General features: G+C 42.8%; 9 protein-coding genes across 11 annotated transcripts in view; 6 read left to right on the top strand and 3 right to left on the bottom strand.

The window, feature by feature from the left end:
- The first annotated feature begins 1,167 nt into the window (after positions 1 to 1,167).
- On the top strand, positions 1,168 to 9,751 carry thbs1a (thrombospondin 1a). Its single transcript, XM_080480703.1, has 22 exons — positions 1,168 to 1,316; positions 1,401 to 1,487; positions 2,054 to 2,613; positions 2,707 to 2,785; positions 2,865 to 2,954; positions 3,043 to 3,152; positions 3,485 to 3,610; positions 3,900 to 3,996; positions 4,117 to 4,290; positions 4,377 to 4,553; positions 4,646 to 4,819; positions 4,911 to 5,191; positions 5,283 to 5,501; positions 5,594 to 5,701; positions 6,097 to 6,256; positions 6,360 to 6,478; positions 6,871 to 7,105; positions 7,209 to 7,436; positions 7,519 to 7,790; positions 7,881 to 7,978; positions 8,067 to 8,206; positions 8,304 to 9,751. The coding sequence occupies exons 2-22, from the start codon at positions 1,424 to 1,426 to the stop codon at positions 8,309 to 8,311; spliced, it is 3,519 nt and encodes a 1,172-aa protein (XP_080336829.1). The 5' UTR covers positions 1,168 to 1,316; positions 1,401 to 1,423; the 3' UTR covers positions 8,312 to 9,751.
- A 2,206-nt stretch (positions 9,752 to 11,957) lies between these two features.
- fsip1 (fibrous sheath interacting protein 1) lies at positions 11,958 to 52,899 on the bottom strand. Of its 2 annotated transcripts, XM_080480453.1 has the most exons (10): positions 51,879 to 52,899; positions 51,745 to 51,796; positions 50,950 to 51,104; positions 50,681 to 50,762; positions 49,742 to 49,831; positions 49,196 to 49,305; positions 48,891 to 49,004; positions 45,361 to 45,522; positions 28,784 to 28,936; positions 11,958 to 12,460 (listed from the first exon to the last, which is right to left on the bottom strand). In XM_080480453.1, exons 1-10 carry the CDS (start codon positions 52,035 to 52,037, stop codon positions 12,353 to 12,355), a joined length of 1,185 nt encoding a protein of 394 aa, XP_080336579.1. In that variant the 5' UTR covers positions 52,038 to 52,899; the 3' UTR covers positions 11,958 to 12,352. The 2 variants fall into 2 exon arrangements, with proteins under 2 accessions (XP_080336579.1, XP_080336580.1); XM_080480454.1 differs by lacking the exon at positions 28,784 to 28,936 and having other exon boundaries at positions 51,879 to 52,466.
- On the top strand, positions 52,210 to 60,210 carry LOC308120064 (sushi domain-containing protein 4-like). The gene is made up of 11 exons (XM_080480452.1): positions 52,210 to 52,404; positions 52,993 to 53,113; positions 54,487 to 54,678; positions 55,310 to 55,501; positions 55,604 to 55,795; positions 55,876 to 56,070; positions 56,242 to 56,433; positions 57,194 to 57,388; positions 58,479 to 58,611; positions 58,691 to 59,079; positions 59,155 to 60,210. Exons 2-11 carry the CDS (start codon positions 53,017 to 53,019, stop codon positions 59,178 to 59,180), a joined length of 1,803 nt encoding a protein of 600 aa, XP_080336578.1. The 5' UTR covers positions 52,210 to 52,404; positions 52,993 to 53,016; the 3' UTR covers positions 59,181 to 60,210.
- Positions 60,211 to 60,847: 637 nt separating this feature from the next.
- Positions 60,848 to 73,843, bottom strand: LOC308119738 (hepatic sodium/bile acid cotransporter-like). The gene is made up of 6 exons (XM_080479888.1): positions 73,795 to 73,843; positions 66,768 to 67,198; positions 66,054 to 66,258; positions 65,074 to 65,252; positions 62,236 to 62,435; positions 60,848 to 62,156 (listed from the first exon to the last, which is right to left on the bottom strand). Exons 2-6 carry the CDS (start codon positions 67,154 to 67,156, stop codon positions 62,101 to 62,103), a joined length of 1,029 nt encoding a protein of 342 aa, XP_080336014.1. The 5' UTR covers positions 67,157 to 67,198; positions 73,795 to 73,843; the 3' UTR covers positions 60,848 to 62,100.
- An 807-nt stretch (positions 73,844 to 74,650) lies between these two features.
- LOC308119453 (hepatic sodium/bile acid cotransporter-like) lies at positions 74,651 to 89,334 on the bottom strand. The gene is made up of 6 exons (XM_080479461.1): positions 89,249 to 89,334; positions 79,514 to 79,944; positions 78,886 to 79,090; positions 76,927 to 77,105; positions 75,921 to 76,120; positions 74,651 to 75,841 (listed from the first exon to the last, which is right to left on the bottom strand). The coding sequence occupies exons 2-6, from the start codon at positions 79,900 to 79,902 to the stop codon at positions 75,786 to 75,788; spliced, it is 1,029 nt and encodes a 342-aa protein (XP_080335587.1). The 5' UTR covers positions 79,903 to 79,944; positions 89,249 to 89,334; the 3' UTR covers positions 74,651 to 75,785.
- A 7,604-nt stretch (positions 89,335 to 96,938) lies between these two features.
- Positions 96,939 to 106,477, top strand: LOC308119623 (protein max-like). 2 transcript variants are annotated; one of them, XM_080479765.1, is made up of 5 exons: positions 96,939 to 97,092; positions 101,222 to 101,329; positions 102,768 to 102,800; positions 103,928 to 104,051; positions 105,268 to 106,477. In XM_080479765.1, the coding sequence occupies exons 1-5, from the start codon at positions 97,057 to 97,059 to the stop codon at positions 105,450 to 105,452; spliced, it is 486 nt and encodes a 161-aa protein (XP_080335891.1). In that variant the 5' UTR covers positions 96,939 to 97,056; the 3' UTR covers positions 105,453 to 106,477. The 2 variants fall into 2 exon arrangements, with proteins under 2 accessions (XP_080335891.1, XP_080335892.1); XM_080479766.1 differs by lacking the exon at positions 102,768 to 102,800.
- Positions 106,478 to 108,847: 2,370 nt separating this feature from the next.
- Positions 108,848 to 116,057, top strand: LOC308120184 (ras-related protein Rab-15-like). The gene is made up of 7 exons (XM_080480636.1): positions 108,848 to 109,058; positions 113,950 to 114,010; positions 114,122 to 114,182; positions 114,379 to 114,456; positions 114,707 to 114,796; positions 115,012 to 115,077; positions 115,152 to 116,057. The coding sequence occupies exons 1-7, from the start codon at positions 108,935 to 108,937 to the stop codon at positions 115,290 to 115,292; spliced, it is 621 nt and encodes a 206-aa protein (XP_080336762.1). The 5' UTR covers positions 108,848 to 108,934; the 3' UTR covers positions 115,293 to 116,057.
- A 267-nt stretch (positions 116,058 to 116,324) lies between these two features.
- gpx2 (glutathione peroxidase 2) lies at positions 116,325 to 117,370 on the top strand (the record flags this gene model as incomplete). The annotated part of the gene is made up of 2 exons (XM_080480697.1): positions 116,325 to 116,767; positions 117,017 to 117,370. Exons 1-2 carry the CDS (start codon positions 116,546 to 116,548, stop codon positions 117,368 to 117,370), a joined length of 576 nt encoding a protein of 191 aa, XP_080336823.1. The 5' UTR covers positions 116,325 to 116,545.
- A 3,908-nt stretch (positions 117,371 to 121,278) lies between these two features.
- Positions 121,279 to 142,901, top strand: part of LOC308119394 (signal-induced proliferation-associated 1-like protein 1) — a 45,793-nt gene continuing 24,170 nt past the window's right edge. Inside the window, 1 exon segment of the mRNA XM_080479376.1 lies at positions 121,279 to 121,357. The gene's annotated coding sequence lies outside the window, so the exon portion shown is untranslated.

A 142,901-nucleotide genomic window follows, 5' to 3' on the forward strand; every position in this document is an offset into this window, starting at 1 on the left:
CTGCTATTTAGAAGTTTTTTGTGGTAAATGATGCATGATAAGTATTTAATTTATTCCAAAATGTATTATTCTTATTTAAAAAGACATTTTAATTACATTTTAATGATACATTTTCATAGAAAGTAGTTAGTTGCAACTATTCCTGATAAAAATTGGCATCTACGTTCAGTTGATAGAGGATTTGATGTCTATACACACACCATGCTCCAACAAACACCTTTTTCCTATTAATACGTTAGTGTTTAATAAAATTACATTTAAAAAATGAGCTATAAAGTCCATTCTTGTCATAAATTGTGCTCATCTAATAGTTACTAAACCATTTATGTGGATTTCTTTTTACTTTAAAACCCGCAGGTTCTTAATGTGTTGTATATTTTGGATGGTCTCGTGCTGGTCATATTGTAGATCACTTAGAGTCCTATTTTTGCACATGATTTTGGTGCAGACAGGCAGACAAATAATTCTTCAACAGACCTGCAGAGCTCGTATCTTACTCACTGAGTCCCCTGGTGGCCATAAAGGGTATAACAACATTTAAACCGCCTGCAGTTTGTTTAAATATCAACTCAGATCAATACAAAGAAGAAAAATAATGTAGTTGAGTGTTTTTTTATTATTATTATTATTTTCATATACTAATAAGAACTCCTTTGTCTTTATGTTCTGCCCTCTGTTAGATCTGTGAACTCATTCTGGTTTGAATTGAAGTCTTTATGTATTCCTCTAGAAGTTAAACGCAAGTAAGATGAATAATTAATCTTTTGTTTGACCGGAAACGACCAAGTTTTGGCTCGGGTGTGTGTATGAAATATTTGTCCGGTGATGGAAATTCAGCTCAGGAATGCATTTTTTCCCCCTTGTGTGTGTGTGTGTGTGTGTGTGTGTGTGTGTGTGAGAGAGAGAGAGAGAGTGTGTGTGTGTGTGTGTGTGTGTGTGTGTGTGTGTGTGTGTGTGTGTGTGTGTGTGTGTGTGTGTGTGTGTGTGTGTGTGTGTGTGTGTGTGTGTGTGTGTGCGTGTGTGTGTGTGTGAGTGTGTGCGTCTCGGATATTCCTCTGACTGGCTGTGAGGTAAGAAAACAAGTCCGTCCCTCTCATCCCATTGGTCCACTCTGGATCTCAGGAATGTCCCCAAACTGTTTAAATAGCTCTTATATCGACGGGATAGGGCAGTAGAATAACTTGAAGCATCGGAATTAAAACAGCAAACCGACTTCTAAAAGAAGAGAAAGAGGATAAGTGATCAAGCAAGGACTTCTTTTCTATTTTCACAAGACTGTTGTATTTTGTATTTTTTATTGTTTTTTTATCTTCAAGGTTTGTAGACAGATTTTGTGTCTATTTCTCTGTTTTATGTCTGCTGGATATGTTGAGTAATCCTGTGTGTTGTTCTTGAAATAGGACTTCAGTTTGAGATTTCAACCATGATGCTGTGTGGCATCTTTTTGCTGCTGATGCTTTGGAGTTGCGAGGGCGCACGGTTGGCAGGTGAGGATGGAAAGAAAAACTCTAACCTCTAACTTTGTCAATTGTTTCTTTAAAAAAAAACGTTTGTTACTTGTTTCGTTTCACGTGTGAAGAGTTTTAGAATAAAGATGACTCAGTAAGAGTGAGGTTTTCACGACATTTCTATAAGGAGTGGATGAAGTTTCGTGCGTTACAGCCGAGTTTTCTCTGATTTTCTTTGAAAAAGAAATACTTTGACAAATCAGTTGTTTGTTTTAAACAAACAGTTTTAAAGTAGAGATGAATGAGAATGAATGAGGCTTCTGTTACATTTCAAAGACGAGTGGATTTCCTGCGCTCCAGCCGCTCTCTCAGTTGTATCTTTAAAAAGAAAACGGGGAAAGAAAATCGATGTCAGATGATTCTTTAAAAATATATACTTGGTCAGTAGTTTCTTTTCAGTTCCGAAAGGTTTTTAAGTACAGATGAATCGTATGAGTGAGGTTAATGTCACATTTCAAAGAGGAGTGAATGGAATTCCGTGCGCTCCGGCGCACCGGCGAGAGAAACTTGAAAGTAACGCGTGTGTTTGTTCTCCTCGGACGCAGAGAGTCGGGATGATAACAGCGTGTTCGACCTGTTCGACTTGGTCCGGGTCAGCAAGAGACACAACGGAGTGGGTCTGGTGAAGGGCGCGGATCCGTACAGCCCCGCGTACAAGATCCTGAACGCAGACCTGATCCCCCGCGTCCCCGACAGCTCCTTCAGGGACCTGCTCGACTCCATCCAGGTCGAGCGGGGCTTCCTCCTCCTGGCCAACCTCAAGCAGTTCAAGAAGACTCGGGGAAGCCTGCTGACCATCGAGAAGACCGACGGATCCGGACCCGTTCTGGAGATCATCTCTAACGGGAACGCGAACACGCTGGACGTGGTGTACTCTACCGAGAGCCAGCAGCAGGTCGTGTCCATCGAGGACGCGGACCTGGCCACGGGACACTGGAAGAACATCACCCTGTTCGTGCAGGACGACCGCGCGCAGCTGTTCGTGGGCTGCGAGGAGATCAACGTGTCCGAGCTGGACGTGCCCATCCAGAGCGTCTTGACGAGGGAGGTGGCGGACATTGCCAGGCTCAGGATCGGGAAGGGAGCCGTGAAGGACAGGTTCATGGTAAGATTTGATGTGTGGACGAATCTAATCATGAATAAATGTCACATAAACTTCAGACAGATGTAATTTTAACACCCTTTTCTCTGCATTTAGGGAGTTCTCCAGAATGTGCGCTTCGTCTTTGGCATGACTCTGGATGCCATTCTGAGAAATAAAGGATGTCAAACTGGAGGTAAATATCTTGACTGACTAATAATCTGATAAGTGATAACTTTGAATACAAAATAATCTCCATTCCTCTCCCCTTACAGCTACCATAACTGATGTCCTGACTCTGGACAACCCGGTGAATGGCTCCAGGCCTGCCATCAGGACCGATTACACAGGACACAAAGCCAAAGGTGAGACTTCTCCTCCCTCAACGGTCTACTTTATGGCTCTGCTGTAAAATTTTAAGAGCAGAGATCATTTCTTGGTTGTTTTATTCAGATCCGCAGTCTGTCTGTGGCTTCTCCTGCGAGCACATCGCCAGCATGTTTAAGGAGCTCAACGGACTCAATGTGGTCGTCAAGCAGCTGTCCAATGAACTTCAGAAAGTGGTAAGCTCCACTGAGGTCTGCTCTATGTCATCATCCCCCTCTGAGCCACTTGTCGCTGTAATGACAGCCTCCGAGGCCAAGTCCTTAATGAGACCCATGTGAATACACAAATATGTTTGGCTGACAGTTGCATTTGCACTGCTTCACTAGATTCAAGCAATGTCTTAATCACGGTGTCGGCTTGCCATCCGCTTGTACTGGAACTTTGGCAAAGTGAAAGTTTTCCATCATGCATCCTGAGGAAACCCTAACTTTTACTCTCTCTCTCTCTCTCTCTCTCTCTTGCTCTCTCTCTCTCTCTCTCTCTCTCTCGCTCTCTCTCTCCCCCACAGTCCCAGGAAAGCTTATTCCTGAAAAGCCAAATCAAAATCTACAGCGGGGTTTGCCTACACAACGGCATCGTGCACAAGGACAAAGACGAGTGGACCGTGGACGGCTGCACCGAGTGCACCTGCCAGGTGAGTGTCATCACACCTGCTGGAATGTAACAGGCCGAGAAAATGACTTCCTCCATGCCTGCTGCGGCCATGTTGATGTTAGCGCCTCCTGATAGAATCACTCTGTCTCTAACTATCAACCAGCCATCTTGAGGTCAGGTGTCTGTTAATGGGAGAGTGTGAGAGAGGATGATGTTTTCCCTCGACACAGCAGGAGTATTGTCTCTCTGATAAGATGTGCAGTAATTAGCCTTGGAACAGGGCCAGCAGATCTTATTCTTTACACTCATTATGTTGTTCTTCTCCCCAGAACTCTGCTACTGTGTGTCGCAAGATCTCCTGCCCTCTGATCCCGTGCACTAACGCCACCGTGCCCGACGGCGAGTGCTGCCCTCGTTGTGGACCTCGTAAGTTGTCTTTTAAATTTGATAAACCTGTGATTCTTTTGGGGGTTTTTTTTGTTTTGTTGTTGCTTTCTTCGAATAGCATTTTCCCACAACTGATTTTATCTTTCTTCTTCCCCACAGCAAATGACTATGCTGAGGATGGTTGGTCCGCTTGGTCTGACTGGACTCATTGTTCAGTGACCTGTGGCCGTGGCATCCAGCAGCGTGGACGCTCCTGCGACCGCATCAACAGCAAGTGTGAGGGGACTTCTGTCCAGACCCGTGACTGCTACCCACAGGAATGTGACAAACGCTGTAAGTCATCAAACTTCCTCATCGCAGCTGCTCTGATTTGACATTTTCTGGGCTTGTGGGGTTAATTGTGTATGTATTTCTCACAGTCAAGCAGGATGGAGGCTGGAGCCACTGGTCACCCTGGTCTTCGTGCTCTGTGACCTGTGGCGAGGGGGTCATCACTCAAATCCGTCTCTGCAACTCCCCCACGCCACAGATGGGAGGCAAGGACTGCGACGGAGAGGGACGTCAGACCAAAGTCTGCAAGAAGTCACCCTGTCCGAGTAAGTCAAACACCAGCAAAGTGTAGGAGCAGCAAAGTTTTCCTGTGCTCAGGGCACGACAATGAATGTGTTGTTTTTATTTAACCTTACAGTCAATGGAGGTTGGGGTCCTTGGTCACCATGGGACACCTGCAGTGTCACATGCGGTGGAGGAACTCAGATGCGTAAACGTCTGTGCTCTGACCCCGCTCCCAAATATGGCGGAAAGGATTGTGTTGGGGATGCAACTTTGACTCAGCTTTGCAACAAACAGGACTGTCCCATTGGTAAGCATCCGCTAAACTAAACACCCACACCTCACACTTCACACTTCACAGCAGATCAGCTTTGTAACATCTTGATCCCTCCTCCCCACAGACGGTTGTCTCTCCAACCCCTGCTTCCCCGGTGCGAAGTGCATCAGCTTCCCCGACGGCTCTTTCAAGTGTGGCAGGTGTCCTATTGGCTACACTGGCAACGGCGTCACCTGCAAAGACATCGACGAATGTAAAGAGGTCCCAGATGCCTGTCACACTCATAACGGAGTCCATCGCTGTGAGAACACCGAGCCAGGATACAACTGTCTGCCGTGTCCCGCACGGTTCTCCGGTCCTCAGCCCTTCGGAAGAGGAGTGGCGCAGGCGACGGCTAAAAAACAGGTTGGAACAAACACCTGCTCGCCTACTCGTCCTTTGGAGTGGTACGCTCTGCAAATTTCATTTGTATTCACACTTTGCCGATTTTCTTTAGGTGTGTGCACCTCGTAACCCGTGCCAAGACGGTAGCCACAACTGCCATAAAAATGCCAACTGCATCTACTTGGGCGTCTTCTCCGAGTCCATGTTCCGCTGTGAGTGTAAGCCAGGGTATGCAGGGAATGGTCACATCTGCGGAGAGGACACTGACCTGGACGGTTGGCCAAACATCGACCTGGTGTGTGTGGCGAACGCCACCTACCACTGCAAGAAGGTTAGCCACACTCAAAAGGCCATTTTTAGCACACACACACACACTGTTATTGTGAAAACTGCTTCTTTAACCACTCCTTTCTTCCTCTATAGGACAACTGCCCCAACCTTCCCAACTCCGGCCAGGAAGATTACGACAAAGATGGCCTGGGTGATGAATGCGACAACGACGATGACAACGACGGAATCCCCGATGATAGGGTAAGCAATCGCAGCTGTCTTTTTAACCCTAAAACTTTCCTTAAAAAAACCAGACATGGCAACCATCCTTTCTCTGAGTGGTAGGAATGTAGAGTCTGTGTTTGTGTGCAGCTGAATGTGGAAAACTCGGAGCACAGGAATGGTGTTTTGTATTTTCTGCTTGAAGTCAGAATTGAGGACAGGCTTCTTGCCCACAATTCTCTGTGTGGAATTGGAAAGTTGGGAAAGAAAAATGCAGTGGTAGAAACTCTGATGGAATTTCACATTCCAGCTAAAAAAATAATAAATAGTAATGATATCAACACTGGAAAAGCACATTTCTGTTCCTATAAATATAATTTCCTTGAGTCATGACCCATTTTACTAACAAACCTGATATGTCTTTTTGATTTCAGGACAACTGCCAAAGAGTATACAACCCTGCTCAGTACGACGCAGACAGGGATGAAGTTGGTGACAGTTGTGACAATTGCATATTTGAAGCCAACACCGACCAAACCGACACGGACAACAACGGCGAGGGCGATGCCTGTGCTGTGGACATCGACGGGGATGGTGAGGGACTTCATTCAATTCAATACAACTGATGCCTTCCTCTCATTTGCACAGTTATAACGCATTGAAATAAACTGTATGTTTTATTTTTCCCACTCGACAGGCATTCTGAACGAGAACGACAACTGCCCGTACGTCTATAACGTGGACCAGAGGGACACCGACAGGGACGGGGTGGGAGACCACTGCGATAACTGCCCACTGGAGCACAACCCCGATCAGGTAATGTCAGGATGTCACCTCTCACCTCCGTATTAGAACTGGTCAGTGTTAATAAGAGAGAAGAATGTGAAGGCTTTGTGGCAAAAAAACTTCTCTTCTCTTCTCTTCTCTTCTCTTCTCTTCTCTTCTCTTCTCTTCTCTTCTCTTCTCTTCTCTTCTCTTCTCTTCTCTTCTCTTCTCTTCTCTTCTCTTCTCTTCTCTTCTCTCGAAGACACTGGACGATTGTCTGTCTTGACATTGCTTGCATACCTGAAAACAAGAGAGTGCATTTAAATCACACCTCTCATATCCGAGCCGGCGAATAGCAGCAGGGTGATTTATCTGAAGTTAGGACAAACGTCTCACAGTGTGTCCGAGAAATCTCATCCCAATGGAATTCTGTTCTCCCGCAGATCGACTCTGATTCAGACAACGTAGGAGACAAGTGCGACAACAACCAGGACATTGATGAAGACGGCCACCAGAACAACTTGGACAACTGCCCTTATATCCCCAATGCCAACCAGGCCGACCACGACAAGGACGGCAAGGGTGACGCCTGTGACCACGACGATGACAATGACGGCATTCCTGATGACAAAGACAACTGCAGACTGGTCTTCAACCCTGATCAAATAGACTCTGATGGTGAGCATTTCACACACAGAACACAAATGACATTGCTGCCATAGGCACAATATGAGGCATTCCTTGTAAACTTCCATGATTTTCATCGGCGTGTTTCTTCCAGGTGACGGCCGAGGCGATGTGTGCAAAGACGATTTTGACGCGGACAACATCTTGGACATCTACGACGTGTGCCCAGAGAACTTTGACATCAGCGAAACAGACTTCCGTAGATTCCAGATGGTTCCTCTGGACCCCAAGGGCACATCTCAGATTGACCCCAACTGGGTGGTCCGGCACCAGGGCAAGGAGCTGGTGCAAACTGTCAACTGTGACCCCGGCATTGCTGTCGGTATGTAGCACACCAACAAGTGCGCATCCACACGAAGCGGGAGCAGAAAACTGATTCTAAAGCGTCTCTCATTCCCGTTCAGGTTACGACGAGTTCAACGCAGTCGATTTCAGCGGAACGTTCTTCATCAACACCGACAGAGACGACGACTACGCCGGCTTCGTGTTTGGCTACCAGTCCAGCTCCCGCTTCTACACCGTGATGTGGAAACAGATCACGCAGACGTACTGGTCTAACACACCCACAAGAGCTCAGGGTTACTCTGGCTTGTCAATCAAGGTGGTGAACTCCACCACGGGTCCCGGCGAGCACCTGAGGAACGCCCTGTGGCACACCGGTGACACCGCAGGACAGGTAAGGCTGTGTTAACTGAGTATTTAGGACAGTTTTCAATATATTTTTCACACTTTTCTTATATAAACTATCATCTTTTCACATTTTCAGGTCCAAACTCTGTGGCACGACCCCAAGAACATCGGCTGGAAAGACTTCACTGCCTACAGATGGCACCTGACCCACAGACCCAAGACTGGACTAATCAGGTGAGTTTTAATCATTCTCTTTGATGCAGATTGGATTAAGTGATATTTATGTCACAAGGAGCTCATGAGATGACATGTTGCTTTGCAGAGTGGTCATGTACGAAGGCAAGAGAATCATGGCTGATTCTGGAAACATCTACGACAAGACGTATGCTGGAGGGCGACTAGGCTTGTACGTCTTCTCTCAGGAGATGGTTTACTTCTCAGATCTCAAATACGAATGCAAAGGTAAGCACACAAGTGATGAATACACATTTTTTTAAAAACAAAACTTATCTCCCAGGACCCGACCTATAACGTGTTTTCTGTCCATCGTTTCTTTCAGATACATAATCGGACCACGGAGACCGTATGAATCAGTGACACGACACCTGGACTGATTTGTGTTTAACTTTTGCACATTGGCGGTATGACGAGCAAGTGAGCTGACGCGAGGCGAAGAGTCCTCTGGAGCTAAAGCCAAATGAACGTTCAATGATAATTCTGCACGAAACTCAAATTGCGAGCACGTCTCTGCTCAGAAGACAAAATGGCTCTCTCACTCTTTTTGCTCTGATCTGCATTGAAAGAGGGCCACGTTTTATCGCTTTGCACACCTGAACTGTTGGTGGTATTCCTCTGTGGATGAGGGACCAAAGGGATGAGTGTTTTTTAAAAAAAAAAATTTTTTTTAACCTTTTTAAAAATATTTTTTGAGCATTATTATCCATCTGCTGTGGACACAAAGATACTTCTTTAAGTATGAAGAAAACGGTAGGAAATCTTTCTTAGGCCAGGGTAAAAAAAAACCCTTTGAAGGAACTGTTGAGGGACCGTGGACAGTATGGACTGATTGTTTCTATCAAAGAGAGTGAATGTTGTTTGTGTGTTTGCGTATGTGTTCCACCTTTTTTTTTTTTTTTTTTTCAAAAGCATAGTTACAAAGACAACAATTGAAACCATTGTGATGATGCCTATAATACAGACGTGTACATACAGGATGTATTTGAGCACAGTGTAGGGCTGGCCCAGAACGTTAGTATTCTCAGGAAAGAGCACAAGGAGATCCAAGGAGGGCATGAAATTCAGGACAGCACAGGGCTCCAAAGCAGGTACAATACACACTGCTTGGAAATAGTAAATATTAACAAATATTGTGTTGATATCTCTCGTTTACTGGACGTGTCAAGGGACATAAACAGCAAGGGCCAGTCTGTAAGATTACTCGCTGTTTGTATTTAGGCTGAATTCTTCTTTTCTGCACCTTATAATTATTTCATATGATCAAAACATAAAGATCCCCTGAATATATGTACAGTATTTTTTAACCAAGACATTCAGATTTATACCTGCAGTACCTTTAAAACATCCTGCTTCTACACAGTGTGCATGACTGGAGTGCCTGAGCTTGTGTGTACATTTCCGACAAGAGGGGTGAAAATTAAACCCCTGATGTACAAATATTACCTCATTAATTCTTTTTGTATTGAGGCCAGCAATACACAAGAATCACTTAACAACAGAGTATAAATTGGTTGGCTTCTTCTTCGTTTTTTTCTTTTTTTTTAAAGCAAGACTTTTAGTACCATTTTTTTAATGCTGTATATAAGATATTTTGTAGCAAAAAGAAGCCCAAACAGGAACATTAAGAATTACAGAGATGTTGTCTTGATTATTTTTTTCTTTGCAAAATGTATTTCTTGTGCAGTTTTGATAAATTATTGTTTGTCTTATGTTAAGGTTATTTCATTTGTGTGTGTGTGTGTGTATATATATATATATATATATATATATATATATATATATATATATATATATATATATATATATATATATATATATATATATATATATATATATATATATATATGTAATGTATTTAAATAATTTATCTCGAAGCGTGGCCTCATATGGAAGCGTTTCTGTCTGTATAAACTTATTTGCACACTGACATAAGGATGTCTTTGTTATGTTTGATCTTTCTGTATGTCTTTTTTTATTTTTTATTATTATTATTAGTGAAGCTTTTCTATAAACATTTGTACCATAGTTTCTACCCAAAGTGCTGTTTATACTCCAGTCTGTTATTTTGTAATGTCTAATGAACAATAAACTCTTCAAGAGAAAAATAAAAAGTTTCATGATGTGTCTTTGGGGAGGCAAACAAGGAATTAAATAGCTTCTTTCTTTGGAATTTTTAAACCTTCTATCACTGCTGTGTCAAGCAACTGGAATCCATTAGTTTAGTCTGGAGAAGCCTCGGAGGGAGGATCTCTGGGAGTTAACAAGAGGAACATTTACCATGAAGAAGAACCCCACGTGAGCAGCACACCCATACAGATCTGATCACACGTTTACAGAAGCATCTGCAGACACATTCAGACGCTCGCACGGGCGAGGAGAAGACACCTGAGGAATTCTTCAGTCTGGAGTCATAAATCCACCGGCTGCGGGGAAGTGAAGTGAAGTTACGGCTGTGGTAGGAATGCGCATTGAAATTCCATAGCTATAAAAAAAAACAAAAAAACAACCAACAACTGCCAAGATAGAAGCACAACTTCTTCCACAGCAGGGTCACAATGAGCTGTCATCAAAGGCACCAGCCAGTAAAAGCCAGACGGCCTCAGCACGCTGCAGGTCCCTTTACATTAGAGCCGACCTCATTCTCACCATAATGAGCTCACTGAGTTTCCATTGCCCCCGAAATGAGCAGTAACTCTTGCCTTCTGAAAATATACCGGGTCAGTTACATACATGGGATTTGTAAAAAGGACAATTGGAGTACTTGTGCTGTAGATGGATCTATGGATCTCATAGATCTTTATAAGTATGTGATTGGTTGAAAACAAAATGATGTAAAATAAAATTTTAAAAAAGTCCGATGCCCCGTTTCTATGACTTCTTAAAGTGTAAATGAAAATGTTTTGTGTTGGGGGTCTGTTTACACGACAATGCTGCTCAGAGCCACTGAGAAGGCAACATTTTGAGAACAGCTCCCGACATGGAACTTTTCTAAGAATTTCACAGACTCCATCTCCGTGGAAACGGGGCAAAATCGCAACTTTCTGAAAATGCTTGCGTCCCGTCTCCATGTAGAGGGTAGAAATGCAGCTCCTGCACATGCGAACCATCGCAGTAGTAATCAGTTTCTCTGCACGTGTTTTAGTATATAATAACAACAACGTTTTCCTCCAGAGTGTCATGACTCTCAGTCCATACTCTCCTGGGACTTGTTAGTTTTATAGTTGAGGGTCACCTGTAATAATAATCCAAACTTGGTCGTCTGTCCATACGAATGTCCGTTCACTCACTATTGTTAATGTTTATAGCATATTGCTGCACGTGTGTGGTTTTTTTACAAAAAACACAAGCTCACCCACTCGTTGCCCAACATGTGAACTACATTGTTTTCCGCTGTGTAAATGCGAACCTTTTCTGAAACAAAAGCATTTTCACTTGAAACATCGTCATGTAAACGGGGCCCTGAGTTTCACCGACGGCAGGATTCGTGTCGGGATTCCACCTCTGAGGCTCACCTGGCCGACGGAGCTTTTAATCCGGAGGAATGCGAGGTGAATTCCTGCCGTATAAGACTTGGCTCGGAGAGTGTGGGTGAGGTGAAGACTGACATGAACGGGCCCATAGATGTCCAGTCAGTGCCAGGAGAGGCAGGGCCTCTAGGCTCAGGTCAGCCAGGTGGGGACTTGCAGCTCAAGCTGTGCGAGCAGGAGCGAACAAGAAACTTGTCAATGCGATACCTAAACGGAGTAATTATTGAAGTGGCAAAATCCAGTGAAAATCGAGCTTAAAAATCCCAAATTAGAATATCTCTCTAATTTGAAAGTAGATCACCTGTAAAAGCCGGAATGACGGGAATGTGAGCAGCTGCCTGTCACTCCGGTGAAGCACAAATCATCTTTAACAGTCATGTGGGATGTCCAACCGCACTCGACTGACACACACACACACACACACGCACACACACACACACACCATATTTCACAGCAGAGGGATTTGCTTTAATACTTCAGTTAGTGTTCAGACTTCATCCCACAAATTCGCCATCAATGAACACTCATGTGTGCCGCAGAACACTCAGCATGCACCGCGCCCGGTTATTATGGATAATAAAAGCAATCTTCTGACGCTTCGGTTAGTGGGAAGAGTGGCCCCGCTGCTCTGTCTCCACAAACAGAATCATAAACACAAATGAAAAAAAACCCAAAAAAAGAAACCAAGCCGGTTGCATTTAGAAATCAGAGATCAAATAAAGTACGGACTCACAGCAGGTAATAAAGTCTCAAGAATACAATTTTTCCCACATTTGATGTATAACATAAATCAAAAGATTTCTCACTACAGCCTATAAAGATGTGTTTGTATTGTTTTCTGGTCTCATGGTGCCGCATCAGTCATCTCCAGGTCCTGACACCAGCCCTCTGTCAGCTCACATTCATCCAGTAGGTTAAGTAGCTGCTCCTCAGTGAGCTCTGCAGCCTCCCCCTGAAAGGAAACACACAAAACATAACCGTGTTTAAAATATGTTTGCACTTAAGCCTTAAAAAAGTATGCGTATATGGTGAAGATACTGCCTCCAGAACTCTGTCAGAATATCAGTGTCACATGTGCGCAGTATTACGAAACGAGTGATAGAATAGTTTTCCTCTGATATCTTCCCGACCTCCTCCCTGAATTTACTCCCAACAAATCCAGCGAGCTTCGAAACTCGGTTCCCGACAAATCCAGACAATTCTGCGTTGCATTAAATCATGACCTCACGCAACAGTGGCACTTTATACTGTGTGCTGCTGCTGCTGCTGCTGCATCCCTCGGGGCTTCCCTGGAAGCCGTCTTTAAAGGAGTACGTCCAGTTGGATCTGAGTGTTGTTTTTCCACAGATAAGCCAGACTGTTCACAAGCAGCCTGGGACTGCATGTGAGGTTATGATGAGAGCCGCCCAGGTTAGAAGGGAAAGGTCTTCAGGAGTGCAACATTTCATATTTGCGTTCGATATGAAGCAATGTGGGCGAAAATAATCAGCCACGTGAGACAGGAAACACTCGTGATGTCATTTAGAGACAATTTTAGTGATACTTCAAATCTGAAATCGTCATAATTAAACCTGCCAACCCTGAAAATGAAACTTTTCACCTACATTCAGACAATCTTGTGCCATTTCAAACAATCTTGGTAATCTTTCCTTCAACAGTCAGGTCACGGAGGCTGTGCACAACTCAGACTTTCAAAATGTACTTCCTGCCTTTGTGTCTTCCAGATTAAATACAGTATTTCCTTTCCCTCTGGTAATGGATTCAGCCAAAATATCAGAACTGTGGACCTCACACCAATCCTTGCTGCGCTCCGTCGGCTCCATGTGCGTTTTAGAATTAATCTGCAAATGTAATTACTTGTTTTAAAACCCTTAAATGGTCTGTATCCTTATTGTAGAGGGCCTTAAACTCCTTATGACCACGTTTACTGTCTGAAATTGCAGTTTATTTTTAGCTGTGTCGAAAAACATGACTCAGCACATAGAGTGAGCGAGTCTTTGCCGTTCAGGCTCTCTAGTTGGAGAACTCAGGCAGGTAATGTTAGTTTTCTCTCTGACTTTTATCACCTGGCGTTCACTGAATGACTTTCTTCTTAATATTATAACCCCATTTAATAGGATTGTATTAATGTTTTTGTTTCTTTCTAAAAGCACCTTATGACCATTGTTTTGTGCAAGTTATTTTTCAGGGCCTGTTTAAACCTTGTCTCAAGTCACAATGTTTCAATTTAGCAATTTCATTTTAGAAAAGTTTGGCATTTACACAGCAACGTTTTGAAAATGATGACCATTTACACCAAACATCAGAAATTCTGAAAACCTTGTAGTTTTCATGTTGGGTCACTAGTGGGTGCTGTTAGCTGTTTTTGAAATGAGACCAGACACATCTGTGGACAGAGAACAAAAAGCTATATTCATCGTTAAACTTCAGACAGTAAGGAGTGTGAGAGGATTACAGTGAAATGGCCTGATGAAGGATTCTTCAGTAGTTCAGCTCAACAGCAGTACTCAGGTTACAAATCAACAATTTTCCTCAAATCACAGCCTCTGCAAAGACAAAAAAATCCTATACCAAACAGTTGCTTTCTGGCCTTTTTTGTCTTCCCTGTCAATAGAGGTGAGGAAGACTCAACTGTTAAAGACAAACATGCAAAATTTTCCAGCAACATCATTTTTCCATCCAAAACAACTCTGATTGCATTTATGTACATGGGGGAAAAAAACATATTTAGAAAATAAATACAACACAACAAACTTGCTCTTTAAACAATCTTTAAGTATCCGTATTGATGTGATGGGGAGAGGAATTTACACCTTTCTCTCACTTCAACATCAACACGGATCTAAAGCAAACCTGTCATGTGACAAGTGGCTTCATGACAAACAGTAACAATGACGAGTACACAGACATTTATATGCATAAGATGATGACGTTGGATTGTTATTCCTGTTGACTCTCAACTTGAAAACTACCAAGTCCCAGGAGAATATGGACTGAGAGTCATGTCACTCTGAAGGCCTCCATTGTTTTACCCCGTTTCCACGGAAACAGAGTTGGAGCAGTTCTCCTTTAGAAGCTGTTTTGAAAAAAGTGCCTTATCAGTGACTGAAGTACTGTTTGGCGTGTAAAATGGAAGTTAGCCAACATGTCCCAGCATGTTAAGTCTTGCTATACAAGTTTAGACCACAAGGTGGTGTAATGTGCAACTCAAAGAGTTGTCAGAGGGATAAGTAACACCAACCATAAAATAATGCACAAGCGCACTGAGCTAGTAGCGAGCACCTCATTTTCAGTTGACTAAACTAATGTTAAAGTACTGATCTGCTGAGACGGGATGTCATCGAAAGCTTGCACCGCTGCAACTACAAACCAAAATGCTAGTGCAAAGGAAAGACTGTAGCTGAAGTGACTCAATGCTGCCACCTAATGTAGGACGGTCGCATGACTTTGGTGATACGCCATCTGGACGTGGCAAATGCCAAGTTCTAATAAAGAGACAAAGTACTCTTGTGATTCTTATGTTGTGACTCCGAGGTGAGACACGTCTAATTCAGCTCGACACAAGTGCTCTCAGACAGTTGCCATCGCTTGGTGTGAGAAGGCTGAACTGTGTTTAGACAGCTGCGACTTTACAGTCCAGTCGTTCCAATGATATCAACTCCCTACCTTTCAAGACTCGAGGAATATGCCAAAAACGTGTCCCGAATTGACAAATGTAAAACCTCTGAGTGGAATAGTGATCGCTGTCATCATCCTCTCAGCATGTGCTCTCGTGTTTCTCAGCATCATCACACGCTGGATGAAAAGTCCCTGCTTTAGAGGAGGAATGTCCTCATGCTGATATGCTGTCTCAGTACAGTATTCGTTTGGTTTAAGATCAGCAAAAAAAATTCAAAAAAGGCATAATATCGCTATATAAGGTAATACAGTGTTACCAAATAGTTATTGCGAGGGAAAACACGGTTGACGCCACAGTGTGACCCATCACCAGGCCCTCCTCTTCTGTAAAAACGTCTGTGAAGCCATTTCCACCTCTTGCCCATATCCCGCTGAGTCACAGACAAAATCGCATTCCTGCCGGAGCTTAAAGCTCAGCGCCGCTCATCCAGATCACCTTCTGAAGACCTCCAACCCCCCCCCCCAGACCCCAGCTGCTGATATATGAGGTATATTCATCAAAATTCCTGTCCCATATTCACGGTCCTCCTAATTATAGGTGATGGCACGTTGGCTTGTGTTACTTATTTATGACCTCTGCGATGACCCTCGCAACTACACACACATGTCATCTTCAAGACACCACAGGACCCTCCACGACATTCCAGCCAATGGCAAAGACAGAATAAAGAGCCAAATCCGTAGTATCTTTCTGCACGCGGTCGTGAATCCAAAATAGCACACTTAATGTCTCGGCTTTTTGGATATACTGTTTCCCCTCCATGTGTATTCTGTTATACAAGTTTAGCAGACGCTCTAGAAGAAAAATAAAAGGTTTTGCTTGAAATGGCAACAAATTCTTACAAACCTACGCAAGTCATGAGCGCAATTTGAGACATTCGGCAGAGAAAAACTGCGGGTCAATTACAGGCACGTCTGCATTTTTAGTGGACATAAATGGGGCAGTAAAATGTGCCCCACTGGCTTGGGTATTAATGGTCAGAAATGCCTTTAACTAATGCCAGCCGTCTTGGAGATGGGAACTACATCTACAAGTTTCCATCAGAGAAGAGAGAAAAAGAGAACAGGAACAAACTTTTTTTTTTTTTTTTTTTTTTTTTTTTTTAACTGCTGTAACAGATTGTTACTATTGAAGTGTTTGACCCCAGGTACCCTCAAGGGTATCTTAGTGCAACTTTCCTTTTTCTTTTTTTTTTTTGTCTGCTCACACAGACAGCTAAGATCACACCTTGTATTCTCTGTTCGCAAATTAAATCATTGAATACTCTCAGTCAAAGGAAACCTGTCAGAAAAAAGAAAACATATCAACATAAAAGACCTCTCGATCCTGGAAGGATACACGTTTTTTATTTCCATCCATCAGGCAGCCACACATTCACATTCATAACCACGGGTAATATTAGGGACACCTATTAAGCTGGAACACGTGTTTCTGGCATGTGGGAGGAAGTTGAAGTACTTGAGGAAAGCCCAGGCGCAAAGACAATAAAGGTGTCCGAACACACATGAATGGAATTAGGCCCTGTTTTCAAACTGAAGACTGAAAACTTTCATCGTGTTTTGGGTGTTTGTTTACACTACAATGGAGCTGAAAGCCAATGAAAATGAACATTTTTGAAAACAGAACTTTTTGGGAAACACTCAGCATGTCGACGGCGGAAAACGTTACGTATTGAATTTGTATTTCTTTTGTTTACCTTGTCGACAGGACAGGTTCAGATTACCATGTCAAACTTCTTTTTGTTCAAAAGCCACTCGAAGTCCAGTTCGATCTCAAGAGGAGCAAAATAATCGACTCCAAATTCCAAAGTTGTCACTCAGATGTAGTGCAAAAAAAAAATCAACGGTACATGTTGAAAACCTTCATATTGAATGCAGTATTTACAAAAGAAAAAAGGTGAGGAAAAAATGAATCTAAAATCCAAGGTGTCTGCTTTGGTTACTTCAAATGTCCAAAGACGTGTGATCGGTCATACTGTGGCTGCATGCAGGGACTCAGTGTTCTCACTTAATTTAGCCGTAAAAAGACAAATAAAACAGTGTTTTTCCAATGAAATCCACTAGTGTCATCTCCTGTTCCCTTTTAAACTCCAAAATCTTGAAGAAATTGCTATTATGAAGGCAAAAGCGTTAAAACGTGTACGTGGCAGTCAGAGATCTGCCCAGGACATTTACTGAGAAACAGACTGTAAAGATCTAAAGTTAATATTTTGAATGGTCTTGGAAGTGATGCACTTCATTTGAGTTGAACAACAGTCTCAAAATGTTTTCACATAATCAATCACATTCACGTCTGCCGGCACTGGGAGAGTGTTTAGCGTTCTGCTCATGAGGATCAAACCACCAATGCTGAGATTGAAGGATGAGTCTCTCTACTGTCCCATGAAGATTCCCATTCAGGAACACTCTGGCCCAGTTGACATTACTGTTTTTGCATTTTCATTTCAGCAAAGTTTCATGTTTAAACGATAATGTTTTGAAAGCGAACGTCACGGACATTCGTATGGACAGGGAGGGAGCCGGATCGCTATCAGGAAATGACTCAAAATGCCAACTGAGCAAGTTGGAAGACAAACGCTCTTTTATCAACTAACAGGGAAACAGAGGACGCAGGAATCCAACTAACTCAAAGAAACAAGATTGCAAAACATGGGTCAAACATCCTGAGAAACGCAGGGGGAAAACACAGATGAACTGGCAACAAGACACAGAATTGAGTCACCAGGTGCAGACAATCACACACTCTGACACAGGTGAAACACACCAGGGCGGGGAAGAGCAATGAGACACGAGGAGCGAAAGTCAGGAAGACTAAAATGAGAGACTAACTAAAACAGGAAACAAGACAGAAAATGTGCACTTTGACAATTGATGACATTCTGGGGGCAGAGGAACTATTCACTACAGACGGCTTTGGTGCGCTTTCAGAAAAGTTGCAGTTTTCTACTGTCCACGTGAAGATGGAGTCAGACGTTTACAAAAAGTTGTGTATTCATTGACTTCGAGCGCCGTTGTCATGTAGACGGACCCGCCAAAACACAGTGAAAGTTTTACGTTTTCACTTGAAAATACTGTTGTGTAAATGGGGCTTAAGTCACTGGCTGAAACTAATAGTTTGACAGAGTGTGAGAGGTGGCAGCTCTTTAGTTGGATTTCAATTATGTTCAGTTTGCTGATTAAATTCTTCTCACTATGATTTAGGAGACGGGTGGAGGTCCTTTACACAACAAACCACTACTCCACCTGACCACACCACATTTTCTCACCAGAGGGACACACGTGTTCACATGGCAGTTGGACGAGGAATATGCTTTTCCACCATTTTGCAGAAAGTCTCAGACCCCATACCGTCTCTCTCGTTTGTTTTCCTTCTCCGTTTGCACATTTTGCAGGTATTTTCTGAAGTTCCTGAATTGTGGTTACCCCCCCCCTCCCGGAGCCGGCCCAGTGTTTACTGTTGGATGTTTTTTCCTTCTCACCACTTTCCTCTCACCCCAACCGGCCTGACTCACACTCTGTCTGAGGTTTCTTCTTGTTAAAAGGAAGTTTTTTTCCTGTCCACTCTTACTCATGTGGTAATTGTTGGGTTTTTCTCCATTTAATTGTAAGGTCTTAACCTTACTATGTAAAGTTAACCAAGAGGTGGTGATTTGGCACCATATAAATAAAACAAAACAGAAAATTGAATTGAACTGCACGAATGTATGTAAATCTACACGTTGATTTCCATGAGGTTTTTCTTTTTTTTCTATTAACCCGTCTGGAATCAAAGTAAAAACAGCTGTGGGAGCTTCTCAGCTTGGGGCTAGTGTTGGAGGTTTTCCCAGCCAGGCGTCCTCTGGCATGAACAGGCTGAAGACTGAGGATCTATAGATCGTCTTCACACTGACAATCCCTGCTGGTGAAAGTTACAGGCCTTTGACAGCTTTATGAAAACACGGCGGCACACACTCTCTTGTGTTTCGCCGGCATCACCGAGCGCTGGAAGAGTGACGTTCGCTTTCATGTGATTTGTTTGCATTTTGAATGGCGAGCTCTGTTCTGTCGTGTTCGTGTTCGTATTCGCTGCACTTTGAAGTTCATTCATCACTCCGCTTCACTTATTGGCAGATTCCCGCGCTGTTTGAGCCAAAATGCGCCAGTTGAGTGAAACGCTTTGACGTGGCTGTTCATCAGCAGCAAACGTTTTAAAAATAATTATGAAGTATCCTAGAAAAGAAGCAGGCTTTGACCTTATACTTCATTACAGTCGCCACTTAATTTAGTCTGAGAAGGAACCTGTGCATGACTTTTAACTGTCTCTCTCTATCAGAATGTTCACATAATATGCACATGGGTGTATTATTGTAGTTTAGCTGTGACATTAGCGAAGCTGTCAGCACTGATTCACTCATCCAGTTGAAGTTAGTAGGAAGTCGAATGGTAGTGCAAACTCATTATAGTATTATTATTATAACAGAATATATTTCACACTTGTTTTACAAGCTGATCATGCTACTTTTTATCATAGATTTTAATATTAAGAAGTGGCTTATAGATCCAAAATATATGAATACATACCATCTGGAACCAGGAGATGTCACTGTATGACAACTGAATGCTGCTACACTACCAAAACCTTCATTTCTGCCGCAATTGGCTGACAGCAAAAGCAAAATGTCTGCAAAAGGAAAAAGCTACGCAGCAGGATTTAAAGTAAAAATGTATCAAATGTGCAGCAGAAGACAGAAAGAGAGCAGCAGAAAGAGTACAGAGTGTGAGAAACCTGTGAGGAACTGGAGAAAAGCAGAGAAACTGTCAGGGCCAATTCATACGCCACAAGAACCAGAAGAAAGTTCGGACACTCCAGGGTCTTGTCAAACAAATGACATCACTTTCTTCGGCCAGCTCCTCCTGTCAGAAGAAATTTTGTTCGGCTGTGGCAAACGTCCCGGAACAATGTATCTTGTCGAAGTTCTGCAAGTGTAGCCTGCAAACTGTTGTGTGATTTTTCTTGTTTACTTCCACATTCCACCACAAATCCGCAACAGGGCAGTGTGTTTTACATTTACGCACTGCCGTGTGCTGCGCACACACATTCCAGCTCACTAATGACCGTGTCAGTCATATTTTAATCATGTTTAGCGTGTACGCCTGACTACTGTGTGAGCCCTGAAGTTCGTTAGCATGTAGCACGTAGCACGGCTCAGAGTTTATATAATGCCCCTGAACGTATCACTCAGGGCTGTCAGCTCCTGCAGTTAAAACCTGCGGTTAAATCGGTTAAAACCGGACCAAAATGTTGGCTCAGACACAAGTGTTCTCTTTTATTACTGAAACAGTTCAGTGAAATGGATCTCTGAAAACATTTGAAGCGAGAAATAAGCTGTGCATTTGAAAAGTTAAAAAGCCCCTTCGCAGAAGTGTGCCAGTTGTTAGGGGGCGTGGCCTGCGAGTTCCCCCAGCTTCATCTCAGAGTATGAAATGTCCCCCTGAACTCGATTTTTTTTTCGGCAGCTGGCGGACATCACAGGAGCCTTTAGCGTGATGAAGAAAATATAGAATGCTAATCGTGGGCTGAAAGAAGGACATCCATCTGAGAATGTAAAAAAAATAATTGCAAATTATTTGCCATTGCAACTTATACATGTTTTGTTTTGTTTTGGGTTTTTTCCTAATGCATTTCTTCGACCGGTGTGACTTATCGCCTGGAAAATACTTTTAACTGCATGTGCTCCTAAATGGGTGATACAGTATTTGGCAAAAAGTAGAAAAGCAACAACAAAACTGAGCATGTAAACTACAAATAACATGAACACGGTTTATTCAGGGCAGCAATTAGATCCCAGCTTCTGCGGACTGATGGACCGAGGCCTCGTTTACACGTCGACGTTTTCAGGTGAAAACAGGAACCTTTTGGGTGTCCATTTACACGACAACAGGGGTTGGAGTAACTGAAAACGCAACGTTTTGAAAACAACTGCCAAGATGGAACCTTTTCAAAACGTTTTTTGATTGTTGATTTCTTGTAGTTATCAGTGTTTTCCGAAAATTATTTCCAACAATTTCCCCAACGAATGCTTTGGTTGGTGTCGCTTGTCTCCAACATGTTGCATTTGCCTAAACTCTCCAAACAGTGCGTTCATGTTGACTTCCCACCATCCCGTGTGTCGCTTGCCCTCCAGGAAAAAAGAGTCCAGTTTCTGGAACAATGGCCAGGTGGATGAACTCCAAGCCTGTGCGAAAAGATTGAGCTTTTCGGTCACTCTCTCCTATCAGCTTTCCATCAGGGAAGGAATCTGCAATCTGCCCTGCAGTGGACCACCGCCTCTGCTCAGCTCTCTGGATACACGGATGCAGCAATAGCAGCGTGAGCTGCTCGGCTTTCAAGGTCACTGACTTCAGTCACATACCTGAGCTCTATCTGCCACAGAGCCAGAGGCCAGTTCTCCGCTAATACAAGGAGGAATTCTATTCCCCCATTCAGATGCTGAGACCTGAGTAGTTTCTGCTATTGTAAACCTGTGACATCACTGTGAACACATCTCAGCAGATGTCAGATAATGTGCTTAATATGATAATAACTCACCTCGGGGAGTTCCCGATCAAAGCCAATAACTGTTGGATGAATCCTAATATCCTCACTTCACCCCGTCAATTCACAACAGGCATATGAGGATACGGAGCCTCGGTGTCTTTCTGCACGTGAGATCTGCACATGTCACTTTTCATATGTTCATCTCACACGTGCGCCGAAGTTCAGTTTCTTTTTTAATTTTTTTTGCTCCAAAATAAAGCCCATACTGTACTTTGAATGATTACTCTGTCTCAGTATGTATTCGGAGCGGCTGTGGCTGGTGTGTGAGAGCGCATCATCCTTCAATTCAGAGGTTTGGGTTCGATCCATATGTTGGAGGGGCGCTGAACTCCGACTGACTCACGGGGATGTGCTGCATGGCAGCCAGCACCATGTGAGCGTACGAGTGGGTGAATGCGACTGCTGGAGCAGCACAATTTGACAGTTACCATGTATTAATGTTAACATACTCATAAAACTGTGATCAAGTCATACTCAGACCTTAATCACTACTTTTGTATCTACATTTGTTTATAGAAAGTTGCCATGTTGTCCTTTTCCATGTACTTTTACTGATCGTCTGAGAAAAGTAGTTTGAACTCAGAAAACCTAGGTATTTCATTTAGATTCAGGAAGCTGGATGATTATAAAATGTGATTATTGAATATTGGAGAAGGCGTAGGATTGATTAAGTTTTATACATTGAGATACATATTTTGTGTACAATTATATTCATATAATATAGATGTATTTATATAGATTATTTACAAGGGGTTTATAAATATATATGTGTTTGTGTGCGTTTGTTCGTTCGTTCGTTCGTGCGTGTATTGTCTTGAATTCCTGCTGTTAACAAAACAATGATATGGTCGCAACCTCAAATACTTCGAGTAGATTATTTAGTACTTTTACTGAAATGTTTTAACTACTATTATTTGGAATTGAATACAATCCAATACACAAGTACATATTTTCAGTAGCTTTCCACCTTTGATCATTAGTTTCAGTGAGTATATTTCTTAATACATGAATACATGATGGTGCAGCAGATTATCTCCCCATCTGAGGGTTACTGGTTCAATCCCCCATCTCCTCTTGTCCATGTGTCAAAGACAACGAGCCCATAATTGCTTCAAATGGATGGATTGAGCTGATTTGCATAGCAGCTGTCAGCTTTAGTTGCGTGTGTACGAGTGTGCGTATAAATGTGATTAACAACGTTAAGTGTTAAAGCAGTGGAAAAGTGCTCTATAAGTGGAATCTGTTCCAAACACATGAGGGTTAGGCTCACAGGCTCCCAAACGGTCTGAAGTCTCAGTCCACTTTCAGTAACTTGACCTTGCTGACTAAACAGTGGCAGGACTGTTTTCCTTCATATCATCAGTGACAAGCACAGCACATAGTGTTGAAAGCTGCGAAAGACATTTAACAAAAAGCCCTGTGGGAGTCAGTGAAGGGATCGGAGCGGGAGAGACAAACAATCTGACTCACTTTATGTTTATAACGAACTCTTGTATTCAAACTTTGGTAAGCAAGTTCGAGGATAAATGCTGATTCAGGGAGTTGAAAAACAGAGTTTTCAAGAACAGGGTTACTTCAACATAACGCATGACGCCTTTGTGCACATTGTTTAGTTTTTTCTATGTATTTCCACAAATTCTAAATTTCTGTCACGTGATTAGGATTTCTGAGCCTTTTTATTTTAAACATTTCAGTAGAGCACGCCATTTTACAAGTAAATGCAATTTTATGATAAAATAAGCTACAATCCAATCAATTGTTTTTATTTTTCACAATGAAAACCTCAATTTCTGTAATCTAATGCCTTTGAAACATTCCAATGACAAAAATATGTTTCAGAAAGGTTTCGCCGTTAAAAAGCAACATTTTGAAAACAATGCCTATTTACACGAAAACGATGAAGTTTTCCAGTCGGGCCACAAATAGGTGCCGTTGTTCATTCATTCATTCATTTTCTTCCGCTTATCCGTTTCCGGGTCACGGGGGTGACAGTCTGAGCACTGTCACCCAGATCACAATGCACCGATTAAGAACCTTCCTGCAGGTGGTGAGCCCACGGGAAGGTGGCGCCCGGCGTGGGACATGAACCCACTACCCAGAGATTGTGAGTCTCATGCTCTACCAACTGAGCTAGCCGGGGGACTAGGTGCCGTTGTCTGTTTCTTTAATGAAACCCCACACACATACGCCTTGACAGACTGCAAAAGTTGGATTATTATTATTGTTATTACTTCGCTTATACAGGGATGGAATAGGAGCGTTTTCGAAAAGTTACCATTTCAATGGCGGGCGGAGTGGCAGCGTTTTCAAAAAGTTCTCCCTTTGGCAGCGAATATCATTTTCACTACAAACCTATACAGACATGAGTTTGAGCCCGTGCTCTCTGCCACGCAGAAGGAAATGCTGAGAAACCTTGTCACGGGTCGCCTCTGTTTTCAGTGATCATATAGTGACAAACAGGAGCAGACAGCGTGACAAGCCAGCGCAGTGGCAACCAGCCAGCAGCCATGGGTGGAGTGGAGTAGAGAAGGTGGTGAAAGATCCTCAACGAGACAGACAGACATAGAGAGAGAGAGAGAGACAGAGAGAGAGAGAGAGAGAGAGAGCAAGCACCATTTTTCTCCGGTTTTCTGGTGAACCTGACCAGTTTTCTGTGGAAAGAAGTTGGGAAACTGCAGAGTTGGCAGAATGACGGAGGCCCGGTGCCCAAACAATGAAGCTAACAGATTCAGGCCAGCTGCGGCCTGCCACGGTGGCTGGGTATCCTCCTGGCTGTACGTGTGTTTACCCTGCTGTGCCATACATTGGGGTTTTTTTGGTTTTTTTTTGTCTTTTCAAAACTGGAATTCCGACGTGTTTAACTACATTAAGAAGCTCTGTCATGTCAAATGTGAGCCTGAAATTATGAGTGATAGCGTTGGCCTGATTAAAGGAAAGCAGCCCCACTTCGACTTTACAGTAAAGAGCTGGGATTGTCCTTCCCTTCGCGGTTGATGTTGGACTGCAGCCAGACAAGGATGCGGGGCAAAGAGAGACGGATCAGCTGAAACTTAGAATACATCAGCTGAAAACAGCTCTGTTCTGTCTCTAAAAAAAAACATGATGAATGGCGTCTTCGAGGAGAGATCAAGGCGTTGCTACGCGGGAAAATGCTAGAAGGACTCCTGAAGGTGAGAGGGGAGTTGTTATTCCTTTGGCGAAAAGGGTAAGTGTCACTGGAAGAGGGATTGTTCGGACCACAGGCCAGGATGAGTGCGGATGACGCACAGCATTCTCGCAAGTGTCTGATGTGAGTCCAAGTCGACACAACTTTTGTTTGAAATAAAAAATCAAAGCACAACAAGGTAAATCAGGTCGATCACCTAAATTCACTCGGTGATGCTGGAATCGAACAATGCAAATAATCCGTAGTCACGACTACAAAATTGTATTTTCTCTCACAAGATCACACAATGAGGAGCCCAATTGAATTAAATCCTGATGAATCTACATAACCTCTACTGAGGTTTTGACAACTTAAATAGCCTGAATGTCATTCTTACAATATATTTTAGTTTGGCTGTAGATCTGATGTCAAATAGCCGTCCAATCTGATCTGGATGACCTTGCAAAGGTGGAGACCACTCAATCCTCACAGTGGAAGGATCTGTGATATGAGTGTCGGGTTGGAGGCCTTTCTCCATGTAGTTTGCATGTTCTCTCGGAGCGCACATGGGTTTCCTCCCACAGACCAAAGACTGGTGACCTTTGCAGGTCGGGCTGCTTGAGAATATTGGCCGATGTCAAATGAACAGCAAGAGGCTGCAGCCAATGAGGCTGACAATTACCGTAAATATCTCAGCATGCAGCCGTACAGAAAGGGTGACTCTGTGAAAACATGCACCCTGGAAACACAGACACAAGTCTGGTGACAAATATGCAGGCACTATTTCAGGTTTATCAAAAGTAAACATTTTCTGAATGCAATCATAGTTTTTGCGGTGAAACAAAAGAAAACACTTCAAGATGTTGTTATTTATAGGGCATTGTGCTGTAATTTCCCCGTTCAAAGCCCAGTGGAGCTCAAACTGCGCTGCATGTGGCGCCTCAACTCCAATTCCTTGATTTGGATCTCCATTAAACATTCTATATAATGTGTTTTACTGCTCATGCACCTTCACATCCTCTGATCTCTTCCCACTCATTGGGCCCGTCTTTTCCATCAGACAGCTGTGCACACCGTCTGCATAGCAGTTACACGTTCCAGGTAGAAAAACACACCGCAAGAGAGTTTTTGAGTTATGGATGCTGTACAAATCAACTTTATGGGGATACTGCAGCTGTGTGAACGTGGTTAAGAATGCCCTCCCAGACAAATTCTGCACAAATAAATCTTCCATAACCACAAAACAAGCCCAGTGGCACTAAGAATACACACAGCCAGCCAGCTGTTTACATTGAAGTCGCTCGCCGGGGTTTGTGACGCTCTATTAAACGCAGTGACACACAGCTAAATGCATAGAGCGAGCTGCAGCGGCAGCAGTTCAAGGGTGTGATGTCTTGTGATCATCATGAAAGAAGTTTCCTCAAACTCAGCCTATTAGCGAGAGAAATTCCACTTGCCTCGCCATATTAAGGCCCAGAATAGGCCTTGGTTGAATGAAATGATGCCCTGTGATGTCAGGGTGTGGCTGCCACTTAACGTTTTTATCACCGTACTTTTATGTTTAAATCTGGCTTATACACATCATATTGTGGTCCCCCCCGTGTGAGAACTGAGGTGAAAGGCATCGCTCTTGAATTTGTATTTCACTGATGGTGGTGCGGTTGAGAAGCAAAACTTTTTCTTTTCTTTTCTTTTTTTTTTTTTCCCCCCGCAGGACTGTGAAAACGCTTAAATTCATCTCCAATGTTTTCTTTTCCTCGCAGACGAAATTCACAGTCATAAATGTCAGAAGAGGCAGAAGTCCGGCCCTTCCACTTTTGTTCCCGGGACATTCTTGTGTTGTGTCTTTAGCTACAAAGTTTGGAGAGAGAGAGTGACACTCCTGCGGCCGTAAGTCTACTGAGGCTCCGGAAAGTCAGACGGTTTCCAGGGAACACGACGGAGGGAGGACATCGGATCTCAGGGAAGAATGTTAGAAAGCAATGAAACAGAAGGTGGACGGAGGCCACACTCGTGAAAAAAAAAAAAGGAAAGAAAAACATTCAAACTGAGGTTTTAAAAGCATTGGAGCCAGTGGGGGGCGCCAGAGAGCACGGCAGCAGGAAAATATCTGAGGGTCAGGGGGAGGCCTTTTCCAAGCAGAAGACATTGTGATAATAACAAATGAATGGAGGGTGAAACTAATAATTATTTGATTAAAACACATATATTGTCATTACATTGGAAACATGGGGCAAGTTATTATATATATATATATATATATATATGAATGTTTTATAACGACATCCAACAAGAATTTTGGCCTATTTACAGAATTGTTTTAACTATAAATTGTGAAATACAATAGAATTTTGATACAAGACTATATAAAGTGCTAAACCTTAGATTATTATTGTAAAACAAAAAACCAATGTGTTTAAAGTTTTGATTTCCGTATTATAGCACTCATTGAAATATTTGATATTTCAATGAGTGCTATAATACGGAAATATTTGATATTTCAATGAGTGCTATAAAGACTCCTAAAGGGTTCAGATTATGCTTTTCTTGCTGGGATTTTCTTGGGATTTTGTAATTTAGCATCTGTTTCTGTTATTGATAAACCCTGACCAACAACCGTGGGCTGTTTCGAGTCCCCTATTAACCTCCCACACATGTTCTTGAAGAAAAACTGCCACCAGGAACATGCAAACTCCACACAGAAAAGCTGGACCTGGATTCAAACCTGTAACTCTCACTAGTGAGGCAAGAGTAGAAAGTACTACACCACCATGTGGCCTGTTTCCTTGCTCTCTTATACAGTGAATTTAATATGTAGCACTGTAAGATCCGTTCCACATGTGAAGGACTGTGTTCATTTTACACGCATTTTTCTGTCCGATCCTTACAGTTCTGTACCCTTGTGTATATTTTTAGCTTCCACGGATCACTCTGGATTACACAGTAAACATTGCATCAGCACTGCATTCTTTTTTGTGCTCCTCCTGTATACTGTAGTCTCGTTTCCCCTCTATGTTTCATTTCTCTCTGTATATTTTGTTGCACGTTTAAGTACTTTAAGATGGTTTGACAATTTTCACTTGTTTAGCCAACTCAAAAAGTACACAAAGAAAATGAAGAAAAAACCCTGTGTAGGCTAATGTAAAATGTTTTTAATTGATTTGATTGATTAATTATTTACTATTATTAATAATGATGATGATGATGATGATGATGATGATGATGATGATAGTGACATAATGAATAAAATAATAATAATCATAAAATAATAAAAAGAAAGAAAGAACGTTTGATAAGAATAATATTTGATTGATTGATTGATTGATTGATTGATTGATTGATTGATTGATTGATTGATTGATTGATTGATTGATGATGGGCATTCATTAGAGTTATGTATTATTTGAAAAAGCCTGTTATATTAACACTCACACATAATTATGCCAGTGCATAATTATGTGTGAGTTGTACTACATTTTACAAACATCTAGAATATTCCACACCATGTTTTTTTTCTCACGAGAACAAACCAAAGACGTGAATTGTGCTTTAAGTTCAGTGATTCCCACACACTTTGAAAACCATAAGTCTGGAGGATACGTGTCCGTGACCGGAGAGGGAAGAATCAAACTAGAGAAGAGAAAGGATCTGCTCCTGTAACACAATAATGGCCTGTGATTTCCTCGTCCCAGTGTGAGAACGACTGAAAACGAGCTGTGCGCTTGTATTAATTTGTCAGACGGACGTGTCCACTCTGAGGAGCCTTCTAATGCTCAACGCAGATGGTGAGTGAATGTGAGCATTCGTAGTGGATATGAGCATGTGTTTTCTAGTGTGTGCATGTGCTTAAATGAACATAGCTGCTTTGAACTCACAGTCATCTCCTGGCCTTGGCCCAGGATCTCCAGCTGCTGTTGGATCTGGAGGAGCCGCCTCTCCAGCCCTTTTCTCTCCCTTATATCCTGCAGGACCTTCTCCCCTGGCCGTGAGTCCCCATCGCACTTCCAGCCCACCTCTGAGCCAGCGCCCTGACACACAACAGACACGATTAGTCCTCATGTGGGGAGAAACGACTCATCTCACGTGGGTAATCGACATTCAGAGCTCATAGAGGTCACCTAGAGGCGTTTTAATGAGGATTAAGCAGGTCACCATAATTCTTCTGAGAGGTTCAAATTCCTCTAAAACGGGGATTTCTGCAATTTAACCGTTTATTTGAGGGATTAATGCCAGACTTTCTGATGCTTTCCACATTATAGCACCATGCTGTTAAAACGTGATGGGATCTATAGGCAATAGGCCTGGACTCCACTTATTCATTTGTATGATTAATCCTTCACTAAAAATGAAAGGTATTCCCCTGAAGCTCAGACATTTTGCTGCTGTCCCCGCTGTAAAACTCTCTGGGTGCCCCACACTTTGAGAACCGCTGCACATTTCAATTACTTTGACTAAAATCGGGTCCTGATGACAAGACCTAAGAAAATTCAGTGCACATGGGGTCCAAAATAAATCACACATTTTTGGGATCCACATGCACTGACTGGACGAAGGGAAGCACGACTCCAAAGCAAACTTTGAAAATGGGTCAGGAGGAAATGGGAGAGCCATGTTTGGAGGAGCGTCAACGGCCAAGTTGATAAGTGAGAGGTTTGTCCTCCGGACCGCAGCCTGGTTCGTTTTGTCTGCGCTGCAGTCACACCGAGAGAAAGAATTTCTATTGAACTCATCAGATCCAAGTGACACACATTAGGATAACACGTTCTCCTAACGCCTGCGCAGATCCTGAGGTCACACAGAGGAACCCCTCCGGTAGATGATGTTCATTCATTCATTCATTCATTCATCTTCTCTACTGCTAAATAGTAGTTAAGTCCTGCGGGCTGGAGCTGCTCCCGGCTGAATATGGGTGAAGGCGCACGCACACACACACGCACACACACACGCACACACTCAAACAACCACAACTGCTGAACCAATGATAAACGATGGCTGATAAAGTGACTCTTTCCTCATCCGCCTTTTTATTTATTTATTTCTGAATGTTGACTTTAGGTTGTTTTGGAATTCCGTGGCGTTTCAGATCAGAAGCTAGTGTGTTTAGATGAGACGCAGCACGACATTTTCAGGCACCAAGTGCACAGCATTCCGAGTAAAAACGCACAGTTTTTGTGTTTTTGTTTCAATAATGTTTCAACGTTTACATGACAACGCTTCTGAAAACTCTACCGCTCCCACTGCTTCTCCCATGCTGTAACGAACTGGAGCACTACAACCGGGTTTATCCGGTAAAGTGATGCCATTTGGCATACAGAACCAAACCGTGGGGACACACCAATGACTGACCTGCACTACAGTCCCATTTTGACCTGTATAAATAAATCAAACTGCAGCTAGGTTCAGAGAGATTGTTGGGTCTGAGCGGACGTTGCTAACCGCAGAGCGAGTCCAGCGCCATGTGGTTGAAATCTCCCTCTCTCTTGGTTAGTTTAGATGGCAAGCAGGAGTGCACGTGATCTAATAATATTCAAATTGATTGACGTATTATAAAATGTTGACATCCCTCGCGTCTGGGAACGGCTGAAGTTACCAACCGAAACACCGAGTTACTAAATCTGTTGTGACACATTTATGATAGGAGGTAATCTCAGTTCAAGCCGTGGCGGGACAGAAGTTCAACTGCGCGTTGAAGACCGAATGCTTCTGCCCTGGTAACCATCCAGGGAGACGTGATTTTCAGGCAGCTGAATGGTATGTGACTTATTAACGCTTGAAGCTTGGCAAAAACAAAAATCTCCGCAGAAGTTTTCCGAAGTGTGTGTGGCCTCACCTAGCGCTGCATTCCGTCTCCCTTCAGGGGGAAATAATGACAGCTTCTATCTGAAGCTTCTCTTCAAGCGGTCGTTACGAGAGCCCTTCACTTAAGACTCACTCATCCTCGACTACAAAAGCCAGGGCCACGGCGGGATCAGACGCTTGTCATGCGCTAAAGTGAGAAACGCTCGTTCCAACCAGGAAAAATAAAAATTAAAGTCTAGCTTTACCGCCGGGCTCACACCACTAACTGTATGTTGCTAAAAAAGCCCCAAATCTCTGGGAGAAAGCAGTTTATTTTATCTGGAAAACGACAGCTCCCTCACTTTTCTTTTCTTTCTTTTTTTTTTTTTTTTTTTAAACTAAACACCACAATCGAGTGTCAGTAATTACAGTAACAAATTTATCATTAGCCAGATCTATGACTCCGGAGTATCTGTTGTGTTTTTGGCTGAATTAACTTTTTCTGGCTATTTTACCTTGATACAACTGCTAATGAGGTCAAAGCCCCAACTCTTTGTCAGTCACATCATCCTGGGTATAGATGATATATGATTACTATTTAGAAAAACTCAACAGAATCTCAGAGGGTTGTTTTTTGTTGTTTTTTTCTAACATAGGTGCTTTAAAGCATGGCATGTCAAACATTAGGCCCGTGGGCCAAAACTGACCAATGAGAGGCTCCAATCTGGCCCATCAAACAACCAAGCAAATTGTAAAAAAAAAAAATTCTAAGGAAACATTGAGTTTGTGACACATTTCGTAAAAGTAGCATACATGCAAAATGCAACAGCTATCGGAGAAGTTTTTGGGACTTGTAGTTGGGTTTTTGAAGGTGTTGGATTCATTTATCATGGTAAGAAGTTATCTGAGCGAGACAAATGTATTGTTTTAACAAATATTTCACAATTTCTTCACCAGTCACCAAATGCAGACAATCACACACTCAGGCACAGGTGAAACACATCAGGGCGGGGAACAGCAATCAGACAAAAGAAAGGGAAGTCAAAGAGCCTCAATACAAGAGACAGTGTAAGACTTACTAAACTAAAACAGGAAACACACAAGACAGAAAGCATGCTGTGTGACAAAAACATTGCCATCTGATAAAACATTTGGGCTCTGTCTCCATCTCCGTGTAGACAATGAAAACGCAGTTACTGTGCGTGCCATAAGAGTCCCTAGTAACATGGCTCCCAGTCCACATTCTCCAGGGATTTGTTATTTTTATAGTTGAGCGTCGCCTGGAATAGCAATCTAGCCATGTGTCCATACAAATACTCTCATTGTGAATGTTTATAGTGTAGCGTTCTCTGCACGCATGTGTGTGTGGATTCATTAGACAAACAACAAACAGCACCCACTAGTGGCCCTCCATGAAAACTACATCGTTTTCAGTGTTTCTGTAGTTTCAGTGTAAAAACCAACTTTGACCTCTTTAATACAATAGATCACATTTGGGGAAGTCAGTTTAATGACAAATTGAGACTGCTGTGGAGGACTGACTTATTACAAAGCCTTTTTTTTCTTCAAACATTTTTGCAGAGTTAAGGTCAAAAGTTAATGATATTGAAAACAGATGAGTGTGCACAGAAAAACCAAATAAATGCAAAATGTGCATCTATACTCATTTGATTTATAATTTCATCAGACCTCATGTATGTGCACATATACAAAAAAGAAACCTAAATAATTCCACATCTGTTTTTCCGCAATTTCAACACATTTTCATAGAACCGTAAAGTGTGATGTATCAGTATTGTGCAATGTTCATTTGGACATTTGAGTCTGATTTCCTGAGTTGAAAAGCCATTTTAAACAGTAACAGAAATAGTATTATTGAAGCATGAATAAATTGTTGATGTGGGTCTGCTTTGAACAAAAATCACTTGAAAACTGGGTTGAAATGTGAAGACTTCTATTCTGTTCAGTAGCCAGAAACTTATTTTGCGAAGCCTTGCCAACGAGGTCAGTAGTAATCTAATTGATGAAGAGTTTGCAGTAAATGACTAACACAAGTTCAGAACTGTTTCCAAGTAAAGGGGAAGGAGAAGAAGTGAAGCGGTCATCGGTTCTTGTGCCATTCAAATTGTAGTAATGAGTCATCTCCTGGAAAAGATGGAGGAAATCATGTTTCTTGACCTTAATAAACTCCAGCTATTGTTCTAATCCGCTGCAGTGTTTGTGCTTCTTCTCCGGGACAGTGCGATAACTTTTACCCAACATGAATTGGAACTTCCAAGAAGACCGGAGGACAGATAGAAAGAGGGGTTTTGTTTATCAGTAAAAACCTTTTGGATTGGCTCTGTGTTGAATGTTCCAAATCGGCGATGTGATTATTGGAGATAGTGGTCACACGATTGTTGGCTGGCGGCTCAAAGAAACAGATTTTATTTTCTTTGGGCATGAGAAACACGTCAAACAGAATTATCTTTCTGGATATAAAAAAAAAAAAAAAAAAAGAAGTGTGTCAGCCTGCTGATGAAAAGCCAAATGAATTCCTTTCAGTTTAACTCAAGGTGAGATAAAGTGCACCTTTGTGAAGTCTCGTATCGCTCCGACTGGCAAGTGTGCCTCCAATTTAAAATAAACGTTAATGAAAACACGAGGAATGAAATCACTCGTGCGTGACATGATGACTTGTGGTGGTTGTCCTTGTTTCACCTGGTTTCACATTCGAACTTCAATCAGCCCCTCGCATTTTCTCTGAATATTAATATTCTGCAATTAATGTTGAGATCCGAACCGGGATCAATACATTCCATCTAAAGGCGCACATGCTGTGCGAGTACAAAACAGCTGCAGGGGTTGATGGATGATCTGCGGTCGTCCGAAGCGACGAAATGGGAGGGGGGAAAATAACAGGCGGGCTTATTGCCTGCCAAACACTTCACTTCAAATCAATTCACAACAAAAGTTGGACTCCTACCACTCAGATACACCGAGTGTGCTAGATATCGATGCTTCCATTAAAAAGAAAAATATAATTATATCCTGTCAATCATATTAGCTTAGCAGAGGGAGTCGCTGAGAACCACGAAGTCTTTGTGCAGCATCTGTCATGCATCTCGCCAAATATTACCAGCTGGATCATGCAGCCTCACATATAATAAACACAAAGCAAATGTTCAGGTCAAACTTGTGTATCAGTGTGATTTTACATCCCGCAGAAATCTGTATCTCTTATTACGTTAACTTGCAGCAAACTGATCGTTCAGGTTCCTTCCTGCAGGAGGTTTTTTGGTTTTTTTGAGGGAGGACTTGGTGGACTTGTTCGCACACTCGGGACAAAAGCTAAACAAGGACAGTCTGAGCTGAGGCAGCTTCTCCAAGGAAGCGTCAACACCGAAATCATAAAAGCGACCGCACGCCCCAAACAAACACATTCTTGGAGAGTGTGGTCGTTCGAATCAAACTGGAGGAGATACAAGTCACAGGAGGGCAATTAAAAGACTTCTGGGCAGTTTGTAAATACAAAATGAAAAAGTCAAAAAATAAATAAATAAATAAGGGTTTTTTCCTAGAAAAAAAACAAACAAACATTTATGTGCTCAGGAGGCGAGCCATTAAAAACTATTTGCTTTAATGTGCAGAAGCAATGAAATGGCTCATTGTCTTGGGCGCCTTTGTTAAAGTGAAGAGGTTCTATAGGTCACATTAAATCCTTCAGTCATTTAAAAACAGGCAACACCAATAATGAAAACAGCCTGTTCTTCTATTGAGTTAGCGGCTTAATATGTAAATTGAGCACAGCAGTAGTAGAAGTACAATGGCCTGGCAATGACTGCTATAATTTCTGAAGCATGCCTTTAAACCTGCAGCATGAAGTGTGGGCAGTGATAGTTTCCGCTTATATTTAACTTTACCTATTTGAAATGAAAACATATTCTCTTTAAATACAAGTTTTAAATCAAAATGGCTTCAGATGCGATTTGCGGTATATTTGTTAAATAAAGATTTCTGGTAACTCCGTGTAATTCCTTGCAATGGACTGGCAGCCTACTTCTCAATAAACTAATTGTGTTGATTGGAAAGAGTGCTGCTCCGGGTCTGCAGACCCGACCGCACATCACAACGGGACAGTGCAGTCACGGCGAAGGAAAGCCAGACGTGCTGACTCACGCCGGGCCGCCTGCTGTTGTTCAGAACTGCACGCTCCTCTCCTTCTCTTGCTGTGTGTTTCTGACTTCTCTCCCTCTGTATCTCCTCAAATCTGGAGTAGCGTAGGAGCGCTGGCTGTGCCACGTGGAGCCCGGCTACCTGCCAAGTCCTGTCCACATGCCTCGCCACGAGCACTCCCCGTGAGAGCTCCAGAGCAGGCTGTTCGGAAGCTGCAGCTGAGTCTCCTGGCTTCTTTGTTTCATGTTTCCCCGTCTCTCAGACGGATGTTTTGTCCAGAGACGACCCGAGTGTCAGGCCCTGAAGCAGCTGGAACACAGCTATATGCTAGAAGGTGTAGATTTCTTTAAGGCATATGGTGCATATACTCTAACCAGCAATACTTCTTTCAAGTCGTCTGCAGCGTTGTGCAACTTAACTATGTTGGTTCTTGAAACTGTGTCTCATTTGAAAGTCTTAACTGTATCATTGCTGTGACACATTAGCTGAATGTTATGTGGGTCAATCTAATGACTGATCCATTCATTAAGTTCAGCAAAAATTTCACCAGTACTGTGCGCACATTATTTTATTGTGAAAGTCACGTTTTGAGTTATTAAGTCAGTATATTCAATCCCTCGTCAGATGCACTTTTCGGCAGCCATGCAGAACTCGGCGTAACATCAAGTCTTGAACAGATTTATAAAGTGATGACACCGAGGAGAAGGGGAGGAACAATTCAGCGAAGATTACTCTTACAACAGTACACTAATACTCATTTAGGCCATCGATACGTCACAGGTAACGTGGTAAACCTGTGCTAGGCTAATGCGGCTAACACTAAGCTAAGTTAAACAATGCCATTGTTGTTATTGTCCATCTATCCGCACATGTGCAGAAAACCGTTCTACTACGACTGTGGTCCGCATGCTCAGTAGCAGGATTTTAGAAAAGTGTTGTTTTCCCCCGTTTCCACGGATACGGGGTCAGAGCATTTTTGAAAAGCTGCGTTTTCCGTGGCTCCGAGCACCGTTGTCATGTAAACGGACCCCCAAAAACGCAATGAAAGTTTTCACTTGTCGTGTAAACAAGGCCGAAAGCTAACAAGCAGAACGGAGAGAGAAAGCAACTAAAGTAATAAGCAAAAATAGTAATCAGTAATAGTAATCAGTTATGATGTTAACATTGATGTGTTGTCTGCGAATTTGTACCAGAAACTGCTCCAAGGCTGCATCACAACCTCAGTGTTTGTATGTCACCATCTTGAAAATGTCCCAGATATGATTTCTGCTTCCTTCCAAGCTGTCTCCTCCTGATCCAAAGTTCATGTTTTCAAATCTGTGCTCTGGACCCGAGGAGATGATTTGGTGATTGCTGAACATTCCTTTAGTATTAGAGGATTCACTTGTGGGTCATCTGGACTTTCTACTTGCCCTCTTTTTCGAGCATGAGGGTGGTCTGAAACAATCGAAACCTTCTGGTGTCCCACAATCAGTAGAGCATGAGCAATGGGATCCTGGGTTAAAATACCAACACCGCATGTGTGTGCTTCGTATCCAAAGAACAATCAGAGGCCTAAAAATATCTCTTTGAAGTTCTCACTCTCTCAGGTTTTGGAGAAAAATCTTTCATGTATAATCTACTTTATCTACTTCACAATCTGCACTTTTTACTGCTAAAAGACACTCGCAGGACCACCTCCATCCAACATCACTTATATTGACATAAAGTAATATCAGTGTTTGCCAAATAATGACACAGATGAAATCAATTTGAGCAGAGCTTAAGAGGCATCCCGTGTTGAATATTTATCAAAAACATCTGGAGGGAAGAAAAAAAAAAACTGTGTCCGGGTTTATTATTGCAGTTTTTTGTCACCACAGTGACGGATGCCGCTTATTGTCAAACCCAATAACTGACCTGCATTTCAGTTGCTTGTGCTTTTTTCCCAAAGGTAAAAGGTAAATATAAGACTGTACGAACTCTCAGTGCTGTGAACTGCTTTCTTTATATCATTGTGATAAAACAATTAAGGGTTTGTGAGAGACCGCTACCAAAGAGAAGCATTATATTTCTATGTATGGGTCCTTTCCTCCCTTTAGCGTCTTTTATTTGGTAAACATGTCCTTCCACTTGGCAATAAGTCAGACTTGTTCAACACCGTCAAGGCTGTGTATCGTCTTCTCTGTCGTTAATGAATTAACAATCGAGGTCAAGAGGGAATCATTTGAGGAAGACGAAGGGGCACGGTTCTGCTCTTTGAAGACGATGTTGGCTTTTTAGCATCACTAAATGAGTGTTTTCAGGATGATGTTTCTTCACGATGCCCCACTCTACATGACACCATAAGGAGCTCAAACATCCAGAGGATGCCCAAAGTGGACAACTGAACGACAAGGCTCCAAGGTCGACCCAGAACGATATCTCTTGGTTGTTCTGGGAGTAGACTGGGTTCCCCCAGAGGGCTTCTTTGGTCTTGATACAGTTATTATGACCCCATTTGGAATTACGCCTAAATTACGCTCCATAGACAAACGATAAGCGAAGGTCATGCATTGATGCGAACCACCTTCAACAGCCTCTATCTACACATTTGACGCCATACAGTATGCAAGGGGAAGTAAACAGACCGCGATGGCTGGGACTGGCCCGTTGTACTCGGTCATGGGGCATCTTTAAAAAACTCCACGTGACACAGATGTTCGTGTAGTAAATGTGCACTTCAGTGGAGGAGTGCGGTTAAATTTCAAGTGTGAACAGCACACACCACCCAGGGGCAGGGCAAGAAATTCTGGTTGCATAACGCCTTGCCCACCTCCGATGATAACACCGTGCAGGAAGCATGTTGTAGAACACAGCTACAGCCTGCTGGCTTGCAGTTCGCAGCATCGCCGCCAAACTTTGTGCCAAATTGTTTATTATGATCACAATTGCGCAACCAGAAAATAAACACTACCATTACGTTTCAACAGGTTTCCCGACTGATCCTATGGTACTGTAGACGTGGTAGTATACTGAGGCCTCGAGTGTTGGATGGATGAATGGTTGTTCTCACTCTTTTTGCAAGGACAAGCAAGTTTAAAAGGTTAGACTTATTGTCATACTAAGTTTTTCCTATTCTTGGAGTAATCTGTCTTATCAGGGGATAACTTCAAATTTGGCAGATAAGTATGAAATCGTGTGATTGTGGTGCAGGTCTATGAAAGCCTGGCCAAGGGAACAGTATGAAGTGATGAAGCCACTTCCACAAGGGACAAAACGTCTTTCGAGACATATGTCTCATTTGAGATGGGTCCGATTTTTGTCCACGGTATCTTGGACACCGGTGCGTGCTTTACACTGGTATACATTACTGGACACGTCATTATAGCATGTAGTTTAGTTGTTTTTTTTAACTTTTACAGTATTTCAAGTTTTCACTCCATATTGTGCTTGAGCCTCGGCGGCCATTAATGTGACCAACTGCTCAAAGCTATTCTTCAGGCAATTAATGTAATTTCCCAAATTGCGAAAGTGTTCCTGTGAAAACCATTTTCTTTGAAATATAAAAGAATTGAGGGCAGTTTGTGGGATCATATTAAGGAAATCAGTGAATATATAAAGGTCTGTTTATTGTTTCCAGATGACTTTGTTGCAAATTCATCCACCATATACAGCTATAATGAAAACCACTTAACACAAAGTCCTGCTGCGGATCACACCAGTGGGAGAGGCGTTTATAAGGAGACAATAAACAAGGTCTCTCGAGAATTATAGGGTGTGGGAGGGTGTGGGGTTTATTCTTCTAACCTTGTGAAATACTTGGAGCATGCCACATGACAACCATGTCACCTCAGTTTTGGCCACGCAGCTGTCAAGCGATCGGTAGAATGTCTGAGCAAAGACCAGATCACGTTTCGTGCTACACCTCACTGACATAAAGTGGATGAATGCCACAGTTTTAATCATCATGTACCATTAGGAAACCCATGCGGTCACTGCCAGGTACGTCACCAACATCGTAAGTACTGAATTATGCCAAACTTCAGCTGCTGGTATGGAAAAAACAAAACACAATCGCATTCTTTTCTGTTGTGAATTAGCACTTTTCCAGTAATCCGGCAGAAACTCGAAGATCATCTTCCAAAGTTTTCTTCCTTAGCACAGAGGGTACAATGTCTTTTTTGTTTTCCTGTCATCACTATTAAAGAGAAACATATTGTGCTGTTGGAGTTATACTATCATGTTCAACTTTCCAGTTGTAGTCAATGCCAGAGCGCATATACGATACATACCCCCGTCACGTTTCCCAACATTATAGGAGAATGTTGAGGTCAGCTGGAGTTCTGACTTTCTACTGTTTTATGCAGTTCATACTTGATCCGGGGCGAGAGCTAAACTTCTTTCGGGATGAATATACCATGACTGGAGCTTTCCGAAGCTTTAATTATACGACGGAACCAAGTAAGATAAAATTGAAAGCTATCTGCTGACCGCACTGTGTTGGTCAGAAGGGCGTTTTTATGCCCCAAACTCTGCTCTCTCGTTTAGCATTTTGCTGCAGTTAAAATCATGGGTGCTCATCAGCAACCACACAATGTGACTAAGTGACCTCATAGCAATTCATCAAAAAAATACAAGACAAACACAGCTGGCGTTACCATGCTAATACAGAAAGCGCAGAAGTTCTGCTGATTACAGCAGAGAGCGAATGAATGAAAACTGTGGCAGTGAGCGAAAGGCATAACACCAATTTATACTGCAACCGCACAGTCCACACAAAGCAACCCACATTTGAAAGGGTGACATATGTGATCTGTGCGACACACAAACACAAACACACCCATGTCACTAAACACCCCTAAAGCCCATGACAGAATCGCTTCTGCTGGCTGGGAGCTGTGGGTGGTGCAGGCATTACCGCACAGTGGTACAGTAGGAGGGGTGTAGTGTACATTAATCCTACACACAAACATGTGTTTCCAATGAGAGAGAAGCTATTTCAGCTGAAGCCTGAGAAAAGGGAAGGGGAGCGGAGGCTGCGCAATGCCGTCATGAGCACAATATTAACAGTGTCCAAGGGAAACACAGTTTAAAGTTGTTTTGATTCCATTCAATCCAGATAACTGACAGAGCGTTTCTTGCTACCTGACCTTTTTTTCCCGAGCACCAGAAATCACCAGAGGCAAAGAAAACAAGGAATTTTCCCATCAAGATTTTCACCATGACTCACTGCTTGACCTCTATTGAGGGATGTTGTCCTTTCACGAATACTGATCCTGTGATTCATGACATCATGACATGGATTTTCAGTGCCATATTATTTCGTCAATGCATTAGAATATGCACCTGCGACTGACTGCAGCTCTGAGGTCACTTTTTTAAAATACACATCATCACTTCTGTGCTGCACAGTAATCTGTTGTACAAAGTAATGACCGGCTGCAATGGAGCCAACTGGCCTCGAGACCATCCAGTCATCAGGATATCTTCTTTCCTACTTGGTCCACACGGGGAAGTGGAGGGCAATTTGGAGAGCAGGAAAGCTCAGACATCATCCTCCCTGAGCAACCACCCCCAAAAGCCTCTGCTGGGGAATCCCAAACCACTCAGAGCCCAAGCCAGAGAGCAGGAGTAGTCTCTCCAGCGGGTCCCAGTAGACCTGGAATGAGAGGCCTCCCAATCGGATGAATCATTTCCACTGGCTCTTCTCAATGTAGAGCTCGTCTCCAAGGCCCCGTTTACACATGAAAATGCCAAACTTTCATTGCGTTTTGGGTGTCTGTTCACACCACAACGGTGCTCAGAGCAACTGAAGACACAACTTTGTGAAAATGGCTCCGAAGGTGGAACTTTTCAAAAACACACGGTCTCTGTGAAAGCGAGGAAAACGCAACTTATTGAAAACCCTCTGAGTCCATCTCCGTGTCCATGGCGTAAGCGTTGCAACTGTACATGTGGGAGTAGATGAGCAATAACAACAAATGTTTGCCTCCAGAGTGTCATGACTGCCAGTCCATATTCTCCTGAGACCTGGTAGTTTTTATAGTCACTGCTATTCCAATCCAAATTGATTGTCTGGCGGGAGGACTCAAAATGCAGCTTGAAAGATAAGTGCACTTTTATTCAACATCTGATAATACAAGAAAAACAGAAACGAAAACATTGATTTTTTTTTAAACCAATTTCTTAAACACTGACACTTGATCAATTAGCTTCAAAGCCATGTTTTCAGGGTGAGTTCGTGAAAATGCAATAGCTATAGGAGAGGTTTTTTTCGACAGGTCACTGTATTTTCCACCAGAATGTATCATTAAATTTAGCTTGATGTTGAGATTGTTGTCATTTTCCATAATAATTATTTAGTTTTGCGTAAAAATAGACATTTTCCTCATGTACACTCTGGGCCACAACAATGACAAACTTTCAAGTTTAGTTTTAAAGGTTATTTTGGCACTATTTTACGAGTCCCGCCCACTGAAGATGAAATCGGGCTGGAAGTGGCCCCTGAAGTAAAAAGTGTTTGACACCTCTGGCGTAAAGATTGAAGAACCGCATTTAAATATTATTAAGAAAGTATATATCACGATCTGAAGGGACTGACTTAAGTCCTTGTATATTCTTTATGAGAGAGTGCTCACGCGGGAGAGATGAATCACTCTCTTTCCATGTAAAACCAAGCAGATGATCAGTCTGACATCGTCAGCAAAGAGACCAGGGAATCCATAGAAATCGAGGATTGATTTAATATCAAGGGAGGAAAAACAAAGATATAAAACCAATTTTTTTTCCTCCCTCTTTGGTATATTTCAAGCATCCAGTGAAACGCGAAGGCAAACGAGCAGGTTCATGAAGTGCTGCCCAAATGGTTTCAGTTAGGAACTCAAGCTGCTACCAGGAAGAAAGGTAACTGCAAAACAAAAGCATACTTCCTTTACGACCACCTCAAGAATTTACAGCCAAATGCAAAATGAATTACTGGCTCGGAAAAAACATCTATTGTCGGGGCAGTTTATTTTTATGTATGCCACAACAGTGAGACAAGAATTGAACTTTTCGACCCTGGAGGATTACTGCTCCGATCACCAATAATTTACAGTTTATTTAATGTGCCGCATGAAAACAGTGATTTGCAAACAATTTGTGAATTTTAAGAGTTTTGCGAGTGAATTATGTGCACAAGCTCGGCTGTCAAGCTTTTCTGTCATTGTTTCATTTGTGTTTTACATCATGTGAAGATGAATGACTGTGTTCGCCATTTTGCCGCTAATGGAGAGCAGATGATGGACGGATGATGGGGAACTTTACTTTTCCAAAACCTTTTATGACCAAATAGGATGATTAAAGGGTGGGAAGGGAGGTAACGCATCCAGCTGTATAGCATTATCACGTTTTTGTTTTATTTCTTTTTTCACAATTGGCCAAATGTCCACTTCACATCACGTGGGGACAGACCTACCAAATGCAAGCGAGGGTGTAACGTAAAGGGCCAGTTCATAGGATTTTGTCATATTTACAAACGTAGAAGGCAACCATAACAGATAACCTGGACTCATTTATTGGTACCAATGGTTTGCATTCTCATGCAATCATACAGTAATGGAAATACATCCATAGGCTTCAACTTAGCACGTCCAACCTACTGGTTGCAACCGTGTGTGACCACACATGACGAAAAGCGAATAATTAAGAATTCCTCGAATCAAAAAGGTATCGTGATGTAATACTATGATATAATAATATATGAGCACATTTCTAGTGAGGAACTGAAATAGTTCTCAACCAACTGTCAGACACGGATCAGATCCAACACTGAGATTCCAAAAACTTCCACTACTGATACACGAAAGTGGCGCCCTGTGCACAGAAAACTGCATTATAAAGTTTTTACGACACCATTTTCCACTGACAGGTTACGCAAATGATGAGCGTGCCATCTGGCATCGGAGATCACAGTGAGATAGGGTCCTGAGATAACTTGCTGAGCTCACGTCTAGGATCAGACCCAAACCCAGGACCAGGGGCTGGAAAATGTTAGTTATGAAGATCATTGAAGTCGGTTCTCTATTGTATAACGAGGGAGTGATGTAAAGAATATACTAGTACAACGAGTCTGCAGCCTTTCCCATCAAAAGACCCATTATTCTCACTTTCCGCCAAATAAAATTCTTTTAGAGCCACAAAACACATTTAATCATTAAAGATCAAGCAGCTTTGCTAAATGCACATTCATGACGTTTCATGATTCTAATATAGAAATTTTGCTTTTGTAGCTATTTTTTTTAGAAGTTCTTACTTTTTTAGCCCTGATTCAGCTCGTTTAGTTGTTTTAGCTATTTTGACGTTTCACCATTTTTTTCTTGGCATGTTTGCTATTTTAACAGTTTAACCTGTTTTTGCTCCATTCTTGTCTGTTTCATACATTTAGACTTTTTTTTTTACACAATCTGGCTTTTTTGCCAACCCTCCTAACACTTTTTTTCATTTTTTTAGCAATTTAAGCAGTTTGATAATAATAATAATAATAATAATAATAATAATAATAATAATAATACGATGAAAATTGTTCTACAAATAAGTTTCAGCAAGCTTCAGAGTACCAATACAGAGGAATTAAAGAGCCACATGTGGCTCCAGAGCTGCAGGCTTCAGACCTCAAGGACTCATACAGCAGATATATCTTAAATGTATTAGTAGCAGAGGTGCAAAGAGAAGGGAAAATCTATGAACAGCTAATGTTATATTGTGTCATTTAATCTAAAAGTAAAATTGATGTTGGTTCCCAAAATACTCAAGTAAAAGTACACATTTCTCTTCTCAAAGACTCGATTTAAAGCACAAATTGTATCTATAGGATTAGAACTATAAAATTCATTCTAATAGAGATAATCGGTCACAACACATCACTTACACTGCATGATGTAAACTGTACTTAAATATGAGTTAATTAATGGTTCACTGACAGTGATTATAATTTCCATTTGTAATTTCATTACAACATACATGCAATCCTATAAGAATAAGAAAATATAAGCTGTCACAGTCTGTTAAAAAGTGTATTTATTATGTGACGACACTATTCAAAACACACAATTATATCAAAATAACACAACACGTTTTAGAGTTGCCTTATTTTGATTTTGTGTTGTATTTCCTAGCAACTGCCGCAAGGCTTCATACCATGGAATTTATATTGAAAAGGGGAAGCTGAATAAAGTGAGTTCTATAACAGCTTGCATTGCATAATACTGTTTTTCACGCTCCGGCTTCCTGGGGGTCAATAACAAAAGATTTTACAAGATGTTGACATCAGCATCCTGCAGAGCGGGCCTTGTAATGCAAGTTAATGACGAAGCCTCGTTGCCATTCTGGAAGGTGTCAGGAGCAGGGGTTTTCTGAGGGAAGAGCCTTTCATGCAGAGCTTGAACCACCAAAGGAAAAATATTCAGAAGTGTTCCACACACACTGGAGCCTCCACACACACTAGAGCTTCCACACACACACACTGGAGCTAATGATAGTCATGTCAGAGGCTGAGATAGGTGAGCACTAATACGGTCATGTGTCGAGCTGAGATATAGAATGCGTTTGCATCAGTGTGTTCTTAATTGCCGTCATTTAAAAGGAAATACCTTTAACTTATTTCTCTTATTTCAGCTAAGCGTGACACTTACTAATTAGACTTTTAGAAAAGTATATTGGTAATGTATCCGTACATATTGGTATGGCATCAGTATTATATCAATAACACATCTGTGTCATATTGGTTTAGTATTGATAGCGTTTTGGTATCATATCAGTAATTCATCAGCTATGTACTAGTATTATATCACTAAGATATTGGTATCATATCTCAGTAACATCAGTATTATATTGGTATGACATTAGTAATGTATTGGCTTCATAGTGGCATCATATCACTAACGTATTGGAATCATATTGGTATCATATCAGTTATACATCATACTGGTATTATATGAGTTATGTTTCAATGTCTTACCAGTAACGTGTCGGATGTCATATTGTTATCATATTAGTAAGGCATCAGTATCATATCAGTAGGGTATCCACATTATATTGGTACTGTATCAATAAAGCATTGGTATTGTACTGGCATCTTATCAGTAATGTATCAATAACTTATCAGTAACTTATTTTTATATTTGTATTATATGTCTGATGTATTGGTATTGTACTGGTATCTGTATCATATCAGTAAGATATCGATATTATGTTGGTCTACATATTGGCTTCATATTGGTATCACATCAGTATTATAAAACTAGTATATTTGTAAGGTTTTAGTATCATATCAGTAAGGTATTGGTATCATATTGGTACTGTACATATTAACATCATATCAGTAATGTATCATATTTGAAAGGCATTACTATTGTATTGGCAACATATTGGTAATATTTTGATATTATATTGGAATTGGCAATACTAGCGATGACTTTGGATCTTTGGAGAAAAACTTAATGGTATCACAGATCACCAGTATCCAGCTTGAAGCTGTTGAAGCTCACACTGTTCTAAACATTACTACATGTATACCTACCTGGCACACGCTCAGGTTGGTGTAGGATGTTTGCACTGATTCCAATTCTTCATCAGGGAGCAGCAGGCGGATTTTTGAGTCGATGTCAATCAGCTGGTCCAGATCAGAGGGCTCTGGGGTATAACCATGGCCTGACAGCACTGACACAGCCCAAGTGGTCTCCTGAAAGGAAAGCACCACTGGAATAAGTCACAGTCCTCTGGGTACGAGCCTGTTTTATTTTGCCTCCACCTTATTTTATCTGTCCATTGGTTTTGAAGCAACTTTGCAAATTCTGAAAACCGAAAAAAAAAGGGTAAAAGTCTGACTATTGCTCTTGGTATTCTCCTATGGATAGATCAAGTGCCAAACAATGACAACTGCCTCCGTCTTAAAGCAATTGTCTGGTCCAGAGAGAGTTCCATCATATCCTGTGGGAAGCGGGGTGGGAGGTGAGCTCATAAGAACCCAGGGGGGAGATAACATCTTTCTACAAGGCTGTCAGGCCAAGGAAGATTAAAGCCCAACAAAGAAAAGAGCTGAAGAAAACTGGCAAAGCAACAAATAGCAAACACAGGGGCCTATTAACAGGGTGGAGAACAATACAGAGCCAGCAGTTTTAAAACAGATGCAAACTCTTTATATGACATTGATTTGTGTTCAATTGAGCTTGGAGTGATTTACTTTGGATCAGAGTGTCTCCATCCCAGACTTCATCCATGTCCCTTTGGATCACATTGAACACTATACAGGCATTGCATAACAGAAAATGAGTTATTTGATGGACCAACAATAAATTATCAAGTACAGAATGATTTAATCATGCCAGTGTTTACTGTGATATGGTTACGGCAACAAAGCAGTACTTTTGAGTACTCATAGCCGATGATCTTAAATGCAAACCTTAATGAACTCTGCGGCCGATCCCAGCAGATCCCACCCTGTACGGGTCAAAGGGCAAAACACAGAGAGACAGGCCACCACACACAATCACAGCTACAGGCCATTTAGAGTCCCCAATTAACTTTAACACATTTTTGGAGTGTGGGAGGAAACAAAAGCATGCTGATGGTACTGAAGGTGGACTGTGAGAGGTCTCCAAAAAAAAACAAATGCATAAAAATACATATGTCAATGAAAATGCTTGAAAAAATTATAAGTTATTTGATTTGTCCTATATTACGCTATTTAAAATATATATATTTTTTAATGTTGCGTTTCCATTGGTAAGTTGTGTCACTCATTGACATTAAACAACACCTTGTATATGAATAAGAAACAGACTTTAACAAAGTACTGGCATGTGATTAAGAATAGAAGTTTACAAGAATATTTGTGTGGACCATGTCAAAAACTAATAAAAGAAGGCCAGTATTGAAACATGCAGTATTGAGATTGCAAATAAGATATTAAAAAAATCTGAGCTTATGGAGGCTCAGATCCTCAACATGAGGCTCCTGCAGTAAAAGAAGTATGAAGCTCGACATGTTTTAGTTTAATTAATGTGTACAAAGTGTATTACCTGCTGTGCAAACAGCTTAAAAAAAGGAAAGAGCTATTTATTTATATGTAATTCGATGAAAGCTGCAGGGGACCCATTGTTTTAATAAAACATGCACATTTTTATTCAATCAAATCGGCATGTGTTCTGTTAGTCCTGTAATGAGACCGACTGCTTTTTTATTTGACTGTGTTCTCCCCTGCAGGCTCAGTTTGTTTCCCAGGTCACTGACTGCTCCTGATTTATCACCACAGGCTCCCAGAGCCACACCAAACCGTGCAGCTTGTTAGGACCAGCGTTGGGAGCGTTTGGCTTTTGTTTGACGAGCCCCAAAGGAATCTGCCTCGAAATGTGCAAAGGCCTCAGAGCTGCCGGTTCATCCCTGCCAAAGCCCTCCTGACATAAATTATGCCGTCGCTCTATTATGACCATTCAGACCAGTATGTCTCACAATAACAGGAAGTGAAGGGATGAGGAGCATCTGCAAGTCTGCTGAGTTTAGAATCAGCCGCCACGATTACTGCAGTATTGTTCTAGAAGAATTAAAGAAAGAGGAGTTTAAAAAAAAAAGAAAAGAAAAAAAGCTGCCTGTGTCCTGTGGATGCGGAGCTGTCTGTGTCAGGCTGAATAGAACCACATGTTAAAAGGTAAATGTGTTTTTTTTAGGTTTCATCCAATCTGACTTTAAACTGGCCTCATTGATGCAAATTCAAAAGCAAAACATTTGAATGTGGGATGCTGCGGCTGGGTTCAAATCCTCCAGGTATCCGATAAAAAAAGGTTTTTAAAAAACCCTGAGAGGATAAAATGAACATCTCACTCTCTGAGCTCCTCTCACCACACCCGCACTGCGAGGAAGACTCTGGCTTCTGGATTTTGCTGAAGCCCTTGTGGAAGGGAGTTGTTGTGGAAACTTGATTATAAGATTGATCCATAACATGCTGCATTCCATGTGAACCGCGCACGGCATTTGATATGTGGTTCTTCGTCGGCGCTTCTTTTGAGGGAGTTGGGAACGTCTCCCCGCAGGCAGGCAGCCTCTCATCAAAGCATGAATATCTGACCAATGTGGCTTCTGGAAGCCAAAACTCAGCAGAGTCGCTCAACAAAGGGTTTAACAACTGAATTCCAAATGCAAAGTAATGACATGAAATGTTAGATACTGACATACATTTCAACAAGTAATTTCATGAAAGAGCTGTTGACAGATGCTGTAGAAAATATTTGCAAAAAAAACCCAAAGAAACAACAACATTCTGTTTTGCATGAGTCTGCACCGATAACGATACCAGCAAGTAAAGGTGTGGAGATTTTTAGATAAACAACAGTGACAGAAGTATAGATGAATGCAAATTATGGACTGGGATTGTACTGACTGGGGATAAAAGTGTAGATTAGCATTTATGAGATTAATCGTGTCTTTTTTGAAGTGACGAATGCTAAAGGAAAAGGATACGAAGTAATGCTGAGTGGCCCTTAAACCTTTGCAGCCATTCTACAAACCACTAACATTTCCAACAGCGTCTGCTCCATGCTTTCCTCAGTGGACGATACACTTTGACAAAAAAACATGTCAGTTTCCATAATCAATCTTTTTTTGATCCCCTTGGGGGAATTTACCCTCTCATTCATAGTTTAACGACACATAGCAGGAGCCCTGGGGCCCAAGGTCGCAGCCTGGGGTCAAAGGTCACACTCACAGTGGTAACCTGCATCTGCAAACTTCAGAACACAAGCTCGCTTCTCTCGCTTCTAATCCACCACAGGAGATTTAATCTGGCCATTTGGTGGAAACCGAGTTTGGTGACGTGTGTGCTGATGGCCCGCTTGGGACGCGGTGAACGTTTTAGTGTCACTCATGGAGAATTGTTAGTCGTCGGATCAGACAACCCAAAACACAAGCACTTGTCTTTGTAATGAAGTGGTGTGACTTGTTTTAATCAGGGAACATGTGATTATAAAGTTGGTTTTAGAAGAAGAGAGACCCCTAACGTGAGGGAGAATAAAAAGAGAGGCTCATGTTCTTTGTGAGAGCATCATGTCGGCCTACCTCTCCTCCTCTGGCCCCGACCTCTTCCTCTCCTTCGATTTCCCGGAGGAGCTCCGCCAGACGCTCCTTCTCGGCCTTGGTCAGAAGCACTTGGCCCCCCTCACCACTCACCAGCTATTGTATTACACAACAATCCGGAGGGGGGGGGGGGGGGGGGGGGGGGTTGAAAATCATTATCTGCTCAGCATTTTTATTTTCTGCCTAACACAGTTCCAGCTGTTTCCCTCACTACAAAAACAATAGCTTGACAGATTTGTATTGGATCCTGGCGCTGTGCTTTTGGCCCGACGTGAACTTTGACAAACCTCAATGTTCCTCCTGACAAAGTCCTTGTGTTTTTTCTTCCCTGTGGAAGATCCAGGGGGGCTGAGGCCGAATTCACAGGCCTCCACAGAGCTGCCCGGCCTGTCTTCACCTGTCAGAAGAGGAGGCGCAGTTTAACTCCTGAGAGTACACACTGTAAAATCAAATCAAGTTTGGAATACATACTGTTTGAGGTGAATGTTAATTCAAGCCTCCACATGAGCAATCTGCTAATGTGTCTGAACCAAACAGTAACTAGTTGAAAGCCTCAGTCTCTAGGCTGCTGATTTTTTTTTAAGGAATTGTTTCTCTCTGGAGATCAATATAATGAAAAAACCCACAAGATGTTGATCTGAAAATTGTTCGTGAGTCATAAAGTGGGGAAAAAAATGCTCCAAATTAACTTTAGGAAAACTGCTGTAATATCTCATTTAGTGCACTACTGAGTGGAAGAAGTCCCAAAGTGAGAGCTTGTGAGTTCTCTGATCCCATGGCGCCATCAAGTGTACAATCGGTTTTCTGTAACGTTCTGTTCGGGGAAAGCTTACTCTGCTCCAAACACTGGTCGTCTGCATCGTGCTCACAGTCGGGCACCTGAGTTTCAAACAAAGACGGAAAATCTTCCTCTTCTTCCGCTTCTTAGAGGGAAAAAAAAATCTGGTTAATTTATGCAGAACTGTACAGAAAAGGGACTCAGATTGGTTGAAACAACATTAAAAATGAATGGGAAAACTTCCAGAGAGAAAATACAAGCGACAAGCTCAAAAGTTCAGGTGCTTCAAAAATGTGATGTTTCGAGGAGCGCTTAGGGACATAATGAAATGTAGGTGAAGAGGGCGAGCAGGAGCATGAAGGTGGAGGAGATCGAAGTATAAAGAGGTGATTGGTTGTGTGACGCTGCATCTTAAGCCCAACGTGGAGCGAATGAAGAAGCTGGACGGAGGTAATCTGCTTGACCTGGTTGAGGATTTGGCCTCAGCTCAGCTCAGCAGTTTCAAAAAATGAGGCGCGCTGACCAAAAACTGGCCTGTTAATTAAAATACCCCACTAACTTTCAGTTTTTTCAGTTTAAGAGACTGTTGTATGCGTGTTCTTCACCCGTGATCGCACCGCTTTAGCCACAATAAAATGTAACCTGAGCTGACGGATGAGTGATGCCGCAAGTTCATCGCTGTCATCAGTGAAGCAGATATGTTGTGAAGCATTTTAAAGGACATTTCCCACCCTGGATACTTTGAATTGCTCCGGATACATTTACATACATTTCATTCTGTGGAAAATTGGAACGATGAAGACATGACGTTGGAATTACACAATTTGTTTGGGTCTTTTAAAAATGATATTGAGTTAAATTTATATTTTGTTCATCATATAGCCATACTTTTTAACAAATAACAAAGGGACACATGGAGTAATTTCCATATTTGCTACATTTCTGAATCAAATCAGTTCGACACAACAGATTCACGTTCTCTGTTTTTACTCACCAGTGAGTGCTTCCAGTGCCAAAAACTGTTGTGTGTTCAAAGCTTCATGAGCACTTTCAGAGTGGCCTTCAGGTTTATTCTGCTGTAAAAAAATAAAATAAAATAAAATTAATATACACATTAACTATCTCACATTAGATTGCGTACATACTGTCCTGTACGATGTAGAATTGTGATTTGAACATGTCCAGTCCGAGGTCATTTAAATGTGAGCCGTGTAACATTGGTGATGTTTTTATTCTCTCTCTCCGCCTCTTGCTGATGCCCACCAGCAGTTCCCGCCAGAGTTGTGCTCGCAGTTTTTTACTCTGGAGTCTGGTTTCTTTTTCTTTGCTGGTTGTTGCAGACAGAATTTCATCAAGTCGCTTCATTTCCTCCATGGCTGTTTGTACTTTAAGATCTTCGTCATTTTCTGCAGTGCCATCTAAAAGAAACACAACTATTTCACATGAAGTGAGCCACAATGAGTGGTTCTCAAGATTTTCCTTTAGGGACCCAAATTTCTGTCAGTGCAGACCAAGGCTTAGATTTTGTGATGATGAGGGTTTTGTTTCCTGCTGATAAACTATTGTAGTTAACACAACGTCTCAGAGTGTTTGGTGGCCTGGAGCTGCTTCAGCTTGCAGTTTTAAACTTTCATTCACCAGTTTTTCACTGCAAAATAATAATGTAAGCATGCCAGGCTAAAAAGATAGAGGAATCCATAAAAAAAGGTTAGATAGGATATGGAGATAATGAAGCAATGGACAAAATAAGAGTTGAATACATATTTTTTGCCGCAAAATTTGATGAATTAAAGTTATCTGTGCAAACTGAAGCAACACCAGACCACCAAACACCCCGAGAGTTTATCCTAAGTTTATCCTCAGAGAAAATGAACTCATCGTCACAGAATATAACAAAGATTATCTTACAGCAATGGTGTGTTTTCAGGTTTTCAGGTTTTTTTTATTGTACAGGATGTGATGGGGCAGTCGCCTGAGTTTACTATGGTAGGATTTTGGGTCTCTCAAGAAAAAAAGTCTGTGAATCACTGCTCCAGATCACAAAGCAAAAACAGTTACCTTCATCAGGACATCTGTCTGAGGAGTCCTCTATGTTTTCTTCAGTGTTGCTCTGAATACACACGCAATTTGGTGTAATGTTAGTGCAAATAACTTACATCAGTAAAACAAGAAAGGAAAGGAATATAAAATACCTGATCGGGGCCATCGTTTGTCAAAACAACGAGAGAAAACGGGGTTGTCGGTGATATTCTCTCAATGGGAGGCAGTGACACTGAACACACGCGGTTTCCTTTCTGCTCACTGGACGCAGGCCGAGAAATGTTGTCCAAACTTCCTCTGACAATCTCCATAGTCCGAGCTCTATAAATGATTTATAATCACTGAAAAGTCACGAGAGTTGCTCGACGTCGAGGTTTTTCCCACCTCGGTAACCAGGGACGCGACCACTTCCGGATGTTGTATCTATGGACAGGCGGTTGCCATGGCGACGGTACGGACTCGAGGCGGCGCAGCTGACGCTTCAATCAATGCGGCTAGCAGCTAGCGTAGCGGGTCGAGCTAGGAGTTAGCTCGCGGTTAGCAGAGCGGCGCCGCTAGAAGAAAAAGAAACCTCGATAAATCTCTTTTTTTTAATGGTGTCCGCCGCCACGCTAAATGCCTTCGTCGACCACAGAGTGACAGCAGCGACGGTGAGGGTATCCAGGCAGTGTTTTTGTGGTAGGTGCCGCTCACCGACCTGTCATTTCAGTGTCTCGCTCCCGTTAGCATGCTAAGCAGGCTAACATTGATTACCCCGATGCGAAGCTGAGACACACAATGAAAACCAGACCTGCTTCAATAGTGACTTTTTATTAGGAGAGGTGGGTTTTATTTTTGCCCAGATGTTAGAGACACATTAAACACGATTCGCCGGGTGTTAACAGTTTATTCGGGCCTGTTGATTGCAATATCATCAGCTCCCATTGCTAACGAGGAAGCAGTGAAAATGGGTGTGTAGCCTCTGAGACGGAACTCCTTCCGAACCCTGATCATCTTTTGTTTTCTGGGGGAATCTACATTGCTGGAGCAACGCTTTAAAAAAACGTTCACATATAAAATGTTGTGAGGACACTTATCCTGCTCGCATCATGACCGTGTTGTTGTCTCTCAGGTCGTCCCATTATCACACCCATTTCTCTGGCAGCTGTCCAGGCTCTGCAGTGTACCTGCACCAGGCAGGTGTCTGCTCACCGAGCCTGTGCAGGACTCATGTTTACCGCTATGTGATCGCTCTTCGGTAACCCTAGGATGTTTCCATCACAACAGGATGAGTTGACTCTGAAGGAGAAGATGTGCAATGGAATGATAGAGTCAATATCGACAGCCACTGAACGGTTCCTCTTGTTGCTGCTGTTACTGACCGGAGAGCCCACCGTGCAAGGCTCAGGTGAGAGACTCCAGGATTCTGTGCATGACACATTCAGGATCGCAAATTTAACTTGATGCTAAAGCTACAGACCACTGGATTAGTGTTGGGAGCAGGATTTCATTCATTGCACGTCAGTGTGACATCCTGTGATTTCTACTTGGATTCTATTAGGAGGAGACATTAACACTATTAGGAATATCACATGTGTTTCAAAACACTGGGTACTCAATTCCAGGCCTCGAGGGCCAACGTCCTGCATGTTTTAGGTCTCTCCCATTTGCAACACAGCTGAATGTAATAATGGGTTCTTTATTTGGCTTTTTTTTTTACAAGGTTGTTGATGGTTGAGGCATGCTTAAGCTGGGAGACATCCAAAATGCGCAGGACATCGGCCCTCGAGGTCTGGATTTCAGTACCTCTCTTTATCTAAAGAAAAAAAATATCTGCGGAACAGGAGAGTCAAACACTTTCAGGAGTCACATGCAGCCCAGTATCATCTTGAGTGGGTCGGACCGCTGAAGTAGTGCTATAATAACCTTTAAGTTTAAAATTGAAGGTTTTTCTTTGTTGTGGCGTATAGTATAAGTGATGGAAATGTCTTGTGTTTTCATAAAAACCGAACAATAACTATGGAAATTACATACAATCTCAACATAAAGCCAATGTTAATGAAACCTTCTGGTGCAAAATGCAGTGAAATATCCCCAAAACATAGCTGTTGCATTATGCATGTTTTTACAAACCCACCCTGACAGTATGGCTTTGAAGATTTTTTGATAGCAATGAGGGTGCTACCCTTCATGGCAACATCAGAGATATCGCATATATCTTGTGTCCGCCACTCTTAAGAAGTTTGTTCAAAAATCAATGTTTTCTTTGGCATTTTCTTACCATTTGCTTGGTGGTTTGGTCTGTAAACTGTCTCTGGTCCAACAACAAAGTGAGAAACAGCAGCAGATGTAACAGCATCTTTATAGACTTTAGCAATTCCACCTTTTTGGCAGAGAGGAGTCGCTCTAGTGTCTAGTTATCACGTACAATACAATTTGCCACAGACACACAGTACAATCATGGTCTGCAAGAAAGTACGGAGTGATAAATGGAGATTAACTCACAATAACTGTGAGATAAAGTAATTGAAAAAAATGTACTTGATTGACATCTTTTTTTTTGCTACTTGTGGCCGGAAGAGGAGAAGTTTAGAATTGTTTTGAGGTTAATAAATATTTTGAAATTTGATTTACCTCCTTGTACCACTAGAGGGAGCTCCACAGTTCCACCGCAAATGATCTAAAAGCAGTTGTGAATCCAGTGGTTCTGTCCTGCTGTGTTGTCGGTATTGTTCTGGTCAGAAGTCATCTAGATGCTTCACCGCTCTCCTCCCCCTCCAGGATGCGTGAGGCCGTACATGGTCCAGAACAGTTGGGTGAATCTGACAGAAACCAACAGGGGCTCGTTCCCTGTGGGCACCGTGCTGCAGTACAGCTGTGACCCCGGCTACCTCCCCGATGGTCCCAGCATCCTCACCTGCAACGCTCAGGGGAGGTGGACCTCCGACCCGCCTCACTGTATCCGCAGCGGTGGTGAGTGATTCTGTCCACTTCCTCTGTCACGTAACATGTCGATTTATGAAGCACCTTCCACACAATCAATCCCAACAACCTTGAAGCTGATGGTCTTCAGCAGCAGAAACAATAACATATTCATTTCCTATATAACAGTGGTGAGAGTGCGACCCACAACGTCACTCTGCCGGTGATGAAACTTTCCTCAATGTAATCTTTAAAATACAGTAAATCCTCCTTTTTTCAGTGGTGATCCTCTCAGAATGTGAGAACATCTCCAGGGTACCAAGGAACACAAAGAACTACTTGTTAGAATTTTCCAGAATAGTTTAAAGTTAAAGTCATGGTGCTTGTTCTGGTCTCTATATTTAGAACCTGCTCTGCTCACATGGTGCACACGGGCTTGGATACCCGTGATCGAATCAACATTTTTCCCTTTAACAATGAACATATGCAGGAATCGATGTGAATGTAACTGACGGCAATGAAAATAACTAATTATGTTAGAATAACAAATATCAAACCCTCTCGACCTGGTTCCTGGAACGTGCCACTGCTGTAATGAAACAATCCAAACTTGGTGTGGCACTTCATGCTCAGATAATTAGATAGTTTATTGTCTGTTATGTGACTTTCCTCCCTCCTTCAGCATGCCTGCCCCTCTCCAAACCCGAGAACGGGGGCTACACCTGCCACCCCCCCCCATGCCGCATGTTCTCCCACGGTACCATCATCGAGTTCTTCTGCAACGACGGCTTCGTCCTGAGCGGAGACTACAACTACCTGACTTGTCAGGACGGAGAGTGGGACGGACCCATGCAGACCAGCTGCGTGAGCCAAGGTCGGTCCAAAATGTCGTCTCACTGCCGGTTCGACGACGGCAAACGCTCGCTTTGCCGTCACATGACTTCCTGAGTGATGTGATCACTGCTTCGACTTTCAGGCTGTATAAGACCGTCGATGGTGCAGCACGGCTCGACTAACCTGACAGACAGCAACAGGAGCCTGTTCCCGGTGGGAACAGTGCTGCAGTACGGCTGCGATCCGGGATACCTGCCGGCCGGGCCCAGCATACTCACCTGCACGTCGCTGGGAGACTGGTCCTCCGGACCCCCGCGCTGCATTCGCAGCGACGGTACGGCTGGAATAGGAGGCGGTCACACCGACAGGCGTGTTTCTGCATCTTAATATCCTGACTTGTTTTTGTCTCCACAGTGTGCCCGCCGCCGTTTCAGCCAGAGAACGGCGGGTACAGCTGCCACCCCTCCCCCTGCAGGAGGTTTTCTCACAATACCGTGATCGAGTATTTCTGTGACCAAGGCTACGCGCTGAAAGGAGACTACAAATTCCGTACCTGTCAGTTTGGGAAATGGGACAGCTCGATGCCCATCAGCTGCCTCATGGAGCAAGGTGGAAGTTTACTTTGTGACACACAGTATTGCCAAAAGAATTTGCTCGGTTCGCCCTCTGCGGCTTTAGGAGCTGCAGCTGAACTGAGCAAATACTTTTGGCAATATAGCGTTTGCTCGCATCTTCCACCGACAACATCCTGCAGTGACCGCCTGTTATCTTTTGATGAAGGTTGTGTGAGGCCCTCCATGGTGCAGCACGGCTCGGCCAACCTGACAGAAACCAACAGGAGTTTGTTCCCCGTCGGCACCGTGCTGCAGTTCAGCTGCGAGCCCGGTTACCTCCTGGACGGCCCCGGCACGCTCAGCTGCACCTCGCAGGGAGAGTGGTCGCCTCAGCCGCCTCGGTGTCTCCGCAGCGACGGTAAAAACACTTTTCAATCAATTTTAACTTCATTATTTTTGGAAACACTGCGTGTATTTAAACAGCATCAACAACCTGAATGATTATCAGTGTATCTCTCTTGTGTCAATTCATTCCGGGTCATTATACGGTTGTTATGAATTAAAGTAAAACATTACAAAGTTGCCATCAGAATGAGGATGTCTCTTTGCAAAATGATTAAAAGCAAGATAAGAATTTAGCCATTTAAATTGTCAATTTGTATAAAACAGTTTAGATCAAATAAAAAATTTACGGATTAAAAACCAAACATATTTTTCCCTGACACTAATTAGTAGTATAAGATACTGTCAGTATCTTGAGTATCAGTATCAGCTTCTAAGATTCAGAGAAGTGTGTTGTTCTCTCGCCGTGAATCTCCCGTTTAAGAAGTTCTCCACGTTAAAGTCTTCATTCCTCCGTCTTTATGGGCTTTAGACTCAAACCATGCAGTGGAGTAGTTGGAGGTGATGGAGCACTTTAATGAAGAGGCTGATTTTTTTTCCCCTGAATAAACACTTGAAGAAATGTCGGTGACTCTGCTGTCTTACCATTTGAAGAGTACCGAATTCCACTGAAAATGTGATTTTGGAGGGTAAATTTTGCCTGACAAACACACGTTGTCATATTGCGATGCGCCTTTCTCCAAGACTGTGGACCTCCTGAGGCCACGCCTCCTCATTACACACCGTCATCAGGACAATAGAAATCTGATCTGTGCTTCCCGTCTGTCTCCGCGCAGTGTGCCAGCCTCCGTACGAGCCCGAGAACGGGGGCTACTCGTGCCACCCCTCCCCGTGCCAGCGGCTGTCTCACGGCACCGTGATCGAGTATTTCTGTGAGGAGGGCTACATCCTGAAGGGGGACTATAAATACCTGACCTGTCAGTACGGCGTGTGGGACAGCCAGATGAAGCTGAGCTGCATCATGGAGGACGGTGAGGATTCCGTCCAACCTCGCCAGCATCATTTCCACCGTCCTTGATGCTCCTAGCGTATTGCATGCGTCCTTGTGCGTTTTCATCACAAAAGCAAACAACAGCACCCACTAGTGGCCTAAAACCATGGTTCGTCGATTTCAAAGCGTTGCGGTGTGAATTTTCCTGAAACGAAAACAGGAAAAACGATGAGTTGTCACTATGAAACGTCGTGGAAACGCATGGTAAATATTTGCTTGTTTTTCCTGGAATAGTCGGTGTTTCCTCTCTCAGTTTCATGAGATGTTGTGACTGGCACTAGATAAAGTGACGTGATGTGACGAGTCGAAGTCTGGAGTCCTTGACTTTCATTTAATGTGGAAGAACTTTGTTAAATCCAGTCGCAGGTTTGATGCCCCGTCCCAAAGCTTTTAAATGTGGTACAGCAGTCGTTAAAATGAGTGTAGCTGAACAGTCTACTCCAAATATATTTGACACGTTTGCTAAATTGGCAAACAAAGAATAAATCTTGGGTGGGGTCGGGGGGTTACAGCAGACTTTGGTTCTTTATCTCAGTTTTCATATTTCATAAACAAACGGGTTTTGGTTCAAAACGGTTTTCTTCATATTGAATGTTAAACATGTTTTACAGCTTCAGATGAATTATACTTATTAATAAGAAAAAATGTCTCTTTTAGCCATAAAGGCTGCAGATCCCTGCTCTGGGCTTCTTAATAAATATTTATCCGTCCTGCTGCATGTTTGTGCTGATTTCTGCTTCCCAGCAACATCTATTAATTATTTTCTTTCCTCTCTTCTCTTCTCTTCTCTTCCTTTTTGTAATTGCATTAAAAAGTTGAGATTTCCCTTCAGTTATTACTAGTTTCACCCTCCACTTGTTTGTCTGGCAGGACAGTAGGACGTGTTCGGACTTTGTTGCTTAAATAGGTGAAGTCTTGTGAGAAGAATTTCCCCCTCGGCCACAATGAAACTGTTCATGGGGAGTGAAAAGCCTCGGCCGCCCCTCACTTTGAAAAGCACTGAACTGGAGGACATCTGACCTAGTTTACTTCTCAATGCCGTAACCATGGCAACCGTTTGTGTCCCGCAGACCGCAATCCGTCTCTGCCGCTGGGAATGCCAGCTCTGTCCATCGTGGCATCCACGGCCAGCTCGGTGGCTCTCGTCCTGCTGCTCGTCGTTCTCTTTGTGCTCCTGCAGCCGAAACTCAAGTCTCTCCATCGGTGAGTCTCCGCCGATTCTTCGCCGCCGCGAACTGAGGCGCTCCCGACCTGACGGCTGCTGTTGTTTCTCCACCCGTAGACGTGACCCAGGCGTGTCGGGTCAGCCCGTCTCCATCACGGTGGAGGGCGTCCAGGTGACTCTGCCGTCGTACGAGGAGGCGGTGAACAGCGGCGTCGCCTCGGCCTCTACCCCCGAGTCCCGAGTCCAGATCGTGCTGTCCGAGGGGCAGCCCGCCACGGCGCCGGAGGCTGGCCCCTCCCGGCCCGCTTCCTTCAAGCAGCAGCAGTCGGAGATGGCGGTGGTCCACGCGGCGCCGCCGTCCTCCTCGTCCTCGTCCCCCTCGTCCTCCACCTGGGCGCTGGAGCAGGCGGGTGCCGCGGCGGGCGCCTCGTCGTCACGGCGGAGGCCGTCTGCAGGCAGCGAGCAGCACAGCCTGTCTCTGGACTCTGAGATGGATTACTCCGACGGTAACGCCGTTTCCCTCCCCTGTCTCCTCCCGTCTCTGACGCCTCGCTCTGTGTTAACCTCCGTTTCCTCCGCAGACATGCCGCTGCTGAAAGAAGCCTGAAACACGCCGCAGCCTTTGGACTCAACCAGGTGTACAAAAACTAATCTGCACTGCTGAGCAAGACTGTCCACATGGCCGTCCACCGCGGAGAAAACCCCGCCAAGCGGCTGAGGGGGGACAGCGGGCTCCTCGCAGGACTTCATCTCACCGCCCCACATGTACATAACACGTTTACGTCCTCATGAGACGTCCGTCCGGCGAAGGACGCCGACGTCACGCCGACAAAACTGGGAGTTCATCATGTTTACCGTTCCTTTAAACACACACACGTTCCCGCAAAGATGCATGAAGATTCCCGTCCCAGTTATTGATCTTGTTGTTTTGGATGACTCTTGTGATTGTGAATCGATCGATCACCGTCTCGTCACACAGCCTGCGTTCACCAACACACACACACACGCACACACACACAAAAACACATCCAGAGATATTTTCTCCTCCGCGCTCACCGCCCCTCCCCCCCCCTCCCCCAATGGCCTTAGCTTTCCACTTCTATGCACAGGTATATAATATGTGAAATACGGACTTTTCAAACTGAATGTGGGTTAAACGCCGTCCACCGCTTCGTGATTCTGACCGTGTGTGGCTTCGTCAGGCACCAGAAAATATGATCCTTTTAATTTATTGAGGCTGCTTTGGAGATTCCTGTTTTTAACGGGGATTTAAAAAGAAATCTATAAAAAAAGTGTGTTTTAATTTATTTTTGTGCCCAGAAGGCTGTTGATCAGCCTGTTTGGATGCTTCCAACAGCTCGCACTGTTCACTCCGCAGCTTCTCTCTCAGTTCCTGCAGGCACGTTTCAGTGTGACACTGTAAAGGTCTCAAAAAGAAAAGAAAACAAACAAAAAAAAGAAGTGTACAGATGAGTGTGATGTCAGTGTTCACTTTCCTTTACTTTTGGACTGAGGAAGAGGTTTTTTTGTGCAGATTGTATTTTAATATATGTAAAAAGTTTTAAGTTAAGTTTACTCTGTATATATTCTATGGTCTCATTTTTTGGATTAAATATTATTTGCGGTGTTCAAATGGCACTTTTTTGGTTTTTCTTGAGTCCTTTCAAAGGAAAATTACCACGAAACCTTAGAACGTCCTCACAACGTAAAGCCTCTTCGGCATAATGTCTTGCAAAATTGATCGAAAAGTCATATTGAATCTACTTATAGTATTTAAGTTCTTAATAGGCCATCAAATATGAAAGAAAAAGTTTATATTGTTTTGTAAATGTTCAGGTTTTTTAGACGGTAAGATACAAGAAATAGGTGAGATTCTACCAAAAAGAAAATACAATTCTTAGTATGATTTTTCGTCACATTAAAACATGTAACAATGGTCATTTTGAATGTAATAAAGCCGATAATATAATCATTTTTATTTGCAATACTGTCATACCATTTTAGAGTATTTTAATAAGTTATGAAAGTATTTCCTGGTTATAATTCTTTTATAATAACTTTTGAAGTATCTTATGACACTACACGTCTTAGAAATTAAGAATTATTTGCAATTGGCTTCTCAAACCTTTATTATTGCCTTTGCCAAAATCGTTTCAAAAGTATCAAGCTGACGATTTACATTTTCAATGTATTTCAGTCCTATAAACTGTGAACAAAGCAAAAAATTTCCACATATGAGAATTTTGGAATAAATGTATTTCCAGCAGGGACGTTGTGCAACATGTGGATTTAATAACTGCAACAAATCAGAAGAATAAGTGAATATAAAAGCAGAGAATTCTGCCTTTCATACGTAAACACCGAAAAGACTGAAAGAAAAACTCGTTTCTGTGTTTGAATCAAGATCTATGGTGAATAATATTCTAAGATTTAGAAGAAACGTAACTCTGTAAGAAGATGCGAGACAACAAACTGGGGTTTGATTGTGTATTTTGTGTCTTCGCACAATAAAAACCGACAGTTTTGCAGAGGAAGTGTGGCAGGATGCGTGGCCCCTCCACACAGCGACTGACACCCCAAAAACTCCCACGCTGCCAGAATCTGCACCAAGTCGTGGTCTTTGGTTGAATTCCTGGCAATTAAAAGTGACAGCTGCTGTGTGCTCATTTCAGACTTTTCATTTTAAATAGTTATGAAAAAGTCAACATACAAAAAAACTACAACATTATGAAAAAGTTTAAGGCTTTACTGAATTTTTACTGGTTAGAAAAATGGGTCTAAGCATCTGATCTTGATTAGGTTTTGTGTGCTCGCCGCTTGCCGCCGACAGTAAAGTACCAGTAAGAGGTCAGAATTTGAATGGGAATTTTTTTCGCAATTTTGGGGGATTTTGTCGAAAATGGTTTGCCGAACAGTTCACAAAATTCACCGTACACTATTCCTGAATTTTCCGCATGTTTTGATGTGCTTTTTTTGTGTACGACCTCAAATCCGGCGAAAGATAAGGGTCAACATTAAGGATAGGATAGTAATGGTTCCGCCTCACCTCTTAAAGGGGCAGGCGCACAGAAAAAGACTTGGAATATCTCAGAATATATGTTGCCATTTTAATTAAATCAAGTGAGAGTGTTGATGTGCACCAGCATTGCGTGTTTAGTAACTGATTCTATCCATAGAATTTGTCTTCATTCATATATTTCAGTCACTTCTGATGTTCACCCCCCCCAATAACCTGAATACGACACAATTAATGACTTACTCATTGATCAAAAAAAGCCTAAAAGCATGAATGGGAGTATTCCTTCAGGGAAACATGTTGAAAAGTGGACGGGGCACCAGAGCTTCAAAACCAGCACACAAAGGTTGGAAAACAACTTGTTGATCTCCAAACTAGAACTCTAACCAGCTAACCAGTCCCTAACATGACAACAGTTGTGTTCATGACCTCATAAAGTTTTCAAAGGATTTGAGGCGGGGACAGTGGGCGGCAGCTTCCTGGAATATTGCTCTGCATCCCTCGTCAGCCGTCACGGTTCTTTCACCTCCTCGGGCTGTATGAAGTTAATATTCAGGTGTGGGTCTTCTGTGGAGGGTAAAAATAAAGTTGGTGTCCGGTCTGAAACTGAAAAGGTGCCGACTTCTTTGCGTCTTTGAGCATGTACCTTCAACCGGTGAGTTGAGTCTCTCGTAACATCTGAAGCAGAGGGCGATGAGCAGCGCCTCGCAGCACTGAGTGGTGATGTACACCAGGGGGAAGAGGAACATGGGTCCAATCACCGCCTGAGCGAAGCCCACTTTCAGGATGATTATGCAGAGCTGGATGTTCTGGCATCCCGTCTCCATGGAGATTGTTCTGCAGCATCTAGAAAGAGATCGATCTGCAGTCATGATCTGATCATCTGAAATAAGTTTTCACTTGAAATGTTCTCATGTACACGGGGCCCACAGACTCACAAAAAAACACAAGAGACAAAGCATGAACTGTGACACCTAATAATTCTTTAATATTTAAATGTTTTTATCACGTTCATCCAAAAGTTTCATCCAATAGTAGCTTAGAAAGAAAAGACTATTAATCTCCACTATGTTTATACCAGTTTGTGAGCAGACATTTCTGTTGTTAAAGGTCCCATATCAAGCAAAATCCATATTATAATGGTTTTCTAGCAGTAATTTGTGTCCCCGTAGCCTGTGTATGAGGCCTCAGCAGTAAAGAAATGTCTGTCATCTCCTTTACTTGCTTGCTCCACTTTTTAGCCAATTTAGCTATTCAGTCATTTTCCCTTCATGATGTCATGTGGGGAAATAACCCCTCCCTCTGGTAGTGGATATTCCCTTTTAGTGGCGGCTGGTGATACGTTTCTTAGGTGGGGCTCTTCATTATTATTCGATATATAAATATCATATTATAAACCATATTACAACAATCTTGCCTTTTTTGATTGAGAGAGGTGAAAAACTCTAGTTCTTTGAAACAGCGAGTGAGTGGAGAATACTTATTAAGACTCTTTTATTAACATACTTGTAAACAAATACAAGGAGATGCTTCATTAAGTCCCTTTTTAGAAAATGAACGTGTTTTGGGGCTGGTTTACTTGAAATGACAGTTAGTCTGAGTTTAGGAAAAAGTAAAGATATATCAGGTATATTTTCAAAAACACATAATTTCATCTTTCAAAGCTTTGAAAGAAACCCCCTAAAAAATAACCATACTGGAGAAAGTTGAAACTGAGCTGCAGCTTTTCAGCCAATCTTCTCCTTTCAAACGGTGAATGAGAAGAGATGTGACAGAGTTAATAATCAGAGACTCACCGCATGTTGTCTTCATCAACATCTCGTAGAAACACACGAGAACAAACCAGAACTGACTTTAAGCCAGTCGCTGAGCCAGGGGCCATTTAAAAAAGCGCTCCAAGTCTCGGACATGAAATGACGCTGATTAGTTTAATTTCATGTCAGTCACTCCAGTGTTAATCAGTAATTGTCGAGCTCAATACGGCGCCCTCTACTGACCAGCCGCCATTGCTCCCTTTGACCCTCACACTGGTAGGTGAGCTCTGCCCTCTAAAATTACGAGCGGGTGCCATTTTTTCTCCTCGCAAACGCTACCGGAAAACAGACATGGAGTAGCCGTGGACAGACAGAGCTCATTACCATTTAAAGGTACATGCACACAAAGAGCCTGTTCTCAGTCGAGCTCACTGGAGGGACTTTTAGACTGGCTGGAATTCAGGACCAGTGCTGGAATTGGGGAAATACACTTTGTTATTATATGTGTTATTGGACTTCTGACACGGACGTGAAATTGTTGAAAAACTATATAATATGGGTCCTTTAATCACTTAAGAAAATAAAAAATTTAAAAAAAATGTATTTAATGCTACAATAAACTAATAGTCAATCAGTCATATATACAGGCTTAAACACATTTTATTTGAAAAAGAATCGTTTTTTTTTCCTTTCATGAATACCAATGAACTCAATTAATCAAACTGGCATTTAAATGATTAAATTCCTGAAAAATTAAAGATTTTTTTTGCAGGACTGAATTAGTTAAAATTATCATCATTATTATTATTATTATTATTATTAATCTGTAAAGATTTTTTTGTTATTTCTGAAGGGTATTTTTGAGGATTTTTTTCAAAGTTCTATTGATCTATGTTACACCTCACAGGCTGCATGGCCTCGCCTCTCTGCTTCTGTGTGTTTATGTGTGTGTGTTTGTGACAGTGTGCTGATTGGAGGAATTCTCACCCTCCTCCTCCTGTCCTGAGGTGGAGCACTTTGATTGGATAATGACTGTGGATTGGCTCAGCTCCGCCCACCAGCTGAGACTATTTAACCAGCTGCAGCAGCACTCCTGGGGGCAGCTGATGCAGGAGGTGTTTGTTCAGTCTGCCCAGAGACCCTTGGTGTGTGTTTTGATTGCTTTGTGATCTTTTGAACTCGGCTCCACTCTGAACTTTTGATATCCGTGCGTAAGTTAAAGCCCCTTCATACTCCCTTTTTCAACCCTTAAGAACAAGAAGAAAATTCGGCAGTGACGTCAGCCAGCTGAATGACCCTCCTTTGGCCCTCCTTTGTTGTATTGTGTTTTTGGGGTTCTATTTGATTATTGTAAACGTGAGAACTACCAATAAAACCCTCACTTATCCCAAACTCGTCTGGTTATTGTTAATTCCTACATCGACATCCTTCTCTTTGCCGGGTCGTAACAATCTGTCAAAGCATTTTGATGATTTGAGGATGACGACCTGGTGGTTTAACTTTGGTGGGTTATGAAATCTGAAAATCCCTCAATCGTTGATCCTTTATTGAATCTCCTTTCCAGCAGAGCTTGTACTTTCCTTCAGCAGTTGAGGATTTCTGGTTGAACATGTATTTTGTTGCACCTTTTCCTGTTGCATAAAGACACTTTGAACAGACCTCAGGAACGCCACACATCAGTAGAGGATGCAGTGTGACATTTAGACCAGATTATATATACCTTCACTTACTTTGGACTGAATCTGCATATATAAGCCAAGAAATATCCCAGTGCATAGCCGATGGCCGGCAACAGAGCTGCAGTGGTGAGAATATCTGGAGTAAAGATCATCCACAGCAGGTGTCCCACTGAGATGTAAGACAGGGCGAAGATGAAGACGCCTGAGATCATCAAAATGCAAACACCAACCTGTGGAGAGCAAGGAAACACAACAGTGGTAGAACAGTCCCTTTTACTTTTTACTTTGATAAAAGAACTGCAACAAACCAACATCATCATAAAATACTCTCGCGTATGGAATATAGGTACTCGGTATCGGTACTCAGTATCAGTACTCAGTATCGGTACTCGGTATCGTTAAATAGCTAAAGGTATGTACTCGTATTTGTACTTATCCTTGGCCTGTGATATCGATGCATCTCTAGTTAAAAAAGTTGATCAAACATCTGACACTGAAATAGTGATTAAATAACATAATTTTGTGATCCTTTATGTTTAATTTAATACAAAACAAACAGTATTGACTCCATTTCTGTCTTCATGACTGTGGTATCAGAAAGCCAACCTGTGGTAAAAGATAAAGTCTCTTTGACTGACCACACTATATTTTTGTGGTGTGTAAATAAGTAACACTTTTCCTTATGTGTTGTGTGTTTTCAGGCCAGCTGTACCTCCACAGTACAGTTGCCAATGATAAAAGTGCAGCTTAAGTGGTTCTATTTTGCCTAAATCTAACAATGAAGTTGCTTTTAAATATCAGATATTGGATGTTTGGTTGAGTTTATTTCAGTTTAACTTGGGTGATTAGTTTAAGAGTGTAATGAAAAATATGAATAAAGTTGTCAAACACAACTTTTCAGCTGCTTTATGTTCCCGGACGTTTCCTGAATTTCCAGTTTTGTGAAAATCTCTATATTTTCTGTTATAAATCAAACCATATATCTACTTAAATGGTCAGTTTTGTTTTGTCTGCCCTTTGAAAAGTCTTACCTTCTTGACATAAGGCGAGTACTTTGGCCTGTAGTGATTGATGGCAATGCCGACAAAACAAGGCAACAAGGTCATGATAAGAGAACAAACAATGCCTGCGTAAGGCACGGCCTTTTCCAGACCGGGGAAACCATGGCTGTAGATGAAGAACAGCAAAGGCATCAGACCCAGGCCCACTATGCTGGAGCAGGTGGTCATCACAATGCTGCCAAGGGGGAAAAAAACATGTCATTATTCCCATACAAAACATTACTAACTGTATGAAAAGGTAAAGCAGGGTGTCACATACATGGAAACATACAGATGAGTGAAATTAAAGCATAAAAACCTATAAATTATCAATTCAGTGGAACTAATCCCAGGTTACTATTTGTGAAGGCAGGAAAGACTCTGGACAGGTCACCAGTTCATTTCAGGACACACACAAACACACACACACACACACACACACACACACACACACACACACACACACACACACACACACACACACACACACACACACACACACACACACACACACACACACACACACAAACTCAAACTCAAACTCAAACTCATGGCCGCCGTGCTTCATGCTATCTCATGAGGTCACGCTCTTCCACTGCTGGATCAAAACAGTTTGTGCACGGCTGCCATCTGCTGTTCAGTTTTGGGTCTCAGTGTCGTGAAATAATTTCTTTTCTAAAGTCAGGAATCCGTATCAAGGTTTACCTGAGGTTCAAATCCCCTTTCAGGGCCAAGGAGAAAATGTTGGATAAGGTTCCTCCAGGACAACAGCCGGCGATGAGCACAGTCACCGCCTTTATGGGGCTCAGCTGGAGGACTTTGGACAGGGAGAACGCCGTGAAGGGCATGATGCAGAACTGAGACAGCAGTGCGATGCAGATTCCTTTTGGCTGGAGGATGTGGGCTTTCATTTTGGAGATCTCCATCGAACAGCCGAGGGATATCATCGTGTTGATGAGAACGACGACGACCAAGCAGTTGAGGGCCATGTCTATGGATCTGTCTATTGGGTCGATACCCAGGATTCCGACATCAGAGGCATTTCCTTCATGGAAGGAACGAGTTAGTCCCTCGTAGACGTCAGTCACATTCATGGTGGCTCTATTCCAGCGCTATATGAGTCCAGAGGCTTTCACCTGTCACACAAATACACAAATCTTCAAGGAATCATCCAATAATATTAATGTAATATACATTTTCAAACAGATTTTAGCGCCTACTGGTTACTGTTTGTGTTTATCATTGGTCCCCAGACTTTTTCCGTGCCCCCTCCTTGCCTTTAAGAAAGGCAAGGAGACCCCTTCTCTGAAACCAAAGACTTCTTGACACACACACACTCCACCATACAAAGGCAAGAGCCTTCCAAACCTGCAGTTGCTGCTCGGGATTTCAGAAATGGATTTTGGTTTTCTGTTCTCTTGGGTTTTCCTGTACCCCGAATTGGGATATTACTATTTGAAGGGACCTCCCGGGGCTGGGATTGAAAGTCACATGCTGCCACAAAACGAAGATTTTTTTAAGGGAAAGACACAAGGGGAGCATTTGTGACCTTTAGATCTAGCAGATTCACCAACAGCAGGCAACACTCGTGACAAAGGAGGAATTTATTGGCTGTTTGCTTTGTGTGTTTCGAGGGTTTACATCACGACACATGATGAAAACTGTAACATTATTGTTCCTCGAAAGAGGAGGCAATGTATGTTATTCTTGTGTAGTTAAAGGAGACATATCATGCTTTTAAATCCTTCCTTTTTACATATAAATCATACAGTTGTGGTCTATATAAAGCGGAACTGCAATGCTTGGGTCTGAATTCCTCATTATTAGAGCTCCACAGGCCCCTTTTCTACCCCTTTTCTGATGTGCTTCTGAGAGCAACTCGTTTTGGGGCGGTCTCTTCAAATGCAAATGAGACACTTCATACCCCGCCTCCTCTCCAGGTTGCAGAGGTGACACTCGGTTCAACTCCACCCTGTTCGGCCATCTTTGTAGTTTGATAGAACAGATACAATTATCTAGCGGCGCAGAAACTTTATATTCACACATTATTTACAAAATGTCAACAATGGAAGATTTGTCCATCCAGCCATACATGTTGGAGCCAGAGTCGGACCCGGCGGAGCGAGATGAAAATGACGATGATGCACCTACAGAACAACGTCTTCATATGGATGTAACGCAATGGTGTGTTACTATATTTACACTAACTTCTCCATCCATGCCCACTACTACAATACTGCCTGTATTACAACGACTATTTAACACAGAAGTTACATTATAATCTAAAACGAGCACACAGCGCTAACATATGAAGACGGTGCAACTGCTAATGCTAACAAAACAATGACAGGGACGTCTTATCATCACACTTTTTAGCGTTATATACAGCTTACCGAAGTGCTCTGTTCGTCGTCTCCATAGATAGAAGGAACTGACCGCTCAATCAGACCAAGTCTTTCGGCAAATCCTTCTTTATACTGGCGGAGGTTGCTGAAGCAGTCGTCCTTAAAGTGCTTCGCGCACACAAAAATGACCTTACCCACAGATGTGGGTACATTTCTGTGAAAAATAAAACTCAACCAGGCACTTCGAAAAGGTTCTGATGCTGGGAGACGGTGTAACGAAGCTTGTGGGTTACTACATCCAACAACCGAACATTTCGACTTATCCTCTCGTAACTTCGGCACCCTTAGGTTGGACTACAAAATCGCAGCGAGAAACAAAAATGGCGGATTGCTCGAAGTGTCGATGTCCTAATTTGGCAGTTCCGCTGCGAATACTGTGACGTAATAGTTCAAAAAACGTAATAGAGAATAGAAAAATCGAAACGGATCGCAAAATATGACCAAAACAGAATATAAAGATATCAACGGAGCACCTGAAGAGACTACTTTGAACTTTTCTGGACTTCTAAACACTCTAAATATACAACAACATGCATTTAAGGGCTAAAAAAGTGGATTTAGCATGATATGTCCCCTTTAAGATGACAACGAACGGTACGTTACTGTGTTGAGGGCGCCGGTGGCCTGGAGCAGGGGTCCTCAATAGGCGGCCCGCGCCAGCCCATTAGCTGCACATCAACGTCAAAATAAAGTGCGATTTGTGGGGGGAAAAAATGCGCTGGTCTACCTTTTTAATTCTCATTCCACAACTTAGTCGGCGCCGGAGTCTGAGCACACCTGACGTAATTATGTCAATGCGTGCTCCACTCGGACGTCCACGACCACAGATTTCAATTTCACGCAAAACCACCGTCATCGAGCAGTTCGTCAGTAAATCAAAATTAAACAAAGAAACAACATGACCTGCAGCGTGAAAAAGCAACAAAGTCGACCAGGAAAACCGTCAATTCAACTCTGACTGGACTGAACAGTTTAGGTTAATATTACCGGCACTTCAACTTTCTGCATGCCGCCAGCTTTAATGCCAACTCCCCTCCAAAATCCCACAGCCGCAAAACAGAAATTGAAAAAACGTGATACAAGCCCTCCATGTCTACGATATGTCGGCAATGGCACAAGAGAGAGCACCAGCGGCATCGTTGCTTGTTTCACGGAACCGTACCAAAGCTAAGAAACCATTTGCTGATGCTGAGTTAATAAAAAAAAAAAAAAAAGATTGATATGGTTCATGCAGTTTTACAGAGAATAGCAAGAAAACGGTTGTGGAGCTGTTAAAGGTGCGTTTACACATACCGACGACAAGTTTGGGACAATCACGGCCAATCGCGACCTTTTATCTTGCGTTAAGGCCCCTTCATGCGTCATCGTCATCCGCCCCTTTGCGCAGGGTCCGCTGCAGCCCCACTGCGGTCGAGCGCGCGCAGCCCAAATTTTGTGACCGCACGACCTGTGCGCTGCCGACTGCGCATGCGTCAGAGCCAACTGGGCGCTTGTGTGAGGAGATCCTCCGTCTCCCCGTCTGAACAAACACAAATTAAAAGCAAATAAAGAGCCAGACGGCTCAGAACTCCTGAAGTGAAACATAAACTACTTCAGGAAAGGTGGAGAACGCCGGGCAGCAGAAGTGGAGATATTTTCGGGATCGTTCCGTTACGTTATGGAACGCACACAGAGGTGAACCCACGGTGGAGTATGGATACAATCATGTGCGCACATGCGACCTGCGCAAGGTCTGCACATTGCGCAAAGCATGAAGGGGCCTTAACGCATCGCAACTAATCCACGCGCTCAGTTGCAAACGTCACGAATACAGATGATTCTTGATATTCTTGGAAGATTTACTGGCAGCCAAAAAGATGCTCCAGGAATGTCACGCCCATTCAGATGTATTACGTCACATAAAGAATGTCAGGAATGTGGCAGGAATGACGGGAAAATGATAGTCATATCTCGTTGTGCTGATGTGTAAACGCACCTTAAAGCAAGTTTCGCTGTCAGATAATGCTGCGACAAGAAGAGCGGAGGATTTAGCGGAGGAGTGTTATTCAACCCTGATCACTGACTTAAAGAGGCAGAATCCAGAAACAGACTTTTTGACGCAACATCTTGGCTCCAGGATTGAGACGACAGGATTCATCAGAGGGATTTCCTCATCCCATCGCTGTCACTTTTCTCACTGATTTGTGAGTGAAATCATTCATTTTGGTTTATTTGGCTATCTAACTGGAGTATTGTAAGAAATATTACAACAATAATAGTAATATGTTCATTTATATAGCAATTTTTATACTTCAAATACAACAGACCACAATTAAAAACAATAAGTGTATGAAATGAGAGAACAGAAGCAAATGCAGCACTGAAACAACGATTGTGGTGTTTAAAATCGGGGGTTTTTGACAGTTCAAGATGGCTGCCGAGGTGCAGGCACACAGTGTGGCTGGTCCTGTGGGTCCCTTGGGTTTTCTGAAAAAGTCCATCCAAAGAGCGAAAAAGACCTCGGATTGTGCTATCAACACCTTGCTCTATCATATGGATAACTCTCTATCTTCTGCTGAGTTCAACATGTCCAAGAAAAAGGGGCAATCAAACCTTGTATCCAGCCAGATGGAGTCAGCACATGCTCAAGAGTACTGGACTATGGCCATGCCAGGCAGCCCAGGACATGTTCCACCATCAAGGGCGAAATTAAGAAACATCTGAAAACTAGCCAGCAATGCTCTCACCGATCAATACGAGGTTTCTCCTTGATCTAGTACTGGCCTTATTTTGGTATTTTTAATGTTGTTTTGTCTGGATGATGTGGGGGTGGGGGGGGGGCATAAGGGATAAGTCGGGGTAATTGAATTTTTTAGTGTTGTTTCATGTCTTGGTATGCGTCTCTGTGTGTTAACCATTGACCTGTGAATGTGTTTATTATGTATGGATTGTCTTTTACTTGCCACGGGACTGCAGATGCGAATTAGCCTCTGGCTAAATCTGGTACGATGCATCAAATGGCAATATTTATGTTTAAATTGTACATTGTCTCTTTTAAATAAATAGATTAAATTAAATGAAAAAGAGTAACAAACTGTAATTCTCCCTGTATTTCTGTCTCTGTCTCTCTCAGTGTGTAAATAATTAGATATTTGGTTTTATGCTTCTTTTTTGGGGTTTGCACTTACTTTTTTTCAAGAGCGCTTTTTATGTGACCCTCAACACAAGTTTTGCAAATCCCGGCCTTAAATTATTAGTACAACCACTTTGACTACTATTACTCATAATAATAATAATGATGGGGGAAAATAACAATAATAATAGAAATAATGGTAACATCAGCTAAAAAATCAGCAATAAAAACAACTTTTACTGACATTGTGCAAAAAGCACGAGTCTGTTCCTGCCCTTGGTTTGGCATGCTGGTCTGATTTTGGCCTTCGGGGGAAACCTAAAGTAGTCAAAACGCATAAAATGGCTAAACTGGAAGAAACCATGAAAAAAAGAACAATTTTTCAAAATTAGCTGCAGAATCCAAAAAAAAAAAAAGTACAAAAAGTATATCTAAATTGTAACTACTAATATCAAATGCTCTAAATTGGCAGGAAGGAGGAGAGTACTGAGCAGAGAAGCAGCCTAGAGTCCCATGGTAACTCTGGACGAACTTCAGAGGTCCACAGCTCAGGACAGATTGTCTGTCCACGGGACAACTGCTCGCCACAAATCAGGCAGGAGGAAAGCCATTGCGGAAACAAAGCTATAAGAAGCCCTGTCTGCGTTTTGCCACCAGCCACGTTGGAAACACAGCAAACATGTGGAGGAAAGAGCTCTGAGCGTACCAAGACGCTTGCTCCCTTCTCACCGGGATAAATCACCACGGCAACTTACGCTGAATGTCTCACCTGCTCCCGAGCAGGTTATGTTCTCGATAAGCAGTCGGAGCTCCGTCACCTGACCAATCAGATCTCTTGGAAAGTGTCCCGCCCGTTCTTAAATGATGGTGATTGGTGCTTAGGTTCAGGAGGAGAGGAGAAATTGATTTAGAGCGATCTTTTTGACATGATGAAATAAATCCTTGCCACTGAGGCTTTGAGTGATGTTTTTATTCTTGAGCAGTGAGGACGCTCTGCCTTAAACGGTTCTGCTGTAATAAAGTGAAACTGTGTGATCACAGTGCCGTTTGTTTATATCGCTGATAAATTATTGTATAATCTCATGAAGTCACGAATTAACGAGTCAGGAATGTTCTGGCTTTGGATGCGGTGTTGTTTTTAGCCTGGTGGATGTGTTTTAAATATTTACATCCTCAGAGAATAATTGATCCTTCAGTAATCTATAAAGGGGTTGAACTAGTGAGTGGATAACCTGTTGATAACCATGTAAAAACTCAGGCTGCAAAACAAAGTCCAGTCCACTAAAGAGACATGTAACACTTCATGGCATGCCTTCTCTCGTGGATAAAAACACTGGATGACTTGGATTAACATGGCAGGAGTCCCAGAAGGTGTAAAGGTCATAGCACAGGCTGTTTACCTCCTGATAGTCCTCTGGCGAGATTTATGCTAATAGTAAAGCTTCCTTATTTGCTTTAATATACTTCTTTCATTTCCTTTAAAGCTTTAATGTATTTCTTTTATCAATATATTTCATATGTCTTTGTAAAGCTTTTCTGTATTTCTCTTTTATGTCTTTGTAAAGCACTGTGAATTGCCCCGTGTTAGAATGGGGCTCTATTAATAACTTTGCCTTGCCCTGATTTGAATGCAGGATTCAGATAATTAAATCAAACTATTACATGTTTGTTTTTGGGTTTTTTGTAAAACAGCTACAAATGAGATTACACCTCTTGTTTCAAGTAACAGTTTTATTATTTATAGCTCAATAACTAAAGTACAGCAAAGTTTCTATTAATATAACCAGATCTGATGCATGTCCAAAGTATTAATACTTTTAACAATGAAGTTACTTACAATGAAGTGTGTATGCAGTGCGAGTGGTTGGTGGTGGTCTGAGGGCCCCGTGGCACAGATCTGCTCCATGGAGTATGGAGTGAAGAATAATGCAATGTAAAGTGTCTTTGATCGTCAAGAAAAGCGCAATATAAAACCAATGTATTGTTTTGTATTTCCGTTATGTCTTTGTAAATCACTGTGAAATGGGAGCTATATAAATACATTTTGCCTCACTCAGCCTCCACATTGATCTCTTCTGCTATTCAGGAGTCATCAGTGTGTGGTTGCAAACCAAATAAGTTCTCAGTAATATTACTGTTTCAGAAGGAATCTGTAGTCATGCCTGCAGACATGTAGTAGAACGCAGTGGCAGTGTGGACTCAGGCCGAGTCTTACCTTCAGCAGCTGCAGCATCAGACTGTGTCTCCTCTGGCTCCTGCCTCCACCTGACTTCACAAACCTGCAAGAGGCTGCAGGAGTTCAGCATCAAGTTGCAACAACGTTCCAAAATCAAAACCACAACTTCCTGTTTCCGCTTCAAAAATAAAAGAATAAAGGTTTTTCTGTGTGTGTGTGTGTGTGTGTGTGTGTGTGTGTGTGTGTGTGTGTGTGTGTGTGTGTGTGTGTGTGTGTGTGTGTGTGTGTGTGTGTGTGTGTGTGTATACCATCAAAAAATGGTTGAAGACAAAGGAATTACTGTCTATAAAGTTTAAAAGAAATGTATTCTACTTGACTCTTTAATTACATTTTAATTGAATTATTCATTTAGACAATATATATTGCAAAACTGATCAAAAATCATGTTGAATGTCAAATATGAAAAAAAAATTCTATTGTTTTGCAAATTTTCTGGTTTTTTAGACACTAAGATACAAGAAAGGACTAGAAATAGGTGAGATTGTTCAAAAAGTTTTTGATTATAAGTATAATTTTTCTTGTAAAACATGTAACAATCATCATTTTGAATGTAAATAATAATGTAATCCTTTTCATTTGCAATACTCTCATACGATTTTAATAAGTTATGAATTTATTGCCTGGTTATTATATTTTTACAATAACGTTTAAGGAATCTTATGAAAATGTGATGATACATAAATAAGACTACATTTCTTAGAAATTAAAGATTATTTGCAGTCTGCTTCTCAAACTTTTATTATTGCCTTTATTCCTTTATTATATTGAAAATGGTAAAAAAAAAAAAAGTATCAAGCTGACGATTTGTGAACAAAGCAAAAATTTTCACATATGAGAATTTTGGAATAAATGTATTTCCAGCAGGGATGTTGTGCAACATGTGGATTTAATAACTGCAACAAATCAGAAGAATAAGTGAATATAAAAGCAGAGAATTCTGCCTTTCCAACTTAAACACTGAAAAGACTGAAAGAAAAAGTCGTTTCTGTGTTTGATTCAAGATCTTTGGTGAATAATATTCTAAGATTTAGAAGAAACGTAACTCTGTAAGAAGATGCAAGACAACAAACTGGGGTTTGATTGTGTATTTTGTGTCTTCGCACAATAAAAACCGACAGTTTTGCAGAGGAAGTGTGGCAGGATGCGTGGCCCCTCCACACAGCGACTGACACCCCAAAAACTCCCACGCTGCCAGAATCTGCATCAAGTCGTGGACTTTGGTTGAATTCCTGGTAATTAAAAGTGATAGCTGCTGTCTAAACATCTGATCTTGTACAATATTGTAGTATTTTGAGGTACTGTATCTAAAATCGAAGGGAATAAAACATACTGAACGTTTTTGATTAGATAAAATTTTCACCCAAATCTCATCCGCTTTGAATGAGAATTTTTTTGCAGTTTTTTCGGAAATGGTTTTACCGAACAGTTCACAAAATTCACCGCACAATATTCCTCAATTTTCTGCATGTTTTGATGTGCTTTTTGTGTACTAGCTCAAATCCGGCAAAAGATAAGGGTTAACATTAAGGATAGGATAGTAATGTTTCCGCCTCACCTCTTAAAGGGGCAGGCGCACAGAAAAAGGCTTGAAATGTCTCAGATTATGTGCTATAAATCTATAAAATATTTTGCTGTTTTATATAAATCAAGTGAGAGGTTTGATGTGCACCGGCATTGTGTGTTTAGTAAGTATTTGAATGTGAGTATTCCTTCATGTAAACATGTTGAAAAGTGGAGACGGCTCAGACGGGGCACCAGAATTTCAAAACCAGTACATAAAGGTTGGAAAACAACTTGTTGATCTCCAAGCTAGAACTCTAACCAGCTCCCGGCCCCATATCGTCCATAACATGAGAACAGTTGTGTTCATGACCTCCTCTACGTGCTGCTGCGAAAGTTTTCAAAGGATTGGAGGCGGGGACAGACAGTGGCAGCGTCCTGGAATATTGCTTTGCGTCCCTCGTCAGCCGTCACGGTTCTTTCACCTCCTCGGGCTGTATGAATTTACTATTCAGGTGTGGGTCTTCTGTGGAGGGTAAAAATATAGTTGGTGTCCGGTCTGAAACTGAAAAGGTGCCGACTTCTTTGCGTCTTTGAGCATGTACCTTCAACCGGTGAGTTGAGTCTCTCGTAACATCTGAAGCAGAGGGCGATGAGCAGCGCCTCACAGCACTGGGTGGTGATGTACACCAGGGGGAAGAGGAACATGGGTCCAATCACCGCCTGAGCGAAGCCCACTTTCAGGATGGTTGTGCAGAGCTGGACGTTCTGGCATCCCGTCTCCATGGAGATTGTTCTGCAGCATCTAGAAAGAGATCGATCTGCAGTCATGATCTGATCATCTGAAATAAGTTTTCACTTGAAATGTTCTCATGTACACGGGGCCCACAGACTCACAAAAAAACACAAGAGACAAAGCATGAACTGTGACACCTAATAATTCTTTAATATTTAAATGTTTTTATCACGTTCATCTAAAAGTTTCATCCAAAAGTAGCTCAAAAAGAAAAGACCATTAATCTCCACTATGTTTATACCAGTTTGTGAGCAGACATTTCTGTTGTTAAAGGTCCCATATCAAGCAAAATCCATATTATAATGGTTTTCTAGCAGTAATTTGTGTCCCCGTAGCCTGTGTATGAGGCCTCAGCAGTAAAGAAATGTCTGTCATCTCCTTTACTTGCTTGCTCCCACTTTTTAGCCAATTTAGCAATTCAGTGATTTTCCCTTCATGATGTCATGTGGGGAAATAACCCCTCCCTCTGGTAGTGGATATTCCCTTTGACCCTCCCACAGGTAGATGAGCTCTACCCACTAAAATTGCGAGCGGGCGCCATTTTTCCTCCTAGCAAACGCTACCGGAAAACAGACGTGGAGGAGCCGTGAACAGACAGAGCTCATTACCATTCATTGATCCCTTTTTGAATCTCCTTTCTAGCAGAGCTTGTACTTTCCCTTAGCAGCTAAAAATTTCAGGTTAAACGTGTATTTTGTTGCACCTTTTCCTGTTGCATGAAGCATGAAGACACTTTGAACAGACCTCAGGAACGCCACACATCAGTAGAGGATGCAGTGTGACATTTAGACCAGATTATATATACCTTCACTTACTTTGGACTGAATCTGCATATATAAGCCAAGAAATATCCCAGTGCATAGCCGATGGCCGGCAACAGAGCTGCAGTGGTGAGAATATCTGGAGTAAAGATCATCCACAGCAGGTGTCCCACTGAGATGTAAGACAGGGCGAAGATGAAGACGCCTGAGATCATCAAAATGCAAACACCAACCTGTGGAGAGCAAGGAAACACAACAGTGGTAGAACAGTCCCTTTTACTTTTTACTTTGATAAAAGAACTGCAACAAACCAACATCATCATAAAATACTCTCATGGGCATTATCTTGTTTTTAATACTATTGTTATTGTTTATAAAGCTTGTTGTCATTGTTCTTATTCTTTTGCTACTGTTTTATTGTTAAATTGCTGCTGCAAACGTGCAAATTTCAACATTGTGGGACAAATACAGGATCTCGTCTTGTCCTGTCTTGTCTCGTCTTGTCATGAGGTGCATGTAGCATCGACACAGGTTGTGCGGAGGTGGTTCCACGTATTACACAGGGTGCATCCAAGTAGTCCCTCGTATCTCCTTTCCTATCCACTTTTCCTTAACCTCAGAAGTGTTTAAGTGGCGGCCATGATACGGAACATTGAAAATTCTCAATAAGCTAAGGAGAGGAAGCTCAATGCTTCCTTTATAACTCCTTTAGCATAGGAAACACTGATGCATCCTTTACCAAAGGAGACGAGATCATGCTGCCCCACAATTCCTTGCCGCGACATTTAAAGGGACTGGCTTATCCGAGCGTTCAGGGAAACTCACGATGACTCAAAGCAAATCATGTTACGTTACCAATGCAGTAATATGCCTTGAAAAACTTGAGATCATCTAAAACCCATATCCCACCTATGAATGTTATGCAGATGTCGTAAGGCGAACACAGCAAAGTTTTTGTGCAGCATATTCTCAGTTTGCATTGGTTATTTATTCACCTGCCAGCCGTTACTTTTGTTCCTCGTGGCCTGGGAGCCTCTTTTCCTTTGATTACAATACAAACCTTGTGATATTTGAGATTATATGAGCGGTTAGCACAGGGGAAAGTGGTAGAAATGCTCTTTTTATAGTCCATTTTCGGAAAGTTGCAGTTTTTTCACCACGGCTGACGTCAGTAACCTTCACCACTGTCGGATTCTTATTACGTCACCTAATGAAAGTGCGGTCCGACTGTCACGTGATCGCCTTTCCCGAGCTCCTTTAGGAAGCCTTTTAACAGCTTTCCTTAACCCTGTGACGTCATCCAGGGGGTTAAGGAAAAGTAGATAGGAAAGGAGAATGGAGGGACTATTCAGAAGCAACCATAGCCTTTGCCTTTCGTTGGCGTATACAATATAAGTACTCTGTATCGGTACTCCGTATCGGCAAACAGCTGAAGGTAAGTACATTAGTAGTTAAATAATCAAACATCTGACGTTGAAATAGTGATTAAATAACTTGCAATTTTGTGTTCCTTTATGTCAAATGTAGTACAAAACAAACAGTATTGACTCCGTTTCTGTCTTCATGACTGTGGTATCAGAAAGCCAACCTGTGGTAAAAGATAAAGTCTCTTTGACTGACCACACTATATTTTTGTGGTGTGTAAATAAGTAACACTTTTCCTTATGTGTTGTGTGTTTTCAGGCCAGCTGTACCTCCACAGTACAGTTGCCAATGATAAAAGTGCAGCTTAAGTGGTTTTATTTTGCCTAAATCTAACAATGAAGTTGCTTTTAAATATCAGATATTGGATGTTTGGCTGAGTTTCTTTCAGTTTAACTTGGGTGATTAGTTTAAGAGTGTAATGAAAAATATGAATAACGTTGTCAAACACAACTTTTCAGCTGCTTTATGTTCCTGGACGTTTCCTGAATTTCCAGTTTTGTGAAAATCTCTATATTTTCCGTTATAAATCAAACCATATATCTACTTAAATGGTCAGTTTTGTTTTGTCTACCCTTTGAAAAGTCTTACCTTCTTGACATAAGGCGAGTACTTTGGCCTATAGTGATTGATGGCAATGCCGACGAGACAAGGCAACAAGGTCATGATAAGAGAATAAACAATGCCTGCGTAAGGCACGGCCTTTTCCAGACCGGGGAAACCATGGCTGTAGATGAAGAGCAGCAAAGGCATCAGACCCAGGCCCACTATGCTGGAGCAGGTGGTCATCACAATGCTGCCAAGGGGGAAAAAAACATGTCATTATTCCCATACAAAACATTACTAACTGTATGAAAAGGTAAAGCAGGGTGTCACATACATGGAAACATACAGATGAGTGAAATTAAAGCATAAAAACCTATAAATTATCAATTCAGTGGAACTAATCCCAGGTTACTATTTGTGAAGGCAGGAAAGACTCTGGACAGGTCACCAGTTCATTTCAGGACACACACACACACACACACACACACACACACAAACTCAAACTCAAACTCAAACTCATGGCCGCCGTGCTTCATGCTATCTCATGAGGTCACGCTCTTCCACTGCTGGATCAAAACAGTTTGTGCACGGCTGCCATCTGCTGTTCAGTTTTGGGTCTCAGTGTCGTGAAATAATTTCTTTTCTAAAGTCAGGAATCCGTATCAAGGTTTACCTGAGGTTCAAATCCCCTTTCAGGGCCAAGGAGAAAATGTTGGATAAGGTTCCTCCAGGACAACAGCCGGCGATGAGCACAGTCACCGCCTTTATGGGGCTCAGCTGGAGGACTTTGGACAGGGAGAACGCCGTGAAGGGCATGATGCAGAACTGAGACAGCAGTGCGATGCAGATTCCTTTTGGCTGGAGGATGTGGGCTTTCATTTTGGAGATCTCCATCGAACAGCCGAGGGATATCATCGTGTTGATGAGAACGACGACGACCAAGCAGTTGAGGGCCATGTCTATGGATCTGTCTATTGGGTCGATACCCAGGATTCCGACATCAGAGGCATTTCCTTCATGGAAGGAACGAGTTAGTCCCTCGTAGACGTCAGTCACATTCATGGTGGCTCTATTCCAGCGCTATATGAGTCCAGAGGCTTTCACCTGTCACACAAATACACAAATCTTCAAGGAATCATCCAATAATATTAATGTAATATACATTTTCAAACAGATTTTAGCGCCTACTGGTTACTGTTTGTGTTTATCATTGGTCCCCAGACTTTTTCCGTGCCCCCTCCTTGCCTTTAAGAAAGGCAAGGAACTCTCCACCACAGCTTCAACAAAACTGCTTTACACCACGGTAAATCTCCCCAGGAGTTATTTTTTGCTCACACATCTGCCTTTTACATCCAGTACTACATTCCTGAACCATGCCTCCGAAGACAAGCGCCTCAAATAAGAATAAGACCATTGACGGATACATCGGCGGGGCTAATGCTAACGGGCCTGCTAACAATGTCCGTCCCACTGAGCCCTCTGCTAAAGCACCAGCTAACCCTCCGGATGACAGAACCCAGACTTACGAAATATGTAAGGAAATGTGCAAGGAGATATCCGAGTCGATTTTGGGAAAGCTTGACGAGCGTTTTGATGCTTTTGATACTAAGTTTCAGTCAGTACTCTCCGTACAAACTGATTTACAGAACCGCATGGTCAGTCAAGAGCAAACGATCAGCGCTCTGGAGGAGCGCATCGATGCCCTTGGAGCCAAATACGAGGATTTATCCAAGCACGCCAGTCAGCTTCAAAACAAAGTGCTGGATTTGGAGGGTCGCTCACGCCGACAAAACATTAAGATTGTTGGTATAAAGGAGGATGCGGAGGGAGGAAGACCTACTGATTTTGTTTCCAGACTTATTCCAGAGCTGCTGGGCAAACAACACTTTCCGAATCCAGTGAAAGTCGATCGAGCACACCGCTCTCTGCAGCCCAAGCCGGCAGCTGGAAGCAGACCGCGCACCATCATGGCTCGCATTCACCATTTTCAGGTGAGGGAGCTGATTATACGCCTCAGCCGGTCACAACCAATGGAGTACAAAGGAAACAAGGTTCCTGATTTTCCCGGATTACACCAACGAAGTGATGACTGAGCGCCGTGCCTTCCGTGACGTGATGCAAACCCTGAGAGATGAAGGAATCAAGCACTATCTGCGCTACCCGGCCCGACTGTGTGTACACTGTCGTGACGAAGAAGCACCGGAGACATTCAAAGATCCAGCGACAGCAAAGGCAGCTCTGTTGCAGAGGAAACGTGACGCTCTGGTGAATGAGTAGGACGGTCTAAAGTTGAGCAATACAATAAATCCTATCGCACATTCGAGGTGAGAGTGATTATTTTTAATTTTATTTAATTTTATCTTTATTTATTTAAATTTTTTATTTTTATTATTATTTTTTATTATTTTTTGTATTTTTATTTTATTTTAATTTTTTTTCATCTACTTAAGCCAAATGCACCACAATTTGGACTGTTTCTGGATCTGTTCATTATTATTCTACAAAGTACTGACTCTGTCCAACTACCATTGAATTATACTTAATGAAGGTGCATTTGTTTATTGCTTATTTATTTTGTTAATTTTTGTTTGTATTTATTTAGTATTTTATTTTTCTCTCGCACTCATTTTTTCCAGTGGTGTTTTAAATATATTTTGAAGTCATTATGTTGAGTTTTGTGGTGGGGGCGCCGTGACTCACGTTGAGTCTACCATCTGTCCGGTAGCTCCAGCTCAGGTAAAACGGGGAAGTTTTGCGTCAGGTTCAGTGGACGCAAAGGGGGGGTGGGGAGAGTTTGTGATGTTTGTATTTGTTCCTGTTCTTTGGCTCAGATGCAAGGTTCTATTTCATTGTATTTTAAAAATGTTTGCAAACCAGATGGAGTGTGTATATGTACACTGTTGTATTTCTCTCCCCTTTTTTTGTTTTTGTTCTTAAATGATTAACACACAGGGGAGTTTACAAGTCGGAGGCAGAGATTTACAGTTAGTTTCATGGAATGTGAAAGGGCTCGGTAGTGCAGTCAAAAGAGGGAAAGTCTTTAAACATCTCAAATCCCTATCTGCAGATATAATTTTCCTACAAGAGACCCACATTAAAGCTACAATGCATCACAGATTAAAGTGTAATTGGATATCTCAAATTTATCAATCGCCATTCACCTCCCACGCCCGTGGTGTAGCAATACTATTCAGAAAGACTGTCCCATTTCAGCTATCCTCTGTAATCAATGACCCTCTTGGGAGATTTGTTATGGTCTCTGGTAGCATAAACTCATTCCCGTTAACCTTTCTTAACGTATATGGCCCGAATACGGATGAGCCTAATTTTTTTTCTAAAGTATTTGACTTGCTTCCAGATGACAATAACTCAAATATAGTGATTGCTGGGGATTTCAACTGTTACCTAGATCCTTTCCTAGATAGATTATCTACACGGCCACCACCAGATATTGCATCCGTACGGCTTCTAAACAATCTTCTAAAAACTAGAGGCCTGGTTGATATTTGGAGGATCCAGCACCCGACAAGCAGAGACTACTCCTTTTATTCTCACGTGCACAAGTCTTACAGTAGGATTGATTATTTCTTGGTCAGCTCAAACCTAATTTCACGGATCACTAATTCCAAATATCATAATATACTGATTTCAGATCATAGCCCCTTAACAATATCAGTAAATATTTCTCTTGCAAAACAGGCATATTCTTGGCGTTTTAATCCAAATCTTCTTGGCGATGACAATTTCATTAATAACATTTCCTCTAAATTGAAAGACTTCATAGATTTAAATACAATGGTGAAGTGTCTGATTCCACCTTATGGGAAGCATTAAAAGTAGTTTTGCGAGGTAACATAATCTCTTATACATCAGCCCTTAAGAGAAAAAGAGAAAAGCGACTGCTTGAAATTAACCACTTACTTCCTACGTTAGAAAGAACATATCAAATTTCAAAATCACCTGATCAATATAAAGAGATAATGAAGCTTAAATATGAATATAACGGTATCATGAGTGATCAAATTAATAACTTACTTTTGAAATTAAGGCAAAAAAATTTTGAACTTGGGGATAAACCAGGCAAACTGCTAGCACGACAGCTTAAGGGTGCCCAGAGTTCGAGAGCAATTTATAGTACTAAATCTAAGACTGGTGCGCTCATAACCAATCCTGCTGATATAAACAATCGGTTCTGTGAGTTCTACCGTGAACTTTACTCGTCTAAACACACAGCTTCACAGTCCGATTTTAATCATTTCTTCGATACTCTTTTATTACCCAAATTGAGTGATACTGCCAGGAAACACCTTGACTCCGACATCACCCTACAGGAAATCATCACTGCTATAAAGTCATTTTCACCGAATAAGGCAGCCGGGCCTGATGGCTTTAGCTCAGAATTTTACAAGAAGTTCTGTGATATCCTTGCGCCCCTTTTACTCAGAATGATTCGTGACTCCAAAAGTGGTGAGAAGTTACCAAAAACTCTCTATGAAGCCAACATTTCTCTTATTTTAAAAAAGGGCAAAGAGGAAACAGATCCCGCTAGTTTTAGGCCAATCGCACTTCAAAATGTTGATCGGAAGATAATAACTAAAATCCTGGCTACAAGATTGAATAGGCATCTAACATCTATTATTCACCCTGACCAGACGGGATTCATCCCTGGTCGACTGTCTTTTTCCAATGTTAGACGACTGCTCAATACTATCTACACTGATTATAGTCACACCAAAGCAGCTTCTATTTTGTCTCTTGATGCACATAAAGCTTTCGATCAGGTTGAGTGGCCTTACATATTTGAGTCATTGCGTAGGTTTGGATTTGGTGAAGATTTTATATCTTGGGTAAAATTAATATACGCAAGTCCGCTGTGTTCTGTTTTGACGAATGGCGATCGGTCAACTTCATTTCTCCTGCAACGCTCAGTTCAGCAGGGTTGTCCCTTATCACCGGCACTTTTTGCTATAGTACTGGAGCCTCTTGCTGCAGCAATTAGAGCGCATCCACACTTACGTGGGCTTCAGGTTGGTGGTGTGGAGACGATCATCAGTTTATATGCTGACGATGTAATATTGTAGCTGCAGGATGCTGAGGAGTCGGTTCCTCATCTTCTCAGCCTGATTACATCGTTTGGAAAAATGTCAGGATACACCATAAACTGGTCAAAGAGTGAGTTTATGCCTCTCACCAAAATTTACTCACCAGGCTTTTTGGAAAGAGTTCCATTTAGGGTAGTTAATGACCATTTCACTTATCTTGGTTTGACTATACCCAAAGATCCAAAATGTATTTTCAAATTGAATTTTGCAGGATTTATATCAGGATTAAAGCAGAATATTGAAGGTTGGAAGCTTTTGCCTCTATCAATGATTGGGCGCATAAACTCGATTAAAATGGTTTGTCTCCCTAGATTTCTGTATTTATGTCAAAATCTCCCAATTTATCTTACATCCGCTTTTTTTAAAGACTTGGATTCCATTATCCTTTCCTATATTTGGAATGGCAAGCATGCCAGAATCTCAAAGATACACTTACAGAAGTCTAAAACAGAGGGAGGATTGGGCCTGCCAGTTTTTAAACATTTTTATTGGGCTGCCAATGTTAGGGCGTTAATGTTTTGGCAACAAGGTACTCTGGACAATCAGACACCCTCTACCCCACTGTGGCTTAAAATGGAGGCCAACTCTACCAACAACTCCTCTTTACCAGCAATGCTATTTTCCAAATTTGAGAAACCAGAGTCCTTTAAGAACCTGTGCTATACGTTAAAGCAGTCTGTTAGGATTTTAAACCAAATAAGAAACTTTTTGTCTTTACCAAACACATCAGTACAAACGCCTATATGCCTCAATCATTGTTTTGCACCTCCCTGGCATGACAAGTCTTACAATGACTGGAGAAGGAAGGGCTTGATGTCAATCAATGACTTATATGTTGATGGTAAATTTGCATCATTCAATCAATTAAGGGAAAAATACAATTTGCCCCAGTCACACTTCTTTCGATATTTACAGGTCAGGCATTATATTCAATCGAAAATTGGACATTTTCCAAATCTTCCAGTTGAACATGAAATTTATCAAATTCTCAAAAGCCCTCCCGATTCCAAGCATCTTGTTTCAAAAGTGGTATGCCTATTGAATGATTATATTACCGCTAGTACTGTGAAAGCGAGGGATACTTGGAGAGAAGAATTGGGTATTGAATTATCTGAATCCATGTGGACCAAATGCTTATCTAAAATTCATTCTTGTTCTGTGAACAGCAGACATCAATTGATCCAATTTAAAATTGTCCACCGCTTGGATGATTCTAAAGCCAGACTACACAAAATCTATCCCTCGGTTTCCCCAATGTGTGACAGGTGCAACGTGTCAGAAAGTACTTTGTCTCATGCTTTTTGGTCCTGCCCTTCACTAACAGGCTTCTGGTCAAAAATATTTGACTTCTATTCCAAAGCATATAAGACGCCCATTCAACCTGAAGCTGGACTTGTTCTCTTTGGCTGCACTCAAACTATTAGGACTATCCCTGCTGTAATGCAACAACCACTGGAACTGGGTCTAATTGTTGCAAAAGAAATAATACTGAAAGAATGGAAGTCCCCCATTGCTCCTTCGTTCCAGCTGTGGGTCACTGACATGTTGTATCTAATACAAATGGAAAGACTTCGTCATGGCTCCATGGACATTTTTGCCCACTTTTGGAGTCCATTTCTTTCTCATTTTGAAAAGATCAAGATACAGTAGCTGCTGACTGAACTCCTTTTCTTTTTCTCTGCATCCCTTCTGTTATATTCTTGTGTATACTCATCTGGTAACAATTTATGCATCTGAGCCATGTTGTTTTGTTGTGTTGTTTTGTACTGTATTGTCTTGAAAAAAAAAAATGTAAAATGAAAATAAAATATTGAAAAAAAAAAAAGAAAGGCAAGGAGACCCCTTCTCTGAAACCAAAGACTTCTTGACACACACACACTCCATCATACAAAGGCAAGAGCCTTCCAAACCTGCAGTTGCTGCTCGGGATTTCAGAAATGGATTTTGGTTTTCTGTTCTCTTGGGTTTTCCTGTACCCCGAATTGGGATATTACTATTTGAAGGGACCTCCCGGGGCTGGGATTGAAAGTCACATGCTGCCACAAAACGAAGATTTTTTTAAGGGAAAGACACAAGGGGAGCATTTGTGACCTTTAGATCTAGCAGATTCACTCGTGGCAACACTCGTGACAAAGGAGGAATTTATTGGCTGTTTGCTTTGTGTGTTTCGAGGGTTTACATCACGACACATGATGAAAACTGTAACATCATTGTTCCTCGAAAGAGGAGGCAATGTATGTTGTTCTTGTGTAGTTGACAACAACGAACGGTACATCACTTTGTCGAGGGCGCCGGTAGCCTAGAGGGTAGAGAAGCAGACTTGCACATGTACCCGAGTTTTTACAAAAATGGATATTTCATCTCTACATTGACAAATAGATCTGCATTGACAAGGAACTGCATATTGTATTTTTGGTATTTTTATTTATTCCACTCATTAAAAAGAAGAAAATAAAAATCTATTTAATATTAACACAAAAGGTTACAAACTTCTGAATGAAAAGGAGCAGAAGGAAGAATAATCTTATATAATCTGCCCCTTTGTACCAATAATTGGTTCACAACAGAATGAGAAAACAACAACAATATACACCTGGTTCAGAGCTACTATGAGCATACCAAACCAGAATCCTGGAAAACAACATGACGTCACGAGTTGTGGCGTAAATATCCACCTACCCCCCTTTAGATGTGACCGGGTACGTGTAAACATGGCCTTGGTCTGATCCCCCTAAATAAAATCCAACGCACCCAAGTGTTTTCTAACGTCACCTCATTAGTAAATAGTCCACCTGTGTTCAGTCTAATCCCAGTTTAAATCCAGCTGCTCTAAGAAGGCCCCAGACGTTCAATAGAGAACATCTGTGAACATACGGCATCATGAAGACGAAGGAACACACCAGACGGGTCAAAGTTGTGGAGAAGTTTGTTGCAGGGATAAAATGTGAAACAAGATCGCTTCAACTGCAAGCCTAACACGAGATGGTCGTCCACCTGAAGCAGGGGTCCGCAACCTGCAGCACTGGAGCCACTCCATTGTGCAACTCCATTGTGCAACACATCTCCTTCGTATGGAGTTGACTAGGTTGTTCATTGTGGCCTGTGGAATGTTGGGCCACTCCTCTTCAATGGCTGTGCCAAGTTGCTGGATATTGGCAGGAAGTGGAACACGCTGTCGTATATGCCGACCCAGAGCATCCCAAACATGCTCAATGGGTGACATGTCCGGTGAGTATGCTGGCCATGTAAGAACTGGGATGTTTTCAGCTTCCAAGTACTGTGTGTGTGTGCATTATCATGCTGCAACATGAGGTGATGCCCGGGGATGAATGGCACAACAATGGGCCTCAGGATCTCGTCACAGTATCTCTGTGCATTCAAAATGGCATCAAACAAAATGCACCTGTGGTCGTTGTCCATAACATACGCCTGCCCATACCATAACCCCACCGTCACCATGGGCTGCAAGTTTTGAGGGAGCGTGCAATTGGCAAGCTGCCGTATGTCATGGACAACGAACACAGGTGCATTTTATTGATGGCATTTTGAATGGGTTGCGTTTCTATTTTTGTTCAGTGTCCAAAGCAATCTTAAAGGAAAACCTGTTAGAGTCTGAAAAAAAGGAGTTGAGACTGAGGAGGAGGTTCACTTTTTTGAAAAGCATCAACTTCTCAATTATGTAGCATGTTGCATTGGTCTATCACAGAAAATCCCAATAAAATACATTTAGTTTGTGATTGTGATGTGACTATAAAGGAATCTGGAAGGATCGAGGAAGCTTCGATTCTTCTTTTCCCAGACATAACTACTGTTTATATTAATGTGTGGTAAATGTATATAAGAAAATGTTTTTAAAGTTCTGATTTATGTGATTATACTCTGAAATGCCTCATGGCAGAGATGTGCTTTACAAATAAAGGTTCTTGCCATTGAGACATGCAACAATCTGGTCTTTGTTGCAAAGAGGAATCTTCTTCCTGAACTCACCCTGTGGTGAGTTGTGGAATGTATTGCCCTTGGTTTACTCATGCATGTTTAGTTGAAAAGGAAAAACTTCCACAGGACTCCGATGTAAAAAATGAGAAAACAAATGTTTTAATCCACGGCTTGTCAATCAATTTTACAGGATGTTTCCAAACTTAAGTTCCCCTAATCAATAAACTATGCTCCTGTAAGAAAACCATGTGGCTCAGTCCTTGATTATTCCACACCTGACTGAATTCACTTCCAAGCTATATCCCAGCATGCAGTTCTTTCTCTTTCTTAAAGTGACAGAAACCTTTCCACATTCACAGCTATCAAATACCAACATACTGCATTTTACATCTAAAAACTTTCCAAATAAACACAAACAACCTTAAAATGAATCTTAGCTGACTTTTAACAACTTTCTATGATTACACAATTTTCTATGAATTTATTTATTTAATAAACATGAACTTTTAAACAGAATACACACTACACTTATAGTAACTTCAACTTGGATAAACTTAACTTGGCTCCCACACACCCCACTATGTGTGTGCACTCCAGCTGCAGAGGGGGTTACCATGTAAAAGGTCAGGCAGCAAAACAAAGTCCAGGCCACTAAAGAGACATGACACTTGGTATTCATGGCATGCCTTCTTGGAGAAAAACACTGGACAACTTGGATATACATCACAGCATTCAGATAATTAAATCAAACTGTAACTTTTTTTGTTTTGTTTTGGTAGAACAGCTACAAATAAGATTATACCTTTTGTGTCAGGTAACGATTTATTATTTATAGCTCAATAACTAAAGTGCAGTAAAGTTTCTATTAATGTAACATGTCACAATTCTCTTTTAAACTATTTTAAGCATTTCAATTCAGATCCGGTGTATGTCCAAAACATATTAACATAGCGAATTGTTGATTATTACCTTTAACAAAGTTGCTTACATTATGTATTATCATTTGAAAAGGAAAACATGCTCACCATTGAGGGAGAGAAAACTAAAAGTTTAGAGTTTTTAAAAAGACTAAAGGTAACTCTACCTTTAACAGTTTGTTATAGTTTTCTTATGTATTTCCGTTATGTCTTTGTAAATCACTGTGAAATGCCCTGTGTCTGATGGGACCTATATAAATACATTTGCTTAACTTTGCCTCACTCAGCCTTCAAATTGATCTCTTTTGCTCAGAAACTATTTAGGATCCATCAGTGTGTGGACTCAACACCAAATAAATTCTCAGTAATATTAATGTTTCAGAGGAATCTGTAGTCATGCCTGCAGACATGTAGTAGAACGCAGTGGCAGTGTGGACTCAGGCTGAGTCTTACCTTCAGAAGCTGCAGCATCAGACTGTGTCTCCTCTGGCTCCTGCCTCCATCTGACTTCACAAACCAGTGAGAGGCTGCAGGAGTTCAGCATCAAGTTGCAACAACGTTCTAAAATCAAAACCACAACTTCCTGTTTCCTCTTCAAGAATAAAAGAATAAAGGTTTTTCTGTGTGTGTGTGTGTGTGTGTGTGTGTGTGTGTGTGTGTGTGTGTGTGTGTGTGTGTGTGTGTGTGTGTGTGTGTGTGTGTGTGCCATCAACTCACAATTTGTTCGTGTGTGTGTACAAAATAATTACTGTCTGTAAAGTTAAAAAAAACTAATTCAACTTGACTCTAATGAAACTACACACACACTGAACAAAAATATAAACGCAACACTTTTGTTTTTGGTGCCATTTTTCATGAGCTGAACTCTAAGATCTAAAACATTTTCTATATCCACAAAAGACCTATTTCTCTCAAATATTGTTCACAAATCTGTCTAAATCTGTTAGTGAGCACTTCTCTTTTGCCGACTTAATCAAGATTCTGATTGGAGAGCATGAATATTGCACAGGTGTGCCTTAGTGTGGCTACAATAAAAAGCCACTCTGAAATGTGCAGTTTTATCACACAGCACAATGCCACAGATGTCGCAAGTTTTGAGAGAGCGTACAATTGGCATGCTGACTGCAGAAATGTCCACCAGAGCTGTTGCCCGTGAATTGAATGCTCATTTCTCTACCATATGCCGTCTCCAAAGGCGTTTCCGAGAATTTGGCAGTACATCCAACCGACCTGACAATCGCAGATCATCTGAGACCAGCCACCCGGACAGCTGCTGCAACAATCGCTTTGCATAACCACAGAATTTCTGCACAAACTGTCAGAAACCATCTCAGGGAAGCTAATCCGTATGCTCGTCGTCCTCGCCGGGGTCTCGGCCTGACTGCAGTTCGTCGTCGTAACCGACTTGAGTGGGCAAATGCTCACATTCAATAGTGTCTGGCACATTGGAGAGGTGTTCTCTTCACGGATGAATCCCGGTTTTCACTGTTCAGGGCAGATGGCAGACAACGTGTGTGGCGTCGTGTGGGTGAGCGGTTTGCTGATGTCAACATTGTGGATGGAGTGGCCCCTGGTGGTGTTGGGTTATGGTATGGGCAGGCGTATGTTATGGACAACGAACACAGGCGCATTTTATTGACGGCATTTTGAATGCACAGAGATACCGTGACGAGATCCTGAGGCCCATTGCTGTTGCATTCATCCATGGCCATCACCTCATGTTGCAGCATGATAATCCACGGCCCCATGTAGCAAGGCTCTGTACACAATTCCTGGAAGCTGAAAACATTCCAGTTCTTACATGGCCAGCATACTCATCAGACATTTCACCCATTGAGCATGTTTGGGATGCTCTAGATCGGTGTATATGACAGCGTGTTCCAGTTCCTGCCAATATCCAGCAACTTGGCACAGCCATTGAAGAAGAGTGGACCAACATTTCACAGGCCACAATCAACTACTCTATGTGACGGAGATGTTTTGCACTGCATGAGGCAAATGGTGTTCACACCAGATACTAACTGGTTTTAGACAGATTTGTGAACAATATGGGAGAAATATGTCTTTTGTGTATATTGAAAATGTTTTACATCTTTGTGTTTCGGGGGGTGCATGGAGGCTCAAGGGCAGGAAGCAGCCAGGAAACAGATTGAACGTAAAAAGGGTCTTTTATTTTAAACTGAAATAATGACAAGGCTTGAGTTCTCGCTCTCTCTGTGATCCTCCAAAGGAGTAGGTTTAGAGATGGGTAACACACGGACTGGATCGGCGCGGCACCGGGGCGGAGCGAGTAGAGCGGACTGCAGCGGCAGTCTGATGGCGGAGGTCAAGGCGGCGAGAGGAGAGCGGGGGAGAACGGGTTTTCAACCTCTCTTTAACCAAGGCCTCAATCTCTCAGGTGAGTGAAGCCAGGTTTCAGGACTTTGGCAGGATCAAGACGGGTTCCTCGCTGGAAAACCGACGGGACAAGGCATCAGGTTTGACATAGCGGGATCCTGGGCGGTAGGTCGGCTTGAACTGGAAACACCCAAAAAACAGGGTCCAACAGGCCTAACAAGAATTGAGTCTCTTGGCAGAACATATGTATTCCAAATTCTTATGGTCTGTCCGTACGATAAACGGCTGTTCAGCTCCCTCCAACCAGTGCCTCCATTCCTCCAGGGCCATCTTGACTGCCAGTAGTTCACGATTCCCGATGTCATAGTTACGCTCCGCCGATGAGAGACGTCGGGAGAAGAAAGCACAAGGATGGAGCTTGTTATCAGATGAAGAACACTGTGAGAGCACCGCTCCAACCCCAGAGTCAGAGGGGTCCACCTTGACCACAAACTAAAGACTAGGATCCGGCTGGACGAGAATAGGGGCCGAGGTAAACCGGGACTTGAGGTCCTGAAAGGCCTGGGAAGCTTCGCGAGTGCAACCAAATGGTTGAATAGTGGAAGTCAGAGCGCTCAGGGTGGCAGCAGTCTTGCTGTAGTCGTGGATGAATCGCCTGTAGAAGTTTGCAAACCCGAGGAATCGCTGAAACTGCTTCCGATTCTCAGGTTGCGGCCAATCCCGAACTGCCGCGACCTTGCCAGGATCAATGCTCATCTCCCCTTGCAAGATGATGTAGCCCAGAAATGAATTTGTGGTCTCGTGGAACTCACACTTCTCTGCCTTCACATAGACCCGATTCTTCAGGAGGCGCTCTAGGACTTGGCAGACATGTTGAGTGTGTTCTTTTGCGTCGCTGGAGTTAATGAGAATATCGTTGAGGGAGATGAAGACGAAGCAATGCACTATGTCCCTTAGAATATCGTTCATAAGACTTTGGAAAACTGCAGGGGCGTTATTCAGTCCAAAAGGCATTACCAGGTATTTAAAAAGTAACCAAGTGGTGTGTTGAACGCCGTCTTCCATTCATCCCCCTCACGGATGCATACCAGATGATAAGCGTTCCGAAGCTCCAGCTTGGTGAAAATGGTGGTGCCGTGGAGAGGAGTGAAGGTTGAGCTGAGTAGGGGTAACTGAAACCGTTTCTTGACAGTGATGTCATTGAGTCCCCGGAAGTCAATGCACGGTTCTTCTTGCTCACAAAGGGAGTGAGGGAGTGTGGCGCCAAGTAAGAGGTTAATCGGGCAGTCATATACGGCGATGCGGAGACAACGAGAGAGCCTTGTCCTTGTTGAACACCAGAGCCAGGTCATGATAAGCCTTAGGGACCAGGGAGAGGTCCGTGATTTCGGGAGGTGCAGTCCTGGGAAGTAGACGGAGTCAGAGGTAATCTCAGACAGTAGGAACTCCAGGAACTAACCTCCTCCCTCACCCAGTTGATCCGAGGATTGTGATGGCATAACCAAGAGTATCCCAGAACAAGCGGGGGGGGGGGGGGGGGGGGGGGGGGCGCAAGTGCCTTATGAGGTGGAAGAAGAGGGTTTCCTCTGACGACCAGAGTGACCGGGACAGTCTTGGCAGCGGGCAATGTAGTGTCCAGGTTCTCCACAGTAGAGGCACGCATCGTTGGCCCGGCGAAGTTGCCTCTCCTACGGGGTGAGCTGGGCGTGTCCAATCTGCATGGCCTCAGGCTCAGAGGCAGGAACTGAAGAATCCATCCGAGACCGTCTGGGGAAAGCAGAGGGAACCCCACGAAGAGCTCGCTCCCGCCGGCGCTCACGGAGACTGTTGGCGATCTGGATGCTGGAGTTGGTCGAGATTCGCAGTTTAGCCTTGAGTGGCGATTTCATCCTGGAGATGATCTTGCAGCCCATGATTAAACGTGGACTGGAGAGAACGGTCATTCCAACTGCTCCCAGGGTCCGGAACTCAATGGCGAACTCTGCCACACTGCGGGTCCCCTGGCGAAGCAGGGTTAGGGTTAGGGTGAAACATCTTCCTCATCTTGTCCATGAACCTCTGGTATGAGTGACACTCAGGAGCCTGGCTCTCCCATATCGCCGTTCCCCATGCTCTGGTGGCTCCGGATAGAAGGCCAATAAGGTAAGTGATCCGGGCTAAGTCAGAGGAGTAGGACTGGGGCTGCAGTTCAAACACCAGGCCCACCTGGGTCAGGAAAGCCTGGCATGATCCTAGATCCCCTGCGTACCTCTTTGGAGTGGGAGCAGAGGGTTCTCTGAAATGGCCCTTCTCCAGAAGGTGGACCCTGGTTTGGGACAGAGACAGCGGGGGGCAGGAGCCTGGGTGGTCTGGTTCAGTTGGGCGGGCAGGCGGGCCACCTGGGACGTCAACAGTGTCAACTAGTCCAAAAGGGCCCAATTGTTTACGACCAAGTTCTGGAGTAGGGCGTCGTGCTGACCCAGTCTGGTATACTGGCTGGAGAGGACCTGCTAGACTGACTGGCCCACATCTGAGCCTGGCTGGTGAGCCGCTGAGCTCATCTTGGCGGGACCGTACTGTTACGGGGGGTGGACGGAGGCTTAAGTGCAGGAAGCAGCCAGGAAATAGATTGAATGTACAAAGGGGTCTTTTATTTTAAACTGAAATAATAGGTACGTCTGAAATGTCCCTCTAACTCCTAAACTATCAACTTTTCCTTCACCCCGGAAGTGTTTTGTGTGGCAGCCATGATAAGGACTGTCTGAACTCTCAATAAGCTAAGGAAAGGAGGCTCGTTGCTTCCTTTAGATCCTCCTTTAGCTTAGGAACCACTGATGCATCCTTTCGCAAAGGAGGCGAGTTCATGCTGCCCCACAATTCCTTGCGGCGACAACATTTAAAGGGACCCGCTCATCTGAGCGTTGAGGGAAACTCATGATGTTGGAAAAAGGAGCAGATCATGTAAGTTACCAATGCAATAATCTGCCTTGAACAACTTTAAATCATATAAAACCCAAATGTGCTTTTTGTAGTCCATTTTCGGAAAAACTTGTAGTTCTCTCCCCAACATGGTGGACATCACTAACTTGCACCGCTGTCGCATTATTATGACATCACTAAGTGAAAGTGCTGTCCGACTGCCACACTAACGTGATCGCCTTTCACTAACTCCTTTAGGAAGCCTTCTAACACCTTTCCTTAACCCCGTGACGTCATCCATGGGGTTAAGGTAAAGTCGATAGATAAGGAGTTAGGAGGGACACTTCGGACGTACCCAAAGACAAGGCTTGAGTTCTCGCTCTCTCTGTGATCCTCCAAATTAGTAGGTTTGGAGAGGGGTAACACACGGACTGGATCGGAGTGGCACTAGAGCCGAGTGTGGAGCGGAGAGGGACAGAGCAGAGTAGGACAGAGCGGAGCAGGTAGAGCGGACTGCAGCGGCATTCTGATGGCGGCGGCGAGAGGCGGGTTTAACCAGCTGGTCCTTCAGACTTCAGGCTGATTTGTGTCCAGACGAGCAGATCCAGCGTGGCATGAGCTTGATGAGAATTTACGGTCCCACATCGAGTGGAGTGAGGCGCTCAGTTGAATAGCGGAGCTTCTCATCCTGAAACGACCTTCACCTGGTAACAGCAGCTGCACCCAATCCAGGTAATTACCCAGCCGGCTCTCCCCTCTCTGTACACAACCGCCACCTTCACCTTATAACCCCAGCTGCGCCCAATCCAGGTAATTACCCAGCCAGCTCTCCCCTCTCTGAAGACAACCGCCTGGCACGCCCACCTGAAATATGCAGAGGAGAGGGAAACACCCCTGCAGCACCATGAACCTCCAATGAGGCTGCAGAGGAGCAGGACATGACACTTTGAGTTCAGCTCATGAAAAATGGGAGCAAAAACAAAAGTGTTGCATTTGTATTTTTGTTCAGTGTATGTATATATATATATATATATATACACACACACACACATACACACACACACACATCCCAAGCCTCTGATATGTTTAGCTCAAGATGAAAACTTTAAGCCTGACAGATCAATAAGGTTGAAGTAAGAAAAATGATACCCCTAATCAAAATTAAAAATGGAATCTAGAGTCTTGGATAAACTGAAGATTCAGATCAGTGTGAGGAAAAGTTAGAGAGCAATCCTAATGAATAGGAAAAAAATAAAGGCATTGACGCTATGAAATATGATCAAATGCCAGCAACAGACTGACTCCCACTAGAGATATACAAGAAAATAAAAGCCAAGTTATTAAAACTCCTAATGGAAATATATTCAAAAGCATTTCATGATGGCAGTCTGACGAAATCATTACAGTTGCATTGTTAAGACCGATAAGTTTGTTGAATTCTGATGTTAAAATTTGTTGTAAATTCTTGGTAGGGTGATTACAACAGGCTACCACATTTTGTGCATACAGTTCAACAGTTCATGTGAGAATGTCCTGGTTAAAGGATTCTGGGAGGATCTTAAACAAATAATAAAAAAAATTATTATTTCTAAAAATATCTAAATGAATCCTGCTCACTTTAGTTTTGGACTTTATCCAAAGCAAGATAAGTACATCAAGCGTCTAATAATAGAGTCAAGCCTCCTGCATGCTATAAAAATGACTTGCTCTCTTTTGGGAAAAAAACAACGACTTGTAGACAAAGATTAATACATTAGGTGAGGCAAATATTAGTAACCTTTACCCTCGATATTGTGGGATTTTTCTTGGTAGAGAACACAGATAAGATGCAAGTCTCCTTCCGCCGCTACGTGGTGGGCGAGGGCCAGGTGGAGATGGATTCTGAGAAGCTCATTGCAGTCAGGGATCGGCTCATCACGCTCAGCTGGAAGGACCCACAACGTTTTCTGGCGTTTGCTAACTTCTATAGATGCTTCTTTTTCTGTCTGTATGTTCGAAATAAAGATTCATTCATGCATTTGTTCATTCATTCATTCATTCATTCATGCTTTATCCGTGGCTTCGTTTCTGTTGCTGTTCCTCTTCATATTCTGACCTCTTCTCTGGTCCAGTTTTCCTGGTGGCCCCAGGTGGACTCTGCATTCAACCTGTATTTCATGGCCTAAAAATACTATTTCATGAACACAAATTGCAATTTTGTGGCCACTAATTACTATTTCGTGTCCAAAAAAATACAATTTCATGGCCACTGAATATTATTCTGTGGTCACAAAAAAGTCTGTCAAGGTCTCAAATTACTATTTCATGTGCACAAATTACTATTTAATACTTCACATGATTTTGTGGCCACAATTACTATTTTGTTGTCAAGAAATATTTTCAAAAAGTTTTATTTCAGAAGTCATATCTGGGGCTTCACAAAGGTATCATGAGGGCAAATGGGCAGCCCTGGATGGGAGATGGGGGAGGGAAGCTGACATGAGCTAGGCCACCATCTGGTCTCATAATCATATGCTGAGTGAAGGCTGCAGCCTGATAACAATGCCCACTTAAACAACAATACATTCTGATCCTTCATATCATCTCTATTTAAAGTTCACACACACATCAAACATAGTTGTGCAATTGTGTCTGTGCTGATTGCAGATTATTATAATATCTAACAAAAACATGACGATTTAGAGGATAATTAAACATTTGTGGTCTTTCTGGAGAATATTGTTTGGAAGATGTACGAGATAAATGAGAAAAATTAGTGGGCGCGTCCTGAGTCCTGGGAAGTGTAGTTCATATAATTCGCTCATCCAAACACAACTGCAGTAAATAGTTCAACATGATGACTCCATTTCCCAGAAAGCCCGGCGTCTCCGCGACTGCGCAGTGCGTGTTTTCCCGTCCATGTGTAGGCGCATCACGTGTGTCGGAGCTGTGATCGTCATGTCTCTGCTGTGGCAGAGCGCCGTGTAACACCAAATTAAGTCTGCCCTCTCGCACTTTGTTCTGACAGCTGCCCCTTTTACCGAAGAATGAGCGAAAACGATGACATCGAGGTCGACAGCGATGTACGTGTTTTAGTTTCTTCCACAAGTAGCTAGCCCCGGCTTGTTAGCCAAACTTTGACTGTCTCGAGCGCAGCAGCTAGCCTGCTAGCTCCTTAGCTCGTCTGCTAACACTAGATGTCAACAGAACGAGTCTGAAAAGCTGATCAAGAGGATCGTTTATAGAGGCTGTTTGTACGCGAAAAGAGTATGGGGAATACATTTACGTCAGTTTGTGATGCTATAACTCGCATTGATCGATCTCGGATCGGTCATCGTGAGTCAAACTTGTTTGTTCGGATGTCAGAGCTCGGGTCTGTTTGTTCCAAACGACATAAAACACGAAATGCAGTCTTAAAAATCTCCCGTTCGAGTAGAAAACAGACGAGGGAAAACACGACAAGCGAGTTTCGCTGCGAGCAAGGTCAGCCATTCAGCGAGGTTAACCAGGCTGCAGCATAATCCGACATGTCAAATGTCTCATCTGTCTTTAATGTGGATTTCTCATGTTTGTGCAGAACACAGCCTCGACCCTGCATGCAGCTATAATTCACCCAAGCTTTATTTAACATGCTGTAGCAGAAACACAGCAAGGAGGTGATCCGTCTCCCTCCTTGTATGTGAAGCCAAAATATCTTGTTTTAGTCACTATACTGTGTGGAATCACACACACACACACACACACACACACAGCTGATGCAGCAACAACGTGACTGAGTGGAGTCGATTTCTTCTCCTACATCACGTTTCTCTGGTGTGGCTCGGGCCTCCCTGCACATTAGATTTGGTCAGTCAATGGCAACTCAAAGATAGCAAACATGCATGCAAAGTCTTATCTGTATTCCCTCAAGCTTTCATATTTGTCTTTATTTTGCCCTGCACACACGTCCCGTGCATGTTATTCATTCTCTGAAGTGTGCTGTCAGATCAGGACAGGATTGTGGTCATGTATGTCACAAATCTATGGATCCCCCTCCCCCTCTTTCATTAAGCCGGATCTCCAGCTTCAGATCCGAACAGAGCGACACCATTCATGCACTGCCGGAGCTGTTAATCCTTCAACTGCGAATATATCTTGACATCACAGCATGTTTCATATGAATAACTCTCCTTAAAACATCTGTCTCCATGGTAACATATACACTCAACAGCCCCTTTGCCACTTTATGTAGTGCAGTTATTCATATATGCATGATATTAGATTAACATGCGCTAAAAACCCACTTGGGTCTGCTTACGCAAGAAGATTTTCAATTGAAAAGGGAAACGTTGCGTTGCATATTGGATGTTCCTATACATGACATTTCGTGCTTGGAACCACTGAAAATGCTTCTTTTTTTTCTTTTTTTTTAATGACCGCCTTGGTGGAACGATGTGTTTTTCACTTGAAAGGTTGTATAAATGGGGACTTGAGTAGGTTTTATTGTTTGTGTGCTTTGAGATTTGTTATTTATAACAGTGCTGTTTTTACAAATTAATCACAGTTTCATTTCCCATTTAAAACTTGTGACGTATTTCACATCCTGCTATGAGATCTGAGAGAATTTACTCATTTGGTTTTGGGAACAATTATACATGCGTGTCCAGTGACGTGCTAATGAGTCATTATGGTCAAACTACCAATATTAGTTTAATTAGTTGCGAGTGCATTATGTAGTTCGGGCGAGCATGTTTCTGAAAAGTGGCGGCGGCATAGAAGTTTGTAGCGCAAGTCCAAATGATTGAGAAGCTGGCAAAATGCTGTGTCTTCAAGTCTGGAGAACGGCTGGCTGTCCAGCGCCATGAACTCAGGAAAGTTTGCGAAACGAAGGCAATGGTGGCTATTTATATTTGGAGCTAGTAAGAAGCAAAATTGTCATTATCTGACATAACTGTGTCATTTTCTCCAATATCGGGCCGATAATCAACGGTGCCGATAGTTATGGTTCATCCCTAATTTCCACCTTTGGTACTTTGCGGTTCTCTCAAGTCCTCTCCAACCGGTCCGGTTTGTGGTTCTCCAGATGTTTGTGTGAAAATATCAGCAGTTTGTGAAACACACCATTGACCCCGAAGGTTCAAACAAACGTCGATCATCTTTCTTCATCGTTGTCATCTTCGCCATGTCTACACGCAGACATACGTTCAGGTTCTGCCTTGTGATTGGCTGATATTTGCAGTCATAATCGATTGCACAGGTCAGACCGAAAATCACCCATCACTGTTTTCATGACGATTGCCGTCGATTGCCGTCGGTTGCATTCATGGCGATTCCTACATATGTTCACCATTAAAGGGGAAATCCTTGATTTGATCACGGGTATCCAGTGCGGTGCCCGTGTGCACCATGTGAGCAGAACAGATTCTAAATATAGAGACCAGTACAAGCGACTTGACTTTAACTTTAATTATTCTGGAAGCTTCTAACAAGTGGTTCTTTGTGTTCCTCGGCACCCTGGAAATGTTCTCACTTTGAGAGAGGATCACCGGTGAAACATGGAGGATTTGCTGTATTTTAAAGATTACAGTGTGGAAAGTTTGACCAACCGGCGCAGCGATGTTGTGTGTCGTACTCTCACTACTCCACTAGAGACGTACCAATCAGAATTTTTTGATCCCTGATTGGATTTCTTAAGAGTTGAGTATCGGCCGTGACGACACTTTCCTGATCCGATACATTTTCTTTGTATGTTCCTGCAACTTGGTGCTTTGGAAAACTTGGACTAGATAGTGTAAGCTGGTTGTGTTTAACTGATGCTTCCATAGCTTCAAACTCTGCTACTGCAGATATTCCATGTGGCCTTTGGACTGGGTTTTTTTGTGTCTGTTTGGGGTTGTTACACGGCTGCTTGCAGCATGTGGCTAACAACCACCACTGAAAACGCAATTCCCTCCCATAATCTAAAAAGGTGCATTTAATGAGTGACCTTAAATGTGTTTTTCTGTGCACGTATGGACAGAGGTTTGACCCATGTTCTATCAATCTTCGCATTGGTTCGATTGAATAACTGCATTTAGCCTCGAGTCATTCTGTTTGTGGTTTAAATCAGATGGAAGCTCAGTGTTGTTTTGATCGGTGCACTAATCAGGAGTGTTTGTCACTAGTGTGACTTTGCTCTTAGGGATTGTCAGTCGTCTGCTCGATGTGTTATCTTGAAATGGATACGAGCATGAACTGATCACCGAAAGTAGCTTGCAAAAGTTGTTTTTACCTCTTGATTGTTTCCAAGTTTTTGTCACAAACAAGTGGAGGAAGCTGCTCTGGTCAGCTTCGACCCAAACTGAGCTTATCGGACTAAATACAAAACACTATGTGTGGCGGAAATCTAAGCCCTGAACGTCACACTGAACACACCATCCCTACTATGAAACATGGTGGTGGCAGCATCACGCTGTGGGGATGCCGTTCGCCTTCCAGCAGAGCAATGACCCTAAACATACAGACCGAGCGACAATGGAACGGTTTAGATCAAAGTATGTTGATGTGTGTGATTGGACAAGTCAAAGTCCTGCCTTGTTGGAGTGATTGCAGCTAAAGGAGACTGTCAAGTATTGACTCAGGGGGTATGACGACTTTTGCAAGGCACTGTGTGTAAAGCCTTAGGTCAGATACGTTGAAGTGGTGGTTGGTGTCCCCGTTATGCGTGGTCCTCAGTTCACCGACAGAGGGTACTCTCGGAAAAGTGGCCAGGAGCCCTCTACAAGCCTTTTCTTGCTGTAACAACATGAAAACGGGAAAGATGGGAGTCAGACCAACGGAAAGCCAAAGGCAGCAATGAAAGATCTTAACTTGAGTCGTCGCTACAACACAAACTGAATTTTGACAAGTCTTTTGAAGACAATGGCTTTGAAGACAAAACCTTTGAGACTTGATTTTCAACATTCCAAATCACATTGACAAGAAGCTAAATCAAGTGACGCATGAGCGTACTGACGTTGTTCTCATAACCAGATGAGAGCACAGATGTTGGCCGGCTCCAGTGACTGACACAGATCAGGGAATCACTGAGCTATCAGTCAAAAGAAACAAAGAAAATTACAAAAACAAAACTAAATATCTGTCTTCAAAACTCCACTTCAGTGCATTCGGTAGCAACTCGTGGCTTGGAAAATAAGTGACTTGGCTTTGCGCTTCTTTAAATGCGAGACTTAACGTTCCCGTGTTTGTTTGCAGGCAGACAAGCGAGCACACCACAACGCGCTGGAGCGCAAACGCAGGGACCACATCAAAGACAGCTTTCATGGTTTACGAGACTCTGTGCCTGCATTACAAGGGGAAAAGGTGAGAAGATGCATCTGCTTTCTTGAAACGTCAAATCCCAGGGCTGGACGGCCACTGGGCCGTCTTTCCAAGCAGCTAAACGTGAAAGTTAGAAAGTCACAGTACTTCCAGACATCACTTCAGTGTAGGAGGAGGATGACAGAGGAGCGGACAACATTTTGTAACCCTCCCGGCTTCAAGCAATGGGCATGAGACACATGGATACAGCTGTGTCAATGCACTATTGTCTCTTTTTTTTTTAATTACAAAGCCACAAAAAACCTTTTTCCTGCAATACAAACAATGACGTGAACACAACAAGAACCTTCTCCCCGACTTCAAGACATTGAATTTCAGTCTTCAGGAGTCTAAACCTATAGCAGCTTTACTAGAAATGATCCAGGATGACACGAGCCAGCTTTAACTGTAATTACCGTAGTAACCAGACTATAGCTCGCATCCATCTAGAAGGGAAAAGATGTTTGAGAGAGATTCAGTTTCCTTCTGTGATTTAGTGCCTCAGCTTTTAGCCCGTGGTGAGCTTTCCTTGTTTCCTTTGTCATGTTTTCTCTACTTTTCTCCAGTCCCTCACAAGTTTCTCACACACTCTGAACTCTTTGTCTGTTTCCTGCTGCACATTTGATCGTTTTTGACTTTCAATTCTGCTGTGTAGATTTTTCGTTTTGATAACTCTTCTCTTGTGTAATGATCTAGCCGCCTTTTCTTGTCATACAGCGACATCTAGTGGTCCGAGATTGTAAGTACAGGGATATTTTTGATATATTGTCATTTAGAGCTTCAGTCACATCCTCTAGTCCAGGGGTCTCAAACCCGCGGCCCGCGGGCCAATTGCGCCCCGCAGGACAATATTTTGTGGCCCCCCCCACCACCTTGATGTATAAAAGCATAATATTAGTGCGGCCCGCGAGGGGCGCGGACCTCCGACGTTGCCACTCAGCCAGCTTCCCGCCCGCCCGACGTCCTTGCAGCCACTTTTAAGTTTGTAGTGAGCCATGTGATAGAAGGGGTCAGTAAGTTGAGCTTGTCTTTTATGCCTACTGTAAGCAGCAAAGGCTTTTATTTTGACACTAAAACCAACAGAGACACCATGGCAGGAAGACACGCTACACACAAAAACCCTCTTCACCCCCGGTTGCCAACTTACAGCTAATGAAGTAAACTGCAGTGGGACCGAGGCTCACGGAGCCGCAGCAGAGGGACCAGAGAGCCGCGGGTTGCCGACCCCTGTTCAAGACAGTCTGAGGGTCTCAACTGTTTCCTCTCTCAGATATGTGAGAAGACGCGCTGCCAAGGAGTAGGCGAGGGAAACCATGTTCAGAAGTTCATGATCTTCATTCACTGTTCCATTCATGTTCAGAAGAAATCATTAAAACTGTTAATATTGACGTTTGAGGATTTTTTGTACAACTTTTTTTGTGGAATCCCTGATGCGGCCCAGCCTCACCCAGACTCTGCCTCCAGCGGCCCCCAGGTAAATTGAGTTTGAGACCCCTGGTCTAGTCCCTCCATAGTTACTTTTGGTTGAATGCTGCACCTATGAAATGATTTGATATGTAATATTCTGTTACCTACAGGTGATTTTCACCTCAAGGGGATAATTAGATGAAATATGTGTAACAGTATGCAGCTGTTGAATTGCTTAATTTGCTAATATATGTTGCATGACCGACCAAACTGTTGAAAACGATTTGTGACTTATAGTTCAGAAAATATGGTCGAGCGAGTTGTTTCTCAATCCGAAGGTTGAATGTTCAAGTTTCCATCCGTCCACATGTAGAAGTGTCCTTGAGCAAGAATACCATCAACCTTTTCTCCATTAAACATCCAATTATATAATTCTAATGAAAAGAATCACGTCTTTTCTGCTCTGTGCTTCTTTGGATTAGGATTATATCCAAGAAAAATGGGGAAAACATTAAGGCATCAGAGCTTTTTCCAACGTCCACCCATTGAATATGTCCCTCCAGGAACAACTACTGACATATAGTTCCGCCTGGAATAGTCCTGTCCCTGGGAGTAGGAACCAAAATGTAATGGTGTGACAAAAAGAATAATGTACTGCTAATGTGATGCACTTACAAGCAGTTTCTATTGGATGTGTGATTGAGAAATTGTCTGGAAAACTATTCCACATTATTATTGTTACATTACATTATTTGTTACAAATTCCCAAACATTAAACAGTTCACCACTCAACACGGAACTGTGTGAATTAGACTTTGCAATTGCAAGCAGTGAAGTCTTTCTATAACAAACAAAACCATATGTCCCTTTCTGCTCAAGCAAAGCTTTATTTCCAGAACACATTATGTTTCATTTCACTCTATTTCTTCTGTGGTTCTACAGGAAAGGTTGTTTTATGACTGCAAAAGTGAAATTCCATCAATGCAATGATTGCTTTGTAGTTGTTCCACTATTGACTGACGATGCCTTAAAGGAGATAGAATAATATCATGAATTTATACAAAAGAGTAAAAAAAAATAAAACTGTTTTATTAATCCCTAAAGATTCTATTTGATCGAACAAACCTCATGTGATCGAGGAAACGACCAGTTAGTCGACCTCCGATTAATCCCCATCGCCGTTTGTGTCTCCAGGCCTCCCGAGCACAGATCCTAGACAAAGCCACGGAGTACATCCAGTTCATGAGGCGGAAAAACCACAGCCACCAGCAAGACATCGACGATCTGAAGAAGCAGAATGCACTGTTGGAGCAGCAGGGTGAGCAGAAGGAGTCTTTACGGAAACATCGAGACCGAACCGTCAATTTAAAATGGCTGACACATCAGCATCCGGCAAATGTTTCTGTTAACAGCCGACCTGAGAACAAAGAGAGACACACACATTCTCTGCTGTGGAAGTTATACGGTCACCGTGTTAATCACATTATAATGGAGGCAGCAGGTCACCACCATGAGCCTGAGCTCATGAAAACAGTTTAAACATCACCAACCAATGCTTTGGAACAAACACTTCACAATCGGTCCACCAGAGGGTGCTGCTCTGGATCTACGTCCTGCCCTAATAGAAGAGTAGAATCACTCCTCATAGGAGAAAGTGGATGAAAATTAACCCTGTGACATTAGAAGATCGCACTGTATATATATATATGTATGTGTGTGTGTGTATAAGTCAGGGGTGTCAAACTCATTTGAGTCCAGAGGACACCTACAGCTTAATTTCCACTTGAGTGGGCCAGACTGGTAAAATAGTGACTTAATAACCTTTGAATTTAAACTTTAAAAGATTTTCTTTGTTTGAGTACAGAATATATATATATATATGTAATAAAATTGTCTATATTTTTCACAAAAACAACCAATTACAAAGGAAAATGACCCCAATCTCTCCATACAACCAATTCCAATGATGCAAAATACAGTGAAGTGTCCAGAAAACGTGTCCTATCGCCGTTTCCTTATGCATGTTTTTACAAACTCCCCCTGACAGCATGGCTTTGAGGCTAATGCTCGTTAGTTGTCTTTCATGGCAGCATCACCAACATCTCAGCTCGGGTCTCAATATTATGTTGTGTCTGCTACTCTGAGGAAATTTGTAAAAAAATCTGGTTTCTTTCTGGTTTGGTAGACCAGATTGATCCATGGGCCTTATGTTTGACACCCCTGATATAAGAACTAATAATAAAATAAATCCATGATAAAGATCCCTGATGGATCTGCTGATTCTGCTCCACTTGCTGATTGAACACGGACCGAGCAGATCAGTGTAGGAATAGATTGATGATGATGGTGTGTGTGTGTGTGTGTGTGTGTGTGTGTGTGTGTGTGTGTGTGTGTGTGTGTGTGTGTGTGTGTGTGTGTGTGTGTGTGTGTGTGTGTGTGTGTGTGTGTGTGTGTGTGTGTGTGTGTGTGTGTGTGTGTGTGTGTGTGTGTGTGTGTGTGTGTGTGTGTGTGTGTGTGTGTGTGTGTGTTTGCAGTCCGTGCGCTGGAGAAGGCCAAGGGGAACACTCAGCTCCAGACCAACTACTCTTCTGACAGCAGCTTGTACACCAACCGCAAAGGGAGCGCCGTGTCCGCCTTCGACGGCGGCTCCGACTCCAGCTCCGAGTCCGAGCCGGACGAGCCGCCCACCAGGAAGAAGCTGCGCGCGGAGCCGAGCTAGACCCCCTCCCCCCGCCTCCACCACCACCACCTCTCCACTGACTCTTTGCACCCACCAGCCCAGCTCCTCCACACCGGTGGGACAGAGGTGCTCCCGTTGTATAAAACCGCTTCGACTCTCCTTTAATCCCCCCCGACACCCCCCCCCCCCCCCCCAAAGTGAGGCAGCTCTGCAGTTTCGAAGGACTCAACGCTTTTCAAACCCGTTCATAATCAGAGACGACGAGGTATGAGGCTTTAGTAGAGTTCTAAAAGCAAAACAGATTTTTTTTTTCTTTTCTTTTTCTTTCTCTCGCTTGTTTTGGAAGACCTCTGCAATCTGTTGGAGATGTGAGACTTTCCCAGCAAACTCCTATTTTTTCCTGAAGTTAATTTGAAAAATTCCGTTATGCAAAATCCCCCCCCCCCCCCTTATAATTCAATGTAGGCGGCTAAGTTTTTTTTTTTTTTTCCTCTTTGTGTTTGAAATGTTTGTAATCAGAGGAAACGTTCTATTTATAGTGATGCACCAAACTACATTTCCTCACCCCACATACACACACACACAGCCTGTCTGATCTCCTTTATGTTTGGCTGGAGGTCGTTCAGAGAAACTATTTATTTCCCTTCTATTTTTACTATCATGAAATAAAGATCTAGATGTCAAAAACATAAAAAGAAAAAAAAAACCCTGGATTGTTACTGAATGTTACGCAATGCAGTTAAAGGGCAGTGACTTTGTTTCTGTTGATGGAAGTCCCTTTCAGTGTGTTAGTACATAAATAATACTGTATACTCTTCAGTGGTGTCAGGTCTGCAGAGAAAAGCCTTCCTATGAAATATTTGCCTGCGCTGGGAACGTTTCTCTCTTTTCTTCTTCGTTGCAGAGGTGAGGTAGTTGTTTGCGTAATCGTTATTTGTTGGTTCCATTCCATGGAAATTACAGGTATGTTGTACATACTGCCAACGGTTGTCTTGCAAGTTAAGGCAAACCTTTATTATGAGACTATAAATAAAACTATTTTATCCTTTTTGGATGCATTTGTGACTTGGTGTGTTTTTTTTGTTTTTTTTTGCTCTTTTGTTTACTGGCCTTCCACGGGATGCACGAGGTTCCGGTTCGACCCACTTAAACCATCAAGAAACTGGTAAAAATGTCAAGATAAATAATGCTTTGACAAACTTTCTTAACAGTGGCAGACACAACGCAACCCAGAGACCCGAGCTGATCAGTGATGCTGCCCTGAAAGACAGAAAACGTAACGTTTCCCTCAAAGCCATGCGGTCAGGGCGAGTTCCTGAAAACACCCATAATGCAACACTGTAGGAGGAGTTTTTTGGACATTTTACTGTTTAAAAGTTGCAATGTGTTCAGGTCTGTGGGACCTGTTTTAGTGTTTTTTAACAACAGGTAGAATCATACAGTTATTACACACACTCACACACACAGGATTATATTACACGCGAGTGATTTAAGAAAAGTACACACACTAAATCTCGTGTTGTATCTACTGATTTGTGTTACTTTTCTAATGAAGTTGAAAAATATACAAATCAATAGTAAGGACAAGTGTTTCTCTATTTGTAAATTTGTCGATTATAAACCTTTTATTTTGATTCTAACAGATTTTTGCTTTTATTACATTTTATCCCAAAAAAACCAGTAGCGCTGTTGTCCATAAATGTGATCTAACAAAGGTATTGATTAAAAAAATTTGCCATTTGTACAGTTTAAATTGGTTTCAATCGGGACAAAGTAAACATCAGTTAAGTATTTTAAGGACAAAAATGTTTTATTGTGTTGAATTGATATCCCCAAAATACAGCAGGTCCACCAGACCTACGAACACTGAATAATAAAAATAGGAACGCAACACAAAGGCTCACATTTCTGTCCGTTTTGGTAGTAAATGGATGATTTGTGTGAGGAAAATAATCAACATTTTCATCATCTGTACTCTGAGAGAAACTTTAGCGTTTAAGTTTAAAAATTATTCTGACACTATGTTACTGTTCCACTATAGATGAAATTGGGCCGAATGTGACTCCTGAACTAAAATGTGTTTGACACTACTGATTTAGAACTTAAATACTTGTAAAAAGTTCACCTGTAGAGACGTTTCGGAAGGTAAAATTGGATCAAAGTATTTCAAATACACAATTAAAAAGTTTATAGCTTTGTGTGTCATTTATTCTGTTGGAAAAGTGCAAAGTTACTTAAATTGCACCTCTTAAATGAGTTATTCAGCACTTAAAAAAAAAAAAAAAAAATTATAATAAGAAACGTGACCCAACATGTCAGAAGTCATTGTGGTTTCCATGGTAACCCTGATTTAATGGGGTTACACTAAGGTGCTGTTTCGCTGTAAGAGGTGCTTTTACAAATCACTAAACACATCAGTGTTTATTTTTACTGCAACATACAGTATATATTGCAGATTCCTCATTATCACCACATGAGATACGCATGTTTAGATTGTGATAAATTATGTTTCCATGCGCTGTTTATAAACGTGCTGCAAAATCAGGATATTACACAGAATTTTAAATATGAAGGAAATTCCCCAAAATTGTTCGACTAATTAAATTTAAAAAAAAACATTTATCATAAATCCTATATTTTTTGCATGGGGCTCCTCATATCATGCAGCTATAGTGTCTGATATTAAAAAGCAGAACAAGCAGTTTCTTTTATTGGGATATTTTTATTTCAAAATGACAAAATTAACATGCTCTTACTTTTAAATTATCATCTCACTATGGTGAGACCCTCAAGGACCCTCAACTGGCTGCAGCCCCAGTTTCACAGCCTATATGTTCATCTGTTCACGGTCCAGGTGATGAAGCTGGTGTCAAATTACAGGAAACGAATGCTGTGAGGAGGGATATGAGAGATGGGCATACTTCTGGTGAGATAACATGCATGTGAGGTCAATTGGTGAATCTTAGATTGCACATAGGTGTTGCTCTATCCTTCATTCACACATTGTAAATTGGCACCATCCCCAGCTGGTTAGAACTGAATTGTGTTAGAAATTAAAGGAGGGGTTAAGATTGTGAAGAGCTCACTTTTAAAAATGAAAAGTGTGGTTCTTTGCAGGCTCGTGAGGACAGATCTCCACGATACTGGATGAAAGGGAGAAGCACGGTTAGTAAATATTGATTTATTAGTCAGCTCAGAGTGAAGAAACTCCTTCAGGATGCAGGTTGTTTGCTGCTTTCAGAACAGTAGGAAATCCAAAACTTTAATTAGAAAGATTTGACAAAAAAATGAACTTAAGCTTTATAATGCAACTGGGATGATGACACAAATTTATTACGGGGAAATTAAATTAAATGAAATACTTAGAGTATAAAAAGCGATGTGACTTAGTGAAGCGGTCCACCAGGAGTGGGGAGAGTTGTAGTATTTCCGAGGTGCCTTGAAGGCATCAGCAGTGCAGAGAGAAGCCCGCAGGCTGCAGTTATGTTCACTTTAGTCTAGTTTTATTATTTTACTCAGTTATGGCCAAACAGTACGATATCCTGTTCCGGCTGCTGCTGCTCGGAGACTCCGGGGTGGGGAAGACGTGCATGCTGAGGAGGTTCACGGACAGCGAGTTTGATCCCGCACATATTTCCACCATCGGTAAGAAAAAGTCTTAAACCACGTCCCACATTGTGAGTGGGATTAGTGCAAAGAGCCAGAAGAAACAGCTGAAGCAGCCAGGGCTACTCATAATGGGGCCGTCTTTACATAACGAGGGAGATATCCCCCGAGAAATCAGTTTTAAATGTAGAAATTAGTGTCTTTAGAATATAAGAGCCACAGGTAGCAGGGGTGGCTTCTTGTAATTGAGGGCCTGGGGGCACTGGGGGCACTGATAGAAATAAAGACTGCCACTAATATCTCTTGAATCTTGTATTGTTTAAAGGCAGGACTGGGTTAACAAAAACAATTAATCTAGATGAAAAAAAGATGTGCCCCCATTTGTCCGTAGACGGTGGACAGACGTCACTCCAGAACTGACGTCGTGTGTCGGTGCGCTTCAAATGTTTTTCAGAAAAACAAGTTTGAAAAACTTGCCGTGTCAGGACTGGAGAGAGTGGAGAGTGACAAAAACAGGTTGATTCATGGTGGTTTCATTTTGAGAAGTTTTCTTCTTTTTTTCCCCCCCAAGTATTTCAAGTATTTTGTAAAGGTATCATTCATCATCATTTTGACTCGGATGGTGGAATATTTTCTCTTCTGATGACAATCATCATTTTTGAAAAGGGAAAATGAAAAGTCCCATGAGTGGATCAGACACTTTGGTGTATTTCGGACAACGTTTTATTTAATTTTCCTACTTTTGTTTTTACACAACAAGTGAAAACGCCAAACTTTCATTGAGTGTGTTGCCATGACAACGGTGCTGTGACAGTCAAAATGGAGTGAAATGAGTTTTTGCTGTTTCCCGTTTTAAGGGACATCGTTTTCAAAACATTGCCGCATCAACGCAAAGGTTTTCTGAAATGAAATTTAAAAAAAATTTTTTTACTTGAAACACTGTAAACAAGACCTTAGAGATTATTTCTTGAAATTTATTACAAACTTTCCTGTTCCTTTATTTTGACGATGTGATGACTAAAGAGAAACCATCTACATATTTATCATCTTTGACAAATTTCAGGTTTTAGTCTTCTGAAATTTTTTGGCCAAAGTTTTAATATTTTTCAAAAAAATTTAATAAATAAATGCCGCAATCGAGCATAATAGGATCACTCTCAAACTGATTTTGGTAAATAAATTGGTAACAAAAAGTACACTTACACATTGCACACTCATAAAACCAAGTTTATTTATTTGCTTTTTTAAGAAAATAATATCGACAAATATTTGATCTGTAAACTATTTGTTGCACGCAGCCACCTTCTTATCTTTGTTTTGGTCCCACGGTTTAGAAAACATCCCTGAATCCAACCGAAAGGAAGTTTCTCACGTGCACTGGGAAACGTTGCATGCGTCAGTACACGATTAAACCTGTTATTTATTTCAACGGGTTATTTTTGCGATTAGTTAATGTAAATCAACATGTTGAAGCCCCAGTATGTGTTTGTGTTGGCCCAGGCAACTCTCTCTCTCTCTCTCTCTTTGTACAGCGGTGTATGTGAGCTCTTTATTTACGACTGTCAACATTAAAAATCAGGTTGTACGTGTTGTCCACTTGCGTCCTCCGATGTCTTATCCGCTTCATCAGTGTGGTGAGTTTCGATTTTCAAACACAATCCTGAGCAGGTTCACTGGTGCAAAACTACACAATTTTCAGCTTCCTCATTCGTCACCTTAAGAACAATGTGACTCCTCATTTTACTCATTTATTTTGCCGGCCAGCAACACCGGTTTACCTGTTTGTTTGATATGTAGAGAGGAAAAAATAGAAAGGGAATTCTAGCGAGGAGAGAATAAAATGGCTAACCCCCCCCCCCCCCCCCCCCCCCCCACACAAAAAAAACCTAATGCTTAAAAGGGCTGAAATAGATAAAAATGGCTATAAAACAGCTAAAACTAAAAAAAAAAAAAACAAGAGTGACTAAAATACCTAAAAGCAGCTCTAAATGATGAAACAATCGGATGATTAAAACAACTTAAAAGGCTGGAAAAGCTGAAACGGCTAAATCAGCTTCAAAAGAAGAAGCGGTTAGAACGGCTGAAATTGAAACTAAAGCTAATTAGCTAAAAAGAGCTAAAACAACAACAATGGCTAAAATAGCTAATAACTGCTAAAACTGATCAAAATGGTTAAAATCACAGCTAAAATTTTTTACATTTGTGAAACTGCTAAAATCACAAAGAAATGGCCGAAAACAAAAGAATGCTTAAAGAATGGTTTATAAATGGTGAAACAATTTAATCACTGGTTAAAAAATGGTTAAAATAGCTAAACCTGTTAAAAATGGCTTCAAAAAGTTAAAACCGCTAAATATAATTGAAATTCTTTAAAAAAAAAAAACAAGAACATAGAAACAGCTGAAATCATTAAAAAATGGCTCCAATATAAATGGTTAAATTTGCTTAAAAGAAAAAAAAAAAAAGCTAAAAATGTGGTTTAAAAAGGTGAAACAGTTAAAACGGCTAAAAACAGTTTGTAAACTATAAACAGCAAAAGTGGGTAAAACAGCTCAAATAACTAAATCCAGTGAAACTAGTTGAAACAAGTTCAAAATGCTGAGTGTTCCATATGAAAACTTCTATGGTTGAGTTTTTGTACGGATATTAAAACCATCACTGCATTTTAATCTTCTGCATTTTCCTCATTTTAAAGTGAAACATGTTTTGCTGCTGCAGATGATTTTTATTTGGTGAAAAGGTGTTAAAAAAAAGAAAAGAAAAGTGTTCTTAAAGGTTGTAGATCTCAGTTGTGTTCTGCCCTTTTTCCAATGCAGCGAGGCGCTGAGCTTCGCAGTGTTTTGGTGCCATGCAGAACAAATGGCGGCTCTTTAGAAGCCCCGCCTCTGCACAGGAAAAACATCCTTGACTTTCTTTTGATATTTTCCTCCTGCCAGAAAGCGAGTCGCTGATTGACGAGCGCACTAGTGCTCCGTATCACCGCGGCCTCTCTTCCTGCCTCGGCCTCCGAGTGACGGCTCTCAGGAAAGAATGGAGTGGAACATAGGCTGAGGTTTCCTGAGGTGGAAGAAAGGAGGAAGGAGCGCAGTGAATTGTTTTAATCTCGTGAGAGTCTGTGAGGCTGGAGGGATTTTTTCCTGGGATTATTTTAAAGAGCAGCCTCGTGTTTATATATATTGTGATTATTGGTGAACATTGGCCATTGGCCTCAGTAATCCATCTCATTAGATCTGCTCCAGCAGTCATTCGGGGGGGGGGGGGGCAAGAAAAGTCACGCAATGAATGTGGATCACGTACAGAAAGTTTTTTAAAACGCAGGTGTGTTCAAGTAAAGTGATGATTCCATTGTGGGTAAATTCATCCAATCGTTCCCTTCCTTGCAAAATGTGCTGAAATGTCTTTATATAAAAGAAAAAAAATAGGGAAAAAAGCACAATCGGCATAATAAATGCCACTTAAATCCCACTTATCTGCTTCATTTCAGACTTTACCTTCTTAACGTGAAGCTTGAAGAACAAAGAGTCTCCATCAATGTTAATTAGAGCGCGTAACAAGTCGGTGTTTATCCGAAAAAAACCAAACTTCTCAATATAGTCTTTAATCTGTTTGATTTTTCTAAAGCAGAACCAAGGAACGTGTCCTGTTGTGGCTCCTCTTTTTTCAGATTTTATGTGCAGATAAATATGAATAAATTGAACGAATTCCGCTGTGCATGTTGACTCTGTCTGGTGGAAGCTCAAAGAATCATCCTGAAATATTAGTGGTGCAAATAACAAATCAATACAAGGTGCAATTCCCTCGATTAACAGCACAAACACGTTTTCCTGTCATCAGATAGTCATGTTTTTAAATGAATGAGGCTATATACACTGATAATAAGTTGAAATTTTAATATATCAAGTTTATCGCATGATTCAAGACGTCATTGATCAGGTTAAAACAATATTTTTTCTTCCCGTCGTTCTTAAAATTGGTCCCGCCCACAAGGGAAACATCTGCGTCAACGTGACACCATGAAAACCACTCAAAACGACCGAGTACATGTGCCAGGCCTATAGGAGGCGCTATAACTCTGCCACAGAAATAGACCAAAAGCAGAGAAGAAGACACGGAGACATGGAGACATGGAGAAATCCAACATCTCACTATATTAAGTAGCTTCAGCAGGACCATCTGGACAACGTCGTCCATTCTTCTTGTTGTTGTTAAGTGATGTCACGGAGAGGGTTAGCGGGGCGAGAGGTGGCGCAATGACATCATCGTTTTCCGCAAATGGCCCATCCACACGTCGGGAGCGGAGATGACATTTTCCAATTTCTGGAACCTGTTTTCAAAAAAAAACAAACCTTGTCTCTAGTGATAACGCTTCATTTTAGCGTTTTCAAAACGATGTCCGTCTATGGCAGAAAACAGTGTCGCTAACATGCTGGGCCACTAGTGGGTGCTGTTGGTTTGTTTTTTGGCTCGCAGCATTTTTAGAAAAGTTTTCCCTCGTTTCCACGGAGACGGGAGCATTTTCAAAAAGTTCCACCTTTTGGGAGTTGTTCGCGTGAACAGTCTCCCAAGACGCAATGGCTTTTCCCCCCATTTCCACTTGAGAACCAATCTCTGTGTTGGTTTCTTCAGAGTAAAAGCAGCCTCGCCGTCGGTTGCGCCTCCCTTTTGTGGCGATTTAAAAGGCGACATTACGCACTGCTGCCACGTCCCATTCATCGCAAACAACGGAGTCTCTGAGCAGCGCTCATTAAACGCTCGCAGACACTTTTACACCGGAGGAACTTGTGTTTTTGTGTGCAGTCAAAGTTTATTTGTACTCCCAAGTGCTTTATAAGAGCAGATGGATACAAGAAAGCGAAGGCACACGTCAGAGGGTTGAAGCAGAAGAGTAAAACTTCAACAAAACAAAGAAAAAGCTTCTCTTGCTTTTCAGGAGTGGATTTTAAGATGAAAACAGTGGAGATCGACGGAGTGAAGGTGCGGGTGCAGATCTGGTGTGTGACGTGTTCTTTTTATTGAAGTTTCGGTATTTTCATGCTGGTTTTACACTTGTGTGTGTGCGCGTGTGTGTGTGTGACGCTGGTGTGTGTTTGGTCCCACTGCAGGGATACAGCCGGGCAGGAGCGCTATCAGACCATTACCAAACAGTACTACAGGCGTGCACAGGTAACGAACTGATCGGCCATAACATTAAGACCGCAGGTGGGTGAGGTTGATAACACTGATTGCATCGTCAGATGTAAAGTTTTGTGTGAACAGAGGCCGAGGTGTTCCTGGTCTGCATCAGAACTAGTGAGAGACGTGCATTCGGTCATGATGTTGTGGCTGATCGGCCTCTTTTTGGGTGGAACTTCTCTTGCAGGGTATCATCTTTGTGTATGACATCACAAACGAGCCTTCCTTTCAGCACATAGCGAAGTGGGCCAGCGATGTGGACGAGGTGAGGCAAACACAATTACCCCCCCCCCCCCGCCGATGTTTGTCTTGCTGCCGAGGCCCCGTCCGTCTACAAGACAATTGTTTTTGCGTTTTTGCTCCGAGCACCGTTGTTGTGTTTGACGGACACTTTGAAAGGCAATGAAAGCTTCTGACTGCTTCCCGCACAGCGAGCGGCTCGGCCCGATAGACCAGACGACGCGGTCCCTCATTCCTGCGCTGCGTATCTCATCTTTCCTCTTTGGTTTTCTCAGTACGCCCCAGACAAGGTGCAGACAATCTTGGTAGGAAACAAGTGTGACGAGGCGATCCGGAGGCAGGTCACGAAGGAACAAGGAAGCAAGGTTTGACCCAGCATGTTTTATTCACACTGTTGTGCAAGACTGCGTAGATCAGCCAAAACACATGCGGAGGTTCATGTTGGATTGTGCTTGTTGGACTCATATCTTTATATCTCTAAAATAATCCAAAAAAAAAAAAAAGAGAGAGAACATGCTGGGAAGAGACCTTCCCCTGACCCGACACTCTTAAAACCACTGCTTCTGCCTGAATCTCACAGCTCGCAAAATCCTATGGGATGGAGTTTTTTGAGGCCAGCGCCTCCACCAGCAGCAACATCAGTGAGGTAATCCAAACAAAACTCTGCGTCGCCCTGGAAACATTCTGAAATGTTTGACGCGCGCTTGCTTTCTCCTCCAGTCTTTCACACGGGTGGCCGAGCTGGTGCTGCAGGCTCACAAGAGAGACGTGGACACCCTGCTGGGCTCTCTGGACGACTACCTGGAGAAAGTGGCGTTGGAGGAAGAGAAGAGCGATTCTCAGCGGGCCTGCGTCTGTTAGAAAAGACTGGGTTCCACACTTCAGAGATATTTTTTGCTTGCAGGACAAGAAGTTGTCGGTTTAGGCCTGTAAATTTGAAAATGCAGTTAGCAGCAGCTACCACTAGAGGGCCACTTTGTGTCCTGTTCACTGCGGCCACCAGTGCAATCTAACGTCTCTCAAACCTTTACACACACGCACACACACACACACACACACACACACACACACACACACACACACACACACACACACACACACTCACTCACTGTCCTCAAAATGCAGATTTGCACAGTGTACGACCTGAATTGAAGTACTGTATTTCCAGATCTTTTTAGAACTCACTTACAAAGTAAAGTACGCACGATGACAAATCATTTCCTGGAGGTGACCGGATGAAGTAGCCAGAGGAAAAGCTGAATTATTCACACGGAGAAACTGAAACCAGGCAGTGGCAGATTCATTTACTCAATGCACTTAATTGATCAAGGAAGACGGTGTTGTGCCATGATCGTTGATCCCGCTGAATGCAGCATGTTCTTATTTACCGTCCTGAATGTATGAACGTATCTGATATTTCTTGATGTTGTTATTGTTGCTCAAAATGAGGCATTCGGGTTCCGACGACACGCTACATTAAATGCAATCCTAAGTTCTTGCGAGCTGTGACGAAATAATCCAAGCAATATATGAATAAATTGAAACTTTTATATTGAGAACAAATTAATTGGATGTCGGAAGCGCCGCCAATAAAATAAGACCGAAGAAGTGAAGTCGGGTCCACAGAGAGTTCACATAGTTGCTTCATGCATTTTTCATCTCATGCTTAGATAGACGGAAAAAAAAAACATGTTAAATATTTGATGGATCAGAAAACTGATACATGTCAGACACACCATAAAGACACTTACATGCAGTAATAGATGTTTCTTCAGTAAACCAAACAAATGAAATTTAGAAACAAGTATAATATCTCGGAAAAGTTTTTTTGCAGCACGTCAAATTTCAACATTTATTGTCACGTGCCCGACACGTTGACAGTTATAAGTGATGTAAGAATACTTGCGATATGAGCACAGCTCTACAGTCAGTTCCAACCGTCTACCTGACACCGGCGAAAGGTGTAGTATGTCAGGTGGGGATCGGTTTTCTTTGGGGCTATTCGACACCCATTAAAGGCAACTTTCTGCTCCGAGCGAGTCGTGACGGCGCGTTCGGATACTGCCACACGTTGAGATCCTGTCCGCCTGCAGTGCGGCGGCACAGGAGACGAGATGACGTTCATCGCCAAGACCTTCTACGACCTGAGAGCCACCACCCTGGAGGGCGACGCGGTCGACTTCAACGTGTACAGGGGACGGGTGGTCCTCATAGAGAATGTGGCCTCGCTCTGAGGAACCACCACCCGGGACTTCAGCGAGCTCAACCTGCTGCAGAGCAAGTACCCCCACCGGCTGGTGGTCCTGGGTTTCTCCTGCAACCAGTTTGGATACCAGGTGAGTCGAGCCAGAAATGACTCGGGATGTCCTTATACGCCGATGATCTTTGATTGTTCATGTCAAACCTGATGAGCATTTTCTTCAAATCTAATCAGATGTTGCACTTTGATAAGATGAAACTAGTTCGGTCAACGTTCACGTCTTGCCACATTTACTTACCCCTGCTAGAAAAATTGGTAAAGAGTATTCCCTCCCTTTTTCAGCTATGACCTGAAAAAAAAACCCAACAAACATTTGTCTTTTCAGGAGAACTGCAGTAATGCAGAGATCCTGAATTCACTCCAGCATGTCCGTCCGGGTGGAGGCTTCACGCCCAACTTCACCATCTTCGAGAAATGTGACGTCAACGGGACGAACACGCATCCGGTGTTTGCCTACCTGAAAGACAAACTGCCCTATCCTGACGACGACCCCACGTCGCTCATGCAGGATCCCAAATTTCTGGTGTGGAGTCCCGTCGGCAGATCGGACGTCTCCTGGAACTTTGAGAAATTCCTCATCGCGCCGGAGGGAGAACCCTTCAAAAGATACAGCAAAAAGTTCCCCACCATTGACATAGAGCCTGACATCCAAAGACTGCTGAGATTAACGAAGAACTAAGAATAGCCCCCCCCCCCCCCCCCCCCCCCCCCCCATGCCTCATAATGACTTCTCATATATAACTGTCTAGGATGAGACTCTGTCTTCCACACTGTTAAAGCCTTAATAAATGATGGTGACGTTCTAAAAAATGAGGGGATATCACCTGAATCCTGTAAGTGCTTAACAACTGTGGATGAACAAATAAAGCACAGCTTATTTTTCAAACAGGAGTATTTGTTGTCATGGAAAAAAGAAAACTATGAAAATCACCTTCATTTTACGATCATGCATACCCCCATCAATCTACAGCGTGTACTACAGTATAGGGTATAGGTACCGAAATATCTCAAATATCTTTCTTTTGGTATACCAGATGTTATCATATATTTACTGTGTACACCACAGATCACCTTTATTATATAATCTTTTTGAATTTTACCCAAGATACAAAAATAAACATTTTGTTGCGCGCTATTGTGCCTAAAGCATTTTTGTGTGGAGTTCGTATACCCAGAGAAAAAGTCTGTCAAGTCGGTTTAAAGTATCATAGATGATGGGTGTACAGCGGTACCTTGGTGTAATTCTGATTGCAGTACCATGGTACTCATACCAAGGTATCTTTCCTGAAGAGGATAGTTCCCATTAAAATCAATCTTTGGTTTATTTTCCACATCCTTGTCGTACCCCCAGGTAGCCAGCAGATGGCACCACAGAACAAGCCATGCAGAGAGACAAGTTCTAGTCAAGCCCTTCTGCATTAACATGCTACACACACACACACACACACACACACACACACACACACACACTGAGAAAATGTTTGCACTGCAATAAAACCCTGCAAAACAAATGTGTCTCTCACTGAAGTCTGTCTTTAATTGGACCATCTACTTTCTAACTCACCATAAAACGTGTTCCTCTGATGCTAAAATAGATGCTGTCGTGCCTGAAGCAGCTCGGTGCAGGCACAGCAGTGAGGCTTGTTGTGTTGTAGCAGAAAGCATGTGGAATCCTTTTAACACTCTTTAACTCAGCTCACGTGATATTCCTAGGATTGTGCATCCTCTCGCAGGCTCATTCACTTCCCCTTTGTGGGAATCCTAATACATCGATGGAGCAGATTGTGCCGAGTGTGCAGATTCAGGCATACTTAACTATCACATTGACACCTGAGGACAAATCCTCGGTCCTTCATTTAGGAGTGCATCAACCTTGCTGTGTTACGTGACGGCACTGATTGCAAGGTCTGCAGATTAGGGCTGGATTTTCTGCACATCCACTCACATCCACGCCGATGATGTCAGAGTCACAAGCTCCCCGGGCCTGGCGGGGCCTTGATGTCTCTGGCAGGTCACCGAGGCTACGTTGGCGACACAGAAGCACTCCAGACCTGACATCTTTTATTTCCACTCTTGGTGGAGAGGTGGTTTGTGCTTGACTCTCCGTCTCTGCATATCACGTTCAAATATTTGCGCTGCGCATGCAGACGGGGACGCGTGATTAATACATTTTCCACTGGCCACTGCAGCTCCGTGTTTGACAGCAAGGAAAGCATTGTTGCCCATTAGGCGGAGCAAATATTGGAGGAGCATTACCAGGATCCTGGCCTGCACACACGCACACAAACACACACACACACACACACACACACACACACACACACACACACACACACACACACACACACACACACACACACACACACACACACACACACACACACACACACACACACACACACACACACAGCCTGCAGAGGGAACATATCAGCATAGAGAGTTTATATATTACAGATGAATCACTTAGTTCGATTTGTTGAAAAATCCTTCATACACCAAAAAATGAACAAAAACACAATGCATGAAATTATATTTCTATACTTTATACTTTAAGTTAAGGTGTTGTTTATGGACGAATATACAGATTTTGGTTTATTATGCTCGACTAGAATTTCATTGATGAGAAAAGACACACACACACACATATATATATATATATATATATATATATATATATATATATATATATATATATATATAAAAACATGTTATCAAGGTTTAAAATGTTGTACTAACAGGAAACTAACTTTGATTGATTGTTTTTAAAATGACTTGCGAAATAAGGCCAAACTTTAAATGTCCAAGCTCCAGTTATTGTGTCCAAAGGATAAACAGGAACCTGCGTTTGAGCTACAACGGGTAAAGGTCAAACAAATTCCCAATGGGAATATTACGAAACGAACTCCAACAAGTTATTTTCCGGTTATATTTTTGATGATACTCCCTCACGGTCACGACATCAGGGGAAATCGACTTGTAACTATAAATCCTTTTCATAACAGAGAAAACTAAGTAACAACTGTTCAGCAGTGTGAAAATGAACTGTATTTTCTAAGCCTCATTCTGTTAATGTCTATGATGACACGCTTGTTTGTCTCTTTTCTAAACTCTGAGAACACCAATAAAGCAGCGCTGCAGTGGACGGCCATGTCGGCTGCTTGGTGTCTTCATGTGATGGCTGTAAACTAGGAAATGGGACCTTCCCAACTGGTAACAATCCCATTTCCTAACCGCATGAATGAAGCATTTGAATATTAAGTGCAGGATTAGCTGTATTATGTCTTTTATTTCAGGGTTGTTCTTCTTTTGCATCACTCAAGCTTCCAAGTATTCTGTTTAAAAAAATTCATTAACTTCCATAAATATGTTGAAGAGAAAAAAAATGTAACCAATCAGCTTGGTCCAACCGGTCCATCACATGACAGAGAAACAGTCATACACATGCACACTCACATCTTTGGTCAATTCAGACACAAGTTCATCTAATGTGCAGGTCTATGAAGGCAGACTACCCCCAAGAGCTACACCTACTGGGAAAACATGGAAACTCCACACTGAACATCCCTCAGGTTCAGACTCCAGGAATCATCCCAAAGGTAAAGTTGACGTTTGTAATTGAAGAGGTCATGTTTGACCCACAAATAAAACATAAGGTGCACAATGACGCGGTGTGGTAACACTCTCACCTCTCTAGGGCACATATTACAACCTACAGCATTTGTTTACATGTGCTAATTCAGCGCGGAGACAGAAAATTATATTTATTTGTATTGCATTGTGAACAATGGAGGACACAAACATTAATGTATTTTGGTACAGCAGGGTGTTGGATTTGGTCTTGGTCTTCTTGACGATAGCGCTAGTTTTGTAGTTTATTGTTGTTTTATTTTTTTGAGATGATGATGATGATGATGATGATGATGATGATGGTAAACATGAGAAGAAGAAGAAGAAGAAGAAGAAGAAGAAGAAGAAGAAGAAGAAGAAGAAGAACGGACAATTAGGATCTAAATCTGAATCTAAATTTGAAATTATTTGTCAAATTTTTAATTTGAAATTAAAGAAGCAGCCTTATTTTTCAACGTTTTTAGGTGAAGCTGGTTTTTAGCTGCCTGGTGTTAACTTGCTGCGTGATTGTTTATTTTTTTTTGTTTATTTTTTTTTTAAATGCAGAGTGAGACCTCTTCGTTTTTCAACTTCCTCGTTCACCCACCACAGGTGAGCACTGTTGCCACGGCAACGTTTGCTTTTCCCCGCGGAAGCCTCGCGAGACCTGAGGGCAACTGGAGAGAGAGAGAGAGAGCTAGAGAGAGAGAGAGCGAGAGAGAGAGCGGGGAGGTGATCTCATCCCTCCAGCAGCTGCATACCGCAGCGAGGCAAAGCCGTAACTTTCTATCGAACTTCCAAGTTGCCTTTCGGAGGAGAAGGAGGAGGAGGACCACAGCGGAACGTTTCCGAGCCGAACTCGTGAGCACCTCGCGTGGGCTTAAAGAAAGGAAGAAGGATCCGCTTCGTAGTTTTATTTTATTTTTATTTTTTTTTCTTCTTCTTTTTTTTTTTTTTTTTTTGGCGTACGCGAGGACTTTACAGCACCTTGTTACGAGTTGCGAGACAAAAGGAGGACAACGCCGCTCCGTGTTGTGAGCCATCCAGAGAAGGAGAGGAGGTGAGTGTGGAGCACAAGGTGCCTGCGTGTCGGCTGCTGTGTGAGGAGGACAAAGCCAGTCGCTGCCAGTGTTTCTGTTTCCGAACAAACACATCCACCGTGTGACATTGTTGAAAACACACATCTAGATGTGTGCACTGCGTCGCGGTGCATGTCAAGGACACCGTTCCCTGCACCGCTGTTTTACAGGTGGCACACTGCTCACGCACTGAGCACAGGATGTGTGCATGTCACCACCCGCAATTCTTTTATTTTTTATTTTTCTTGGTACATCCCGTGTTGTTGCCACGCGAGAGGGCTCGTCGGGCACCCAGGCGATCCTCTCGTGCCACATCTGGAGCTGTGATTTGTTTACGGTCTTGTCTGATTCATCATGTGGCCGAAAAGGAGGGATCGTGCTGGTGTATGATGAGTCTCCATATGGTGATGATCAGTGACTGATCAGTCAATTTATGATGATGAGTCTCCATAAGATGAGTCTCCATATGATGATCAGTGACTGATCAGTCTCCATATGATGATCAGTGTATGATGATCAGTCTCCATAAGATGATCAGTGTATGATGATCAGTCTCCATAAGATGATCAGTGTATGATGATCAGTCTCCATAAGATGATGAGTCTCCATATGATGATCAATGACTGATCAGTCTCCATATGATGATCAGTCTCCATATGATGATAAGTGTATGATGATCAGTCTCCATAAGATGATGAGTCTCCATATGATGATCAGTGTATGATGATCAGTCTCCATAAGATGATCAGTGACTGATCAGTCGATTTATGATGATCAGTGTATGATGATGAGTCTCCATATGATGATCAGTGACTGATCAGTCTCCATATGATGATCAGTGTATGATGATCAGTCTCCATAAGATGATGAGTCTCCATATGATGATCAGTGACTGATCAGTCTCCATATGATGATCAGTGTATGATGATCAGTCTCCATAAGATGATGAGTCTCCATAAGATGATCAGTGTATGATGATGATCAGTCTCCTTATGATGATTAGTGACTGATCAGTCTCCATATGAGAAACAGTCTCCATATGATGATCATTGTATGATCAGTCTCCGTATAATGATCAGTCTCCATATGATGATCAGTCTCCATATGAGAAACAGTCTCCATATGATGATCATTGTATGATCAGTCTCCGTATAATGATCAGTCTCCATATGATGATCAGTCTCCATATGATGATCAGTCTCCATATAATGATCAGTCTCCATATGATGATCAGTGTATGATCAGTCTCCATATAATGATCAGTCTCCATATGATGATCAGTCTCCAAATGAGGATCCATGTATGATCTGTCTCCATATGATGATCAGTCTCCATATGATGATCAGTGCATGATCAGTCTCCATATGATGATCAGTCTCCATATGATGATCAGTGTATGATCAGTCTCCGTATGATGATCAGTCTCCGTATGATGATCAGTCTCCATAGGAAATATGTGCAGTCATGGCTTCTTTTAAGATGGATCTATTGATGGGCCCTTCCAGGCCCTTCCAGACCCTCCCCAGCTGTCATCTGCACGTGTTATGTCCATTTCCATGCTGGACGAATGTTTCTTTCTTGACTCTGTATGACTGGTTATGCTCTGGTCTTGGTCTTTACTTGTCTCGACCCCTTAGGGTGTTGGTATTTTCTTGGTTTTTGGATGCTCTGGTCTTAGTCTTGACTCAGTCTCGGCCCCTTAAAGTCTTGGTCTTATCTGGAGAGGCTGTGGTCTTAGTGTTGATTAAGTCTAGATTCTGTCTCCTCCATCTTGCATCAGTCCTCCAGCTTCTTCTTCTGAGCTTCATGTAACTCATATTATATATTTGTTGACATGGAGTCGAGGCCAGGCGTTTCTGTGTGGGGTTTGCATGACCTTCTTGTGCATGCGCAGGTTTTCTCAAAGTTCTTTATTTTCCTTTCACAGTTCCAAAACATGCATTTGACTCTAATTCACATCCAGAAATGACTCAAAATGATGGACCTGTCCACTGCGTAGCCTCTCTTTATTCTTTGTTAGATCAGATCCGACGCCCACCGAGCCTCAATTGGACAAAACCATTATGGAAAATAGATGAAGCGACAGTTTTACCCTCCAGCATGATTCCTGCTGGGAAAAGGCATTTCCCTGACCCACCCAAGCCTTGGCTGCAGGCCTGAAACTCTCTGCCCCCCCCCCCCCCCCCCCAAACCCACACTTTAAAAACCACTAATCCATAGTGACTAATACGAAATGTATCCACTGTGGTCACACTGAATGATCTGAGCGAGGGTACAAGTGCAGTGTTGGCAGCGTGAGAGCTTTGAATACAACAGTGGTCGCAGCACTGTGAAGTGAGAAATGTGCTTTGTTGGTAGAAAATTAGTTTTTTTTTTTACTTGAGTTTTTAAACAATACTTTTCCTTGTATTTGTGTGTGATTTTCAGCATTGTAACAGCAGCCATGCTCTAATGCTTATTTCCTTTCCACCTCTGAACCTCAGTGCTGATAAATCAGAGGGTTTGTTACAGTAACTATTGGAAAGGGAAGCCTTGGAGTTGAGCTTTTTGGGCCAGGGTGAAGGATTTCTAGCATTCCTGACGGGCTCAGCTGACCTGAGGTAGCGGGGGCATGACTGATCACACAGCTCCATTGGCGTTTCTACTCCTGAGACTGAAGCCAAAGCGGCATTAGCCTCATATAACGTCCGTTGGTAAGATTTTCCTGATACACCTGTTGGAAGAGATCTACAAAGAGGTCTCGCGCCACTGAAGGAAAACCTAAAAAAACGGCCTGTACGCTTCCTCTCATCACGAATATCCCTCCTCCTCTTTTCTAACTGTGGGACCGCGTTTCTATTTTCACCTTTTGCATCATCTCTCACCACAACAATTGTTTACGCTCGTCATTTGCAGTAGCGTCTCTCTCTCTCCAAAGTGCCCCCACGTTCACAAAAGCGGATGCTTCCTGTTGCTAAGTCGAGCTTATGTTTCTATTGTCTGCGGCGCATCGGCTCGGGGGGGGGGAAATAGCTCCAGCAAAGATAAAAGGCAACAACAAGAGGAGCTTTGTGCTGCTTTTTAATTTGCCACTCTGGAATGTGCTCGCTGCAGTTATGCTAAGTGGCCATCGGAAGACGTTTGAGTTAACCGTTTGCGTTATATAATGAATGACGGGAGCGTCATTATTTATGCATGCTCAAGTTCAATGCAAAGAGTTCGTGCGCTCATCATGGTGGGACTCTTTGTTTCCGTTATCTCCACGAGCACGTTCGACGATATGATAAATAGAGGTTTTGACAAGTCTCAGTTCCGTTTCCAACGTGGCCTGCCCACAGCGGGACACGTCCGCATAAACTGTGTTGTGATGTTTGATTTTCAAGTGGTTCCATGATTTCTACATATGGCTGGTGTTTGCCTGTGTTTATCCGTATTGACACATTGAGAAATGTCCCACAGGAAGAGCTTTACTGGACGTTTTCTTTACCGATTTATGAACTGCAACCTGCAGAAAACCCTTCAGGCTCAATGCCGTGTGCTGTTGTCATGTAGTTTTTTTAGTAGTATAATCACATATCCGTTTGATGTAAACATTCGGGCTACTTCTAAGGGTTTCTTTGCCGTGCAGACCGACAGAGTATCTGCTGTATGTCAGAGCTGTGTCTCTACGTATGCAGACGATGGTGTGGCAAATGTTTAGTTTAAGTTTATTTCATTCTTTGTTAAAAAAAACAAAAAACAATTCAATACAGTCCAGTGCAGAACAAAACGAATGAGCGGACGGAAAATTAACTTGTACTTCCCAGTTTTAAAAATATCATAGATTTCTCAAGCGGGAACTGGAAAACAGGCTTTTACATCATTTCAGGCATTTTCTTTTTTTCATTTTTTTTTTTATTCTCAGCTTTTTAGAATATTTAACTCCACCTGGTGCCGTCTGCCACCTTTCACCCCGGAAACCACATGATCATGGTCTCAGTCTTGATTCTGATTAAAGTCCTTTGTCTGGACTTGGTCTGGGGTTAGGTGGTCTTCCATGTCAGACCGGACAACAATCTAAACAAACCTTGAAACGTCCAATGATCTGGTGCACCGACGTGGCCAGTGTCAGCATGCCAGGCTCATTTCTCCATGAACGGGAACTCAACAACACGTCGAAATGACTCACTGATCCCCGACTTCTGACGCATTTTCGAAAACAATCTTGCCTAAGGTAAAAAGAGGAAGCTCCATCAGCTGTGACATGAGTGATGGTGTCTGGCTGGTATTAGTCACTGCTGCTCAGAACTTGACGGTAATGTGTCTTTTTGCTGGTGACTGAGGGGCGTTATGACGTGTGACCGCGGCTCTGCGCTTCCTGTTCGGTAATCTGTCGGAATGCTCCGTCTTTGTCCCGATCTGACAGGTCCACTGTACAACAACTGATAGAGGGAAGCACGGGGGGCTCGAGAGCTACAATGGTGGTGATGTAATCCCCCCCCTTTCAGCGCTCTGTCACAGTGCAAAACCCCCCTTTCCCTTCACCCCACCTGCCAAAAGTTTTTGGGAGTTTCGACCCCGCCAGGGGCTCAGGAACACGGGAGCTGTAATTATCCGTGCTGGAGACCCTCTTTATTAGCTCGCTGGGCAGCGGGCACAGGTGCCGACTGTCAGGCCCGCGTTCGGCGGTCTGGTACTTTACGTCTGCGAACTAAAGCGACCTCTCCGTGACTGGGTTTCTGCCATCCCGCCTCCGGCCCCCGAAAAGCCCAAAAACCAAAAGCCACAGTCATGTCGAGATCAGACGCTGCGTAATTCCCCTTCTCTGCTCCAATCGAACCTCACGCATGCTGAAAATAGTTTGACTTGGAGCGGAGAGAGGGGGAGTGAAACACACACACACAAAAATAACACAAAACACTTTATTAAAGAAAAATGAAAGTGTGAGGAGAAAAAAAAGAGATGGGATTGGGATGATGATGATGATGATGTGTTGCTGCAGGCTATCTTCGCTGCCACACAGAAATGACGTGCGCGGTATTGTCTCGACATGTCTGCCAGTTGCTACACACACACACACACACACACACACACACACACACACACACACACACACACACACACACACACACACACACACACACACACACACACACACACACACACACTCTGGAATGAATTACACACGACTCCGCTCCAAGAAGAATCAAAACATCAAGCAGAGTTGCAGGCCCCGTGCGGCTCATGCAGAGCTTGTGTGGGCAGCTTTTGGAAAATAATTTCACATACAAGAAGGGGAAAAAAAAAAGTGTTTTTTTTTTTTTCTTGCATTCGTCCCCTCCTGTGGACAGAAATCCGAGAAGCAGGCAGGAATGCGTGAGGGCTTGGTCATGGCTGATCTCCACACAGATCTCAATGCATAGACAGGTCCGTTCAGCTTTTCCTCATTCCTCCTCATGCTTCCAACTGTTTTTATTACTTTCAGGAGCTGCTATTTACAAGGTCGTATGCAGTAAAACTGGAATTGTGGCACAATAGTACGCCGCCTGAGGTTTCTACCCCCCCCCCCCCCCCCTCTCGAAACACAAACTGCAAAAGCACCCTTGCTGTTATTTGTGTTTGTTTTTCATGCCCTGAAACTCTCAGAAATTCCCTCCACACGTTGCTCCCAGATTCCACATCCTTTGCCTGGGATCCCGGGAATCTATTTCCACCCTGCGAGTTCCTGCCTTGCCTTGCTGGCGGAGCAGAGGGCTTCTTTCCCAAGCTTCAGATGACTTTTCAAACAAACTGCAGTCTCAGGTGGGCTGAGCCAAGTTTGCATTTTTGCCCACTTTTCAAGTGGCATTTCTACGTCGCTCATTATTCCAACGCAGACTCCGTTTGTGTTGTAGCAAAGAGTGTGCAACAGTGACACCCTCGTCTTTCATTTTTTTTCAACCCATGTCGCTCCAGGTGCAAAGGGCAGATAGAGCCGGTTAATAACAAACATGGCTGCTTTCCCAGCCTTTCCTCTCCTGCTGCCTGTTTCCTGTGTATTTCATTGATGTATTCCTGGATACCCAGTGTGGCCTCGCTGTAGAAAGTGATGATGTGGAGCTATTATAGTGTCAAGAGGACTTGTGTGTGTGTGTGTTGTGAAAAGAAATTTGCGTGTCTGGAATGAAATCTGTGTGTGTTTTTTCTGTTGCATTTAAATGTTCATTTTGTTTCCATGGAGGCTGAGTTGAAGTGTTTTCCAAAAGTTCCACCTCAGGGGCCATTTTGAAAATGTTGCATTTTTAAAAAAACAAACAATTTTTGTACAGTGTCTCCGTGCACCGTTGTCGTGTACTCGGACACTCAAAATGCAACAAAAGTTTTGCGTTTTCACTTGTACACATCGTGTACGCGGGGGCCTTGGTGGTATAAAGACTGTAACGGTAACGAGACGGTGCAGACTGAGAAAAGTGACCAAGGAAATCTAAACTGAGGACAAACACAACCCAAGTTTAAAAATTGGATTCTGCACACACACACACACACACACACATTTTGTCACTCACATACAAATCTGTGTCTTGCTAATGAAAAGTTGGGCGTGTGCCTGCGTGATTGATGCCCGTCCCGTTTCATGGCCTTACGCCAGTCGTATTTCGGTTTATTTATGTTTGGCGTCGAGGTCGCAGCTCGGTTCACATTGGTGTTGATCTCTCTGGGAATGTTTGACAGTAACGTTATAAACTTAACGTGTCCTATTGGTGTTTATTTGATGCTCTTGAAAAAGAGCCACAGGATGCAGAAGAGCTGGTGGAGGTTTCGCCTTCTGAACCACATTCATCAAACAAACCTGGACTAATGTCCTCCTTCTTCCATCTGCAACGTCTTCATTTTTCGGCCCTGCCTTCTGTTTGAACCGCAGCCAAACACGTGTGACACAAGGTCAAGCGATTGTTGTTTGATCCCCTCTGTCATGCTGGTGATTGAAGAACATGAGCAATGTGAGCACGGCAATGACGTGGATGTTTGATTAGTAACCGAGTGACGACGACATCTGCAGCCTCAAAGCCCTAGATTACGTTGCTCCGGACCAATGATTATAATAGCAGGCTACTTGTGACACATTACACCCGGGGCTGTTTACGCCCGGCCTCGCTGCAGAAGTCATTATTACTCTTAGAGCCGGGGGGGGGGGGGGGGGGGGGGGAGCTGCTGCTCTTGCTCGGCCTTTGTTTACATGCTTCTCATACTTGAATTGAATGCTGATTAGAAGGAAGTTAACGACGCAAGTTTTTTTTCTTTTTTCTTTTTTCCCTACAACGCGGTTGACCTTTTGCCTCATTGTTAATGGACTGACACTTTGTTTGAACATGCACATTTTCTAGGAATAGATTGTGTAGCAGATAAGTTAAAACATCTGTGGAATTATGACACAAGCACCATAATTGGCATGGAAACTCATTTTTTTGCTTCTATTTATTTAATAGTGATAAGAAAATCACTATAGCTACCTGACATTATAAAGCAGTTGGTATTTTTCCAAGATGGTTGCCCCCTTTTTTTTGCGAAAGATAATGAATATTTTACCACAATATTTGTATTATTGTGGAAATTTGTTAAACTAAACTAACTAGTCCTACTTTATTAACGCCCTTTGGGGGAAATCCATTCTCTGCTTATCCTATTCCAAGAGGTGGTGTGCGGCCACATTGGGGCGCTCTGGGGGAGCTGATGAGGGCCACCATTGCCCAACCGTTATGTTTCTGAGTGTAAAGAGGTAAAATTGACTTCATTCGGAATTCACTGAGGAATTACTTGTTGCAGAACCAATTCGAGGCATAAGCATGTTTGAAAGTGAATTTTTACATCTATCATCTTGCGTGATTCTCAATCTGTGGGCAGATCCAGGTTAGATTCCAGGACCTTCCTATATGGAGTTTGCAGGTTCTTCCTATGCCTGCATGCTTTTTTTAATGAAGCGCTCCACCTCCTTCCTATAACCCAAAGACATGTGCATCTGCTATAAATGATGAGGCTCCGTGTCTCTGTGGTGGATGAGTTACCTGTCCAGTCAATGTGAGCTGTGAGCTCGTAAAAACACTTGTAAAAACAGTTACAGGTTAAGCTTTTTGGGACATTTCACTGTATTTTGACCAAGAAAAACTAAATCTAAAGGTTATAATGACACAATTTTTCCAGTAAGGCCCACTCAAAATGAAATTTGACCGTATGTGGCTCCTGAACTAAAGTGTTTGACATCATGTCTCGAGGATGAATGGATGCATTACAGGGAGTCTTCATTTTTCTGTATTAGGTTAACTTGAAAATGTGCCCCCGTCTTTTAATTTCTGAGTCAATGTACAAATGTTGCCACGATTTTCAAGATTTCCCTGACACACTCAAAATGAGCTTTTTCTCTTGTGTAACTGAGTTTTTCCAGCTGTGGAGATTTTAATTGTGGGATAAAGTCTCTGCCCGGAAAGCAACTCTGAAACAGAACAACTACATGGAAACGGTCTTATATGGTCTAATGTGGTCTGAGCTGAGAATGAAACCGCCAAAAATCCACAGATGTTTCACATGGATCTGGCCGGCGTACGCAGTGAGCAGTGGCAGGGTCTGCCAGTGAAGTGCCAATAAGGGCGGTGCAGCAGCAGCAGCAGCAGCAGCAGCATGCTATGCAGGCTATGCATTTCTGGCACGCTGTGATTTAGCAGGGCACCACTGTTATGCAACACTCGCTGACTTATCGTAGTCCGGATGACTGTATGAATTGATTAACTCTGCAGGCCGACTGTTTATAATTGAACTGGAAGTGCACTCCGCTCTGCATTGGCCACGTGCCAGAATCAATGACTTGGAAGCGGGTCTCAACTTTGCGACACTTTTTGCTTCCCTCGTGCAGGACAGTGGCACTTGGAAAACGTCCCCGTCATGTCAGTGACATTCTGGTGAGTACCGAGGCACGCCTGAGCTTTGCGCCGAGTCCTCGGCTCGGAAAACGAGGCTGCCCTCTGAGATGTGGCTGAGAATCCCCCTGAGGTCCCCCCCCCCTTTCAGTGAGGCTGATAATAAGAAGGCCTTCCTCCTTTTCTTCTGTAGTGAGCTGGAGCTCTCTGTCCCCAGCACTGCAGCCTATTGTGCTCCCTTATTGAACTGCTTGCCTGGCAAAATCCAATCCTCACGTTCCCCCTCCTGCTAAATTAAAAAGGCTAATTACCAAATCGTGCACGTTTTTGCGTGCACAGTTAATGTCGGGTGGCAGCTGAGAGAGCTTTCACCTTGACTCCACAGTGGGGGTTTTTTCCGGCCTGCTGCTCTCTCAGCTGAGGACTCGGTTGTTTCCTAGCAGCACTCTCCCGCTCCCCTGTCACATGGCGGTCAGTGGGGAATCCATACAGCCGGGATGCATCCACCAATCCCTTTGCGTGCAGCCTAAAGAGTTGCCGTGCCCTCAACTCGATTGCTGCAGAGATACTCTTCACGGGCCGAGCAGCTGTTGATCGATTGAAAGGCCAGTTCGTTTGTCCGGCGAAAATGAACTCCGGAGGATGTGGAGAGCAACTTATGATAGATTTGATTATATACCCTGTGGACCTTTTAAATAGCCTGCGGTCAGCGCTGTGGCCGCTGCAAGCGGAGCTCGCGTTTCTCTTGTTTGCTCAGCAGGGTCACAAACTCCTTAATCAAAGCATCACATCTGCTCCTTTTCCAGGACGTCGCTTTGCCCCAACACGCCCCGGAATCAGCCCCAGAAAGATGACGAACAAAGCCTGCCTGTCATTCTCAGAGGATCTCATTTTCAAAACGCAATTTCAGCAAGTCGAAGAGTTTCACGTTCTGTGGGAGGTATCCGTTTCTCCTGTACCGTTATCTGATCCCAGCGTCCACTTAATGCATCTGCGTTTCAACAACAACCACAGTGCTGCTGTAACGTGAGCGCATGCTAGGAGTCGGAGGTTGTAATGGATAAAGATGTGTTCATCAGGAGCCTTCAGTCGTAGCCCTCCGGGGTTTGGTCTGTTTGCCGCCTGTGTAATCAGGCGGGGGATGTGGGAGGACGGGCCGGCGGACGGCTTCCAAACGTCGCGGGCATCTGTCATGTCGACGCCTCCGCCGCGGGAGTCTCGTCGGGCCGACCGATCTCGCCGCTCACGCGCGGCTACACAAAAGATGCTAATGCTTTCCCTCTGACCCCGTGCGCATGCAAAACTCACAGTGACTCCGCGCTCACGTGTACGACCTCCTTCTCTTTGTCACGTTGATAATTAAGATTAGTCAGTGGAATGTGTTTAATTGTTAAATGCGTCATTTTTAAGATGGGAACAAGTCAAAATGAAAAGTTCAAAACACATCACACATTTTCCAGAAAAGTTTTGCATTTACACAGCAACGTTTTGAAAACAATGTGTTTATACATTAGTGGCAGAAACACAAAACGTGTAATTTTCATTTTGGGACACTAGTGGGTGCTATTGGTTGCTTTAGTATAGAAGCCACTCTCGCATGCTTCGGAGAACAATACGCTTTAAACATTAACAATGGCGGGTACGCAGACATTGGTAAGGAGACACGACCAAGTTGGAATGTTATTACGGCGACTCTCAACCATAAAACGTCCAAGGGGAGTATCGACTTTGTCATGCCACTCTGGAGCAGCAGCGTTTCTAGAAAAGTTGGATTTCCCCCCCCGTTCACAAGGAGAACAGAGTCGGCGCATTTTCATAAAGTTACACCTTGAGACCCATTTTCAAAAACGTCCATTTCCAGTGATTCCGAGCACCACTGTCGTATAAAAAGATGCCCCAAAAAGCAACAAAAGTTTGTCCGTTCTCACTTGAAAACTTGATGTAAACGGGGCCTAAACCCAAAACAAGATCCAGACACATGAGGGCAGCCTGGCTGAAGTTGAGCAACACAGTTTGGAGAACAGAGCTGATGAACTTCTATTAAATGTTCTCTGTCATCTGAAGATCAACTCTCGGAGGTGACTGTGACATCAGATGTGTCTCCTAAAGAGCTAATCCGTGTCCTTCACTTCGTCTTGTCAGTAGTCGTAACGTTAAGGCAGAGTTTCTCTCAGAACTCTTTGACCCTTTTGACTCTTAATAACATTCGTACATCGATTCGTTTTCCTCCAACTGGAACAGTGTGTCAGGGTGAAAAGTTTCCCCGTAAAGATCTGTTGTAGGTGCGATGCACGCCTTCTGGTTTTCAGGAACGTTATCGAGTGTTTCCTCTCCTACCAACGGGTATGGATCAGAGCCCCGTCCAGCACACGACACTCAGATTATGGGCACACACAGCAGGATTCTGTGGCACGAAGTGTGTGTGACCACTGGAACCCCCCCCTCGCCCACTTCTCACCGAAACACCACCGGATGATCTAATTAACTCTTTGATTGACGCGGCCCCGCTCTGGGTTCGCGCCATGCGAGCCGGTGTGACATTGATCCTCTGCTTGCAGTCGAAATGAAGGCGTGCATGTTGGGATGCATGTGAGGCGTGAGCGGACGCTGTGGATTTGTTTTGAAAATGAAGTAATAGCAGGGTTGGAAGTGTTTGTGTCGCCCGCCCCCGCCCTCTCCGGATGAGCCCCATCCCCCGTCCTCTGACACGTGGAGAGGCTGAATTATAGACAGCCAGCACACAAACTATTCACTCTGCCCCTCAACTGTTAATTACACTGCAGCGACGCTCCCATCCTTCTATTTTAATCCCCAACTGATGGAAGCCGCTTCATCCTAAACGCACGCCGTTGAGCAGCTACAAGCGGGTATGTTGTTTATGTTTTCTGCTAACTTTTGACTATTTTCTGTATAAAAAAAAGAAAATTGAGGAAATGGAGTGACCATATAAACACGTATTCACCCGAGCCCACAGAGGCCTATTTAACTAGGCGCTGTGCTGGGGAATGTGTCACACACTCATTGGGTTGGCTGGTTTACTACAGTGCGAAAAGTGGAAATATTCACGCACGATAATACTATAGTAATTTTTTTGAAGCTCAAACTGTGCAGCAGTGGAAATAAATAAGTTGTTTGTGGATGACGGCATTTTACTTGTACTTAATGGTTTCCACATCATAAAGTTTAACAGGTGTAATGCTTTTTATGCATCATGTAGTAGCAGCAGGAAGACATTAAATGTAGTACTTCAACAGATGAAAAGAAGTCCAAACACACAGCCAGCGTTTATTAGGAACTACAGAGGCCATGTAGATAATTATAGTCGAAGCTCTGGACATGAACAAAAGGACGTTTTGAGAGAGAATCTGTTTGACTCAACATCATCGTCGGTGATAACTGTTGGTCAAGAGTCTGTAGTGAAGCGTCACTCTGAATGAGATATAATTCTCTGTTGTTTCTTTTTCAAAGCTTTATTAAAAAAACAACCTTTGCAGAGAATAGATTTAACACTGCTCGGGAAACTAATATGAAAAATGCCCAATGAAGGCACCCAAGTTGAAAACTTTTCATTTGTATATGAAGAATTTGACTTGTTGAATTCGGACGTTTATTATAAATTGGCAGTGTGATATTTTGTTTGAAGTAGAGTTAACTAAATATGTCCCTCCAAGCCCTTCCAGACCTTTCTCGAAAGAGAAAGAAAATTTAATGTTTGACACACATCGTTAATGCACTACTTTTTGCAGGTTGCTATGGCGACATGATAGGGAAATAGTCTGTGTTGGCTGGTTGGTTGCATGTAAGGAGGTTTAATAGTGCAAAAAGCATTAGTATGTCAGTATCAACATTTAAGTATTCATAATTATAGTTGTGTGTGTATAATTGTAGTGTGCATTATCTTTGCATATTTAAACCTGTGCATGCCTAAAATAACCTTAAACTTTAAATTAGATATAAAAATGTAGTGACAGAGACGTGTCATTAACGCTGAGCTGTCTTTGCCCTGAGTCTGGACTGAGAGGTACACTCCTTTTTAAGTTGTTTAAGTGTCCTGCAATGTTTTTGCGTTGCATCACTGAGCATTGTTATGTAGTGTTATTCAGGCTGTAAAGCTAAAAAACCAGTGTAGATTAAAAGATATTTACCCTGACAAGAGTTAACCTGCCAGTCTGTGTTGAGGGAAAAACAATACAAGGCGTTTAGGCGAATCAATTGCTGCAGAAGAGTGGAGAAATCCGCTTGTAAAATCTGCAGACAGACATTTACAGATCCCTGTACACACGCACAAATCTCAAAATGCACACATCAAACATATCACAATCGCACAAATTAGATTAAGCATGCACAAATCTAATTACACACGCACACATTGTGTTAAGCACAAACAAATCTCTGTACTGGCGATTCTAGCGTGCACTAACAAATCTCATTATGGATACACAAATATGTATACACGAACTTAAATCGAGATACACGCACACATTGCAGCTCGCTGCATGAACGCACAAGTCATGTTGCCGCTTTAATAGCGGACAGGTTGAACTGTGACCTTTATTATCTACTATTGGAATTATGTGCCCAGTTGTGTCAATGATTCCTGCAGTAGCTACTTTTAATGATACGCACGCACGCACGCACGCACGCACGCACGCACGCACACACACACACACACACACACACAGTTGATTAAATTAATAATTAAGCCGCACCACATTTGACCTGTTTTAAATTGCACTGCTCTGACTGGTGAACTTCACATTACAAGGGATCGTTCAGGACTTGTCAATAGGTGTTGTACAAGTACCTCTGGCGCCAATACACATTGTATTTGTTAAACACAGGAGTCAATTTTCACTTCAATAAAGTGGACGCTTGAAATCGTAAGTCAGAGCAGATGATGCAAATATTGACAAAGAAGACAAGTGTAACTTGCTGAAACAGTTCCGGTGTTGCCACTAAACCACGAGAGGCCTTCAAGGCACAACCTGGATGCACGTTGTGATCGAGACTCTGAGCAGCACGTCCTCACCTTTATGCAAATACTAGAAGCAGGAGTTGGAACACAACCTGTAGCCCTCCTCCCTCCATGCTGTAGTAGCCCATCACTTACATCACACGGTCAGCTCGTGTGTCATTGAGGCCCCGTTTACACGACAACCTTTCAACTGTCTCTTTGCAAAACACTGCAATGGTGTCCTCCAGATGGCGCCAACAGGCTAACAATGGTTCTGTCCTCACAACAACGCTGTTTCATGTTAACCACAAACCATAAAATCGCCACCGTGGATTTGAGGTGTGGACGGCAAGAAAGCATTAGCTGAAAGCAATGATCTCATTTCCCCGGGTCTTGACCCGATAACCCTGCAACCCTCGCCGCCACGTCATTTAACAACAACAACAGTGGCGGACTACATACTGCAGATTGTACTGACGTTAGAACGTGCTGATGTTATTTGGTTTAATAGAGCATTTTGTTGGATTTCTTGAATACAAGGATTTTCTCATGCTCTGCGTCTTCCTCTCTATTTTTGGCAGTATTTCTGTGGCAGTTACAGCGCCCCCTATAGGCCTGGCATATGTACTACATTGTTTTGAGTCATTTTTATGGTGCCATGTGGATGGGGTGGGAAAAATAGAACGACAGGAAGGAAAAAAAGACAGTTGTGGCTCGTGTCAAAAGGGCCCACATCGTTTTCAGTGTTTCTACCCTGTCCTCGGAAATGGACAAAGTCTTCAAAGCGTTGCCGAACTCTTCTGAAATGAAATCGTAAAAACAATGCTTTTTCACTTTAGATGTTGTCGTCTAAAAGGGACCTAAAACTAAACATGACAATGCAAAATCTGAAATGGGGAAAAACAAATTTTTTTTAATCTGTCGTAACCCCACATTACCTCCATATAATGATTGAAGCCAGATTTAAGTAAAAAAGAGTAAAGAAATGCATTGTGAATTCTAAGTAACTCCCAGCTGCAAACCTTCTCGGGAAGAGTGAAAAGTTATTAACTCTAAAGTCACTCTCATGTCTTGCATTAAGTGGTTTAGGTTTTTGCTTGAATGCTGGATTAAATTGAGACGGATTGTTTCTCTCAGCTTGTTACAATAAGCTACGGTGTAAAAGCAGCTATCACAGGTGTGGTTTACACCGTAGCTTATTGGATATTTTCATTCGTTTTTATGAACTTTACACTGCTTCTGCTTATTAAAACCTTTTATTTTTAATGAGGTGAAGTTGATTTCACCTTTTCTTTGTTCAGTTTTTATCATCCCAAGAATCTGTACGCACAGCTGACACTGACATTATCGAGGACAATCTACATTGGAGTCTCTTCAGTGAAAACAAATACATTTATAGAGGATGTTCATTTACATACACTGCGGAGTTTAAATTTAGTTTGGAGCAAGACGTAGACTCTTGCCTGTGGGGATTTCTCTTTGGACGTCTCTTGATTGTTCTCTGCGTTGTGAAGTGTAGAAATAGAATGAGAAGTATTCTTAGTTTCACACAGCTTTTCCCAGAAACACTGCGGAGAGAAAGAAGTGGCGTCTTTGATGAAACGATAAGATGTCGCGGGGTCACAGGGGATCGTTCTCACAAACCAAATACCTCTGCGTTGTGCCTGAGATATTTCTGTAGAAATTGCCAGGGTTTGAGTTTTCAGGGTTGTGGCTCTACCGTGTACGTTCATCTCTACCTGTCTGCGAGCATAAGGAGCCCACTGACTGTAATGGAGTCCCGGGGTTGGAGGCGGGTGGAGAAGGAAAGTGCAGCCTACAGCAGACTTCCACTTTTAAACCTCCCAACTCCCAAACTGCTGCTGTTCGGCAGCTATGCAGCCGCCTCATTAGAATTTTTTACATTCCTCTTCAGGCAGCAGCACACTGCTTCTTCTCCATTCTTCATAACCCCGACTTTTGCGATCTGCAGGCCTCCAGATGAGGAACTCCATCAACTCTTATTAGTGTCACCATTCCTACGTTTGATCAATTAAATAAAAGCTACTCGAGGAGTCTAGTTTTTCTTGTTTTCAGCTAACCGAATGTGAGAAGTGGTCATTCTTCTACCGTCTGGAAAAGGAGACCACCTACGCTGTAAGCAGTGTAATTATCTTTTTCTTTTTTTCTTCTTTTTTTTTTAGAGGTAAATGGTCCTTAAGGAGTTGGACAAAAGCCTTCATTGTCAAACTTGTCCCACCCAGATAATTAGAAATAGGAACTGGTTTACCATCACTAACTATAAACTATGTCAAGGGTTTCAAGTGTCTATTGCTTCGGCCTGCTCTCCCACGTGAAACCCTGGTGGAGTGCCTTCCTGGATAAGAATAGGGGAAGAATCCGGGACGCCCTGCCGGAGATAATGCCGATGAATATATTCTGGCGCTCCTCCAGGGCTGTCTTCTCGTGTAAGGTCGCGAGTGAAATTCACTTTGCCAGTGGGGTAGCGGTGCCCACTGCTCACTGAACTGTGCCGCATTGATAGCGAGGGGCCCGGAGTGAGGGCAGAGCGACGGCAGCGGAGAACAATGGCCCAGCTGAACGTGGATACGGTGCCGCCGGATTTGTGAAGTCTCTCCGGCTACACGTGGTGTTTGCGTTGCACGCGCAGTCAGCTGGGACGATCCGCCGGCGCAGTTCTCACCTCATCCGGATCCGCTATCGCATAGATCAAAGCTCTCAAGGTAACAGTAGAAGAAAAGCCTGCGGTCGACGAGTCGCTACACTTGGACAATCAGTGCTGCACTTCTTCTTTCAGTATTTGCCCCAACATGCACCCCCCCCCCCCGATTGCGGTTGCGTGATGCTCACATTGCTCGTCTGCCAGCACGCCCGCCTACTTTTTTTTTTTTTCTTTTCTCCGCCTGAAGGTGTCGGGTTTGGTGGTTTGCTCAATCAGGTTTGCGCCTGGTCCTGAGCCAAATATTCCAACAGGAGCAGTCGGCAGGTGGGGGTGAAGAGTGAAAATGAGCGAGGCAGATGGAGACAGGGGCGTGGCGGAGGCGCTTTGCTACTTCTTCTGCATCTGCCGAGCATTCGCGCGGCCGCGGTCATGATTCACCTGGGCGGGTGAGCCCGAGACCTCAGTTTACCCCGGACTCCCCTACACTCCCACACGACAGGAAGTTGCGTCTGGCCACAGTCGGTGGATTTACTATCAGTGCAGATTCTCCCCCTCAGAGGCTCTCGGTCTGCTGAAATCTGGCTTTCTTTACTTCCCCATTTATCCTTTTCACAACTTCCCAAGAAATAGAATTACATTTTAGATGTTGGACGACGACATCAGCTAATTCCTCCTGTTACTTATACACACACACACACACACACACACACACACACACACACACACACACACACACACACACACATACACACACACACTACAACTCAGATGGTTTCTTCTTTTGTTTTTGAGGTGGTCCTTTCATCTTCCCCCCACTTCTCTCCACAGATGTATTCTCCTATTTACTCTCCTGTTTATTTGACAACTCTGTTTTCCTCGTTTTTTCCCAAATCCTCGTTGAGTCCTTGCTCCATCTCTATCACTCCGGCTCCCCACGCCTTTAATTCATCTGGTTCTGCTGGCAGACCTCGCATACACAACCTCAGTGCCAGGCAATTTTCAAAGACTTCACTGTGTTGGAATGGGGCCCCAGTTTTGCCCTAGCCAGGACAGAGGGACCTTTGTGCCTGCTGCCCAGCAGCTCAGTCAGCCCTCAGAGCCGGGGGAAGATTAGGAGACCGGGAGAGCCAATGGACTAAATGCTAGGGTGCCTGTTTCAAAGCCAATGGTGTCAGGCAAACAGCCCCTTAGCCCCATTCAAGCACGCAGTAATTACAAGCTTGTAGGGCAATCCTTCGCCGCCTTTGTCTCAGCTTTGGAAACACTTGCCCAGTGCGCTGAGAAACTTCATTCCCTCTCTGCATGGAGACCCAGGATGAAGGCTCTTTCAACTCTGGCGTGTTGTCCTTTCTCTCTGGGACACCAGCTCGCCAAGCCAAATGAAAGTACCCTCCAGGAGACCCTGGCTTTTCAGGAGGCCCTGCAGCCTAAGTGATGTCTTGATGATGACTCGGGGGAAAGACCCGCAGCCAAGATTCATGTCTGTGATTCATCACAATCATTTATCCTGCTGACTGACTGTTGTCTGTCCGCCACCTCTGTGTGCCGACTTATCATTAACACACACAACCTGAGTTCTCACAGAGGCGTCTTATCGCCGTCTGTGTCTCATCCATACAATTGGAGTGACTCACAGCTTTTGCGTCGTGTCGTCTGGCGTCAGCAGCTCCTCATTCACTTCCTTCAATCTCCATGAGGTCTGAGGTCAAAGTCCCAGTTACATAAAGTTAGACTCCTTCAATCTCCCGACTGAAGCCGTCTGGACTTGTTCGACCAACTCATGAAACAGAATCGCTGATATAGAGGCTGGCTGGAAAGGGCTGGAGCAAGTTTCACTTTATTTCCTGTCGGTCTCTCTGAAACATGCACTTCTTCAGACTCTCTGATCTAACTTTACTTTTATTCTGACAAGATCATGAAGCCATCCAGCAGTCTGTCTTTCTGTCTGCATCCATCAGCAGGGAGATTCGAGGCCTACTCTCTGTGTGTTTGTGTGTGTGTGTGTGTTTGTGTGTGTGTCAATGTGTGCACATGTGTGTTGAATCTCTCTGCTGTGTGAGAGAACGACACCTAAACACCCTAAAACTTGACGAGCTGTTCGACTTACATTCCTCTTCTATTTTCACTCTTATTCATGTCAGAGAAAGAGGGCGTCAGTAGGGCATGCATTTGTGTTTTTTTTTTCCTTAATTAATTAACACATTTTCATTAATCTGCCACAGACTCAATCTGCTGCCGTGCCCCAGAAGAATAGGCTGCCTTTCTTCGCGTGGTAGGAAATCCTCCCTGTGTGACAGATTGAAGATCACGGCAGAAACGCTTTCATCTTGAGTGAATTTTCTCTGGCTGAAGATTTCAAATGATCCACAATGGTTACGTAATGCCGAAGCATCTAGGTCACGGGTGTCAAACTCACTCTGTTCAAGGGCCACATACAGCCACATTCAAGTGGGAGAGGACAAGTGAAATGACGGCATAACAACCTTTAGGCAACACTTATCTTCAATGTAGAACGATATTAGCTAAAGTAGGAATCAAAACAACAGTCCTGATGTCATCTTGAATACAATGTTTTGATGATATAACGAGCTTAAGTCTGTTAGTTTTTTTCATTTTTTTTTTTCATGCAATACAAATTTGCATCACAAGATGGTGTATTGAGTTACTAAAGGGGGACAGTTAAGACAACAATGGCTGAAGGTCTTTGCTACCACACAGTGGCGCAGTCTTTGATACTCAATTACCCAATAGGAAACAAAGCAACTACCGCCTGAAAATAAGTTATAGTTAAAGCCAGGAGGGAGGCACACTGGAACAACATAAGAAAAGTTTAAGTTTACACGACAATTTCAAGTTAAAACTCGAGTTTTGTGCGTTCGTTTACTCGACAACAGTGCTCAGAGTTACTGACTGTGCAACTTTTTGATATTGCTCCGACTCTGTCTCTGTGTAAACGGAAGGAAACACACCTTTTCGGAAACACTGCTGCTGGTCAGGCACACCTCAGATATAGTAAATAGTTCTTCTGCACACGCGCATATAGACGGACAACAACAGTGTTTTCCTCCAGAGTGTCAATGACTCCCAGTCCATATTCTCCTGGAACTTTAGAGTTTTATAGCTGAGTCACCTGTGATAGCAGTCCAACTTGTTGTCTTTTTCAGCATTTTTGCCATTTCCGTGTAAACGGGCCTTGTTTTTAAAACATTGTGGTGTAAATGTGATATTTTTATGAAGCGATAATGCAACAATGATGCATTTTCGCTTGAAACTGGTATATCAGTTATCAGTATGAAATAGATTTTACGTAGTGACCAGTTAAACAATGTCAAGTCCATTTTTTCTGTGTTAATACAACAGAAATCTGAACAATGTAAAACTTCCAGAGAAAAATTGATCTTTTTCTTTTTTTTATAATACTCTCTGTGCAAGATACTGCGTCATTTTTCTGCATAAAACTTCAATACGAAAGATGTCAAATTTGGGCATGTCACAAGGATTTTTCATCAGGTTTTCTTTTTTCTTTTTTTAAACTTTGTTGCTTCTCACAGCACCTGTTTTCTGCAGGGTTCACTGTGCACGTTTTATTAAATTCACCTCCTATTATAGCTTAAAATTTGTTTAGCTAGAAATAAGATAGTCAGCTATTCTTATTAAAAGTAAAGGTGTATATATAATGTTGAATATTACGATTGTACAAAGTTGCTTCATGGGCATACATTCATGAATTCATTTCGGATTTGACTATTACATTTTGTATCAATGCAGTATTGAGCTCCTCGTGCAACATTTAACATCCCTCACGTGAAGAGCTTCTTCAGTACTTGTTTGTGGTGTTAAATTCTAAAACATTCTGAATCCAAATCAAATTATTGCTTTGACATTCTCTGGGGGGTTAGAGGAGGATATATGCCCGTAATTCTTCCAGTAAGATGGATAGCTGTGTGTTTCCTCACAATATTGGGCTGGCAGACGGCTTTTTTCTGCTGCATGATGCACACAGGTCTGGAGATTTGTTGTCAGAAAACACTCCTCTCTGTTTTGAAGTGAGGCCGACTGGAGACGCTTGCGCCCGAGGCATCTTGAAAGCTGAATCATCTGCAGGGCCTGGAGATTTTACTCTCGCACTCTTTACCGACTTTTGTAAATTGAAGTTGATGTATCAAACAGGAACATTGTCTTGGGAACATTTGACCCTTTTCTCAACCGGCTGCTCCACTGTGGTCTCGCTGCTGCTGCTGGCCTGTTGCTCTCAGAAAGGGTTTATCAGAATGAAGAGAATAATCCCAACACTTTTGAAGGTAGTGTAGCAGCCGTTGGAGTTGAGGTTGGTGTTTTGATGCGGTGTGAAGGTGGTTGTGCCGCAGGCCCGTCACAGTGGACTCATCGCTGGCCGCTAATGTGATCACAGCCACAGCCAGGCAGGGCCAAGAGAGTCGAGTCGTAATCTCCCCCAGTGTCTCACTGCCAAATTGGCCCGATTTGTCAGGCGGAGGATCATCACCCACTTTTCCAATGACTTTCAAAGGGCCTCTTTGCTTTTTGATGTGTGGCTTGGCATATTTGATCTCGATGACTACAAATTGCTAATGTTTGGCACGCGAGGAGACAGGCGAGCTCGAGGTCTAAAGTTCATGGATTGTTCTCCCTTCTCTCTATTAACTTGTCGACTAAGTCGTCTCTTTAGATGCTTTTATTTCCGCTTTTTTATTTTCCTTTCGAAGATGTTGCTCATTCCTCCGCGAAAAAAGAAGAAAAAAAAAGAAGACGACAACCATTGGTAACATCATTTTCTAATTTAGCTTAGATTTCCACGTTTCTCTTCACTGCTTATGCTGAAATTGCTTTCAAAAGTAGGATCCCTTATCTGAAATTGAACATGTCAGTAACTTTTTGTGGGCTCGTAAAAAAAGGGGAAAAAAAGCAGTAAAAAAAAAAAAAAAAAGCATTCCCGTTGTGCTCTGCAGGCAAGTCTGTGCACGCCGCCGCAGTATGTCTGACTTTCTGCACGGAGGAAACACTCGCATATTTCTGCAGACATCTTTGGAAACGTTACTCTAAAT

The sequence above is a fragment of the Lipophrys pholis genome, assembly GCF_963383615.2.
Source record: "Lipophrys pholis genome assembly, chromosome: 14".
Lineage (NCBI taxonomy): Eukaryota > Metazoa > Chordata > Actinopteri > Blenniiformes > Blenniidae > Lipophrys > Lipophrys pholis.

Coding starts and splice junctions, on each gene's coding strand:
- thbs1a (XM_080480703.1), top strand. CDS start 1,424: ATGATGCTGTGTGGCATCTTTTTGCTGCTGATGCTTTGGAGTTGCGAG. Junction 2,786..2,864: donor TAAAGGATGTCAAACTGGAG/GTAAATATCTTG, acceptor CTCCCCTTACAG/CTACCATAACTGATGTCCTG. Junction 4,820..4,910: donor CAAACAGGACTGTCCCATTG/GTAAGCATCCGC, acceptor TCCTCCCCACAG/ACGGTTGTCTCTCCAACCCC.
- fsip1 (XM_080480453.1), bottom strand. CDS start 52,037: ATGGAGATTGTCAGAGGAAGTTTGGACAACATTTCTCGGCCTGCGTCC. Junction 50,763..50,949: donor AACTCTGGCGGGAACTGCTG/GTGGGCATCAGC, acceptor ATTTTTTTACAG/CAGAATAAACCTGAAGGCCA. Junction 49,005..49,195: donor TTGTCAGGAGGAACATTGAG/GTTTGTCAAAGT, acceptor GTAATACAATAG/CTGGTGAGTGGTGAGGGGGG.
- LOC308120064 (XM_080480452.1), top strand. CDS start 53,017: ATGTGCAATGGAATGATAGAGTCAATATCGACAGCCACTGAACGGTTC. Junction 56,434..57,193: donor TCGGTGTCTCCGCAGCGACG/GTAAAAACACTT, acceptor GTCTCCGCGCAG/TGTGCCAGCCTCCGTACGAG. Junction 59,080..59,154: donor TGAGATGGATTACTCCGACG/GTAACGCCGTTT, acceptor TTTCCTCCGCAG/ACATGCCGCTGCTGAAAGAA.
- LOC308119738 (XM_080479888.1), bottom strand. CDS start 67,156: ATGAATGTGACTGACGTCTACGAGGGACTAACTCGTTCCTTCCATGAA. Junction 66,259..66,767: donor AAAGGGGATTTGAACCTCAG/GTAAACCTTGAT, acceptor CCCCCTTGGCAG/CATTGTGATGACCACCTGCT. Junction 65,253..66,053: donor ACTCGCCTTATGTCAAGAAG/GTAAGACTTTTC, acceptor TGCTCTCCACAG/GTTGGTGTTTGCATTTTGAT.
- LOC308119453 (XM_080479461.1), bottom strand. CDS start 79,902: ATGAATGTGACTGACGTCTACGAGGGACTAACTCGTTCCTTCCATGAA. Junction 76,121..76,926: donor ATATGCAGATTCAGTCCAAA/GTAAGTGAAGGT, acceptor ATCTCTTTCTAG/ATGCTGCAGAACAATCTCCA. Junction 75,842..75,920: donor ACTCAACTCACCGGTTGAAG/GTACATGCTCAA, acceptor TACCCTCCACAG/AAGACCCACACCTGAATAGT.
- LOC308119623 (XM_080479765.1), top strand. CDS start 97,057: ATGAGCGAAAACGATGACATCGAGGTCGACAGCGAT. Junction 97,093..101,221: donor ACATCGAGGTCGACAGCGAT/GTACGTGTTTTA, acceptor GTTTGTTTGCAG/GCAGACAAGCGAGCACACCA. Junction 102,801..103,927: donor CTGCCTCCAGCGGCCCCCAG/GTAAATTGAGTT, acceptor TTGTGTCTCCAG/GCCTCCCGAGCACAGATCCT.
- LOC308120184 (XM_080480636.1), top strand. CDS start 108,935: ATGGCCAAACAGTACGATATCCTGTTCCGGCTGCTGCTGCTCGGAGAC. Junction 114,011..114,121: donor AAGGTGCGGGTGCAGATCTG/GTGTGTGACGTG, acceptor GTCCCACTGCAG/GGATACAGCCGGGCAGGAGC. Junction 115,078..115,151: donor CCAGCAGCAACATCAGTGAG/GTAATCCAAACA, acceptor TTTCTCCTCCAG/TCTTTCACACGGGTGGCCGA.